Genomic DNA, 138,884 nt, shown 5'->3' on the forward strand with positions numbered 1-138,884 from the left:
ATCTAGAAGGCGAGGTCAGTACAGGTGCATCAAAGCTGGGACCGAGAGACTGAAAAACAGCTTCTATCTCAAGGCCATCAGACTGTTAAACAGCCACCACTAACATTGAGTGGCTGCTGCCAACACACTGACACTGACTCAACTCCAGCCACTTTAATAATGGGAATTGATGGGAAATGATGTAAATATATCACTAGCCACTTTAAACAATGCTACCCTATATAATGTTACTTACCCTACATTATTCATCTCATATGCATACGTATATACTGTACTCTATATCATCGACTGCATCCTTATGTAATACATGTATCACTAGCCACTTTAACTATGCCACTTTGTTTACATACTCATCTGATATGTATATACTGTACCCGATACCATCTACTGTATCTTGCCTATGCTGCTCTGTACCATCACTCATTCATATATCCTTATGTACATATTCTTTATCCCCTTACACTGTGTATAAGACAGTAGTTTTGGAATTGTTAGTTAGATTACTTGTTGGTTATTACTGCATTGTCGGAACTAGAAGCACAAGCATTTCGCTACACTCGCATTAACATCTGCTAACCATGTGTATGTGTGACAAATAAAATTTGATTTGATTTGATTCGGAATGAGAATCCAACCAGGTGCTGTGCGTGAATGCGAAGCCTGTAGCCTCTGTTTCGTACCAGTCCAAGTTTTGGACACATCTACTCATTCCAGGGTTTTTATTTGTACTATTTTCTACATTGTAGAATAATAGTAAATACATCAAATCTTATGAAATAACACATATGGAATCATGTAATAACCAAAAAAAAGTATCTTTTAGATGAGATTCTTCAAAGTAGCCACCCTTTGCCTTTGACAGCTTTGCACACTCTTGGCATTCTCTCAACCAGCTTCTTGGGGAATGCTTTTCCAACAGTCTTGGAGTTCCCACATATGCGGAGCACTTGTTGAATGCTTTTCCTTCACTCTGCGGTTCAACTCATCCCAAATCCATATCCATTTTAATTATGAGGCTTGAAATTAAGCTCAGATTCATCCTGTTTCCATTGATCATCCTTGATGTTTCTACAACTTGATTGGAGTCCACCTGTGGTAAATTCAATTGATTGGACATGTTTTGGAAAGGTCCCACAGTTGACAGTGCATGTCAGAGCAAAAACCAAACCATGAGGTTGAAGGAATTGTCCGTAGAGCTCTGAGACAGGATTGTGTTGAGGCACAGATCAAGAACCCGACGGTCACTCGGACAGAGCTCCAGAGTTCCTCTGCAGAGATGGGAGAACCTTCCAGAAAGACAACCATCAATCATGCCCAGTCAGGATTGAGGCAAAGATTAATGGAGCGAAGTACAGAGAGATCCATGTTGAAAACCTGGTCCAGAGCGCTCAGGACCTGTCTGGAGCGAAGGTTCACCTTCCAACAGGACAATGACCATAAGCACACAGTCAAGACAACAAGGGACAAGTCTCTGAATGTCCTTGAGTGAGGCCCAGCCAGAGCCCGGTCTTGAACCCAATCGAACATCTCTGGAGAGACCTGAAAATAGCTGTTCAGCAACGCTCCCCATCCAACCTGACAGAGTTTGAGAGCATCTGCAGAGAAGAATGGAAGTAACTCCCCAAATACAGGTTTGCCAAGCTTGTAGCTTCATACCCAAGAAGACTCAAGGCTGTAATCGCAGCCAAAGGTGCTTTAACAAAGTACTGAGTAAAAGGGTCTGAATACTTATGTAAATGTCATATTTCAGTTTTTTGGGGGGGAAATGTATAAAAACAAGTTTTTGCTTTGTGATTATGGGGTTTTGTGTTTAGATTGCTGAAGGGGAAAAAACTATTTTATCCATTTTAGAATAAGGCTGTAATGTAACAAAATGTGGAAAAAGTCAAGGGGTCTGAATACTTTCCAAATGCATTGTATTTTCTTCAGGAAATGTACCTTTCCTTTTCTTTGCAGTCTGACTAGCATCTATTGAGTTGCAATGTCCCACACATTGGCTGTCTAAATCAACTGGAAGTATCAACAAAACAAGTTTTGAAGCCACATAATCCAATAGAAAAGTTACATTCAATATTTTTTCCTAAACTTACTAACAAATCATTTTGATTCAATTCGTCGCAATTGAGCCAAATCCCAATTTATACAATAGCAATGTGAATTGTTCATTTAGTCATGAATCGTTCGTAAAAGTAAATAAACTTTGTCCGTGTTGAGTGTCGATGTATAGTTTTTTGGGACATGATGCAAACATTATTAAATGCTAATAATAGCTAAACAGTTAACTAAGAGGGTACAACATATGTTTTGAATTGGCTACCTAGTTATTAGTCTGTTCTCGATCATATTGTATAGGCTAGTTCTTCTGCCTGCTGCTGCAATGCCTGACTGTCTCTCTCCTTGAGCAAAGGCCCACTCATATTGCACACATGCAAGTGAGGCACTCCAACACTCGCACTTGGCAAAAGATTGAAGTGGATTTGAACAGGGTATAGTAGTAGGTGTCAGGCTCACTGGTTTGTGTGTGAAGAACTGCAACACTGCTGGCTTTTTTCATGCTCAACAGTTTCCCCTGTGTATCAAGAATGGTCCACGACCCAAAGCACATCGAGCCAACTTGACACAACTTTAGGAAGCACTGGAGTCAACATGGGTCAGCATCCCTGTGGAAAGCTTGACACCTTGTAGAGTCCATGCCTCGATGAATTGAGGCTGTTCTGAGGGCTAAAGGAGGTGTAACTAAATATTAGGAAGGTGTTCCTAATGTTTTTTACACAGTCTATACAGGCATATTTATTCATTTTCATGGTTGGGAGGATATTTTAAAATCATATGGGGAGTGGGAAATATATATAGCATGCTTGCGCGTTGTACACCTGCACCTGTTGGGTAAAATTAACTTAGACATTACACGTGTAGGCCTGTCTAAGACACTATAAACCGATCCTCTTATTCAAAGTGAATGGCATCACATGAACAAGGAGATTTGGTGCATTTTAATAATTGGAAAAACAACAAGGAACATAAACACAGGACATCACAATAAAACCCATGCTGCCGTGACAATTAGATGAAGCCGGGTCACTGCTATATAGTGTGTGGTTGGGTTGTGAGGGCATCATTAATAATCTACTAGTCCTAAAATAAATAACATCATCGTTTTCATTTGACAGATGCTCCAGAAGCCGATTTGTTTCCTTAACTACATGTTTAGTGGTAGCATCGCCCTTTGGCCAGGGGGCAGAATAGAGCAAACTGCAAACCTTACCTCATAGTGATACTCCCTAACGCTGATGATCCGTTCCAGGATCCCCTTTAACTACGTTATTTATTATGTATTATTATGTTATCAATAGCAGTGGACCACTTGCGGTACGCAAATAATAAAACTGCTGGTATGTTGCTTGCTCCAGACGTGTGCCAGGGTGCAGCAACAATGTGCATCAGGCAACGCATGCTCCACGTCTTTAAGCATTGAGTCTGTGAAGACACGAACATTAAGTCCTGTTGGGAAAAACAAAGTCATTCACAAGGAACAGAGTTCGGCCAGGTTGAGATTTTATAAAACAAAAATTAGGCTACAAACCTGCACCTCAAAGTAAAGTGGCAGGGCCAAGCCTCTCGTAAAAGCCATAGGGATGTGCGCGGTGTATCTTTGCTCTTGCATGTTCATGCATGTTCATGCTTTTACTGTCGTTGGGAGGGTTGAAGTGTAAAGCCGACTGCTACCCTACTGTATACAAAACGAAGCAGGTACGCCACCTGTGGTTTGGTAAAAAGCTGAATAATGGGCCTGGGGTAATGTATCCACTCAAATCCATAGACAAGAGCCAATGACGCAAGGACTGACCATGCATGATATCAACATTATAGTAGTCATACATATTTATCCATGTTTTTCGTTTACAAACATTGGAGTAAAACAAGCTTGTATTTTGGGTTCTTATAGGGTACAAGTTATATTATTCAAGAAACAATGGGTGTTCGTCATAAGTCCAAAAATGGATGTATCAACTAAGGATTCTAGCTTAAACATACAGTATAAAACACACAGACACAGGAAATAAGTTGTTTTTAATAAATATGGAGGCTCTCAAAAAAGCCTTGGCCTCTGCTGAGCTGTTTGCTGTCTGCAATGCCTGCCTGCTGTCAGGACCTGTGAATATTGAAAAGTTATTAATTCATAGCAGACTTTAAAGACATCGGAGAGGGAGCTGATAAATAAAAGTATATTTATCTTGTTAATTCCAGAGATGTCTCAAACCTGCTCCATGCCAATTGCTGAACTTTTACGTGTTTATTAGAAGTGTTCTGCCTTGCAATAATAAATACCATAAAGTATAAAAAATAAAAATAAACAGCAAATACTTATAGGTTTGATTAAAATAATAAATGCTATTTAGTACTATAATGGTATTTTGTAACATAATATTATTACTAAAATAATTGCTAAGTGTTGTAGGCTACCCTGCCCTACCATTAGGGTTACTGTCTATTCAGGGTTAGGGCTAAAATAAGGGTTAGACCTAACATTTAAGGGATAGACCTAGGGTTAGGGTTTTTCCTGCAAAAAAAGAACCCTCATAGCTGTGGGTACTAAACTCAGCAAAAAATGGAAAACATCTCTTTTCCAGGACCCGGTCTTTCAAAGATCATTTGTAAAAATCCAAATAACTTCACAGATCTTCATTGTAAAGGGTTTAAACACTGTTTCCCATGTTTGTTCAAGGAACCATAAACCATTAATGAACCTGCACCTGTGGAACGGTCGTTAAGACACTAACAGCTTACAGACGGTATGCAATTAAGTTTACAGTTATGAAAACTTAGGACACTAAAGAGGCCTTTCTACTGACTCTGAAAAACACCAAAAGAAATATGCCCAGGGTCCCTGCTCATCTGCGTGAACATGCCTTAGGCATGCTGCAAGGAGGCATGAGGACTGCAGATGTGGCCAGGACAATAAATTGCAATGTACCGTGAGATGCCTAATTGCCTATTCGCATTTATCGTCGAAGGAATGAGCGTTAGACTGAGGCCTGTACTGTGGAGCGGGATCGATTTTGAGGTGGAGGGTCCGTCATGGTCTGGGGCGGTGTGTCACAGCATCATCGGACTGAGCTTGTTGTCATTGCGGGCAATCTGTACGTTACAGGGAAGACATTCCCCTCACTCATGTGGTACCCTTCCTGTAGGCTCAGGAAGATGAGGAGCCAATGGAAAAGTTCTCACGCAAGGGCCAGTCAAACACCTCTAAGGGTTTGCCACCTGCACCAGTTATCAGACCTCCAGAGGGCAGAAGAGAGACACCTGGGAATTCTGATAGGCCAACAAGGCTTGAGCCAATCATTCAACAGCAGCAGCCAATGTGTGATCGTAAGTGTTACATGTCAGGTACATATTGTGGCCACCACCAACATCAAAGTTGCCCACCCCTGATCTATAATGTGATTGCGTTGTTTATATTTATCTTTATTATCCTTTGTAAAACTTTAAACTACTGAAAGAATGTGAAGGATAAAACACAACTGTGTTCTGTTTTGTATTTTTACAGAAATTCTTCGAGAGATCTTAACCTTCATAGAAATGATTAAGCATTACACTGCAAAAATTCCAGGCGAACAGATCAACCCTGGATGTGTTTCCAGATTTGACTTCCAGTGTCCTCGCTGTAAGACTTGAGGAGAGTCGAGGGCCAACTTTCAGATCAAGACTTAAAACAATAACCTGGTATGACAAGATATCGATATTCTATAATTACATGTATTGCTGAAAAGTAATCAACCAAGCCACTATCTGACACAGAGTACCATTCCAGCTTTCTTCAAATTAGTATTATATTCATCATATACGCGTTTTTGTTTTTCAGACCATATATTTGGGACTGTCTGGAGGGATGACCACCAAGGAGAATGTGTGGAGAATCCTCTCAAAACTCCTTACAAATGGCCTGGTAATGAAAATGAATTGGAGAGGGGCCAATGGGTAACAAGCTTTTGAACCTCTTGCCTTAAAAAGTGTTGTTATGGGTAAGTTTGCTTTCATGGCCACTGCATGGGGCAAATATAACAGGCCAGCATGACAATTTGATTGTCAGCTGGGAAGTTCATTATTACAACACAGTTCAAGGCAGGAAGAATATAATAAACTGGAAATATTTCACAAAAAGCCATTGATTTAAACAATTTTGTTGGGATAGGGGAGTTGCATAAACTATGAGTCATTTCTGGAAGTATTTCAGTAAGTGTTCCATTTACTCTCTTTCTGATATTTACAAAGGTACTGTGCGTCACGTCACAGCCATTCTGAAGTTCCTGATGGATACACAAAACGATGGATGCAGCTAGCCCCTGACAGAGATGGAGGGAGAAAAGGGAGAGAGTGAGTGAGAAGTGACCAGACCTTGGAGAAGTGATAGAGAAAACTGAATGCATACCAGAGCTTAAATTGAAAGAAAGCTTAAATAGACAAAATCAAACTACGTTTCATTGTTTCTGTGATGAAATAAATAAAAATTAACATTCAAATTAAATTATTACTTTCCTGTTTAAGTAGTATTTTGATACAAATCATACCCATCCACAAAGTATGTATAAAATATATAATAGTAATATTTAAAATGACTCATTTTGTATACATTTATTTTAAAACCGGCATTGGGCCACTTCTGGGGGGGATTCTGGTACACGGAAACGGCCTACTTGGGCCGATTCTGGGCAGTCATTCATGACGATTCCGGGCCAATTCAATCAGTTCTGGCCCCCAGGAAGAGGGCCGCTTCCTCATTGCTAGCTGGGTAGCTTTGATACTGGCTAGTTCGTTAGCTATATTGACAAATGCAGTGCTGCTGTTTTTGTTGTTGTTTAGAAATGCATACTACCCAGCTATGCTGGTTTAAACCCTCTATAAAATTGTCAGTTTCAAACGTGGAAGTATAAAAGGATTGTTTGTAAACAATGGAATAATAGAAAACCTGGTATTTTGTCTTGTGACAGGGTACGAACTTGAAATGACAATATAATGTTGGTTGTGATAAATTCAGACAGGAGGCAGTGATACATTTATTTTTATCAGTGGGCAAATAAATAATTGAAACGAGGTCTAGGAGACTTCAGGATCCCATACTGTAGTGTTAAAGCCACACTCCTACAGTTTTTAAATATTGTAGTGACCTTTGCTAATGAGCCATGTTACAATTGCCACCCAAGTGGGCTACCTAGCTCAATACAGAAAGGATCAATGTTCAGTCGGTTGCTTTAAACACTAACTAGATGGATGGAATTTGTCTGGCGGTAAGACTGCTTATTTTAGATCATGTCCACCCATGTCCAACATTCATGTACAATGCACATCTTGACCCTGTACAATATATTGATACTTGTGGAATTACTATAGCTACTGACTGTTCTTTTCTTGAATGTGCAATATCGAGGGACTATGCACCCTATTCCATTCTATAGTCTCCTGAATGAGTCACTGGCAAAGTGGCGTGGCAATCTAATGTCCTCTTCTATGCTTACTCAGTAGGCTGGTTGACTGCAAAATCCCAGGCCTGAAGCAGTCAATGCACAACAATTCTGAACGCAATCGCGGGAATAAGACTTTTGAATGCAATTTTTATTCTTTTTTTTAAATCTACATTTTTAGTAAAAAAAATGAATCATGTTAAAACATTTGAAATTTGAGTGGACTTCCTGGTTGGGGAAAGACACAAGGAGGCATATTTGGACATCTGATCCACTAAATAAAGAGGAGATGTAAAGTGTGATGCAGTGAGTATAGACCTCACCCTTTCGTACTATTATCAACTTTTACTGTTGTTACCCTGGCCCTCTGTTCCTCTTGTTTAAGTGTTGGTCGTTGACCCGAAGCACTTTAAAAGCTTCCTGGATTACAAACCTAAGGAGAAACTTAATTGCAAGTGGGTATTTGAGTTCCTCAGCTTTGAGATAAAACAAAGTATAATAAAAAAAAAACATTGAGGAAAGAGAAAAACTGTTGAATATTACTTCCATTTTTTGGGATAGATGACCCAGTTTGGCACCTACAGTAATAGCACCAAACCTCGTAAAAAAATATATATAAACATTTCAAAATGTATTGATTGGAGAGGGGGTAATCTTGTGTTAAAAGTATTCCTGTAGAAAGTTGTTTTCACACTCAAATTTCTATCTTGAGACCAGAGACCATAGCATACCTCTACCACTTTAGGACAGGGTTCGTCACTACTGGTTGGCAGCTATAATAAGTACCCTGTGTTTTTTTATGTGAGCACTGTGTTGTGGATTGTGGAGCAACAGGGCAGCACACACGGCTTGGGGCCTCCATTAAAATGCAAATTAATTACTTAAAAATCATACAATGTGATTTTCTGGATTTTTGTTTTAGATTCCCCCTCTCACAGTTGAAGTATACCTATGATAGAAATGTCAGACCTCTACATGCTTTGTAAGTAGGAAAACCTGCAAAATTGGAAGTGTATCAAATACTTGTTCTCCCCACTGTACACTCAATTAGTATTTGGTAGCATTGCCTTTACATTGTTTAACATTTCGGGTAGCCTTCCACAAGCTTCCCACAGTAAGTTGGGTGAATTTTGGCCCATTCCTCCTGACAGAGCTGGTGCAACTGAGTCAGGTTTGTAGGCCTCCTTGCTCACACACACTTTTTCAGTTCTGCCCGCAAATGCTCTATAGGATTGAGGTCAGGACTTTCTGATGGCCACTCCAACACCTTGACTTTGTTGAAATAGCTTAAATAAATCATTCTCTACTATTATTCTGACATTTCACATTCTTGAAATAAAGTGGTGATCCTAGCTGACTAACTGACAGGGAATTTTTTTACGAGGATTAAATGTCAGGAATTGTGAAAAACTGAGTTTAAATGTATTTGTCTAAGGTGTATGTAAACTTCCGACTTCAACTGTACATACATATAGGGAGGGGCAAGTTGTCTGGATGGGTAATGTAATTAATGTGTACTTATATAGTACAAGCAAGTATCTCTTTAATATACACTCCACTTTAAAGAACTTTGGCAAATTGGGCAAAAAAAAATGTCTATCTCAAGCTGGATCTCAAAGCATGCTTTTAGATCAATGGGTAGCTGTTCTCTGTTCGTGTTATTTTAGGAGCAGAGAACCGGTAAAAAACTTTCACAGATAAAAAACCTTGTGCGTGTTTGGATCTAATCATCCATGTTCACAAACAAGTCAGATGCCTCTCATAAATCTAATCAGATTATCTCAAATTACACCCTGAAAGAAGCTTGTCTGTTGGCCCCGAAGGACTGCTGACTTCGGCAGAAAAAACACCTGAATTTCTTAAGTAAAAGGAGAGCTAGAGTCATGATTTCATGTTAATCGTGGTACATAGAAGTAAATAATTGTATTGATGTTAATGGTTAAATCCCTACTCAGAGGGAAAGAATTTGAACAATTTAATCTTGGACTTGCTATTTTGTTCTAATAAAAAAAAATCATATTAATATTACAGTAGCCTATGCTTTCAAATCTGACCCTTAATTTAGAGTTCATCGGTAATTGAAAATGTGTGCTCTTATTAGTTTGGTGATCATTCCACACATTGTATTTCTTTGAAGAAGAGACGTGAAAGGAATTCATACTAAAAATGGGGTTGTTCCACGAAGAGTGCCTTTTGCATCCCTTTGATATTTTAAGTCAAAATTGTGCAACAATATTGAATTTTAAAAAGCTTCTTATATTAATGACCTGCCCTTTTAATATAGACCGACATGGATAATTCAATAGCTCACATATTTATTACGAATAAAGGCTTGCTACAGTGCCAAAATTCAGCATTTGGACATGCCCCTCTGTCAGTCATGTCACTTCTAGGAAGATTTTAACCCACTTAATCCCAAAATGTCTCCCAAGTTTTACATTTATTGTAAATAAAGTCCTAGTTATTTTCTTTCTTTGACAGTCATTTCTGAAGGTTATTATTTATTTAAAATGTGATTAGTGATTCATTTACGTCTGTCCCTCATTTTAAAGCCAACCCTGTTACATGAACTTAACTCTTTATATATATCTTTATATATATATACCACAAAATGGCCAAAAAGAGAAGAACCGGCCCACCTGCTTTTACTCTACGATTTGACTAATAGCTAGCTGTTCAATGTTTCTTTTGACAAAAAATATTTTAAAAGGATTAGTTTCAGAAACTAATCTGAAACTAATCCTTTTAAAATATTTTTTGTCAAAAGAAACATTGAACAGCTAGCTAATAGTCAAATCGTAGAGTAAAAGCAGGTGAGCCGGTTCTTCTCTTTTGGCCATTTTGAGGTGGAAAAAACGAGGGGGGGGGGGTGGGGGGTCGAGCAATATAAGTCAACCCTGGCTAGACATTTTTGAACAATATTTTTTTTTTGGGGGGGGTGAAGCTTGCATGCAATTGCCACTCTGTTGCACACAACAAGATTCCATTCCTCGTCACAAGGGGGTTCATGGCTGATTTAACAAGAAATCATCAACCCTGTTACATTCCACAAGCTTTTCTCGACACCCGCAATAATATCTGCAAGCGATGAATTACATTTCATTTGATTATTTAACACTTACTATAGTATAGGGGCGGCAGGGTAGCCTAATGGTTAGAGCGTTGGACTAGTAACCGGAAGGTTGCAATCCCTGAGCTGACAAGGTACAAATCTGTCGTTCTGCCCCTGCACAGGCAGTTAATCCACTGTTCCTAGGCCGTCATTGAAATTAAGAATATGTTCTTAACTGACTTGCCTAGTTAAATAAAGGTTAAAAAAATAAATAATTAACCTCTAGATGGGAAATCATGTTTTCAATATTTTTTATTAAATTGTATTTAGATTTGACCTATTTTTCTCCCCAATTTCGTGGGATCCAAATTGGTAGTTAGTCTTGTCTCATCGCAAAACATCTATCATACATGTCAGATTTCAATACTGGCCGATGTCATAACACAGGAGGTTGTCTTCTTTCGAATTAACCGTTGATCATATTTTTTACGATATTCCTACCTCGAGAAATGTGTAATTTAACAGAGTGCTAGCACATTTCTCCTATTTGTCTGCCTCTTCAGTTCAGGGCGCATTATTGCATGGTGCCGTTGCGAATGTCAGACTCCACTCTGGGAGACACACTGATCTGCAGGTTGAATATGGTGAGATTGTAGACACCTACAGTAAATTGATAGTACAGTTTGTTTAGGCGATTTTACAGCTATTTAGCTACTTCACATGCTGATATTATCTTCAATATTGTGCGTAGCTATGCCAGCCAGCCCATAGAGAGAGCATTGTATTGTGGGTTTTGTAGTCGACTTGAGCTACAACAGATTTCCATTATGATTTCCACATTGTTACCAACAATTATAACGTTAAATTAAACATTTGTTCACAAAAAAACATTGTTCACATAGTGTTGTTTAACACTGTAAATTATTTGAGAAGTTACACTAAATACTTGTGATTATTAATTTTTGTTGGCTCCAACGCATGAATGTACTGTAAGGAAAGTACATCCTCATGATGTCAGGTTCTGAGGTCAGTAAAATAATAATAATAATAATCATTGAAGGGAAACTTTCCATCTCCCATGAAGGTGGTTTGAATTCAGGTTTCTTACTTTCTTTCTTTCAATACAAATTTGAAAAAAGACTGTAGATTAGTGTTCATTACTGTGTATTATCATTGTAAAAATGCGGTACAAGAAATATACTATCTTCAAATGCTCCTTGGAATTGGGAAATACGAGTTTCCAGCTGGGAAATAACCACGTGGAACAACTCTCCCAAGTCGGAAAGTTAGAGATTTTTAAATGTATTTATTTCACCTTTATTTAACCAGGTAGGCCAGTTGAGAACAAGTTCTCATTTACAACTGCGACCTGGCCAAGATAAAGCAAAGCAGTGCGACATAAACACAGAGTTACACATGGAATAAACAAACGTACAGTCAATAACAGTTGAAATGTCTATATGCAGTAAGATAAGGGAGGTAAGGCAATAAATAGGCCATAGTGGAGAAGTAATTACAATCTAGCAATTAAACACTGGAGTAATAGATGTGCAGAAGATGAATGTGCAGTAGAGATACTGGGGTGAAAAGGAGCAAAAAAAAAAAACAATATGGGGATGAGGTAGTTGGGTGCAATGGGCTATGTACAGGTGCAATGATCTGTAAGCTGAGTGAAGGATGCTTTGTTGCGAAATAGGAAGCAGAGTCTAGATTTAATTTTGGATTTGAGATGCTTAATGTGAGTCTGGAAGGAGAGTTTACAATCTAAACCAGACACCTAGGTATTTGTAGTTGTCCACATATTCTAAGTCAGAACCGTCCAGAGTAGCGATGCTGGACGGGCGGGCAGGTGCAGGCAGCGATCGGTTGAAGAGCATGCATTTAGTTTTACTTGTATTTAAGAGCAGTTGGAGGCCACGGAAGCAGTGTTGTATGGCATTGAAGCTCGTATGGAAGGTTGTTAACACAGTGTAACACAGAGCGGCATCATTGATGTATACAGAGAAGAAAGTCGGCCTGAGAATTGAACCCTGTGGCACCCCCATAGAGACTGCCATAGACTGCCCTGTGGCACCCCCATAGAGTCATTTGAGAAACCAAGGCTGTTGAATCTGCCGATAAGAATGCAGTGATTGACAGAGTGGAAAGCCTTGGCCAGGTCGATGAAGACTACTGTCACAGTACTGTCTTTAATCGATGGAGGTTAAAATATTGTTTAGAACCTTGAGCATGGTTGAGGTGCACCCATGACCAGCTCGGAAACCAGATTCCATAGCGGAGAAGGTATGGTGGGATTCGAAATGGTCGGTGATCTGTCCGAGACAGGTTAACTTGGCTTTCGAAGACCTTAGAAAGCCAGGGTAGGACAGATATAGGTCTGTAACAGTTTGGCTCTAGGTTGTCTCCCCCTTTGAAGAGGGGGATGACCGCGGCAGCTTTCCATTCTTTGGGGATCTCAGACGATACGAAAAAGAGGTTGAACAGGCTATTAATAGGGGTGATGTTGATACCCGAGTTTGAGTTGTGACATTTCATCACTGACCTTTCACCTTTTCAACCAAAAGATGATCAAGCAAATATATTTTTGACAACGTCAAACTTGACTATATGGAGAATGTAGCTAGCTGGACCAATTGGAGCAATGTTAAGTTAGCTAAATGTATCATTACTAATGTTAGCTAGCTAATCTACCAAGCTAAAATTGCCATGGTTGGAGAATTGTTCAGATTTGAACAAGATCATGTCGGATTTTCCAGTTACGATGAGCATTTGCTTGCTGAAGGGAACAACAGTGTTATTCTTCATACTTAAAAAGAAACTCACCAGTCACACAAACACTCAACATCCAAGAACAATTTATCCGAAACAACGGAAAAGTTGTAGTCCAAAAGGCACAATCTTATGCACATGAGCAGTACTGGTACTTGGAAAACCTATATAGATCACTTCAAAGTAACAATATAATGATTGCCTTAAAAAGGTAGATGGTGTTTGAAACAATGATTTTTAAACAAGATTCAAACCTTATCTATGTAGAATGCTTCTTAAAAGCTATGCTTAACAGCTAACTCGTTTCCATTAGCTAAATCATTTACAATGAATTTAATGAATTGCGTACGCAATGCAGAGGAACACTTAACCATCAAAAAATGTGTAACTTTAAACTCTTTGAACTTTAAAATGATCACAAGGCCAGATCAGTATTTAGCACCGTCAATGTGTCCAGCCAGATACACCAGATGAAAGTTAACTCTAATCTAGGCAATCTAATCCAAACTGTAAAAGCATTTTATTTTTTCAAGATTCCAGTCAAATTAACTACCACGTGTTTTAAGGTTGGCTTGTGCATCTCAGTGTCCATTCAGCCCCAGTCTCCTCCTCCAATCACACCACACCCCCCGTCTTTACCCTCTCCTCAGTGGGTATAAAAGAGGACGTTTATTTACTAACTTCACTTCATTTGGAACCTCCAGCCTCATCAATCCACTGAACTACCACACGGACTGTGAGTATCAAAGTGGGAGTTTAGCAACTTGAGTTTCTGGGTATAGCATGTCTCCTGCTATATGTTGTGTAGCCTGTCTCCTGCTATATGTTGTGTAGCCTTGGCAACAACCGAATTGTCTGGTGTTCAGGGATACAGCCATTTTATTCAACCTAGCTTCCTTTTACGCTGAAAACGGATGTGGGAACTCTTACGCCTGCTACGTTAAGTTATATTTTGTGTTACAGGTGATAACGCCAAGTAGTGATTTTGAATTTGCTAAAAACTGAAATGTCTTTTGGTGGCCACTTAAACTCTTGCCAACAGTCAGGATGCCTCAATTGAGTGGAAGAGTGCTAGTCAGGCCTCCCGAGTGGCGCAGTGGTCTAAGGCTGTGTCACTCGAGATTCTGGGTTCGAGTCCCGGCTGCGACCGGGAAACCCTTGGGGCAGCTCACAATTGGCCCAGCGTTGTCTGGGTTAAGGGAGGGTTTGGCCACGAGGGATGTCCTTGACCCATCATGCACTAGTGACTCCTGTGGCAGGCCGGGCGCAGTGCACGCTGACATGGTCGCCAGGTGTACGGTGTTTCCTCCGACACATTGGTGTGGCTGGCTTCCTGGTTAAATGGGCATTGTGTCAAGAAGCAGTACAGCTTGGCTGGGTTGTGTTTCAGAGGATGCATGGTTCTTGAGCTTCGCCTCTCCCGAGTCCGTAAGGGAGTTGCAGCGATGTGTAGACAAGATTAACTACCAATTGGATGCCATGAAATTGGGGAGGAAATTTTAAAAAAGAGTGCTATTCACCATTTGATAGATGAATAGGCCATTATATTACTATTTCAAAAGTGATTAAATTACAGATTTTTGCCATGGGAATATTTGCTTTAGGAATTTAGAAAAGGTTAGCTATATGTATTTTTTTGCTAAGCAGAGTTTTATTTATTATTTATTTCAGAATCATGAGCAGGAACTACATGTCCAAGTATGATGAGATGCGTAAGGGAGACTACATGTGGTCCAATAACAAGGAATACAAGGCAGTTTTCCAGGTAGGTACATTTACAGATACAGACCATATGTAATCTGAAGTCAGCTATTGCTGAACCAGGACAGTGGCTCCCAAACTGTGTGGTAAAACTTCTTATTTTTTAATGGTTATTCACATACACCATCCTTACCACAACCCTTTATGTCATCTGCACAGGAGGACGGAAACTTTGTCATCTATGGCTGGAGGCAGATGTGGTCCTCTGACACCGCGGGACAGCGCGACGCCTACCGCCTGTGCATGCAAGATGACAGCAACTTTGTCATGTACAAGAGGGATAACAAGATGATGTGGCAAACCAAGAGCCAGGCTCAAGGGTTCAAGATGTGCCGCATGTACCTGCGTAACGACGGCAACCTGGTCGTTGAGAAAGACGGAGAAGAAATGTGGAACTCTTCTTCCTCCAAGGGTCACAAGCAGTAAACGTCCTGACTCGGTCCAAACGGGCATCAAAGAAGATGACCTCCGTACATCTGTACCGTCAGTCAAATGCCTGTGTTCAAATATCCACATGAATATACCACTTAGAAAACAAGCGATGTGCTTTGCATGCTTTGTGTAAGTGTTATGCTAGTGTGGTTATTAAAACATAGCCTTAATGTATCTGATTCACAGTGAAATGATGATAGAATAAACCTTTTAAAAATGCCCCAAAACTGTCTTGTGAAGCATGTTTTTTACTTTCTGATGGTGGTCTGTTTGATTTGATGGGCCCGATGAGAAATGCACCCTTTCCATGAAGTAATCACTGATCTCATAAAGTTGGCAAGAGGAAAGCATTAGGTTAACTTTTGTTATACTTTATTTTGATAGTTCTCTACAGATGATCTACAGATACTATCAACATGATGAGATATATATATATATATATATGTATATAATAGCCTGCTAGGGTAACGGTTAATGTTAGGGCTATAAAACTTACATTTTGGATAGTCACAAATACAGTCACCAGAGAAAGTCTACTCACCCCTGCAGTTCACATTTTTCCTTCCTTAAAATAAAATAAAAATGCATTAAATTGGGATTTTGTTTCACTGATTGACACAACCTACTCCACACTTTCAAAGTGGAAGAATAGTTTTTTTTTTACTGAGAAATCTGGACTTGTCTTCATACCCTTTGTCATGGCAAACCTAAACGAGTCACTTACACAACATTTCTTTAAAGATGCACTGTGCAGGAATTGCGCTGCCATTTCCTGTTTGCAAAAGCACAAATAATTCCCCTAATTTCAGTTTGTGACAAAACAAGCAAGGATACGGTAGAGAATCATTGTACCATCTATTTCCCATTACCAAAAATACTGTATTTTCAGCTGGTGTACCAAACCGAAAGTTTTTTTTTTAAACGTAAGAATGGGAAGCATAGAAATAACGCACATAGAACAGATCTTCCGCTTCTTAGACTTGCTTTCAATAAGAATGACAGCTCTATAACGTACATTTCTACGTGAATTTTGACAGGTCACCCAAAAAGTTACACATTGCAGCTTTAAGAAGACTCTTCCTGTGTCCAATCACAGTGGTTCAAAATATTTAAATACACCAATGAGAAGATGGAAATGGAAATTCACTTCATGAAATGGGGAACATCGAGAGAACTTCTCTATGGTCCCCATTTCATTAAGTGTATTTCCAGCAAAGATCAAAATATGAGGAAGAAACTGCCAAAAGAACTCAGGTAAGGTTGTTGAAAGGCAAAGATTAGGAGAAGGCTACAAGGAATTGTATTACTCATTGAATATTCCTTTGGGCACTGTCAGGGACATTATTGTGAAGTTTACACCACCCACACATTACCTAGATTGGACTGACCATCCCGAATGCCAAGAGACTGAAGGCATGTGCAGCCTGTGTGGAGGTGAAGGCCTCACCTTCTTCCATTGTCAAGTGTCTTACATAGCAAGAAGAGATCCAGCCTCTAACCCGAAGCCTGACGAAGAGAGATCCCACAGCATTTAACCCAGCACCCCGGACAGTCAGCGAGACCACTACCGTGATGTCACCGCTGCTGGTCCAGGGACTGTGAGAGAGAGTGATCCCAGCACAGAGAGATGGAACCAGGAATGTCTCCCACCAGAGCTCCAAAGCAGATGTCTCCCACCAGGCCTCGAGCTGCGATATGAAAGAAAGTGACAGCGAGACCGACAGTGAAGATGAGAGATGAAGATGACACCTACGAAAAAGTGCAGACAGCGAGTACACCGACCACTCCCCACAGTCCAACTGCAAGTAGGAAGAAGATGACCCTGCCCTTCCCTGATTACGTCCCCTCCACCCCTACCTCCCAAAGATGACCAGACCTCCAGCATTGCCATCGTAGAAAAAGTGTGAAAACAAGTCAACTGAATTATTTATTACAAAACACATTTCAATATTCTCTGCAATGTCACTATTCAAAGAAGAGGTATAATCTCTGGAAGACTGAATGATTGACATTCCTTTGTCAAGTCAGTAATTGCTATGGTTAAAAATGATAAGAGTTTTGGAAACTTCATGTGAAATGTCTGGAAAACAAAGATTTAAATGAATTGAAGTTTGAAAGACAAAAAATATGTGAACTGAAAATATTAACTAAATCTGACAGAGTTTATCCAGAACAACAGAAATAAAGCATAAACAACTTTGAAGATGAATTATATGCTTTTAATGACTAATCTCTTTTCAACATTCACATTTTAAGCGGGTTTTGCCAGATTACATGCACCGGATGCCATAACAATGTATAACAAGAGAAGATCATGAAAATAAGATGTGAAACTATTACTAATAAGAAAGGAAAAAGAAAAGCTGTAAAACAAACATGCTCTGACATGTATAATAAAATTGTCTGATGAAACAAAAATGAATGAATATCTAAAAAATAAAACTCTTCAGCCATTAGGGGGAAAATAAATTATCTTTTGGGTGAAATTACCAGAGAGGTTTTTCATGCAATTATTAAGCAACCTAACGTGGAAAGTCTCCTGGCCCTAATGGTCTACCTGCCAAATTGTATGTTATTTATCAATGGATGTGATTGACTAACATCTGCTTTTAATCAAGGTGTAACACAAGGCAATCTACAGTATGTAAATCATTTTACTGTGGGGTGATTACATTGCAGGAAACAAAATGATATCCAGTCACACCTCAGGTTTTCTTTTTGCACACACAGAATTAGCATGATCTAGCACACAAGCTCAAGAAATGGACAATTATTAAATGTCTTTTAATTGTATAATATGAAATACCTTTCCTCTTGATTAGAGTTTCACATAACATGTATTTGTGCAATTAGGATTAATAAAATCTCTTTAAAAAGCACAAGGCCTCTGCCAACTCTAGGCAATGTTGCTACAAAATCCTTTAGTAAGGGGGGAGGGATTTCTCACGTTGGAGCCTTGATTGTCCTCCTGGAAATGGACAAATTCTTGGGACTAGCCCCCAGAGAATGGGCAGTCTGCCTTGCTATTGTGGCTCTGTTTCCATTCCCACTACCTGGAGGATTTGATTTCATGGCAGAAGTTAGGAAGGTATTTGATTCTCCGGTATCCGGGAGAGAGGCGGCCAGTAAACTTCTTGAATTATGTCAAAACTCCAGTAGTGTGGCAGACTATGCTGTTGATTTTGTGGCAGACTACGCAGTTGACGGTCCTGGCGCTTGCTGGACTTTCTTGGGCGCCCTGAAGCCTTCACAACAATTCAACCGCTCTCTTTGAAGTTCTTGATGATCCAATAAATGTTTGATTTAGGTGCAATCTTACTGGCAGCAATATCCTTGCCTGTGAAGCCCTTTTTGTGCAAAGCAATGATGACGGCACGTTGAACAGTGATTCCAAGCACCACCCTCCTTTTGAAGCTTCCAGTCTGTCATTCGAACTCAACCAGCATGACAGAGTGATCTCCAGCCTTGTCCTCGTCAACACTCACACCTGTGTTAACGAGAGAATCACTGACATGTCAGCTGGTCCTTTTGTGGCAAGGCTGAAATGCAGTGGAAATGTTTTTTTGGAATTCAGTTAATTTGCATGGCAAATAGGGACTTTGCAATTAGTTGCAATTAATCTGATCACTCTTCATAACATTCTGGAGTATATGCAAATTGCCATCATACAAACTGAGGCAGCAGACTTTATAAAAATTAATATTTGTGTCATTCTCAAAACGTTTGGTCACGACTGTACAACTATTTAAGGAAAAGAGTACCAATCAAACCGGTCCTTCTTGGCCATTTCAGGTGACGTGTCTGTATCCCCCATCTCCCTCTCTTGCTGGTGAGAAGCCAAGACCATGACGGCGTAGCCGACATTGTGGCATAGCAGCCACTTGAAGGTTTGACCACGGTATTTGCCGAACTTCATGGCACTCTCACTTGTCCACCAGTCGGCTATCATACGGGTCACCCGCTCTGGCGACCACACAAGCCTTTGCCTTCGCTTTCACTTGTCGTGGCTTCAGCACCCAGACGACACCTGTACACTCTTTCTCCTGGACGGTCCTGGCAACCCTGGCAGCCTCTTCAGATGCCCTCAGGGTGAGGGCTCCAAGCGGAAAGCAGGGGTGTGATAGTAATCCATTCTTCCTTTCATTAAGAGAGGTTATTCACACACACATACGTTGTTATTTGTTGACAGCAATACACAGTGGACCACATAGCTACGCTGCTTACAGTAGAGACCATTCAACGTTAAAGGTCAATTTGATTCTACATATAACATTAGCTAGCTGACAAGTGTGCGTTGTATATATAGTACACTGTAAGTGAACTACATTGGCTGAATATCTAAATATATAATAACGTTAACTAGTTAGCCAGCTAACTATCAATTATTACTGCCATTTATTACACGTTATTAGCTAGCGACAAGAATCGTTTTCAAGTAACTCAACGAATGAAACTCACCTTAATTCACCTAAATACACAACTGTGTTCCAAAAACCCGGGAAGAAATATAGCTAATGTCACCTTTACGACTATCTTTCTCACAACTACTTGGAATGATTGAGAACTGTCCAGAATTTCTCCGTGGATTTTGTGGGGAGGCAGGACATGAACGACAGATAAGAATCTCATTGGTGGCATAATTTGCAACATGACCAATCCGTCTCTGCACCCCAAAAATGCAACAAAGTTAACTAGCCAATGAGGTTAGCCCAAAGAATGTGTCTCGATTAACTCGAACCAACCAACGTCGCCGATTTGACGTCTGGTCCAATCATATTCGGGGGGCAGCTGGTGGGTCATGGAGCCTGGGTCGAGGGAGGCCGTGTCATGGGTCCCGGGTCTAGGGAGGCTGGGTCATTGAGCCTGGGTCTAGGGAGGCCGGGTCATTGAGCCTGGGTCTAGGGAGGCTGGGTCATTGAGCCTGGGTCTAGGGAGGCTGGGTCATTGAGCCTGGGTCTAGGGAGGCCGGGTCATTGATCCCCTGTCGAGGGAGGCCGGGTCATGGATCCCGAGTCTAGGGAGGCTGGGTCATTGAGCCTGGGTCTAGGGAGGCCGGATCATTGATCCCATGTCGAGGAGGCCGGGTCATGGATCCCGGGTCTAGGGGCTGGGTCAGAGCCTGGGTCATCATGGATCCCGGGTCTAGGGAGGCTGGGTCATTGAGCGTGGGTCGGGGGAGGCAGGTTTGACCACCACCGATTCACCAACCAACTCTTTGATTTCTCTGAATGGTCCTGCTCCATAATAATCCCCTAAAATGAATGAACGTTCACATGAATGCAAATCTTGCCCCTTTACACCCCCAAATCGCTCCTAAATAACCCCTAGATTTTTAAAGAAATTCTTCTATTGACGTCACGTTAATGGTTTTCTGATTTTGCCATTGGCGTCAATGTAATTTTATTGATAGCACTACTTTCTATCCACGAGTCTGCTAGAGAGTGTAGTAGATGCTGTTGGTTCATTGATTGTGCAGGGCGGCTACAGAGTTAGCCTGAAATTATAGTGAATGTGTATTTGATTTTGAACAGCCTAGTACAGTGGTCACCAACCATTTCTGAATGTAGATCACAATGAGTTAATATGCAAGCCGAGATGTACAGCTCAGATTTTTTTTTTAATGAACATGACTTAATTAACATAAGTCTATGCAACATTAACCAATTAAAAACAGTTATGTAGCAATGAGGTTTTTGCAGTAGGCTATAGGCCCAATACATTATAACTACGCTTGAATTGCCCTGCCAATGTTCTGAGACCATTTTGAAATTATATTTCAACATGTTAGGTATATGATCACACAGGTAATAGATAATTTGTTGTATTACTTGTGAGGCACAGCTGAGTGAGCGTAATAATTAGCTTTTTTTACTGGACTGATGACCTGCATCTGATGGTCAGTCTGTGGGGAGGTAGCAGTGGTAAGGTGGCCTCTCACCCATCTCACTGTCCTTCCTCTCCCCCTCCCTCCGCTGAGAAAAGAGGACATGGTCTTCCAGCTAATGGCGAAACTTCATGCACCAATTTGTGTTTTATACAATGACAAGAGAGAGTGAAATATTGAACGGCAGCCTCGGGTAAACTCAATAATAGGGGGAGATGTGTCTTTTATTAACAACAGCTGGTGCATGATCTCTGATATTAAAGGAAGTCTCGAGGCTCTGCTCACCTGAGGTAGAATACCTCATGATAAGCTAGTGTAGACCTTTTTTTTTTTTTTACCAAGACAGGTTTCATCTATATTTTTTTGTAGCTGTCTATTTACCAGCACAAAATGATGTTGGTACTAAGACCACACTTAAAATTCTTTATAGAGCCATAAGCAAACAAGAAAATGTTCATCCAGAGGCAGTGCTCCTTGTGGCTGGTGATTTTAATTCAGGGAAACTGAAATCTATTTTATCTCATTACGAGATCACTTTTAATCTACACAGAAGCTCATATAAAGCTCTCCCTCGCCCTCCATTTGGCAAATCTGACTATAACTCTAACTTCCTGATTCCTGCTTACGAGCAAAAACAGGAAGTACCAGTGATAGTTCAAACAGAAGTGGTTTGATGAAGCGGATGCTAAGCTACAGAATGGAATATGTTTTCCGGGATTCGTCCAATGGCATTGAGGATTTTACCACATCAGCTTAATTTAATAAGTGCATCAACGACATCATCCCCACAGCGGCCGTATGTACATATCCCAACCAGAAGCCATGGATTACAGGCAACTTCTACACTGATCTAAAGGCTAGAGCTGCCACTTTCAAGGAGTGCAACACTAATCCGGACACAAATCCCGCTACGACTTCTGACAAGCCATCAAACAGGCAAAGCGCCACTAAGATCGAATCCTACAACCCTGGCTTTGACGCTTGTCAGATGTGGCTGGGCTTGCAAACTATCATGGATTTACAAAGGGAAACCCAGCCGCAAGCTGCCCAGTGACATGAGCCTACCAAATGAGCTAAATGACTTCTATGCTTGCTTTGAGGCAAGCGACACTGAACCATGCATGACAGCACCAGCTGTTCCAGAAGAATGTGTGATCACGCTCTTCGTAGCTGATGTAAGACCTTCTAACAGGTTAACAGATGGATTACCAGGACGCATACTCAGAGCATTGGCTGACCAGCTGGCAAGTGTCTTCATTGATTTTTAAGCTCTCCCTAACCCTGTCTGTAATATCTACATGTTTCAAGCAGACCACCATAGTCCCTGTGCCCAAGAACGCCAAGGTAACCTGTCTAAATGACTATCGCCCCGTAGCACTCAGATCTGTAGCCAGGAAATGCTTTGAAAGGCTGGTCATGGCTCACATCAACATCATCATCCCAGACACCCTGGATCCACTCCAATTTGCACACCACCCCAACAGATCCACAGATGACGCAATCTCTATTGCACTCCACACTGCCCTCTCTCACCCGGACAAGAGGAACACCAATGTGAGAATGCTGTTCATTGACTACAGCTTAGCGTTCAGCACCAAATCATAAAATAAAATGTTATTGGTCACATACATATGGTTAGCAGATGCTAATGCGAGTGTAGCGAAATGCTTGCGCTTCTAGTTCCAACAATGCAGTAATATCCAATAAGTAATCTAACAAATTCACAACAACTACCTTATTCACACAAATACACACAAATGTAAAGGGATTAATAGGAATATGTTCATATAAATATATGGATAAGTGATGACCGTGCAGCATAGGCAAGTGGCAGTAGATGGTATAGAGCAGTATATACATATGAGATGTAAACATTATTAAAGTGCCGTTATTTAAAGTGACTAATGATAGGCATAGCCAAGATGTAGTAGATGGTATAGAACAGTATATACATATGAGATGAGTAATGTAGGATATGTAAACATTCTTAAAGTGGCGTTATTTAAGGTGACTAGTGATACCTTTATTAAGTCCATTTATTAAAGTGGCCAGAGATTTGAGTCTGTATGTTGACAGCAGCCTCTCTATGTTAGTGATGGCTGTTTACCAGTCTGATAGCCTTGAGATTGAAGCTGCTTTTCAGTCTCTCTGTCCCAGCTCTGAAGCACCTGTACTGACTTCGCCTTCTGGATGATAGCTGGGAGAACAGGCAGTGGCTAGGGTGGTTGTTGTTCTTGATGATCTTTTTGGCCTTCCTGTGACATCGGGTGGTGTAGATGTCCTGGAGGGCAGGTAGTTTGCCCCCGGTGATGCGTTTTGCAGACCGCACTACCCTCTGGAGAGCCTTGCGGTTGAGGGAGGTGCAGTTGCCTTACCAGGAGGCGATACAGTGGGGCCAAAAGGTATTTAGTCAGCCACCAATTGTGCAAGTTCTCCCACTTAAAAAGATGAGAGAGGCCTGTAATTTTCATCATAGGTACACTTCAACTATGACAGACAAAATGAGGAAAAAAAATCCAGAAAATCACATTGTAGGATTTTGAATGAATTTATTTGCAAATTATGGTGGAAAATAAGTATTTGGTCAATAACAAAAGTTTATCTCAATACTTAGTTTTTACCCTTTGTTGGCGATGACAGAGGTCAAACGTTTTCTGTAAGTCTTCACAAGGTTTTCACACACTGTTGCTGGTATTTTGGCCCATTCCTCCATGTAGATCTCCTCTAGAGCAATGATGTTTTGGGGCTGTTGCTGGGCAACACGGACTTTCAACTCCCTCAAGATTTTCTATGGGGTTGAGATCTGGGGACTGGCTAGGCCACTCCAGGACCTTGAACTGCTTCTTACGAAGCCACTCCTTCGTTGTCCCGGGCGGTGTGTTTGGGATCATTGTCATGCTGAAAGACCCAGCCATGTTTCATCTTCAATGCCCTTGCTGATGGAAGGAGGTTTTCACTCAAAATCTCACGATACATGGCCCCATTCATTCTTTCCTTTACACGGATCAGTCGTCCTGGTCCCTTTGCAGAAAAACAGCCCCAAAGCTTGATGTTTCCACTCCCATGCTTCACAGTAGGTATGGTGTTCTTTGGATGCAACTCAGCATTCTTTGTAATCCAAACACGACAAGTTGAGTTTTTACCAAAAAGTTATATTTTGGTTTCATCTGACCATATGACATTCTCCCAATCTTCTTCTGGATCATCCAAATGCTCTCTAGCAAACTTCTGACGGGCCTGGACATGTACTGGCTTAAGCAGGGGGACACGTCTGGCACTGCAGGATTTGAGTCCCTGGCGACGTAGTGTGTTACTGATGGTAGGCTTTGTTACTTTTGTCCCAGCTCTCTGCAGGTCATTCACTAGGTCCCCCCGTGTGGTTCTGGGATCATTTTGACCCCACGGGGTGAGATCTTGCATGGAGCCCCAGATCGAGGGAGATTATCAGTGGTCTTGTATGTCTTCCATTTCCTAATAATTGCTCCCAAAGTTGATTTCTTCAAACCAAGCTGCTTACCTATTGCACATTCAGTCTTCCCAGCCTGGTGCAGGTCTACAATTTTGTTTCTGGTGTCCTTTGACAGCTCTTTGGTCTTGGCCATAGTGGAGTTTGGAGTGTGACTGTTTGAGGTTGTGGACAGGTGTCTTTTATACTGATAACAAGTTCAAACAGGTGCCATTAATACAGGTAACGAGTGGAGGACAGAGGAGCCTCTTATAGAAGAAGTTACAGGTCTGCGAGAGCCAGAAATCTTGCTTGTTTGTAGGTGACCAAATACTTATTTTCCACCATAATTAGCAAATAAATTCATTAAAAATCCTACAATGTGATTTTCTGGATTTTTTCTCTTCATAGTGTACCTATGATGAAAATTATAGGCCTCTCTCATCTTTTTAAGTGGGAGAACTTGCACAATTGGTGGCTGACTAAATACTTTTTTGCCCCACTGTATGTGCCTTTTGTATGAAGGATTTCAGGTCACAAAGCCTACATGTAAGATGTATACGTGTAATGTAATAATGTAATGTATATAGGCCTGTGTAACTATAACATGAAAGGTTTAAGTCAAGTAATGAAAATGGCTTTAATGCACAAGTCTATACAGTCAAAGACATCACTGATACAGTGCAGAGCATATGAAAAAGCAAGAAAGGAAAGGATGTCATGTGTGATCCCCCAACAATTACAAAGGGCAATATCAAACAGTCGATTAGTAAGGCTAATATATTGAACATTGACTCCCATATATACACCGAAGCGAGAGAAGAGAAAATAAATGTAGATATATTGTGCATCAGTGAGCAACCAGCAGTCTGTCTATGTATCAGTCTGTCTAGGTTCCCCCAAAAAAACGCATCCTTATGCGCAAAATATGCGCAGCTGTGAGAGCGCAAAAAATAACTAGTTCGGACACAGACCCCCAGACAAAAAAGTTCACATGCTGGACTGGAGCACAGCACACCGAGGACCAAGATAGCTATAACGTTACGAGGATTGGGCGTAGTCCAAAGACAACTAAATTGGGCTTCATTACATCTTGAGGAGAAGAAGGTGCCTTCAAACCAAAAATACGTTTTGATAGCCAAACGGCGAGATAAATTGCTCATAATGGCCTCGGAAGAGCTTTATGAGGTGAGTTAGCTAGCTACTATCGACTGCTAGCTAGCGTTATCTGAAATGTTTTGCTTTTTTGTTGGTTTGTGTATTTAGCTAGCAAGCTACTTGCCTTGAAAGCCACTTAACATTAGCTTCATATAAAACGTCAGCCCAGGACTCGTTGCCTACTTAGAGTAGTACTGTAGGTCGAAGTCCATATTTTATTAGCATGAGGAGCTGCTGTGTGATTAGCTAGATATGTTGTTGTTGTTGTTGTTGTTGTGATTAGATGCGGGCAGCGATAGTCACGGGGTCTGTTGTCTTCTTGGCCAGTTTTAAGTTTGTTAACTAGTGAGCTTTTTGTACTTTCCACTCTGTTACAAGTTGCACCCAGATTGTGCATCACTTCCCCAGGTGTAACTTACTCCTAATAATGATTCACATACAATTGTGGCCAGGTTTTTTTGTTTTTACATGCCAATCCAACATTTTTAGGCGTATTCTTTCAGACATACTATTCTATGCAAATCTGTGAATCTGTGAACGCTTTCCATCTTTAGTTAGTAGGCTAATTATTATAGGTTGCCAAGTCTACCCCTATCCTTTATCTAGACCGTGTGATATAATGGCGTAAAGTTAGTTTTAAACTCAACATGCTCATTGTCTTTCAGGTTTGCCATATACTGGTAGTTAAATTGCCTACATTGGAAATCTTACCCACAGAGCTCTCACATTAGAAACAGCAAGACCGTTAACATAGGCTGACACATAGCTACAGAAATCTGATATACATGTTAGTACCATCAAAAGTTGACACATATACTCAAGGGTTTTTATTTTTACTATTTTCTACATCGTATAATAATAGTGAAGACATCAACATTATTAAACAACACATATGGAATCATGTAGTAACCAAAAAAGTGTTAAAACAAATAAATATATTCTATATTTGAGATTCTTCAAAGTAGCCACCCTTTGCCTTGATGACAGCTTTGCACATTCTTGGTATTCTCTCAACCAGCTTCATGAGGTAGTCACCTGGAATGCATTTCAATTAACAGGTGTGCCTTGTTAATTTAATTTGTGGAATTTCTTTCCTTAATGCGTTTGAGCCAATCAGAGCCAATCAGTTGTTGTGAAAAGGTAGGGGTGGTATACAGAAGATAGACCAAATCCATATTATGGCAAGAACAGTTCAAATAAGCAAAGAGAAACGACAGTCCATCATTACTTTAAGACATCAGTCAATACGGAAAATTTCAAGAACTTCTGTTTCTTCAAGTGCAGACGCAAAAACCATCAATCGCTATGATGAAACTGACTCTCTTGAGGACCGCCACAGGAAAGGAAGATCCAGGGTTATCTCTGCTGCAGAGGATACGTGCATTAGTGTTACCAGCCTCAGAAATTGCAGGCCAATAAAATGCTTCAGAGTTCAAGTAACAGGCCTTCGTGTTTGAATTGCCGCTAAGAAACCACTACTAAAGGACACTAATAAGAAGAAGAGACTTACTTGGGCCAATAAACACGAGCAATGGACATTAGACTGGTGGAAATCTGTCCTTTGGTGTGATGAGTCCAAATTCTAGATTTTTGGTTCCAACCGCCGTGTCAAGTGCTCAGCATATGTGGGAAATCCTTCAAGACTGTTGGAAGCTGGTTGAGAGAATGCCAAGAGTGTGCAAACTGTCAAGGCAAATGGTGGCTACTTTGAAGAATCTCAAATATATTTTGATTTGTTATTAAATGCTTTTTTTGGTTACTACATAATTCCACAGTTTTAATGTCTTCACTATTATTCTACAATGTAGAAAATAGTTTAAAAAAATAAAGAATCCCTGGAATGAGTAGGTGTCCAAGCTTTTGACGGTACTGTGTGTGTGTATATATATATATATATATACACACTACTGTTCAAAAGTTTGGGGTCACTTAGAAATGTCCTTGTTTTTGAAAGAAAAGCAAAACATTTTGTCTATTAAAATAACATCAAATTGATCAGAAATACAGTGTAGACATTGTTAATGTTGTAAATAACTATTGTATCTGATTTTTAATGGAATATCTACATGGGAGTACAAAGACCCATTATCAGCAACCATCACTCCTGTGTTCCAATGGCACGTTGTGTTAGCTAATCCAAGTTTATCATTTTAAAATGCTAATTGATCATTAGAAAACCCTTTTGCAATTATGTTAGCACAGCTGAAAACTGTTGGATTTAAAGAAGCAATACATCTGGCCTTCTTTAGACTAGTTGAGTATCTGGAGCATCAGCATTTGTGGGTTCGATTACAGGCTCAAAATAGCCAGAAACAAAACTTATCAGTCTATTCTTGTTCTGAGAAATTAAGTCTATACCATGTGAGAAATTGCCAAGAAACTGAAGATCTCCGCGCAAACTGGTTCTAACCAGAATAGAAAGAGGAGTGGGAGAACCCGGTGCACAACTGAGCAAGATGTCAAGTACATTAGTGTCTAGTTTGAGAAACAGACGCCTCACAAGTCCTCAACTGGCAGCTTCATTAAATAGTACCCGCAATACACCAGTCTCAATGTCAACCGTGAAGAGGTGACTCTGGGATGCTGGCCTTCTAGGCAGAGTTGCAAAGAAAAAGCCATATCTCAGACTGGCCAATAAAAAGATTAAGATGTGCAAAAGTACACACACTGGGCAGAGGAAGAAGTGTTAAGGACAGACACGTCTAAGTTTGAGGTGTTCGGATCACAAAGAAGAACATTCGTGAGACGCAGAAAAAAATTAAGATGCTGGAGGAGTGCTTGACGCCCTCTGTCAAGCATGGTGAAGGCAATGTGATGATCTGGGGGGCGCTTTGGCGACGGTAAAGTGGGAGATTTGTACAGGGTAAAGGGGATCTTGAAGAAGGAAGGCTATCACTCCATTTTGCAACACCATGCCATACCCTGTGGACGGCGCTGAATTGGAGCCAATTTCCTCCTACAACAGGACAATGACCCAAAGCACAGCTCCAAACTATGCAATAACTATTTAGTAAAATGGCAGTCAGCTGGTATTCTGTCTATAATGGAGTGGCCAGCACAGTCACCAGATCTTAACCCTATTGAGTTGTTGTGTGAGCAGACTGACCGTATGGTATGTAAGAAGTGCCCATCAAGCCAGTCCAACTTGTGTGAGGTGCTTCAGGAAGCATAGGGTGAAATCTCTTCAGATTATTTCAACAAATTGACAACTAGAATGCCAAAGGGCTGTAATTGCTGCAAATGGAGGATTATTGGACGAAAGCAAAGTTTGAAGGACAATTATTTCAATTAAATCATTATTTATAACCTTGTTGACGTCTTGACTATATTTTGTAACTCATTTCATGTATGTTTTCATGGGAAAAAAGGACATTTCTAAGTGGCCCCAAACTTTTGAACGGTATTATGTGTATCTATATATATTTTTTTTAAATCAAAGGTGTTGCAATTGTCTAGTTAAATTAGAGTTTACACACACACACACACACGATAGGAGGAATATCAAAAGGTAGGCTAATGCAATAAACAGGCCCAATCAGCCATGAAGTCATCTATTCAGTAGTCACACTACTTGCCTGTTGGGTAGAGTAACTGCCATTTTAATGAACCCAGTGTTTTACTGAATACATCTCTGATGTCATACATGTAGCCCAGTGTGAACCAGGAGTGGTATGGTGTTAGTATCCTGTGTATCTAAAGAGTTAAAGGAGTGTGCATTGTGGCTCGTGAAATGATCCACACATGAAGTGGACAGCTTTTATTTTCGACGCAGGGCACCGGTAAAAGTTGTTCTCTGGTGTCCCGTTTGGACATTTTGATAATCCCCAAAAATATTCTGTATAGAGAATAGGAAAAAGGAGCAAAGTTAATCTGTATTATTGATGTTGAGTATTTACCACCTTATGTAATCTTTGGGATATATAAGATACGCCGTAAGAGCGTATCTTATATATCCCAAAGATTACATAAGGTGGTAAATACTCAACATCAATAATACAGATACATTTTGAGCGCAAGAAGTGTAAAAAGTTTGTGTCAAGTGTTTGCAGACGGAAGGAATATGTTTTGGAGAGTCTGTGAATGTAAAAATGTTGCAACTGTGGTAGGGATCTTATTTTCCGAATACCCAGAGTGCCCTGTTAGGGTGATAAAGGTTGAGGTGTCAAGGATCACGATTGTACAGCAACTCACCTATAGTGGAGGTGGGTGAAGAGAGTTGAAGGGGGAAAAAGCCACCGTGCTGAAGAAGATATGGCAGTGGATGCATCTCAACCAGTTGCAAAATGTTCTACGTCAATCAAGTGATCTGGATACGCTTATTGTGAAGAAGGTGGATCTTGTGACATTTTTATAGCAGTTAGTAATTGTACTGCACAAGAAGTCCAAGAAGCTGGACATCCATTATATCTGCAGTTGGAAGTTTTTTTTTTTGCCCACCACAGCAGCTACGGCCGTCTGCCAAGAGTTACGGCAGAAGCACTACATTGACTACTGTCGCCAGGAAATGTCCCACCATCGCAGGATTCTGAGCCTGTGTAGGGACCTGATTTTAAAAACAGAAAAGCAGGCTGATTTTAGCTTAACATTTCGTTATTGATAGTTTGTATGGATTTATTTTTTTTTTTTTAAATACCCCCGCATTTCTTTCCTTTTTAGTAGGTAGCGGAATGCACATATAAATTGTTGCTAACGCCATTATACCGAAGAAACACTATATAGCCTAGACGTTTCAGTCTCATTGATCGTGACTTAGTGACTAGTCACTGCCAACTATTTTGTTTAATTCTGTCACAGGTTGAGAAAATTGTGGACAAACGGAAGAACAAGAAGGGAAAGATGGAGTACCTGGTCCGCTGGAGGGGGTACGGATACGAGGGGGACACCTGGGAGCCCGAGTCGCACCTCTCCGCCTGCATGGAGTTCATTCACCATTTTAATCAGTCACATGGCGAAAGACCGAGAGACGGCAGTTTACTGCGCTCCACTCAAAGCTCTCCCAGCACGGCCCACAGCCACAGTTCGAGCAACAACGCCCGCAAACAGATCTGCAGGCCTCAGGCACTCTGCGGCATTAGTGGAGCAGGAGGCCACGCTCTAGTGAAACCCACCTCTTCGCCCACCACAGCAGCTACGGCCGTCTCCAAACGGCTGCAGCAACCACAGTTGCCACCACTTGACTCTAGCCTGGCAAATTCCAAAACGGACACACAGCAGCTTATCTTGGGCCAAAAGTACAGTGATTGCACTACCTGTGCCATTTCTAGTCCAAGCTTCACAGGTGGACCCGCTGCTTCTCCAGTGGGCACGGCGCGTCGGAGTATGGACCTGGCCAGGTCCGGGATCAAAATCCTGGTTCCCAAAAGCCCCATGAACAGCTGGGTGGACTCTGAAGAGTCGCCCAGCGAGGCGGCCCACAGTCTGGAACAGGGGGGTCAGGAGCAGGACTCTGTGCCCCCAGAGGTGGCCCTGTTGGAAAAGCCCCTGGGGTTGCTGCTGGGGCCCGGGGAAGAAAGGGCACGCATGGGGACTCGGCCCAGGACTCAAAGCCAAATCCCATTGATCCCTCAGCCAGTCCCCGTAACACCCACATCCATACGCACCCTCAATGGGAAAGGTAAGGCTTTTTCAATAGACTGCAATAACTGTTGTTGTGCTGTTTACTGAACCCAGGTCTTGTAGTTGTACGTTCAAAAGTCATCAAATCAAATGTTATGTCAAATGCGCCGAATACAACAGGTGTAGTAGACCTTAGTGAAATGCTTAGTTACAAGCCCTTAACCAACAATGCAGTTAAGAAATAAAAGTACACATTTATTTTAGAGCAGCAGTAAATGGCAGAAGCCATTGTTGTGTTGCCTCTGATTGTACCTGTTTTATCATTGGAGGACCAGATGCTGCTGGAAGTAGCGTTGGAGGACTTATGAAGGTACAGACTTCTCATTCTGGTCCATGTAGACCACAATGCCCGAGGGGAGTGATTGGGGACACTACCATGCAAATCTTTACTCCAGGCCAATTCCGTTTCTCCCCTTTAGTCTCAGTGTTCACTCATTCGTTATCAATGAACTCAAATTTGGTGCACTGTTCATCTACTGTTGAGTAGAACAGAAGGGAAGCCCGGAAAAGCACTGAGACCTACTCATGACATGCAGTAAACTATTCAGCCTGTTCCAGATAGTTAATCCTAGCTTATTATTACAACAGACAATATTAAGAAAGGCAGAAATGCTTCCCATTTCCGTCCCCCTGTATCTTATGTGGGGTTTTTTAACCACCAGGTACATCGACACTCATGGAGGCTCTGGCGGCCAACGGGACGGCTAACCTGCAGAGTGCCGTGGCGCGAGTAACCGCTGTCTCCGGAGTGGCGGGGAAGCGGCGCTTCGAAGAGCAGCGCTCGGTCTTCGACAAGCGCCTTCGGTTCAGCGTACGGCAGACGGAGAGTGCCTATCGCTACAGGGACCTCGTCGTCAAGAAGCAGGACGGCTTCACCCACATCCTGCTCTCCACCAAGACCTCGGAGAACAACTCACTCAACCCCAACGTGAGTCATACGCCTCCTTGTCTTTCTGCCTGTCTTTGCCCTGACAAAACAATTGTTTTACAACGTGACAGTTTTTTATAGTTTTATAGTTTTGTTATGCCAACATTTCCAAAACATTTGGTAGTCAAATATAATTGATGAATGTAAGCAAAATGTCTTTAAAGAAAGTCAAATACTGGTCCTTCAAAAATATATTGGGATGGTTTCCTGGACACAGAGATTAAGCCTTAGACTAAAAAAAGTATTTCCAGTGATCATTCTCCATCGAAAGGGCTTCTTAGTCCAAGATTAGGCTTCATCTGTGTCTGGGAAACTGACCCATGTGTCTGGGAAACTGGCCCATAAAAATAGATAATATTTTTGAATTCCTCTCCTTCTCTTGGCTGCCTCAGGTGATGAAGGAGATACAGAGTGCCATGGCCACAGCGGCATCAGACGACAGTAAGCTGGTCCTACTGAGCGCCGTAGGCAGCTTCTTTTGCTTCGGCCTGGACTTCATCTACTTCATCAGGCGGCTCACCGACGACCGTAAGAAAGAGAGCATCAAGATGGCCGAGACCATTAGGTAGGTCAGAAAGCTTACCTCTGTTTCTATTTTTTTTTATGTGGATGATTTTTCAAAAAGGGGAGAAAAATATATCTATTTTTTTTTAAAGGTCGGCAGGATAACTCAACTTCCTCATTTCTCGATTGTCCAAAAATCTGTCCTCATCCTCCTTATCTTCATCTGCACTGATTAAAGAAAACAAAATGGTGGAAGCTCATCATTAGGCTGTCTTTTCATCTCTGGTCAGTGCAAATGACAGATTGTCTAGATATCATCGGTTATTTTTGAAACTGGTGATAAAGATGAGTAGAATGCTGTGTTGTAGTGTCAGTCGTTGTAATAATGCCACAGAAGATGGTGATTTCAGGCCCAGTCTGTTGTTGTCATCCTCTCAGGACATTCGTGAACACTTTCATCCAATTCAAGAAGCCTATCATCGTAGCTGTGAACGGACCGGCGGTGGGCCTCGGAGCCTCTATCCTCCCGCTGTGTGACGTGGTCTGGGCCAACGAGAGAGCCTGGTTCCAGACGCCGTACACCACCTACGGACAGACACCCGACGCCTGCGCCTCCGTCACCTTCCCTCGCATCATGGGCGTGGCCTCGGTGAGTTGATGCTGAAAATCCTCCACATTCTCAGAGGGGGGAGTTGTTTTGCACAGCAATACAGATATTGTTTGGGGAACTGGTTTTTAAGTGTAGCACTTTTAGCATTTTTTTTTAGCTGCTTTTTGCTCCAGGACTAGGTTTAATCTGTGTCAGTGATTTGGGGGTGGGCTAGCGGTTTCTAGATCACATTGTACTGCTGCGGTCGTGGGTTTGAGTATCCGTGCTTCGCAACGGGTAAATGAAGGTTGGGTTTTGATTTGAGGATGTCCATTTTCCCTCCACTAATGCCGGGTGGTACAGTACACCACTTTCAAAAAATCCTAAACATCGCTGAGCCTCTCACGTTAAACGACCGTCTATCTTGTATTGTTTTGTCTTTCCCGAACGTAGTGGTGTGCAAACTAAACGATCCGGCTCAGACTACAAGATTCCTCACTTGGTCGTGACGATTCTCCATACCAAAGCTGTCTCGTGAAAACAATGATGTGATTTTAGGTTGTTAAATGTAGCTAGAACGATCTGTGGCTCCAAAGCAGTCTCGTAAACGTTTTCAGTCAGAGACATTCACGCTTGCCATTACAGAGTTGAAATATCTAGCCCTAGCATTTTGAATTGAATAACATTTCTTGTGAATATCAGAGCTGTAACGATTTGACGCTTTGGTTAAAGGCAAGTACAGACTCATACTAGTATTAATCATGGCTCCTGATCCAGAGTCTACACATCCATACTAGTATTAATCATGGCTCCTGCTCCAGAGTCTACACATCCATACTAGTAGTAATCATGGCTCCTGCTCCAGAGTCTACACATCCATACCAGTATTAATCATGGCTCCTGCTCCAGAGTCTACACATCCATACTAGTATTAATCATGGCTCCTGCTCCAGAGTCTACACATCCATACCAGTAGTAATCATGGCTCCTGCTCCAGAGTCTACACATCCATACCAGTATTAATCATGGCTCCTGCTCCAGAGTCTACACATCCATACTAGTATTAATCATGGCTCCTGCTCCAGAGTCTACACATCCATACCAGTAGTAATCATGGCTCCTGCTCCAGAGTCTACACATCCTGGGTGATGTCATCATCTTACTGGCTTTTTCTCTGACGAGCTCTCATTGGCTAACTAGGACTGCCCAAAGACGGGATCAGACCTCAGATTGCATCCCTGATTCACCTGAATCGAGCGTCGGTGACGGCCGCACGCCCCCGAGTAGGCAACGACATGGGGATTTTATCTCCGATCTCAAACTTGTCTGGAACAGCCCAAATGGGGGTGAAAATCGTGTAGTGTACACCTGACTTAACATGAGGAGAACAGCTGCGGTGATTGGCTCTCTAATCCAATAGCATAGACGGTGAGACAGACAGGTCAGCACAGACTTTGTTTACATAAAGACAATACGTTGCACATTTCTTTACTTCAGAAATACTGCACCAAACACCTTAGCTAGATGTCAAATTGCTTAACTAAAACATCCTAAAACATCATTTATTACAGATTTCTTTCTTAGATTCATTCTGGGGATTTTGAGGAAGTGAAATGGGCTTCCTACAGTGTCTCATAGGGGACAATCATCATTAACCAAACTGAATTGGTCAGGAAACACACCTCCAAGACTGAAATCTAGTTTGTGAAATGAGTAACAGAAAAACTCTTGCTCGTCGTGTTCAGTGGCTCGTTAACCTCCTTCCCTCTTCTCCCTCCACTTCCCTCTCTCTCCCTCCCCTTTCCCCTCGTCTCTCAGGCCAATGAGATGCTGCTGAGTGGGAGGAAGCTGACGGCCCAGGAGGCCTGTGCTAAAGGGCTTGTCTCCCAGGTGCTGTGGCCCGGGACTTTCACTCAGGAGGTGATGGTTCGCATTAGGGAGCTAGTCTCTTGTAATTCAGTTGTAAGTCATCCTCTTTCATTTGATTTTTGAAGATTTAAAAAAATATATATTTCTACACAGTCACAGTACGGCCCCTCCCCAGCCCTCGTTGTCCTTCCTCTTTTTGTTCACGTTTTTGTCTCATCAAAACCATAAACATCACGTCACTGACACTCATATATATGTATACATACACACACACACACATACACTCTCCTAGCCACAACAGTGGCCACTTGAATTGTTAGCTTTTCAATGTCTCCCAACCCAAAATGGAACCAAGAGTGTGCTTAAAAACAAATAATAATAATTATATAATGCATTTAGGAATACATTGAATTGAGATCAAGTCACAATATCTGGATGTTGCAAAATTTCTCATGAATCGTCTGTGCAGACATTGTTGACATAAGAGTGACCTCATGTCCCACAAGGAATGGTTAAGTGAGTCTATGCCAATAACCTTTCAATGCATCCATATCCATCAGTCATTTTCCTTTCCTGTTTTCCCGCCGGGTGGGGTGGGGGCCTCTGCTGCACTGTAGGTCCTGCGGGAGTCCAAAGCACTGGTCCGAAATGCAAACCGGGCCGCCCTGGAGCAGGCCAACGAACGCGAGTGTGAGGCGCTGAAGAGAGTTTGGGGCTCCTCGCAGGGGATGGACTCCATCCTCCAATATCTGCAGAAGAAGATAGATGAGTTTTAAGGAAAGCATGTATCCCCCATGTTCCCGAGCCCCATTCAGTGGGGGAACCAGACAAACAGCACTGGGAGTTCAACCGGTTCAATCTGCAATCTGTGTGATTAATTTTATGTGTGTGTGTGTGTGCCCATTGAGACGTTGATGCTGGACCTTTAAATCTTCCTAGCATCCTGGTGACCATATGTTGACCCTTTACCCAATAACCCCCGGCCTTTGACCCTTTTACCCCAGTGTTTCCCAACCCTGGTCCTCCAGTAGCCCCAACAGCTCAACCCTGGTCCTCCAGTAGCCCCAACAGCTCAAACCTGGTCCTCCAGTAGCCCCAACAGCCCAACCCTGGTCCTCCAGTAGCCCCAACAGCCCAACCCTGGTCCTCCAGTACCCCCAACAGTACACATTTTTATTGTAACTCTAGACAAGCACACGTGATTCGACTTGTAAACAAATCATCAAGCCCTCAATGAGTTGAATGAGGTATGTTTGTCAAGGACTATAACAAAACTGTACTGTTGAAGGTACTGGAGGACCAGGGTTGGGCAACAACGTTGGGGCTACTGGAGGACCAGGGTTGGGCAACAATGTTAGGGGCTACTGGAGGACCAGGGTTGGGCAACAATGTTGGGGGCTACTGGAGGACCAGGGTTGGGGGTACTGGAGGACCAACAATGTTGGGGCTACTGGAGGACCAGGGTTGGGCAACAATGTTGGGGGCTACTGGAGGACCAGGGTTGGGCAACAATGTTGGGGGTACTGGAGGACCAGGGTTGTGGAACAATGTTGGGGGTACTGGAGGACCAGGGTTGGGCAACAATGTTGGGGGTACTGGAGGACCAGGGTTGGGCAACAATGTTGGGGGTACTGGAGGACCAGGGTTGGGCAACAATGTTGGGGGTACTGGAGGACCAGGGTTGGGCAACAATGTTGGGGGTACTGGAGGACCAGGATTGGGCAACAATGTTGGGGCTACTGGAGGACCAGGGTTGTGGAACAATGTTGGGGGTACTGGAGGACCAGGGTTGGGCAACAATGTTGGGGGGTACTGGAGGACCAGGGTTGGGCAACAATGTTGGGGGTACTGGAGGACCAGGGTTGGGCAACAATGTTGGGGGTACTGGAGGACCAGGGTTGGGCAACAATGTTGGGGGTACTGGAGGACCAGGATTGGGCAACAATGTTGGGGCTACTGGAGGACCAGGGTTGTGGAACAATGTTGGGGGTACTGGAGGACCAGGGTTGGGCAACAATGTTGGGGGTACTGGAGGACCAGGGTTGGGCAACAATGTTGGGGGTACTGGAGGACCAGGGTTGGGCAACAATGTTGGGGGTAGGAGGACCAGGGTTGGGCAACAATGTTGGGGGTACTGGAGGACCAGGATTGGGCAACAATGTTGGGGCTACTGGAGGACCAGGGTTGGCTGTTGGGGCTACTGGAGGACCAGGGTTGGGCTGTTGGGGCTACTGGAGAACCAGGGTTGGGCAACAATGTTGGGGGTACTGGAGGACCAGGGTTGGGCTGTTGAAGGTACTGGAGGACCAGGGTTAGGAAACACTGTTGGGGCTACTGGAGGACCAGAGTTGGGAAACACTGCTCTACCCAATAGCCCTGGCCTGCCCGAAATACCATTCCACATTACAGGTTCAACTAAACGTGGCCTAGATTGAAAGGGATGGAGGGATTGGAGGAGGTGAAGACATTGATGAATACACAAAGTTTCTTGCATAGTGGGGTGTTTGTCCTACTCACCTCAGGATTGATTTGGATGGGATGTTGTATCAACATGGATCAGAATTTATGACACAACAAAAGTTCACATTGAAAACTTTGACAAAAACCTAGGCGACTTTCCATTGTGGAGCCTGCAATAAGATGCAACTCTGAACTCTTGGGAAAACAGCGCCGCCCAGTGGATGGGAGGCTTATTGGATTCTCCACATTGACCCCTGTCAAGCTTTCCATTTAAAACAGGACCTATTGCTATTTGAACTGAATGGAGGCCGGGATTAAATTTAAAAGGTGCGTTGTCGAAGTGTACTGCACTTGACTTTAAAAGGTCATTTTAAGCTTGAGCTGTCATCTGTAGAGTTCACCATGAATGCCATCTTCGAACGTCAGGGTAACGGCCTTTTAAAAGACTCATTGTCAACAGTGCAGTGCCTTATGAACAGCACGCCTTTGATTGAATCCAGGACAGAGTATGTCAGATTAATTTTTAACACTGTATTTTTACTTTTTGTCTAACTGATATCATCTGTAGATGATATTTCACCCAGGTCATATTTTTGTTGTTTTATTTGGCTTGGGGGACTGGATTTTCCACCAAACAGTTTCTATAGTAAACAGAATTTTTTTGGTTTTAAGTTAAGACTTTATTACAATTTAATTTTAATATTCTGCAACTCCTGATTTATTCCATCCATGAAACATACACGCAAAGGAGAGACAAGATTCTGATACAATGAATACAGTTGTGACGAGGCTAGGGTCACAACTGAGCCTTGAACCGTGTACCCTAGCCTCGTTACAACAGCCTTGAACCGTGTACCCTAGCCTCGTTACAACAGCCTTGAACCGTGTACCCTAGCCTCGTCACAACTGAGCCTTGAACCGTGTACGAGGCTAGGGTACACGGTTCAAGGCTGTTGTAACGAGGCTAGGGTACACTGTTCAATGCTGTTGTAACGAGGCTAGTGTACACGGTTCAAGGCTGTTGTAACGAGGCTAGGGTACACTGTTCAATGCTGTTGTAACGAGGCTAGGGTACACGGTTCAAGGCTCAGTTGTGACGAGGCTAGGGTACACTGTTCAAGGCTCAGTTGTGACGAGGCTAGGTACGCGGTTCAAGGCTCAGGTACGCGGTTCAAGGCTCAGTTGTGACGAGGCTAGGGTACGCGGTTCAAGGCTCAGTTGTGACGAGGCTAGGGTACGCGGTTCAAGGCTCAGTTGTGACGAGGCTAGGGTACGCGGTTCAAGGCTCAGTTTTGACGAGGCTAGGGTACGCGGTTCAAGGCTCAGTTGTGACGAGGCTAGGCTAGGGTACTAGCTAAAAGCAGTGCCTTGTTCTTTACTCCATTTTCTAATGTCAAAATGTGTGTTCTGATCTGAAGCGATTATCAGTGAGAATAGCCTTTAATCTCACCACTCAGTACCGTGGATAGGACTTTTGCAGCTTCAGCATATCTCACCATGTTTTTTTGTTGTTGCATTGAGCAAAGGATACTTCTAAAATGCCGTGGAGGCATTCTATTTACATTAGTCAAAGCCCTGGGGGGGAAAAAAAGATGTACAGCTTTTTGAGTTTGTAAAACAAAAATGTTATTCGCCTACAGTTTGTTTGTATTTGTCTTTTTATATATGAATTCTGACTTGGCCAATGTTTTGTGGCCTCGCCAATCATTTGGCCATATTCCTTGTTTCACTGGATTTATAAAAGTAGCAGAGCTCGGGGTAACAGAGGTCATCGCAATATCCCGATATCTGGACAACTGCTGTTACCTTCAACCTATTTCGATAAAGAATTATGGAAAATGTCATTATTTATATTGTCTATGAATATTTAAATATTTAAAGTGGAGATGGTTTGGACAAAAGTAGTGTCTGTTTTTGAGTCATTGCTCATGGTTTGTTTCACAGTTGATTTTATTTTATTGAAAAGTGAAGTATCTACTCGTGGACATAGTATGATTTTTAGTTATCACTTTCAGTTTTGGCCTTCGCGCATAGATGTATAAAATTGTTAACGCCGCAACTGCACCAGTCTGCTTGTTTTATTAGCATATTTCTTTCTTCTAGAAGGGATAGAAGTCAGTATTTCAGTTGAGATTTTCTGTAAGCAAAGGTGAAGAGGTATTGCGTATCAATAAGGCGATGCTCTTTGTAAAAACATGTCCTTTTGCTTAGTTTTCCCAAATTGTGCCTGAGAAGCATGTCATACCTCGAGTGCTCCAGAGTGGCGCAGCGGGTCTAAGGCACTGCATCTCAGTGCTGGAGGCGTCACTACAGACCCTGGTTTGATTCCAGGCTGTATCACAACCGGCCATGATTGGGAGTCCCATAGGGCGGCGCAGAATTGGCCCAGCGTCGTCCGGGTTTTGCTGGGTTAGGCTGTCATTGTAAATAAGAATTTGTTCTTAACTGACTTGCCTAGTTAAATAAAGATGTTTTTTTTATTTTTTTTTACGTACTTCATGTTTCACTGAATGCGGATTTAGAAATATTAGCAGGCGCCTTCAACACTTGGACCACAGCTTAGTTAATGTAATGTCCTCAACACGTTTTTCTCATTGAAGAAATTTACTGTATTTAAAAAATATAATTTGTAGTGTGTTAACACAGCATGGTGATGAGGCTTGTCTAGTGTACACAGAATTCACTCATTCTGTTGAAAGATTCCAAGAAGCGTTGTTGAAATTGACTGCATTTTTGTACAGTAACGAAATAATTTTTAAGTACGAAATCCCATAATCCTCACCCTTCTGAAGAACTGTGTGAACTGCCTTGACTCAAATCCTGGTACAGCATTTTTGCATACTTGTGACCTATTTTGTAGTTGAACTTATATAAATATACATGCTGTACAATCTGAACGTGTGTTTTTTTTTATATAGATTAATGAGATCTATACTCGCTGTGAAAAATGGTCTGAACCTGTTAAAGTAATATTGTGTTGGTTAGGTTATACAGTGCATTCAAAAAGTTTTCAAACCCCTTGACTTTTTCCACATTTTGTTAGGTTACAACCTTATTCTAAAATGTATTAAATCGTTTCCCCCCCTCATCAATTTACACACAATACCCCATAATGACATCACAATACCCCATAATGACATCACAATACCCCATAATGACATCACAATACCCCATAATGAAAAGGTAAAGTTTTAAATTTTTTATGTTTGCACATTTATAGAAAATAAACTATTACATTTACATAAGTATTCAGACCCTTTACTCAGTACATTGTAGAAGCACCTTTAGCAGCGATTAGAGTCTTCTTGGCACACCTCTATTTGGGGAGGTTCTCCCATTCTTCTCTGCAGATCCTCTCAAGCTCTGTCAGGTTGGATGGGGGAGCGTTGCTGCACAGCTATTTTTAGGTCTCTCCAGAGATGTTTATTCGGGTTCAAGTCCGGGCTCTGGCTGGGCCACTCAAGGACATTCAGAGACTTGTACCGAAGCCATTCTTTGCATTGTCTTGGCTGTGTGCTTAGGGTCGTTGTCCTGTTGGAAGGGGAACCTTCGCCCCAGTCTGAGGTCCTGAGTGCTCTGGAGCAGGTTTTCATTAAGGATCTCTATATTTTTCTCTGTTCATCTTTCCCTCTATCCTGACTAGTCTCCCTGCCACTGAAAAACATCCCCACAGCATGATGCTGCCACCACCATGCTTCCTTGTAGGGATGGTGCCAGGTTTCATCAGACCAGAGAATCTTGTTTCTCATGGTCTTGACTCTTGAGAGTCCTTTAAGTGCCTTTTGGCAAACTTCAAGTGGGCTGTCATGACTTTTACTGAGGAGTGGTTTCCATCTGGCCACTCTACCATAAAGGCCTGATTTGGTGCACTGCAGAGATGGTTGTCCTTCTGGAAGGTGCTTCCACAGATTTGTGCCTCGACACAATCCTGGCTCGGAGCTCTAAGGACAATTCCTTTGACTGTATGACTTGGTTTTTGCTCTGATATGCACTGTGAACTGTGGGTCCTTTCCAAATCATGTCCAATCAATTGAATTTACCACAGGTGGACTCCAAGTTGTAGAAACATCAAGGATGATCAATGGAAACAGGATGCACCTGAGCTCAATTTCGAGTCTCATAGCAAAGGGTCTGAATATTTACATAAGCAGTGGGGATTTTAGCATGTAAATCTTGGTGGGGCAAAAAATATATAATTTAATATTTTGATTCATGCCAGAAAACCCACAACACAACACTAAATAATACACAAATTGCACTATAAAAGTGACAAACGGTGCCCACACACTTTTGGGGCCTACATAAAGCTGTCCCAACTGCAGAGTCCCAACACCTGACTAATCAGCAGAGGCCTGTCTGGCAGCGAAACAGTTCATTCAGCCTCATTTACTGAATAACAGCTGATTTGCTTAAAATGTGTTTTTTATAATGTCATTTTAGATGTACAAACTGGCATAAGGGGACAACGAGCGGATACGAGGCAATCCATAATTTTGATTAAGACATTATGAGCGAGCTAGGACGGACATAGTCAATATAACTATTTGTTCAGCAATTTTGAATTGTACAGCGACAATTCAGAACATGGGCCGTTCTTACAGTATTCTCCCTGTACACCAAGTCAGAACCGTAGGATAAATTAAAGGGGGGGTATAAGCAGACAATGAAAGCTCTTACAATATTCGATTATTACATTTCTCTTAAACAAGCTATAGGTGTGCACTACCAAGTCAGAACTGTAGGTGAAATTAGGAGGGGAAACGGGAGCAAATTATTAGGGTGAGGCACATGGGCCACTAACAGCTTACTATACAACATACACTTAGTATTACTTTCTTATCTACAGTATACATATCTCCCTGGCATATTTCATCATCTATACAGCAGCATACAAGACATTGTTGGACTCACCTTGTGCTGTGCTCACTTGAACAGGTGGCGCGGCGGTCCTTCGCGGGCAAATGTTGTCCTCAAAGTCGGCATTTTCTGGATTTATGGTGCTTTCAAGACAACTGGTAACTCGGGAAAAACCAGGTAGAATCATGACGATGTCAGTGATCTTCAGGTCGTAGCTCGAGAGAGTTCCCGAGTTGGATGACCGTTCAAAACGTATTTTCTCAGTCGGAGCTTGTTTTTTTTTCTCCAGAGTTCCTGGTTGATATTACTGAAATCAGATATTCCAGTTTTGACCATTGCAGAAGCCATGCTGGATTGACACCATGGCCAATGTTGAATGTTTATCCTTTTAATCTTGGAAAAGAGACCCTTAAACCCAGACTTGGGACCACACATCCACTCCACTAAAGAGCAGGCTAGTGCAATGCTTGCAGTTAGCCACTGATTCCTTCCAAACCACTCAGTTGAATTTGTGATTTCCAACTTGTGTAATGTTTATGTCCAATGGCCGATGAGCACCAAATACATTTGATCTATTATTTCTCTTCATATGACAAGGACTTGCCAGTAGATAGTCGACTTGATTCATGATTGAATCAACTGCTAGCTAAGGTGACTGCTAGCTAAGGTGACTGCTAGCTTTCATGACTGCTAGCTAAGGTTTTGCTAGCTAAGGTGACTGCTGGCTTTCATGACTGCTAGCTAAGGTTTTGCTAGCTAAGGTTTTGAAAGTATGCACGTTCTTTAAATTTTCCATTGACTGACCTTCATGTCTTTTTAAAGTAATGGACTATTTTCTCTTTGCTTATTTGAGCTGTTCTTGACATTATTTGGACTTTGTCTTTTACCAAATAGGGCTATCTTCTGTATACCCCCCTACCTTGTCACAACAACTGATTGGCTTAAACACATTAAGAAAAAAATCCAGAAATGTACTTTTAACAAGGCACACCTGTTAATTGAAATGCATTCCAGGTGACTACCTCATGAATCTGGTTGAGAGAATGCCAAGAGTGTGCAAAGCTGTCATCAAGGAAAAGGGTGGCTACTTTGAAGCATCTCAAATAGATTTAGATTTTTTTAACACTTTTTTGGTTACTACATGATTCCATGTGTGTTATTTCATTGTCTTCAACATTATTCTACAATGTAGAAAATAGTACAAATAAAGAAAAACCCTTGAATGAGTAAGTCTCCAAACTTTTGAATGGTACTGTATGCTGAACAAAAATAAATGCAATAATTTGTCATATTTTACTGAGTTACAGTTCATGAGTAAATCAGTCAATTGAAATAAATTCTTTAGGCCCTAATCTATGGATTTCACATAACTGGGAATACAGATATGCATCTGTTGGTCACAGATACCTTAAGAAATGGGCCTCAAGATCTCGTCACGGTATTTCTGTGCATTAAAATGGTCATTGATAAAATGTAATTGTGTTTGTTGTCCGTAGCTTAAGCCTGCCCATACCATAACCGCCACCATGGGGCACTCTGTTCACAATGTTGACATCAGCAAACGGCTAACACAGCATGACATCATACACGTGGTCCTCGGTTGTGAGGTCGGTAGGACGTACTGCCAAATTCTATAAAACAATGGAGGCGGCTTATGGTAGAGAAATTAACATTCAGTTCTCTGGCAACAGTTCTGGTGGACATTCCTGCAGTCAGCATGCCAATTGCAAGCTCCCTCGAAATGACGTAATTTCCGGTCACAACTTGCAGACTTGTTTTCGAGTTGCTGTGCGTTTTGTTGCCAACCTATTTTGCTACCTGACAACTTCACGGTTTTTACTTTTTAATTACCGTTTATATATATATATATTTTTTTCCTCAACATTTTCACTCCGGACGCTTTATCTGGACACGATTCGTCAGGACCTCCAACAGCCGAAGCTAAGTAGTAACATTAACATGATGCCTTCTAATTGCAGTCGCTGTACTCGCCTTATGGCGAGGATAGCTGTGCTACAAGCCCAGCTTCAGACGCAATCGTTAGGCAAGGGTAATTTCAGTGTAGGAAAGGATGAAACAGCGTCTGTGCCAGCAGTAAGTACAGATAGTAGTATAAATCCCCTGGCACAGTCCCCGCAGCCGGACAACTTTCTCACGGTTTCTGGAAGGAAATGCTGTAGGGAATACAACCGGTGTCGCTCATTCAGCCGACAGAAACTTTCAACCGGTTTTCCCCATTAAGCAGCGAGTCGGAGTCTGAGGCCGAGCCTTCTCGTCTCCTCCCGTTACGGGGTCTGAGACGCCGAAGCCTCCCACCATTAGCTCTGACAAATTGAAAACTCTAGTCATTGGTGACTCCATTACCCGCAGTAATAGACTTAAAACGAATCATCCAGCGATCATACACTGTTTACCAGGGGGCAGGGCTAACGACATTAAGGCTAATCTGAAGATGGTGCTGGCTAAAGCTAAAACTGGCGAGTGTAGAGAGTATAGAGATATTGTTATCCACGTCGGCACCAACGATGTTAGGATGAAACAGTCAGAGATCACCAAGCGCAACATAGCTTCTGCGTGTAAATCAGCTAGAAAGATGTGTCGAGTAATTGTCTCTGGTCCCCTCCCAGTTAGGGGGAGTGATGAGCTCTACAGCAGAGTCTCACAACTCAATCGCTGGTTGAAAACTGTTTTCTGCCCCTCCCAAAAGATAGAATTTGTAGATAATTGGCCCTCTTTCTGGGACTCACCCACAAACAGGACCAAGCCTGACCTGCTGAGGAGTGACGGACTCCATCCTAGCTGGAGGGGTGCTCTCATCTTATCTACCAACATAGACAGGGCTCTAACTCCTCTAGCTCCACAATGAAATAGGGTGCAGGCCAGGCAGCAGGCTGTTTGCCAGCCTGCCAGCATAGTGGAGTCTGCCACTAGCACAGTCAGTGTAGTCAGCTCAGCTATCACCATTGAGACCGTGTCTGTGCCTCGACCTAGGTTGGGCAAAACTAAACATGGCGGTGTTCGCCTTAGCAATCTCACTAGGATAAAGACCACCTCCATTCCTGTCATTATTGAAAGAGATTATGATACCTCACATCTCAAAATAGGGCTACTTAATGTTAGATCCCTTACTTCAAAGGCAATTATAGTCAGTGAACTAATCACTGATCATAATCTTGATGTGATTGGCCTGACTGAAACATGGCTTAAGCCTGATGAATTTACTGTGTTAAATGAGGCCTCACTTCCTGGCTACACTAGTGACCATATCCCCCGTGCATCCCGCACAAGTTCTGGCATGGTTTAGATCTTATCTGTCGTTAAGATATCAGTTTGTCTCTGTGAATGGTTTGTCCTCTGACAAATCAACTGTAAATTTCGGTGTTCCTCAAGGTTCCGTTTTAGGACCACTATTGTTTTCACTATATATTTTACCTCTTGGGGATGTTATTCGAAAACATAATGTTAACTTTCACTGCTATGCAGATGACACACAGCTGTACATTTCAATGAAACATGGTGAAGCTCCAAAATTGCCCTTGCTAGAAGCATGTGTTTCAGACATAAGGAAGTGGATGGCTGCAAACTTTCTACTTTTAAACTCGGACAAAACAGAGATGCTTGTTCTAGGTCCCACGAAACAAAGAGATCTTCTGTTGAATCTGACAATTAATCTTAATGGTTGTACAGTCGTCTCAAATAAAACTGTGAAGGACCTCGGCGTTACTCTGGACCCTGATCTCTCTTTTGAAGAACATATCAAGACCATTTCAAGGACAGCTTTTTTCCATCTACGTAACATTGCAAAAATCAGAAACTTTCTGTCCAAAAATGATGCAGAAAAATTAATCCATGCTTTTGTCACTTCTAGGTTAGACTACTGCAATGCTCTATTTTCCGGCTACCCGGATAAAGCACTAAATAAACTTAGTTAGTGCTAAATACGGCTGCTAGAATCCTGACTAGAACCAAAAAATTTGATCATATTACTCCAGTGCTAGCCTCTCTACACTGACTTCCTGTCAAAGCAAGGGCTGATTTCAAGGTTTTACTGCTAACCTACAAAGCATTACATGGGCTTGCTCCTACCTATCCCTCTGATTTGGTCCTGCCGTACATACCTACACGTACGCTACGGTCACAAGACGCAGGCCTCCTAATTGTCCCTAGAATTTCTAAGCAAACAGCTGGAGGCAGGGCTTTCTCCTATAGAGCTCCATTTTTATGGAACGGTCTGCCTACCCATGTCAGAGACGCAAACTCGGTCTCAACCTTTAAGTCTTTACTGAAGACTCATCTCTTCAGTGGGTCATATGATTGAGTGTAGTCTGGCCCAGGAGTGGGAAGGTGAACGGAAAGGCTCTGGAGCAACGAACCGCCCTTGCTGTCTCTGCCTGGCCGGTTCCCCTCTTTCCACTGGGATTCTCTGCCTCTAACCCTATTACAGGGGCTGAGTCACTGGCCTACTGGGGCTCTCTCATGCCGTCCCTGGAAGGGGTGCGTCACCTGAGTGGGTTGATTCACTGATGTGGTCATCCTGTCTGGGTTGGCGCCCCCTTGGGTTGTGCCATGGCGGAGATCTTTGTGGGCTATACTCAGCCTTGTCTCAGGATGGTAAGTTGGTGGTTGAAGATATCCCTCTAGTGGTGTGGGGGCTGTGCTTTGGCAAAGTGGGTGGGGTTATATCCTTCCTGTTTGGCCCTGTCCGGGGGTGTCTTCGGATGGGGCCACAGTGTCTCCTGACCCCTCCTGTCTCAGCCTCCAGTATTTATGCTGCAGTAGTTTGTGTCGGGGGGCTAGGGTCAGTTTGTTATATCTGGAGTACTTCTCCTGTCCTATTCGGTGTCCTGTGTGAATCTAAGTGTGCGTTCTCTAATTCTCTCCTCTCTTTCTTTCTCTCCGGAGGACCTGAGCCCTAGGACCATGCCCCAGGACTACCTGACATGATGACTCCTTGCTGTCCCCAGTCCACCTGGCCATGCTGCTGCTCCAGTTTCAACTTCCACCTGACTGTGCTGCTGCTCCAGTTTCAACTGTTCTACCTTATTATTATTCGACCATGCTGGTCATTTATGAACATTTGAACATCTTGGCCATGTTCTGTTATAATCTCCACCCGGCACAGCCAGAAGAGGACTGGCCACCCCACATAGCCTGGTTCCTCTCTAGGTTTTGGCCTTTCTAGGGAGTTTTTCCTAGCCACCATGCTTCTACACCTGCATTGCTTGCTGTTTGGGGTTTTAGGCTGGGTTTCTGTACAGCACTTTGAGATATCAGCTGATGTACGAAGGGCTATATAAATAAATTTGATTTGAGACATCTGTGGCATTGTGTTGAGACCAAATTACACATTCTTGAGTGGTCTTTTATTGTCCTCAGCACACGGTGCACCTGTGCAATGATCATGCTGTTAATCAGCTTCTTGATATGCCACACCTGTCAAGTGGATAGATTATCTTGGCAAAGGAGAAATGCTCACTAGCAAGGATGTAAACAAAACATGTTTGAGAAATAAGCTTTTTGTGCGTGTGTTATATTTCTGGGATCTTTTATGTCAGCTCATGAACCATGAGACCAACATTTTACACGTTGCGTTTATATTTATGTTCAGTGTATTATGGAAATGTTTTGCAAAGACAATGCACATTTTAGTTTTTTAAATCCAGATTTAAAAATTTAAAAAAGAAAATGTATCCTGTGTAGCACCTTTACTTGAAATGACTGGATTAAATGAATTTCATGTTTCCTGAAATGTATAAAAACAACCAAGAACAACTTACTATGAGCACTTCAGTTGGACTCAATTATTTTATTGAAGATGGCAAAGACAAAAATTAAGATTGAGCAAATTAGTAGATTTCTTTAGAAACATCACAATAAGCAGTAAATTGTGTGAACAGTTTTGTACACATAATACCTTATTTTTCTAAAAAACCAAGCTGGAAAAAAAAAAGAAAAAAAAACTTTCATTTTGTGGTCATCATGGGGGACATCTATCATGGGAGCCAGTGCCCATGTGCAACCAGTAGTCCTGGTTCTTGAAGAGGACGAGGTTGTAGAAGTTTTCGCCACCCTTGTGAAACCCGTGTTCTGCATCTCCCCAGGAAACGGGACTGTCCATGAAGCCGTGTACAGTCAGTGACAGCCAGGATGTGATTTTGGGTTCGTCAAAGTACCGCCTGGGTTTAAGAGAAGACCACATAGTAAATGAGTATATATTTAAGATTAGATTTTTTTATATAACTTATTTCATGAGTGAACCGATACAGTCATGTGTTGCAGAAGGTGAACTTACTGCAGTTCCTGCAGCAGAGAGTAGATGTCTTCAGGCAGCAGCAGGCCGGACACTGTACAATGCAGGGCTTGGCTCACCAGTGTCTGGGGCTCTGGACAGACGTATGTTGAAAGGAAGCTGGCTGCTGTATTGTCACTAAACAACAAACAACATATTCACTAGCTTTCTGCATGAGTGTGTTTGTGTTATGAGAGAGAGAGTGAGATTAGCCACAAGGGAGAAGTTAATAATACCATGACAGATTTCCCTCTCTCTTACACAAGTACCCAGTGCCACATACAGTGCCTTCAGAAAGTATTCATACCCCTTGACTTGTTCCACATTTTGTTGTGTTACAGCCTGATAAAAAATAAATATTAAATTGTTTTTTTCTCTCACCCATCTACACACAAAACAGCTGATGCGCCATGTCTAATATATATATTTTTTAATCTAGAGTTATTGCTCGCCTGAGGTACAGTACCTTATGATAAGCTGTAGACCACACTATCTACCAAGAGAGTTCTCATCTATATTATAAGTAGCCGTCTATTTACCACCACAGACCGATGCTGGCACTAAGAGCGCACTCAACCAACTCTAAGGCCATAAGCAAATAAGAAAATGCTCACCCAGAAGCAGCGCTCCTAGTGGCCGGGGACTTTAATGCAGGCAAACTTAAATCAGTTTTACCACATTTTTTTACCAGCATGTCACATGTGCAACCAGAGGAGAAAAAAAAAACTTGAGACCACCTTTACTCCACACACAGAGATGCATACAAAGCTCTCCCCCACCCTCCATTTTGGCAAATCTGACCATAATTCTATCCTCCTGATTCCTGCTTACAAGCAAAAACTAAAGCAGGAAGTATCAGTGACTTGCTCAATACAAAAGTGGTCAGATGGTGCGGATGCTACGCTACAGGACTGTTTTGCTAGCTGACTGGAATATGTTCCAGGATTCATCCAATGGCATTGAGGAGAACATCAGTCACTGGCTTCATCAATAAGTGTATAGACGACGTAGTCCCCACAGTGACCGTACATACATATCCCAACCAGAAGCCATGGATTACAGGCAACATCCGCATCGAGCTAAAGGCTAGAACTGCCGCTTTCAAGGAGCAGGACACTAATCCGGAAGCCTATAAGAAAACCCGCAATGCCCTCCGACGAACCATCAAACAAGCAAAGCGTCAATACAGGATTAAGATTGAATCCTACTACACTGGCTCTGACATTTGTCAGAGGTGGCAGGGCTTGAAAACTATTACAGACTAGAAAGGGAAACCCAGACACGAGCTGACCAGTGACGCGAGCCTACCAGACAAGCTAAATGCCTTTTAAATGACTCGGTACTGGTACCCCCTGTATATAGCCTCGTTATTGTTATGTTATTGTGTTACTTTTTACTTTAGTTTATTTGGTAAATATTTTTCTTAACTCTTCTTGAACTGCACTGTTGGTTAAGGGCTTGTAAGTAAGCATTTCATGGTAAAGTCTATACTTGTTGTATTCGGCGCATGTAATAAATAAAGTTTGATTTGATAATGACAGTGAAAATGTTTAGACATTTTTGTACATTTATTGAAAATTAAATAGAAAAATCTAATTTCAAAAAGAAAGGAGGACTCTTCATATGATTTGTTATTATTAGTTATTTGTATGGCATGTTCAACATGAAGTTCAACATGATGTTCAACATGCCATACGAATAAAAGCATTTTAATGTATTATATGAAGAGTGCCTTGGTCCTCCTTTCTTTTTGATGACCAATTTACCCCTTTTACCAAAGAGCACCTTCTGTCTACCAAAATCTACTATTGTGTACCTTAGTAGCGCTTCCCTTCCTCCTCTTTTTCTTCTACAAGAAAAATCTAATTTACATAAGTATTCCCACCCCTGAGTCAATACTTTGTAGAAGCACCTCTGACAGCGATTGATTTGAGTCTTTCTGGGTAAGTCTCTAAGAGCTTTCCACACGTGGATTGTGCAACATTTGCCCATTATTCTTTTAAAAAATAATTCAAATTGGTTGATCATTGCTAGAAAACCATTTTCAGGTCTTGCTATAGATTTTCAAGTAGATTTAAGTCAAAACTGTAACTCGGGAATATTCACGGTCTTCTTGGAAAGCAACTGCAGTGTAGATTGGTCTTGTGTTTTAGGTTATTGTCCTGTTGAAAGATGAATTCATATCCCAGTGTGTGGGGAAAGCAGACTGAACCAGGTTTTTCTCTAGGATTTTGCCTGTGCTTAGCTCCATTTAATTTATTTATTTTTATCCTGAAAAACTCCTCAGTCCTTAACAATTACAAGCTGACCCATAACATGATGCAGCCACCACTATGCTTGAAAATATGGAGAGTGGTTCTCAGTAATGTGTTGTATTTGCCCCAAACATGACACTTTGTATTCAGGACAAAAAGTTACTTTGCCACATTTTTTGCAGTATTACTTTAGTGCCCTTTTGCAAACAGGATGCATGTTTTGTAATATTTCTGTTCTTTATTTTCATTCTGTCAATTAGGTTAGTATTGTGGAGTAACTACAATGTTGTTGATCCATCCTCAGTTTCCTCCTATCACAGCCATTAAAATCAAACTGTTTTAAAGTCACCATTGGTCTCATGGTGAAATCCCTGAGCGGTTTTCTTCCTCTCTGGCAAATGAGTTAGGAAGGACGCTTGGATCTTTGTAGTCACTGGGTGTATTGATACACCATCCATAGTGTAATTAATAACTTCACCATGCTCAAAGGGATATTCAATGTTAGCTTTTTTTTTTTACCCATCTACCAATAGGTGTCCATATTTGAGAGGCATTGGAAAACCTCCCTGGTCTTTGTGGTTGAATCTGTGTTTGAAATTGAGTGTCCGTTTGAGGGACCTTACAGATAATTGTATGTGTGGGGTACAGCGATTTAAGGTAGTCATTCAAAAATTATGTTAAACACTTATTGCACACAGTGAGTGCATGCCACCTATTATTTAACCCATTTTCAATTCAGGCTCAAAGGATGTGAGAATACTTCCTGAAAGCACTGTTTTATATCCATTAGAACTATATGGTTGTGTACGTACCAACTGACACCAGCGCTCACTGCTCCAAGCCACTCCAGGAAGCTGTGGGGGTCACAAGACCGCTGGTCCCCGCGCAGGTCCAAAGCGTTCAGGGATGGACATGGCAGATCCTTCAGGGTGTGGCTACTGACCACTGGTCTGTGCTCTTTCCACTGGTAACGGGACAGGAGACTCTGCAGCGCTCTATCCCCATCCGCCCCTTGAAGTCGACAGACGCAATTTTAGAAATGCTTTGAAAAAACATTGGTCAACTTACGGAAGTTCAGGGTCATATTCATAAGAGCATACTGTAGCCAACAAAAAACTAGTTTCTTATTGGACAAGTTCAGGGTCATATTCATAAGAGCATACTGTAGCCAACAAAAAGCGAGTTTCTTATTGGACAAATTCAGGTGGTCCCCTCTCTGTTTCCTCTGTTTTCTTCCATTTAGTCTAGTGAAAACAACCCAGGACTTGGACAGACTAGACATTACATGCCTCAGACTCAACAGTGCAAACAAACACAAAAGGTTCTCCTACCTGAATTGTGCCGTCCTAGCAGGAAGTCGCTTTTCAGAGGCACCCTTTCTTTAAGGCTGGAGAGAACTCGCTGGTAGCGCTTCCCTTCCGGCGCCATGGATTTGTCCATCAGGTCAATGGTCACGACTGCAGAACATCCTCATTGTTATTAAATTCAACCAGGTTAGATTTGATTTCAAACATCACAACAACAAATTGCGAGTAAGAAACCAGGTGAGGTGTGGAGCAATGAAATATCAATACATAATATGAAAATATACATTATCCTTTCTCACCATATCTCATGGGCTGTCTGTGATTGTACTGTGACGGCTTTCCCTCCAGACCCAGCTGTTCATACGTGTCCTTATCCACAGAGAGGATCAGCTGACCTTGGATTCAGACAGAGCAGAGGTTTATTTACAGGACCAGTCAATGTAACATCGGGCCTCCTTTCTTGTAGTACATTGTGCTAGTATTGAAAGTCAAATTACAACCAGTTTTGATGGTAGTGGAGTTAGTTTAATAGAAGCTGTATCACAACCGACCATGGTTGAGAGTCCCATAGGGCGGCGCACAATTGGCCCAGCGTCGTCCGGGGTTGGCCAGTGTAGGCCGTCATTGTAAATAAGAATTTGTTCTTAACTGACTTGCCTAGTTAAAGGTTAAATAAAATAAATTCTCTCCACTGACCCATGTGGCAGCCTGGCAGGGGAGCTCTGGGGTGTATTCATTAGTGCACACTGAAGCAAAATATTTGCAACAAAAAATTAGTGTTTCTTATTGGACAAATGTAGGTTAGTCCCGCCCCGTTTCGGCCCATTTGCTTCCTAGTGAATACATGCCTGGCAAATTCCATTGGTTCTATTGCCCAGGACAACATGACTGCAATTTTGTAATGTCTTCTAGTCCCAATATTATACACTACCGGTGAAAGGTTTTAACACCTACTTATTCAGGGGTTTTTCTTCATTTTTACTATTTTCTACATTAGAATAATAGTGAAGACATAACTATTAAATAACACATGGAATCGTGTAGTAACCAAAAATGTGTTAAACAAATCTACATTTATTTTATATTTGAGATTCTTCAAAGTAGCCACCCTTTGCCTTGATGACAGCTTTGCACACTATTGGCATTCTCTCAACCAGCTTCATGAGGTAGTCACCTGGAATGCATTTCAATTAACAGGTGTGTCTTCTTAAAAGTTAAGAAATTGCAGCCCAAATAAATGCTTCACAGAGTTCAAGTAACAGACGCATCTCAACATCAACTGCTCAGAGGAGACCGTCTGAATCAGGCCTTCGTGGTCAAATTTCTGCTAAGAAACCACTACTAAAGGACACCAATAAGAAGAGACTTGCTTGGGCCAAGAAACATGAGCAATGGACATTAGACCGGTGGAAATTTGTCCTTTGGTCTGGAGTCCAAATTTGAGATTTTTGGTTCCAACTGACACGCGATGTGGGTGAACGGGTGATGATCTCTGCATGTGTGGTTCCCACTGTGAAGCATGGAGGAGGTGGTGTTATGGTGCTTTTCTGGTGACACTGTCTGATTTATTTAGAATTCAAGACACGCTTAACCAGCATGGCTACCACAGCATTTTGCCGCGATATGCCATCTCATCTGGTTTGCGCTTAATGGGACTATCATTTGTTTTTCAACAGGACAAAGAACCAACACACCTCCAGGCTGTGTAAGGGCTATTTTACAAAGAAGGAGAGTGATGAGTGCTGCATCAGATGACCTGGCCTCCACAATCCCCCAACCTCAACCAAATTGAGATGGTTTGGGATGAGTTGGACTGCAGAGTGAAGGAAAAACAGCCAACAAGTGCTCAGCATATACGGGAACTCCTTCAAGACTGCTGGAAAAGCATTCCTCATGAAGCTGGTTGAGAGAATGCCAAGAGTGTGCAAAGCTGACATCAAGGCAAAGGATGGCTATTTGAAGAATCTCAAATATAAAATATATTTTGATATGTTTAACACTTTTTTGGTTACTACATGTATTATTTAATAGTTTTTATGTCCTAACTATTATTCTACAATGTAGAAAACAGTTAAAAAAATAAAAATAAAAAATTGAATGAGTAGGTGTTCTAAAACGTTTGACCGGTAGTGTACTTTCTAGCCTGTTTTAGACCATGGCTACTACTCTACACACAGGCTTAAAATTGACAGTGGTCTTTTATGAAGACTACAGCGGTAGGACTACAGTGTGAGTCATGTCCTGTAATAAGATGATAATAGGTAGAACACAGTGGTAAGGGAACTCACCGCTAGGGAGAAGTGCAATGGTGTTATCCTGGTCAATGCTTGTCTTGTAGGAAAGAGCATACAGAGCACCTGGGAAAACAAATAGGCATACTTTAAATTAGCATGAAAATAACACTTTTTTTTTACTGAAAGGTAGTTGTTTCATTTACCCAATTTAATAGTGTATGCAATAGTGTTATCCTTCTATGCACTTACCATTCCACACAACATTTTTCAAGAAGTCTTTATCCAAAAACTCATAGACTGGTAAATTTTTCACCAGAAAATACTTGCTGAAATTGTTTATGACACTGGCTAGCCGGGAAGAAAGGGCACCACATCCCGGTATTACAACCGACACCTGAGAGGATGAATTAATTACCTAATGTTTTTAGTTCACATCACATGCATCTATAGTGTCACACATTATTACATTGGTAATTTGCTTAATCCACAGACTGGCTAGTTAGCAAACAGTGTTGTTTAGATTTAACACGTAGGTGAAACAAGTGGCAAAGCAAACGAAGTGGCAGCAGGTTCCGTGCAGATAATCTAAACCATCTAACGTTAGCTACCACAGAACCATAAAATTGCTTACCTTGTGGTTAAAATAATGTTTTGACACGTGAGTGTCGTGTCTAGACTTTTCATGCTCAAAGTTCGATTTCTCGCAAACAAGTAAACTTCTTGGACACTTGTCTAGCTCCGGGTACATTTTATTAGACTTGTATCAACAACAACAAATCTAAACACATTTAAACCAAAGACATTTAGCTATACACACACTTGTGAATCAAACGTGTGAAATACAGTATGTTCCTCTCTGAACGTGTAAACTACTTCCGGCTAGAGAGCCAGCTTGCTTGCTTGTCACGTGTTTAAAGTAGCCAATCGCGTGTTTAAAGTAGCCAATAGCGACCATAGCAAAACTTTAAACCACAGTTTAGAAACCTGTAGCCTTTGTTTTAACCATCAAATATGCCTTTTCCTCGTTCAGAAGGACGCTACGTTTTGGATCGTTCATATAGAAATATGCTATGTAGAACAAACATACCTCTCTTACATGTAGTATAAGGAATCACATAATCTCTATTGACAGCAGTTCTATCTGCAACGTTCGAGAATGTTAGGCAACCAAACGTGGCCCTGGCCTGCCAACAGAAATGTGCATTAGATGAGATGTCCCATACGTAAGATCAGTAGTGGTCAAGGAATTACATTTCATGACATTTATTTTGAAACATCAGTTTCAAAGTGTTATTAGTCGTACGTACAAAATACACATGGCTGTCCAACCAAATGCTTACTTGCAGGTTCCTTCTCGACAATGCAACAACAATAACAAATAATAAAAGATAAGAATACGAACGTAAAGTAAATGGCTCAGTAGAATAGAATACACATTTAAGCATAAGTATAATACAGGAAGGCACAATTTATCGTCCAATATTTACACATTTTGTGGAAGGGGGGATTGGGGGGCAAGTTTTTAAATTGTGCAGTATTTAGCAATAATAAATAAGAGTCTTGCAGCAGCAGTTGTGATGTGTGTGTGTGTGAGTGCGTGCGTGCGTGAGTGAGTGCATGTGTTCTAGGTGTGGAGACTGTGCAGTTGAAGTTACACATTTGTTTAAAAGCTTCTTTAAAAAATAATAATAATAAATTAAACTAGGCAAGTCAGTTAATAACATATTACTATTTACAATGATGGCCTACCCCTGCCAAACCCGGACGATGCTTGGTCAATTGTGCGCTGCCCTATGGGACTCCCAATCATGGCCAGATGTGATACAGCCTGAAATCGAACCTGGGCGGCTGTAGTGACGCCTCTTGCACTGATAAAAATACACATAAAAAAATACCAATCAATGTATCCACATACATAAAATTTGAAGGAGCTTCAATTACATTGAGAAATAAATCTAAACACATGTTGTGTCAGTCCCATGTTTCATGAGCTGAAATAAAAGATCCCATTAATGTTCCATACACACAAATGGCTTATTTCTCTAAAATGTTGTGCACAAATTTGTTTACATCCCTATTAGTGAGCATTTCTCATTTGCCAAGATAATTCACACACCTGATAGGTGTGGCATATTAAGAAGCTGATTAAACAGCAGGATCATTACACAGGTGCACCTTGTGCTGGGGACAATAAAAGGCCACTATAAAATGTGCTGTTTGGTCACACAACACAATGACACAGATGTCTCAAGTTGAGGGAGCATGTAATCGGCATGCTGACTGCAGTAATGTCCACCAGAGCTGTTGCCAAATAATTTAATGTTAATTTCTCTATCATAAGCCACATTCAACATCATTATAGAGAATTTGGCACCACGTCCAACCGTCTTCAAAGCCACAGACCACGTGTATGGCGTTGTGTGGGTTTGCAGTTTGCTGATGTCAACGTTGCGAACACGATTGCATTTTATCGATGGCAATTTGAATGCTCAATAATACTGGGAGTCCCATTTCTTTAAGGTATCTGTGATCAAAAGATGCATATATGTATTCCCAGTCATGTGAAATCCATAGATTATGGCCTGATGAATTTATTTCAATTGACTGATTTCCTCATATGAACTGTAACTTAGTAGAATCAATGAAATTGTTAAATGTTCCATTTATATTTTTGCTCAGCATAGTTGAAATGACCGAGCAGCAGAAAATCTTACAGATTGCACCTTTAGGGAAGACCCTTGTGAGTTCTACATGATATAAAGCTTGAATTTCCACTGCCTGGTATATCTGCTGAAAGATCATGACGTATGAAATGGAAATTAGTACTGCATGCTGATGAAGCCATGAGTAGTCATTTATAGCAGACATTTCCAGATACACAAGATGTACTTGTAAATCACAGGAGGTTGGTGGCACCTTAATTGGGGAGGATGGGCGTGTGGTAATGGCTGGAGTGGTATAAGTGGAAAGGTAACAATGCCATTCCATTCGTGCCGTCCTCCCCTCAGCAGCCCCCACTGCTTGTGACGGACAGGGAAAATGTATCTGGTAGGAGAGGAGGTTCACATGCATTATGTGCCTTACCTGAATATCTCATCAGAGCACTCTCCCATTTATTTGTATTAGATTGTGGTCATTTCTGTGAGAACAAAACAATAACAGACCGACGAATACTGCAAGGGTTGAGCAGTGTTAAGAGTAGAGCACTTTACGGCAGTTCTTGTCAGAGTCTATCAGTTCCATATTTATCATTTGTCACGTTATAATGTATTATTAAAGGAGCAATCAGTGAGTGACTTACTGTTGCCATTGATTCTTCAAGAATATTTATAAATGCCCAATGAGTTTAGTTCAACCGTCTTACCACGTTTTGAAGCTATACCATGTCTGTTTACAAACTTTCATCTTATTTTTTTACCTTTAACTAGGCAAGTCAGTTAAGAACAAACTTATTTTCAATGACGGCCTAGGAACAGTGGGTTAACTGCCTGTTCAGGGGCAGAATGACAGATTTGTACCTTGTCAGCTCGGGGATTTGAACTTGCAACCTTCCGGTTACTAGTCAAACCACTAGGCTACCCTGCCACCCCAATGAATGGGCAGTCCTTGCCTCCATAGCCCCGTCTATGAATTTGAGAGTTGTTTGATTTCTCCAGCCCCATCCCTCAGCTGTTCATCTAAAAAAAAAAAGTGGCAGTGTGCCACATCAGTGTTTGAAATGTAGATTACCCCTTTAAGCTTTAGTTACTGTATTTCATTAGAGACTAAGCTAATAATACATTTTATATTCATTGATATCCGCTTAATTTACGGCAACTTGGCCAGATTGCGCTCATGTTTATCACATGTTCAGTCGTGAATTAGTTTCTCTAATCTGAGCTTCAACAAACAGCGGTTTGGAAAAAGCTTTTCAGCACAAGTTAAACATCTGCATAGTACATACACAAACGGTGTCTTCTGTGATCGTCAAGGCTTGACTCAACAAGCAGAGCACGAATTTATAATAATCTGTGGCTTAGACACCAGAAGTAGTGAAATTTAAACATTGAGAGTAAATCATGTGAAATTATTAAATAGTATTATAAAAACATCCAGCCAAACTCGAAAACCACATACTGCACATATTACTGTTTAATTGAGATGCTGCAGTCATTGCAACAAAAGGGCATTACATATCACTACAAGCTGTTACAAATACATATAAAATGATAACATGAGTTAAGAGTTTTAAAAAGAGATCATACATTTCAATACATCAGAGAGAAATGTTGTCTGGTGTAAGTGCTTTCTGGCACTAAAGCCTTTCCTCAGTGCTGTTACCATAGCAAAACATGACTTTAACTGTCCAAAATGTGGTCCAAGACATCCTATGATAACAACAATCACAACACCACTACTACTACAAACTCAGAGGTCCCTGTGCACTCCAGTTTCCTCCACAATGGTCCTCTGAGCAGTGTACATCTGGCCAATGGACACCTGCAATGGAAAGAGAACAATCAATAAGTGTTTACATGACAATGCACAGATGTTTTCTGACTTTTTATAGCCTGTAGTAGGTTGTATGGACTGGAGTAAATGGATTTGTATAAGGTCTGCCCTCAAATTTGACTTTCAAAGTTTTTTATGCTATTTGTTTTAGAGGCAACAAGAGCAACACTTGGCCGTTGGGCCATCATCAGGTAGAGATATGTGTTTGTACTCACTGAACCCTTGCGTTTGAGACAAATATTTCTGAATATTGATAAGCTACTATTTATTTCACAATTCACAAGACATTGCCTAACTCATGTACAAAGTTTTACTGAATATTTGAATAGGCTATTCTACTAACAATTAACATCCATAATGTGCACATCTAAATCAACACTACTGAAGAGTCACTCACCTGTCTCTTGATGACAGCAAGATTCTCTCTGGCCTGGTTGAGCAGCATGTCCAGAGTTTTTGGGTTGTCAACATGGAGATTCTCCCTGAAGCTATCCTTTACCCTGCGCAGGGCATATGTTCTGAAAGGCAGGAGCAAAAAGTAAATACATCTTAAATCTGGTGGAGAAAAAATGTTATAGAAGTTGCGTTACTTGCATTGTCATTCAACAAACATTTCAGACGGTAATAAAAAAAAAAAGCCTACTGTATGCTCGCCTTGCAGGCTTGTTTTTGTTCAGTATAAAAATTAAAAATAAATCATGCGACTCATACCTACATTTGATTGTAGCCTCGAGAGGGCGCTAGCGGACGCTGCTGTTCCTGTCTGGACTTAGGCAAGTGGAAAATATAGGAAAAACTGCGACCACTAACAGTTTATCGAGGTTAGTCTAATTGCTTCGTCCACGTAGCTAGATCCTGTCAGGGTAACCACTAGATAGTTAGTTAACTATCATATCATTGGTCTCAGATCTTTGCAAAGCCCAAAGTGTTTCGTTTGAATACGTTCACTACTTTCGCCAGCGTGAGCTAGCTAGCAACGTTACACCTCATTAAAAAAAACCTAGTTAGCTAAGCTACCTGTAACGTTACAGCACAATACATTTTTTAAAGTAAATATATTATATAAAAATATGGTACTAGAAACTCAGACTAAGAAGTTGTGCTTTCCACAACTTCTAGCAATGGAAACGTTAACGACTGTCTAACGACGTTGTGAAATACATTTTGAACTTACTGTAAAGCTAGTTATATCAACATTAGATTGAACACATATATAATTATAACCAGTGTAGCTACATTCAATCCCTTACCTGTAATTGTAAGAGGGGAATTTTTTGCTCTCTTTTATAAGCATCCTGTATAAGGAGATCACCTGCGATCTGCTGCATGACGCCATGTTGGTTCATGTAAACACTATGATCGCGTTTCCTTGACTCCTTCGCCTCCTTCTCAAAAACCCCATTGGCTAAGAAAGTCAGATGTCCTGCCCCTCTGACCTTCTCCTCCAATCGGTTTTGAGAAGTACCATGCGATGACACAGCCCGACAGGATGTTTCTCAACAGAGAAAGGAATGAATTAGTTTGTCTTTCACCAATTCAAAATTATAAAAGGCTTAAAATGACTCATATAAATCGCAAAATGTATCGTATCAGTTTCACTTACGGTCAAGAGGAGTGACAACTATGCCACATAAAATTCGAGATAGTTGAAAACAGATTTTTGATGTCCTAATACCATGGCATCGGGTTTATGAACTGATTTTTTTTTTTTTTTAAATACAATTGATGCATTAATTCGTTCGTTTTATTTTATGCTATTAAATAACATTCTCACTACAAAAAGAATGCTCAGTATATGGGGTCTTCAACAGTCAGACCAGGGCAGTCTCTGGAGAATACAGAAACAGAATCAATAGAGCATCTCTTTTGGTGCTGTCCATCGGTGGCTTGTTTTTGGAGTCTGGTCCAGGAATGGTTGTTATGCCATAATGTCAGGGTGCTGTTGCACCTGCAAACTGTATTGCTGGGGGATTTGAAGGACCACAGTCAGTCAATAGGAAATATCATTGTGCTCTTGGGTAAAATGTTGCAGATGGGTAGGTTCAAGTCCCTAGTGTGACACCATGGGATAATGGAGGGATGAATTGGGAGAGGTTCAAGTCCCTAGTGAGACACCATGGGATAATGGAGGGATGAATTGGGAGAAGTTCAAGTCCCTAGTGAGACACCATGGGATAATGGAGGGATGAATTGGGAGAGGTTCAAGTCCCTAGTGAGACACCATGGGAGAATGGAGGGATGAATTGGGAGAGGTTCAAGTCCCTAGTGAGACACCATGGGAGAATGGAGGGATGAATTGGAAGAGGTTCAAGTCCCTAGTGAGACACCATGGGAGAATGGAGGGATGAATTGGGAGAGGTTCAAGTCCCTAGTGAGACACCATGGGAGAATGGAGGGATGCATTGCGATAGGTAATTGTAGAATGATAACATGTGCGAGAGAGAGAGAGAGGTCATGAGCAGATGAGCTCCCACATTTTTCAGCATGTTTTTAAAAATAGATAGATTTAGAGTTAGACAAACATAGATTTTTGGGGGGATGGACATATACAGGATGCTACCCTAAACAACATAACCTTCACTATGTCACCAGGACATATACAGGATGCTACCCTCTACAACACAACCTTCACTGTGTCACCAGGACATATACAGGATGCTACCCTAAACAACATAACCTTCACTGTGTCACCAGGACATATACAGGATGCTACCCTCTACAACACAACCTTGTTGTTTTAAAGAAAGAAAAACAATTATAATATATATATATATATATATATATATATATATACACACACAGTACCATTCAAAAGTTTGGACACACCTACTCATTCATTGGTTTTTCTTTATTTAAAAAAATATTTTCTACATTGTAAAATAATAGTGAAGACATCAAAACTACAAAATAACACATATGGAATCATGTAGTAACCAAAAAAGTGTTAAGTAGCCACCTTTGCCTTGATGACAGCTTTGCACACGCGTGGCATTCTCTCAACCAGCTTCACCTGGAATGCTTTTCCAACAGTCTTGAAGGAGTTCCCACATATGCTGAGCACTTGTTGGCTGCTTTTCCTTCACTCTGCGGTCCAACTCATCCCAACCCATCTCAATTGGGTTGAGGTCAGGTGATTGTGGAGGCCAGGTCATCTGATGCAGCACTCCATCACTCTCCTTCTTGTTCAAATAACCCTTACACAGCTTTGAGGTGTGTCGGGTCATTGTGGGTGCTATGGGTCCCCACTACCGTCTGGGCTTGTGCCTAGTCGGTAATACACTAGTGTCCCCCAGTGACCGGTTCTTACATAAAACATCCTCCATTCAGGCTGCAAAGCCATTGCTTTCCTCCTTAACTAGCTTTAATGGCGTGCCGCCCAACTACAAAAAAATTAAAAAATATGCATACTGTCTTAATAAAACACAATTTTCCACCACCATGCTACGGTGGCTAATGCTACTTCCTGATGTTGCACCCTGCATTCAACCAGGGGTAATGCCACATTCACGTGCTAGTCCGAACTAGGAAACTCTGACATTTTGGACATATTTAAAAATAATAATAATAATATTAATAATTAGGTTTGTAGGCAGACTACACTCATAAGGTGTATTGCCACCACCTACTGTATGCGGAAGTAAAAAACAAACATCCCAGAAAACAAAATCTGTTTTGGTTGAAAAAATTCATACTAATTACCAAAAACAAGAAACACTGACCAAAATTCCCTCTAAAAACCTATACTCCTTCAGTTGGATTTAAATGTCTACATGTCCGACTTGCTAACTGGTTGTAGTTATATGCATAATGCCTTCCACTTTCAATGAGTTAGCAAGTCAGAAATGTCAGAGTTCCGAAAATAGTCGCAGAATATTGAGGTTGTGGTGGCAGCTGCAGAGAAGCATTTTGGGTGTGCGAGACTTGACATCAGAAGAGTCACAGGGTGTGGGGTGGTGTCCCATCCTTTCAGGTTGTTGGATTGAGGTAGGACTAAAATATGTGAATAGTGGAGTAGGGTGGTGTTATTTTTGTGTGTGTGTGAGTGTAGAGACGGTAGGGGTAGTTCAACATTTTAAAAAATCAAGCAAAGTTATTTGTATTAGATTGTGGTCATTTCTGGAGTAGTTATACTCCAGTCTAGCAGGTGGCGGTAATGCAGCATTTATTGGATGCCAACCCGCTGTTAAACCTCGTCGAAGAAGAAGAAAAATAGACGGAAGTGTGTAGAAACAGACGAGCTTCTTACACGAGTTGTAACTCACATTGGAGTGAAATACCGAATTGAAATGTCCATGGCCCAGATTGTACCGGGACAGTTTGATGATGCGGACGAATCAAACAGGTGTCGACAAGTATCCTTTATTTGTAGCCTTTTACTGCTAGTCGTACTTATAACCTTGTTTGTTGTTGCTAGCATGCGTGGTATTGGCATTAACGTTATCTAGCTAACGTTAGCGACCAACCACAGGCATATAACTAGTTATAGCTAAGTATTTAGCTATTTCATTGTTTGAACAACTTATTGGATGCGTTTAAAAAAAAAAAAAGAGAAAAAAAAAGCGTGTTGAATTTATATTTCACAACATGAGTTTTGACTAAATGATCTAGCTAGCTACTTTAACCAGCTAACTATCACAGCCGGCGGTGATTAGGAATGGTTGTTGTCAGGGTAACCACTAGATAGTTAGTTAACTATCATATCATTGGTCTCAGATCTTTGCAAAGCCCAAAGTGTTTCGTTTGAATACGTTCACTACTTTCGCCAGCGTGAGCTAGCTAGCAACGTTACACCTCATTAAAAAAAAAAACCTAGTTAGCTAAGCTACCTGTAAGCCCACAGGGCGGCGCATAACTGGCCAGGTTAATACCGGGGTCGGCCGGTTTGGGCCGGCGTTGGCTAATTTATTCTTAACTGACTTGCTTAGTTAAATAAATTAATGAAAACTCTAGGAGAGTTGTGTCCTGTGCCTAGTCAAGTGTTAGCTCGTATCCAAAAGGCCGGCAGATGGCAATATTGTTGTACGCAGCCAGCTTATAAATGCATATCCACCGGTGGACCGGTTCGTACATAACATTCTCCATTCAGGTTACAAATTGCGTTTGATTTCCTCCCTAACTCAATTTAATGGCGAGAAAACTGGGACAATATGTATACTTTCCTTATGAAACACAATTTCCCACAATCATGCGCCAGAATATCGCCATCTGCCGGTCTTTGGGCTGGCTAGCTAGTATGACACGTTATCTATAAAACAAGGTAGCCCATGTGTCTCTACATTGCATTTAGCATTGCAAATCTAGCAGAGATTGTTCAAGGAACGTATGTAATGACTCAAGACAAACAGCACACTGCATGTCGTGTATTGCCCATCTCCCTTTGTTCATGTAGCTAGCTAAGTCAATTATTTGTTTTCTTTCTGTCAGTGTTTCAATGTACAGAGCCTGACCACTAGCTATGTTTCTTTTTAAATAGTGTTGCCATCACCCAACCAGCTGAGGAGATGCTTGCAATAGAGGGCCAGGTCAGTGGAGTTAGTCTGGAAACACCATATCATGATTTGCGTGAATATGATGATGAGGAGGAGGAGGAAGAAGAGGAGGATGATGATTGGGACTGGAATGAGACTGGGGACTTGACAAAACGCTACATGGCTAATAGAACAGGAATGAATCACCAGGTAAGTTCAGAACCTTGACATGGATCTCCACATTGTCCTATTCTGGGCCATGTCCCAGGCTGATGTGGAGTCCCAGACAGTCCAAAACGGAACTTTATAGACAATCGGCAAATAAATCATTATTTCAAAATGTACATGTACAAGTGGAGTTTGATAATAATCTGCTCCCATAGCAGGAGCCAATATTGGGTATATGAGACAATGTCGCAAATTGATGTCATCTGTTTTTGTTTTTTTTTGCAGGCAAATAAACAAAATCTTAGTAACAAATCACAGAAACTGTCAACCCCCACTGACAAGGCTCTGAGGAAGTTTGAACACAAAATTAATTTAGGTGAGTTCAAGTAGAATTTTTAGTGCTGAGCGATTAACTGAAATTTTGGCAATTTCATTTTAAAAAAACTAATTGACTACTGTTCAATTATTTTAATTCAATTTTTGTTCTGTTTTCTTTTTGAGCTCAATGAGCACATTTCAGTTTCTCTAGAGATAAATCAAGATCCACCCTGAACTGTGTGCCGTAGTAGGGATTTGTAGTTTCCAACAGGCCAATATTCTACATATTTTAGTGCATAAAACGTGGTAATTAACTACAATGACCATAATCCATTGCACATCTACTTGTACAGTCTGTTTCTTTTACGCCTGCTACTGAAGAGACAAGCTTGCATGATTGTGAGGTCATATATATAGAGAGCAGCAGTTGCTTAGCAACATCTCTACCTGAAATTATGAAAGGGATTGATGGTGTTCAGCATGCCTTATTTACTACAAAATAGTGATTTTTGTCAGACAGCATAGGCAGTAGCTCTATAGAGATGACTTGGAGTAAAATAATCAAAGCAAATCAAGTAATATAAACAAGAACTGAAATATTTTATTAAAAGTAATGTGGATAAATTATGGTTAATACTGTCATGGGACTTTTATTCATTGTTTTATTTGGGGTACAGCAACTAAGTATTTTAGCTTGTGTAGATGGATAATACAATGTGAGAAGTAACTGTATAGAGCGCTGAATGTGTTTGTTTTACTGTAGATAAACTCAACTATGCTGACTCTGTGATCAACAAAGTGACCGTGATGCAGAAACAACAAAATGCTGACACGTATGTAACCTGTCACTGAACATGACATTGCACTGCTTGGAGTAAAGAGTACTTTTTATTTCTGTTATTGTATAAAAAATAATTTCGTTGGCTGTTGTGGTTACTTCCGCTAGGTTTCGAGTGAAAGACAAATCTGATCGGGCTACAGTTGAGCAGGTGTGCTTTTAAAAATAGTTTTATTCCCGTTGGAGTTTTATAGTGTGTATGTGGGTTTTTTTTTATAATCTGTGTGTGTGTGTGTGTGTGTGTGTGTGTATTTATTTATTTTACACATACATACATAAATGCATTCAGTGCCTTTGGAAAGTATTCAGACCCATTGACTTTTTCCACATTTTGTTACGTTAGTCTTATTCAAAAATGGATAAAATCATTTTTCCCCTCATCAATCTACACAAAATACCCCATAATGACAAAGTGAAAACAAATATTTTGAATTTTTTTCAAATGTATTAAAATTAACAGATACCTTATTTACATAAGTATTCAGAACCTTTGTTATGAGACTTGAAATTAAGCTCAGGAGCATCCTGTTTCCATTGATCATCCTTGAGATGTTTCTTCAACTTGATTGGAGTCCACCTGTAGTAAATTCAATTGATTGGACATGATTTGGAAAGGCACACGCCTGTCTAAGGTCCCACAGCTGACAGTGCATGTCAGAGCAGAAACTAAGCCATGAGGACGAAGGAATTGTTCGTAGAGCTCCAAGACACGATTGTGTCGAGGCACCGATCTGGGGAAGGGTACCAAAACATTTCTGCAGCATTGAAGGTCCCCAAGAACATAGTGGCCTCCATCATTATTAAATGGAAGAATTGTGGAACCACCAAGACTCTTAGAGCTAGCCACCCAGCCAAACTGAGCAATCTGGTGAGAAGGGTCTTGGTCAGGGAGGTGACCAAGAAGCCGATGGTCACTTTTGACAGAGCTCTAGAGTTCCTCTGTGGAGATGGTAGAACCTTCCAGAAGGACAACCATCTCTGCAGGACTCCACCAATCAGGGCTTAATGGTAGAGTGGCCAGACGGAAGCCACTCCTCAGTAAAAGGCACATGACAGCCTGCTTGGAGTTTGCCAAAAGGCACCTAAAGGACTCAGACAATGAGAAACAAGATTCTCTGGTCTGATGAAACCAAGATTGAACTCTTTGACCTGAATGCCAAGCGTCACATCTGGAAGAAACCTGGCACCATCCCTATGGTGAAGCATGGTGGTGGCAGAAACCATGCTGTGGGAGTGTTCTTCCGCGGTAGGGACTGGGAGACTAGTCAGGATCGAGGCAAAGATGAATGGAGCCAAGTACAGAGAGATCCTTGATGAAAACCTGCTCCAGAGAGCTCAGGATCTCAGACTGGGGTGAAGGTTCACCTTCCAACAGGACAATGACCCTAAGCACACAGCCAAGACAACACAGAAGTGGCTTCGGGACAGGTCTCTGAATGTCCTTGTGTGGCCCAGCCAGAACCTGGACTTGAACACGATCTAATATCTCTGGAGAGACCTGAAAATAACTGTGCAGCAACGCTCCCCATCCAACCTGACAGAGCTTGAGATGATCTACAAAGAAGAATGGTAGAAACTCCCCAAATACATGTTGAGCTTGTAGCGTCATACCCAAGAAGACTTGGGATTGTATTGTATTTGCTGCCAAAGGTGCTTCAACAAAGTCCTGAGTAAAGGGTCTGAATACTTATGTAAATGTGATATTTCTGTTTTTTTTTATTTTTAGTGAATTAGTAAACATTTCTTAACCTGTTTTTGTTTTGTAATTATGGGGTATTGTGTGTAGATTGATGCGGGGGGAAAAAACAATTGAATCAATAGTACTAAATCAGAGATGAAAATGATGTTATTTTATGTGGTGATGGCATTCTGTTTGGATTTCATACCTGATGTCAGTGTAAGCCTGAGTAACAGAAAATCAACACTGAATTGATTTCCTTATATTGTTTGTTTGAAAGGTGTTGGACCCGCGGACGCGAATGATTCTGTTTAAGATGCTCAGCAGGGGTGTCATTTCAGAGATCAATGGATGTATCAGCACAGGCAAAGAGGCAAGTTCATCCCACAACGTCATGAGGCAAATGTATCCACCACTGTGGAACACTTGGGCCTCCCCGAGTAGCGCCGCAGTCTTAAGGCACTGCATCTCATTGCCAGAGGCATCACTACAGACCCTGGTTCGATCCCGGGCTGTATCACAACCCGGCCGTGATCAGGAGTCCCCATAGGGCGGCGCACAATTGGCCCAGCGTCGTCAGGGTTTGGCCGGGGTAGGCCGTCATTGTAAATAAGAATTTGTTCTTAACTGACTTGCCTAGTTATTATATTTTAAAAAACAATTGTGGGCAACTTATCGTCCTACGACTGGCATATTCAGTTTCATTATTTCAAAGTGCTTTTTACCAACAGGCAAATGTTTACCACGCAACCACTGCCAATGGTGAGAGCAGGGCCATCAAGATCTACAAGACCTCCATCTTACTGTTCAAGGACCGTGACAAATATGTTAGTGGAGAATTCAGGTGAACAGCATTTCCTGGCTTGTCTAAGATGGCGTTATAAAACCAAGACCTTTTAAGTAGCCATATTTCAGAAGGGGTTGATGTGGAACTAACTATTTGGTGCAGTCTGTTGTGTACCGTAGGAATGAATATTTGAAAGATTCTGTGTTGGATATACTCACATTGAAAAATATTTGAGTACTCGCATGTTAGTGTTTTTTAAATGATAAATAAGGCTGAAATTAAAAATATTTTTTTTACTGCACTTTACCTACTCTCGAAACAAACGCATATTAGTTGATTTTGTCAGTGCTAAGAAATGTAACCTGCTAAATAATTGCAATTTTATATTGAGTACCTGCATGCGATTATTAATCCGATATAAACTAATCGAGTACTCACGCCCATCCCTAGCGTACAGTAGACTTGGATTGCATCAGCCATGTTTAAAGCTGATGAAGTCTGTCGTCTGCCCTCCAGGTTCCGCCATGGCTACTGTAAAGGAAACCCCAGGAAGATGGTGCGAACCTGGGCCGAGAAGGAGATGAGAAACCTCATCAGGTGAGCATCCCCAAGATGAGCCATGGAAAAAGTAACCTTGGTTACGCTTTATTTTACTCCCGGTTTAAGGTGGTATTTACACCTTTACACTCATACCCGTATACTGGTTGCAAATTGCAGATTTGGACAATGATAAGCGCCTAAATCGGAAAGATTATTTCCATAATCTCCAAACTGTTTCAATTGCTACCGTGCTTATGCATGTACTTTTCATATTCCTTCTGTAAGAAACATTTCAAGTTCGTGTAAATGGTTAAGAACCGATACCAGATACCTTCTGAAACGTCAAATAATTCAACATTATTGGGTAGACTACCTGGCACCGTTGGGTACAAGCCTACGCTTGTGTCAATGAATCACCTTTGACCCTAAATTCACTAGTTTTAATTGGTTTTGAAAACTGACTGAAAAGGGGAGGGACTACTTGGACTTGTCCAATAAGAAACGCTGGTTTTCCATTTCACTTGCAACACTCTGAATACGACCCTGCGTTTTTGCTTGTCTCTTTGTACTGCCTGTCTCCAGGTTGCAGACGGCAGGCATCCCGAGTCCGGAGCCAATCATGCTGCGTAGCCACGTGCTCCTCATGAGTTTCATCGGCAAGGATGACATGTAAGTATGATCAGGCTTCGTTTCTGTTTTGACATGTCAATATTATATACCTGTTACTATGTCTGGCTTAAAGGTTGTTTCCTTGTTCTATGTGTAAGTTCTGGTTTTATCTAGCCTGTATGTGTGTAGTGAAGCTGTGGTCCAAATCAATTCTCTCAAAAAGGACAAACAATTCACTTATTCAACCGTAGTCATTTCTAATGTGATGATTTGAGAGCAAAACAGTTTAATAGGGGGTTTTGTTCTGTAACTTCTGGTAACTACTGTTAAGGCTGTTGTGTTTTTCTATACTTTAACTATGTCAATGTTGAACGCTGTTGTTTTTGCTGCTGTGTTATAGCAGTGTGTGTGGTGTTTGAGATGCATTCTACGCAGGTCTGCACACACATCTACGTTTACTATATAGCAAACTGATAAACGTGGCTGCTTCTCCTGGCTTTGAAGATCTGTTTTAATCTGTATCTCTGGTCCCAGGCCTGCTCCTCTGTTGAAGAACGCTTCCCTGTCCGAGTCCAAAGCACGTGAGCTGTATCTCCAGGTGATACACAACATGAGGGTTATGTACCAGGAGGCCCGGCTGGTCCATTCAGACCTCAGTGAGTTCAACATGCTGTAAGTTCCCTCATGTTATCTGATGTACGTGTGTGTGTGTGTGTGTGTGTGTGTGTGAACTACGCTTATTAGTTATATTCATACGGCGTTTCTTCTTCGTTAGATATTCATAGAGAATCAATGGTGTTGTATTGTGCATTGAAATTACCATTTTTGAATTGAACAACAGGAAATATTACTGTTTGTGCCTTTAAGTAAAAACCTTTCCATTGATACAATTATGGAAGATACTGGGGTTGACTAAATTGATGCATTCAATTGTTTATATATATATTAAATTATTGCTTATCTTTCAAGGTACAACGACGGTGACGCCTACATCATCGACGTGTCCCAGTCTGTGGAGCACGACCACCCCCACGCTCTCGAGTTCCTGCGCAAAGACTGTACCAATGTCAATGGTACGTGTGGCCCAGGCCCGTATTCACACAGTCGCTAGAGAAAAAGTTCTGATACCGGATCAGTTTAGCCTTTCACCATCATAATACATATGTCTAGGGGGAGACCTGATCCTAGATCAGCGCTCTGTGACATTGTCAACCAACCACAGCCTTAATGCTTGTGGGTAATAGAATATTGCATTTCTAAAGCGCAGATTGTTTCTTTTATTATTTGACAAAGGGTCCTTTAGCCATAGCATTCTAATATTCTAAAAGGTTTTTCGAAACAAAACATGTATGAAAGTTCTGTTTTGTTTAATATCGTCAAATGTAGCTACGTTTCATCTGAGATTGCCGTAACTCCAACCCGACATGCACGTAATATGTGAAACACAGAGGTTAATGTAGACAAGAGGTTATAGGACAAGAGGCAGTGCATATACTAGGAGTGTCCAGTGCCTATGGTTTTCTGTTGGAAGTATGAGGCTCTGAGTTTGGATAAAAGGCTCGATGAGATTTGGTCCCGTGTCCCCCAGACTTTTTCCTGAAGCGAGGTGTAGCGGCGATGACTTTACGCGAGCTCTTTGAGTTCGTCACCGATCCCTCCATCACCAGCAGCAACATCAACCTCTACTTGGAAAAGGTAGGGGGGGGGATGTTTCATTTGATGTGAAGTTTACTTATCTACACTGATTGAATCATAACCGTATGCCGTTTTTTCCTTTTTTTGTGTTTGTTTGGTCAAGTGAAAAAGTTGCACTGTGGGATACTCCGTGCGTTTCTGTACACGCTCAGTACTCAGCGAGCATGGCCGTTTGATATGCCTGTGTTCATGGTGGCTCTCTTCTCATTGTAGGCGATGGACATTGCTTCCGAGAGGACGGCAGAGGAGAGGTCCAATCAGGATAGTGTGAATGAGGAGGTAAAGTCTTTTTATTATTATTTTTTTTAGATCTGATAACCATGAAGGTGAAATGTTTTTTTTGGGGGGGGTTCCTCCACGATATTCTGACGTTCTCCCTGTTTTGGTTTATGGTTGAACTGTGACAGGTGTTTAAGAACGCGTACATCCCACGCACACTTACAGAAGTGAGCCACTACGAACGTGACGTGGATGCCATGACAAACATGAAAGACGACGAGTCCTCGCACAACATGCAGAATGACAACGTGAGTTGACTAAAACCCGGACGTCACCGCTCAAACCCACCATTCTGATACCAAAGTAGTCGACTTTGTCAACAACCCCCTAACTCATGGTTCGCTTTACAGGTTTCTCTACTTCCTGATATTTATTGTTACTTTTTTTCAGTAGCAATGTGATTGAGCCAGCCCCAACACTGTGATTTATTAATCTGGCTCTTCTGTGTTAATGGCTGTGATCTCTTTTGATATAGATCCTCTACCAGACAGTGACGGGCCTGAAGAAGGATCTGTCTGGAGTTCAGACAGTAAGTCATACTCAATTGCCACCCTTTTCCCTTGTGAATTGGCAGCAAAGGTTGCGTGTCAATTAAAGAGAGGTTGATATTTTTTTTTATAGAGGTGTGGCGACTGTCAACTGAAATAAACAGATTTTAATAATGGCTTCTAATTGAGAATAAAGTCATGTGTGGTTATGAATATTTTTACCATGACCCTGCATGAGTTGAGGAATGGTAAGTAGTATGATTGTTTATTGACTGTTGTAAATGTTTAATTGTTGACTGTTATTTCGTCCCTCCTTTTGTAGGTACCTGCCCTGCTCCAGGACTGTGATGTAGAGGAGAGCTCAAGTTCAGAGGATGAAGATGAGGATGGTGGCAAACAGGAGTCTGTGGGAGAGGAGTCTCAGATTGACAAGAAGGTATGTTTCTATTTAAAACTGTGAAGGTGAATTTGTCAAGTAGTCTTGCAATATTTAACTGCTATCAGCAGATTAAAAAAACAAACATCTAAAAAAGGAAATTACACAATTGACCACCAGAGGGAGTGAGCACCTTGTGGTTATTGTAACCCTGCAACTGTGCCCACTACTTTTAGGTTATTACATGGCCTATACAAAACTAAATCTGGAGCATGTTCTGCAAATATCCCAAATTATTTCGATTTCTTTCAGTCTGAATTTAAGTCACCATAAAATTACATCAATGTTTTAATCTAACATTCTATACCCAAACCTGTTTCTGCATTTCTTAGGAGATGAAGAAACTGGCCAAAGAGGCCCAGAGGGAAAAGAGAAAAAACAAAACACCGAAACACGTGAAGAAGAGAAAGGAGAGGGTTTCCAAGATGAAGAAAGGCAAATGAGTGGACCCAGTAATCAAGAATACATCAGACCTAAACATGAACTTTTATCCCAGTGACTTCATGAACGGATGTAAACCTCCGTGCTCAACACACACAGGCCTTCAGTAACACTGTAGTGAAACTGGTGAACAGTTGTGCAGTATTAGGCCACACTAACAGACAGTGAAAAAATATGTCATGTTTATTATATAAGAAGTATGTGGGCAAAATATTGTTGACCATGTCAGGTGTCATGCACAATGCTTTAGTGTTTTATGATAATCACTATAGAAAAGCAGTTCAATTAAATGTAAAAAAATATATAAATACACAAGTCTAAATGAAGTTGTACTTTACCTTGAAACATTTTACCAGAGAGGTTAAGGCTCTTCTATGTACAGTTACTACAACAGCTTGCAGGGCAGGTGCTCCTAATGGTCTGTACTAAAAGCTAGTCATTTGGAAACCAAAAATTAACCACATGAAAATTGTGGCTTGCAGCCAGTCCTCACATTGTATAGGGATGGAAATAATTAAACATTATTTACCATGAAATACTTAATTTCACTTTACTGATTTTATTCTCCCCATAGGGAAAATGTATTTCTTCTGGAAACTAATTGCCTGTATTTGAATCCAAGACGTTATTTTATTTAACCAGGTTGAGAACAAGTTCTCATTTACAACTGCGACTTGGCCAAGATAAAGCAAAACAGTGTGACACACACCGTTACACAATAGAAGAAAAGTCTATATACAGTGTGTGCAAATGAAGGTAAGGCAATAAATAGGCCATAGTGGCAAAATAATTACAATTTAGCAATTAAACACGAGTGATAGATGTGCAGAATGAATGTGCAAGTAGAGATACTGGGGTGCAAAGGAGAAGAAGAAAAAAAATAACCGTATGGGGATGAGGTATTTGGATGGGCTATTTACAGATGCAGTGATCTGTAACCTGCTCTGACAGCTGGTACTTAAAGTTGGTGAGGGAGATATGAGTCTCCACCTTCAGTGATTTTTGCAATTTGTTTGTCATTGGCAGCAGAGAACTGGAAAGAAAGGCAGCCAAAAGAGGAATTGGCTTTGGGTGTGGCCAGTGAAATATACCTGCTGGTGCGTGTGCTACAGGTGGGTGTTGCTATGGTGACCAGTGAGCTGAGATAAGGCGGGGCATTACCTAGCAAAGACTTATAGATGACCTGGAGCCAGTGGGTTTGTCGACGAATACGAAGCGAGGGGCAGGCAACGAGAGCATACAGGTTGCAGTGGTGGGTAGTATATGGGGCTTTGGTGACAAAACGGATGGCACTGTGATAGACTGCATCCAATTTGCTGAGTAGTGCTGGAGGCTATTTTGTAAATGACATTGCCGAAGTCAAGGATCGGTAGGATAGTCAGTTTTATGAGGGTATGTTTGGCAGCATGAGTGAAGGATGCTTTGTTGCGAAATAGGAAGCCAATTCTAGATTTAACTTTGGATTGGAGATGTTTTATGTGAGTCTGGAAGGAGAGTTTAGTCTAACCAGACACCTAGAATATGTGGACATCTACACATACCTAAGTCAGAACCATTGAGTAGTGATGCTAGACGGGCAGGCAGGTGCTGGTAGCGATTGGTTGAAGAGCATGCACTTAGTTTTGCTTGCATTTAAGAGCAGTTGGAGGCCACAGAAGGAGTGTTGTATGACTTTGAAGCTTGTCTGGAGGTTAGGTAACACAGTGTCCAAAGAAGGGCCAGATGTATACAGAATGGTGTCGTCTGCGTAGAGGTGGATCAGAAAATCACCAGCAGCAAGAGCGACATTGATGTATACAGAGAAGAGAGTCGGCCCGAGAATTGAACCCTGTGGCACCCACTTAGAGACTGCCAGAGGCCCGGACAACAGGCCCTCCGATTTGACACACTGAACTCTGTCTGAGAAGTAGTTGGTAAACCAGGCGAGGCAATCATTTGAGAAACCAAGTCTGCCGATAAGAATGTGATGAGTGACAGAGTCGAAAGTCTTGGTCAGGTCTATGAATACAGCTGCACAGTATTGTCTCTTATCGATGGAGGTTATATTGTTTAGGACCTTGAGCGTGGCTGAGGTGCACCCATGACCAGCTCGGAAACCAGATTGCATAGCGGAGAAGGTACGGTGGGATTCGAAATGGTCGGTGATCTGTTTGTTATAACTTGGCTTTCAAAGACCTTAGAAAGACCGGGTAGGATTGATATAGGTCTGTAGTTGTTTGGGTCTAGAGTGTCTCCCCCCTTGAAGAGGGGGATGACCGCAGCAGCTTTCCAATCTTTGGGGATCTCAGACGATACGAAAGAGAAGTTGAACAGGCTAGTAATAGGGGTTGCAACAATTTTGGCTGATAATTTTAGAAAGAGAGGGTCCAGATTGTCTAGCCCAGCGGGTTTGTAGGGGTCCAGATTTTGCAGCTCCTTCAGAACATCAGCTATCTGGATTTGGGTGAAGGAGAAATGGGGGAGGCTTGGGCAAATTGCTCTGGGGGGTGCAGGGCTGTTGAGGGTAGGGGTGGCCAGGTGGAAAGCATGGCCAGCCATAGAAAAATACTTTTTGAAATTATCAACTATTGCGGATTTATCGGTGGTGAGTGTTTCCTAGCCTCAGAGCAGTGGGTAGCTGGGAGGAGGTGCTCTTATTCTCCATTCTCCCAGAACTTTTTGGAGTTTGTGCTGCAGGATGCACTTTTCTGTTTAAAAAAGCTAACCTTAGCTTTCCTACTGCCTGTGTATATTGGTTCCTAACTTCCCTGAAAAGTTGCATTTCGCAGGGGCCATTGGATGCTTAACCATTGTGGGGTGTCGCCAATGCTTTGAGCTTTTGCGCAGACAAACTGTTGTGCAAAATGCGTTGTATTGAGCTGTGAAAATGTATTCGCCCCTTTTCTGATTTTTCTATATTTTTGATACTGAATGTTAACAGATCTTCAAGCAAAACTGAGTTTATAAATTATACTAATTTAAAGTTATGTAACACCCAATTCCCCTGTGTGGAAAAAGTAATTGCCCCCTTACACTGAGTTTTTTTATTTAACATTTTTAACTAGGCAAGTCAGTTAACAAATTCTTACTTACAATGACGGCCTAGAAACAGTGGGTTAACTGCCTTGTTCAGGGGCAGAACGACAGATGTTTTACCTTGTCAACTCGGGGATTGGATCTAGCAACCTTTCGGTTACTGGCCCAACGTTCTAACCACACTAGGCTACCTGCAGTTGTCGATTGGTCTCTCACATCGCTGTGGAGGAATTTTGGCCCATTCTCCAATGCAGAACTGCTTTAACTCAGTGACATTTTTGGGAGTTTTCAAGCATGAACCACTCCTTTCAAGGTCTGCCACATCTCAAAACTTTGAATTTGTTGCTTTTTAACCATTTTCATGTAGACGTGTCTTGCTGCATGACCCAGCTGCGCTTCAGCTCACAGACAAATGGCCTGACATTCTCCTGTAGAATTCTCTGATACAGAGCAGAATTCATGGTTCCTTCTATTAAGGCAAGTCGTCCAGGTCCTGAGGCAGTACACTTTCACCACCATGGTACGAGGTTCTTTCTGTGGAAAGCAGTAATTGGTTTTCGCTGGACATAATAGAACCCATCTCATCTGAAAAGTTGACTTAAGTTTGACATAAAGCACGTAGATAGTCACTAAGACTCTTGGAAAACTGTTCTAGGGACGGACGACAGCTCCCATTAGGCCACCTCCACTATGTACTGGTGACACCAGGAGGCCACTTCCACCATGTACACTTGTGCCCTGTATTTCCTGTTTGGGAGCAGTTGGTAAGGCGTACAAACACCCTGTGTGACCCCTTCACCTCCAGTCCTTGTATTTCTCCCGCAAGTTTACATGCTATCAATCTGAGGAAAGATCACTTTTAACCAAGGTTAATTGAATTTGGAAAATGTAGAATTTGAAACTATTTCAATATGAAAGTCAGATGATTTAAATATACACTTTAATTCAGGGTTTTCTTAAGGGAACACTGTCTAAACATTTATGATTTCCTTATGTAGACGTAAGTAAAGCTCTTTAAAATTAAGTCAACCTTATTGATTAAAATGGTCAGTTCATCAGCACCTGAGGCTAAAATGTTTCTCAACACTGTTACATGCAGCTCTGTCTCCAAACCTAGCGATCAAACAAAAAATGGTTCCAATCGTTTTTCCACCGGGAAAAATGACAACTTCAAATAAAGGGCTGCGTGACATTTTTGATTAAAAAATATATATTTACAGTTATTAAATGCTAATATGGCTATCGCAAAGAAATACAAATGCCATGATACCCCGGACAAGACTGCCACAGTCAATCTCTAGTTCTTGCAATGTTGTAATAAATAAATTGGCTACATTTCTTAAATATTGATAATTCTGTGAACTGTCTTGTGAAAGTTTTGAATTGACACAATACCTGTTGGCAAAGGTGTCAGCTAGAGATGAGGTGCAGGAGCTTGCAGGGATTTGTAGTCTTGCATGATGTCTACTTTGATGCTGAGTAGCATTTTCAAAATCAGTAAAAGCTTAATATATTGATAAATCACCTTGTCTTAGAATTACAAGGTTATCAAAACGTCATGCCAGGGTAAACCTACACAATCAGCCCAAAATTTTCCAACATAGGGAATTTTAGAAACAATTGGAACCATTTCCCTGTTTGACCGCTAGTTTATTTATATTTTTTGGGCTGAAATTGACATTTCAAACAGTGCATCAATGGATCCATGTAAATAAATAAAACCATTTATTTCCTTCTCCAACAAGTTATATTCAGTACATGTGCTATTTAAAATGACACAGCAAAAAAAGTATTGATATTTTTGTTGTTGTTGGTGTGCTGAACACTCCTCACATGGCAGTCCATAGAGAGGAGGCTGGATGGCATGCTTTGGGCGGAGCTAAGGCACATGACAGACATGAGACGATGGGCCCTAGTCCCTTCTCCCAAGTCCTCTTCTGTACTTTTAAGAGATAAAATAACCAGACAGGTTGAAGCAACCATATGGTATGTGTATTATTCATTATATTTCCTTTTAGATCACATTGAAGGGTAGCCAGGAAAAGGGGCTAGATTAGGCAATAAACTGGGGTCTGCCAAATGTTTTGACACACCCTGCAATGTTGCATTGTGGGGGATCCAAAAGAAAACTGATTTCAACATGGTGATCTTTGGGGGGAGTCAGCTCTTGGCCTGCTTCCTTTTCAGCACCAGCTCAGCCAAAAGTTTGTACCGGATCATACACTCCTCCTGAAAAACAGTATAGGTCCATCACCATCCAAAATTAAATCATGTTTACCATCTCAGCTATTCATGACAATTTAAGTTTGGTTATTTCCATATTCTACCAACCTACATCTAACACATCGAAATTGCTTCAGGTTTCAGGAAAGTATTTCAAATTATAAATAAGTGGACAAAAAAAGTTGACGGATCATGTCAATTACCACAGACAATATAGATTAGGCAAACTGTACACACACGACTTAAACTGGGGCCGGCCAAACATTTTGACACACTCTGCAATGTTACATTGTGGTGTGGGGGGGGTAATCTCTCACCTTTCTCTTCCCCGGGACCACCTTGGCGATCCAGTCCCAGCGTTCCGTGGTGCCTCGCGGGTACTGCTGTAGGGCCAGCTCCAGAAGCTTCTGCTGGTTCTGGGTCCAGACGTCGTCAATCTCCACAGTGGCCTTCTCCTTGGACGGTTGTGGGACTGAAGAGGGGGGTGGACTCTGCTCCTCTCCGCTGTCCTTCTCGGCTGCAGCTGTGTAGTCAAAGTCCCTCTGTCTGTGTCCCTTTGCCTCAACCCCCGCCCTTCCACCCCCAGTCTTTTTACCTCTCCTCCTGACACCACCTGATTGGATGCCCTCTTCTTCGTCGGCTCCGCCCCTGTATTCTGTCCCCTCTGTCATGGCTGCTGCCGGGGGCTGGGGGTCTTCACGCTGGGTCATTAAGCTGTCAGGTACGGCTCCGGCCCCAGCTATGGAGCCCTTTCCTGGGAAAGCGCTGCTGCCCTGGGCCTTGAGCTCAGAGAGTTTCACCAGCCCTGCATCAAAGAGGTACAAGTTAAGATGCTGTGTCTCTGCTGATGAATAAAGTTTTCCTTTTAAAAAAAATATTTAAAAAAAGGGGACATTTTTCTAAACACAACACAAAAATGGTGCAGTTGTCAGCACTCATTTCAGAACAAGTTTAAACTGGAATGGCTATATTCCAAACATCATAGTCCCTAGTCTCCTCATGGACATAAAATACAAATGCTGCTTCAGTATTGGGAGTAATATCCTGGATTCAGCTGTATACATTACATTTTCATCTCTTATTAAACATTGCATGATTGTAGAAGAAATGTTAAAAAAATGTGCCATGCACGACAAGGCAAAAACCGAACAATAAAGTGGTCCATCGCAGGTTACTGCAAAGGTCAAACAAGTTAAAAAAAACTGACTTACCTGATGTGTTGGTTTGACCATCTTTGACTTGTTTGACTTTTGCAGTAACCTGCAAAGGATCACAATATTTTGACATTTTTCTTTGACAAGCAACTATTCTCCTAAATTTCTAAACACGAAATGTTAATTTTGCTGTATATTTTTCTAAGACTGACAAAAAAATTCACATTCCCTCCATTTAAGTCCAGAGTTTTCCATACACCACCCATTCCCAATGTATACTCACATCGGTCACCGATCTTCCTAGTTCGTGGGCGATTTTCTCCCAGCGTCCAGGTGTTCCCCCAGGGAACTTGGCCATACTCCTTGTCAGAAGAGTGATGTCCTCTTCTGACCACTCCGGAGCCTGAAGAAACGACAAACAAGATTAGATCAAAGACCAGGCCATTTTGGCTTAGGGCTGCAAAATTCCAGAAACATTCCCAAAATTCCCAGGTTTTTACGCAAATCCCTGTTGGGGAAAAAAGGAGGAATTTGAGGTATTTTTTTAACATAACGCTATAATGACCATCCAAAATCTATTCCATCTTGCTTGTTGCCTCAGATTCATGCAATTTACCTTACTTGATCCTAGAATAGGATATATTAGACAGATCAAACTCTGGTAACTGTCCAACTATACCTACAAATGGCAAATAAAACAAACTTTATAATCCAATATTTGGCTGAATTAAAAGAGCAGAGCTTTACTAATGTCATGGAACAAACCCTTCCACAGAGGGAAAATATTGTGGACCCACCCTTTTCTTCTGAGACTTCTTATCCTCGAGCCAGTCATCCAGCTGGTTTTCGATCTCCTCGATAGACGTTCCCTGGTCGTACGCCAGTGAGTTTGCGCTGTCTGCGACCGCAAGGGAAGGCTCATAAACGGGGAACTCAAACTTCGGCTTCTTCACTTTGGATCGTTTCTCTTCTGTGGGAAGTGAGGAATGTGATGAGACAAGAGCACGCGGCTGATGCTTCTGGGAGGCACAGCGGTCGAAGACACTGCATGAGGTGTCACTACAGACACCCTGGTTCGAATCCAGGCTGTATCACAACCAGCTGTGATTGGGAGTCCCATAAGGCGGCGTCATCCGGGTTTGGCCGGTGTAAGCAGTCATTGTAAATAAGAATTTGTTCTTAACTGTCTTGTCTAGTTTTTTTAAAAGTTTTTTTTACATTCAGTTACTGAATTATTTCAGAAAACGATTTTGCTCTACAAATAAAACGTATTATGATGTCCCATTTTCTTGTTTGATCCAGCTAACCTTTATTTATCCAGGCAGGTTAATAAAATAAAATCTTACTTTTAAATAAAGACCAGGCAAAAGTGAACAATCAGTCATAATTAGGCAGATAATTAAGTTGTCTACTTCAATCTTCTACAAGTCCTTACTTATTGTAGTAGCATCCTGTTCTGCCAGTGCCATGGCTTCCACTTCCTCTTTCTCTCTGATCTTCATCTCCTTATAATCTTTGTAATACTGTTTGGCGTCCTGTAGCACAGACAAAATTAAAGATAAATTGTCGCTCGCTGAGGATGCTGATAGGATCTTATCAATTGCCATTAAAGAAATAATAGTACACAAATACTGTGATAGAAAATGTGCAATGAGAGGGAATACTTTCACTAGGCTCTGTATATGTTGGTCAATATACCACTGCTGCTCCTAGACTGTGAAGGTAAGAGAACTCGGTTTGGGTAAATTAGTTGGAGGACTACCTGTATGACATGGGGGAGGGACTTGACAGAGAGATAAAGCCATGTGCTCAGCTTGAGTGGCAGGATATCCTGCCAATGAGGTTTGTCATGTGACCTGAAAGGAAAAGGACATGTGACCATGCTGAAGTGTACATACAACACACATGAATAAACTACACACGACATGCTAAACAAACAAAGGAGCAATATTCCAAAGCGTTTTCCATGACATTTTCACATGCAACGAGCACTTCAATGTTCTACTAATATACAGTTCCACCGCTTGAGAAGTTAGACATGAAGCGTCAAATTTAGCCATTTTGACTAAAAAAAATAAAAGCAGTGCTGTATTATTATAATTCAATATGATATTTACTTGTGAAACTAGGAACACCTTGTGACACTCACCTCTCTATTTTTTCCTGTCCGATAAAACGCGATTCTTCGGCACTCTTGCTACTCGTCTTTTTCTTCTTCTCCCTTTTCTTCTTGCTCAGAAGTTCATCCTAGTAGGAGAAGCACCATGTGGAAGGAAGACGTCAAGCAGGTTATTAGAAATCTATGGGCGTCACTTTGCTCTCTCACACACACACACACGCAAAAACAACTTTTTATTTGCAGAATCTACTTGATTCAAGGGGAAACATTTTACTGAAAATCAATTACATTTATTATATGACAGAGGGAGAAATGTGACATCTCTTACATATTTAGTTTGAATAATTCAATAAGTTACGTTTTGGACTTATTTAATTGAACATTGTTAAATGGAAGTAATTGGTTATTATAAAATCCGGAATATGCTGAGGCTGAGAAACCCGGTGTTAAATTGCACCAGTGTATTTATACTTTATACAAACACAGAAAAATGCTTTTTAATCCCACTTTTTCAGCACAGCAATAACTGCCCATTGGGGGGGACTAAGTTAATAGAATTGAAGCTGTGGAACGGATAACAGCAAACTTGGATGACAGCAAACTTGGATGACAGCAAATTCAAACTTGGATTACAGCAAATTTGGATTACAGCAAATTTAAACTTGGAATACAGCAAACTTGGATTACAGTTTGGCAGTTAAAAAAACAGACGGGTGAAAAGTCATGCACGGTCCCCTCACCAGCTGCTTCTCCAGGTAGACAGACCAGATGACTACATAGTGGCACACGGTCAGGATGAGGAAGAGCAGGAAGCCCAGCTCCCCATTGCTCATCTTCCTCACCCGCCTGTAATAAAACACTGGCTGCCTCCAGTCCGGTAGCCCGTTGACCAGGACATCATTGTACCTGTAGTTGAGAGGAACCAAAGCGAAAGGGTGGTTCGAGGATTTCTCCGATAGGCAAATTCACATTACCGTGTCTACCCAAACCATACTGTGATGGATAGTTTTTCAAGCAGTGATAAGCGGAAGAACAGCTTGGCTCAGCCCAGCAGTGTGAAAAGGTTTATTTTTTTAAATGCTTTCCTCATTTTCTCCCCCCACTGCTGTGGTGGGTAACATAGGAAATACATACTAAAATTATACACTGGTGAATAACATGGTGAGAATATAATATACCTAATAATGACAGAATACTGTAATCTCCACAAAATTGTGTACGAAATTGTGAACGTGACAGACTCCTCCCACTTTCAGAAGAAAGTAGTGAGAGAAGGTGGGGGGGGGGCTGACCTCTGTCTCCTCTCTTCATCTTTCAGTACTTCATAGATGCCCACCAACTATGGGGAGAGAGAAAAATGATCAGTGAGGCAATAGACAGAAATAGCAAACAATACTTCAACTAATCAGCTAGATTGCAGTGTATGAAAATGACTATACCTCACAAACTACTTTTACTGCCACAAAACACTACATATAAACAGTGTTTCACTTAAACATTACCTATTCTATTTGTTGCTGGAATTTCTCTGTAAGGTGTCCATAGACTACTTGTAAGATGGAGATCAAACAAGACGAAGTTGGGCTTAAAAACCCCCGTAGGGAGTAGGTAGGGAGTGTTAAACCCCATGGGGAGTAGGGACTGATATTGCAAACTACTTTAATGACTTTTTCATTGGCAAGATAAGCAAACTTAGGGATGACATACCCGCAACAAACGCTGACACTACACATCCAAGTATATCGGACCAAATTGTACTTTTTAATTCTGTAAAGTCAGTGTGGAAGAGGTGAAAAAAATATTGTTGTCTATCAACAATGACAAGCTACCAGGGTCTGACAATCTGGATATAAATACCTGAGGATAATAGCAGACGATACTGCTACTCCTATTTGCCACATCTTCAATTTAAGCCTACTAGAAATTGTGTGTGCCTTCAGGCCTGGAGGGAAGCTAAAGTCATTCCGCTACCCAAGAATAGTAAAGCCCCCTTTACTGGCTCAAAAAAAACCACCTTATGGAACAGCGGGGACTGTGAAGCAACACAAACATTGGCAGAAACATGCATACACACGCACTATCCATACACATGTATTTAGTACTGTAGACATGTGGTAGTGGTGGAGTAGGGACCTGAGGGCACACAGTGTGTTGTGAAATCTGTGAATGTATTGTAATGTTTTAAAATTGTATACATTTTGCTGGACCCCAGGAAGAGTAGCTGCTGCGTTGGCAGCAGCTAATGGGGATCCATAATAAATACAAAATGTTAAGTGAGTGGGCTGACCTGTCTGAATTGGGTTTCAGCATTTGCATCTTTGTTCTTGTCAGGATGCAGCGTGAGCGACAGCCTGCGATAGGCCTTTCTGATGTCCGTCGACGAGGCATCCTGGAGTCAGGAGAGAGAGAGAGAGAGAGAGGTGAGCAGGAAAACAACATGTACATGACATTTCAGAGAGTATTGTGTGTGGTGATATATCACACATGGATTATCCCAAGCATAATAACTAGTCTATGGCACTAAATCAGTCTGTACGCTCTCATTCTACCTGACATGTCCCACAGTATCGGGGCCTATGGTTCCCCATCCTATCCAGAGGACAGTAACCACCCCAAGCGTATCAGGGCCTATGCTTCCCCATCCTATCCAGAGGACAGTAATCACCTCCAAGGTTAACGGAGTCCTACAAAGACATGGCATTCGGATGACCATTGCAGGACGGCACTGTATTCAACACTATCCTGTACTCAGTTTGTCCATATGGTGGCCAACCCTCCTCCTGGAGAGCTGACGGGCATGCAGGCTTTTGTTCCAGCCCTATTTCAACACACCTCATTCAGCTGCTCATGGTCCTGATGCGTTGCTGAATCAGATGAGTAAAAATCGTATGTGTTAGAGTAGAGCTGGAGCAAAAGCCTGCCCCTGACCAGTAAACTTTGGCTGGTGAAGCAACAGTGTTCCTTGCAAGATGAACAACTAGCTAACGATATTTAACTACTTACCGTAACTTTCATCAGGGGTTATAATACAAAATAACGGGAAGCAACCTGACACGTCATGGTTTGCTCGTCTCCCGGTAGTCTAGGTACACGTAGCTAGTTAAAAAAAACTACAACAGGCCTCATCATGGGAACAGATCTCTATTTAGGACTTCAAAAAGAAAATGCTAGTTAGTAAACGTTTACATGTAAAAAATAAAATAAAAAAAACGAGTTATGACTTACCTGCTCAACAGACAGGAATTCGTAAAAGTTTTGTTGAATTTCCTCCACTAGATCGTAGAGCTCAATGTCTGAATCCCAGGAATGAGAGGGTCTTGGGCAGGCAATAAGAATACTGACGGCGGCAATAAACGAGAGGCTCCATGAAGCTGAGGTCATTATCAGGCTTTGATAATGTTGGCGGTAATATTGTACCGTGATTTGTTTTTCATCCGGCTGATATACACCTAGCGCGGCTACTACCCTTACAGCAGGCTGCTTGCGCTAAAAATGTGCTACATTTCCCACAATCCTGTTTGTCACCTCTTCCGGTTTCCACACGTGTCACACCGGTTTGTAGAGTTTTTGCCTTCAACATAAAAGCACCAATTGATGCGCATGATATCAAATAAAAAATAAATTTGATTTGATATCCCCCCCGAGTCCGATTTCAATCCAGCGTATCCTTGATTTGAACCCAGTGAAATTACTTTGTTGATTAGATGTTTTTATAACAGGCTATTTTCTCAGGAACCATTGTAGTCTGTCCACTAGAGCTCATGGACAACACCAGACACAGATATAAATAATCTTTAAAAAATATAATTTTTATAAAGTAATAATTCAATTATAAATTCCCCAAATGTACGCATTAATTAACATAGTTTATGAAAAAAATCGTGGAACTTTGTTAAATAACCAGGAAGTTTGCAACCATAGAGAAAGGCAACACTTCAAACTCAATTTTTGAATGTGAACTTCTGTTATACTGGATCTTGATGGCTTATGGAAAACAGAGGGACATTTAAGTAATGACAAGTATAATGGATTTTATTTGTATCTCCTCAAAATATCTACTTTGGAGTAAACCTAGAGTAGGTCGTTATGGAAAAATGAAATATACAGGAATCGACACATTTCTGATGTGTCCATTTGGAAAAGGCCATTCATTCCTTCTGATTGAAAAAACACTCCCAACACAGGAGGTTGGTGGCACCTAAATTGGAGACGGTGGGCTCATGGTAATGGTTGAAGCGGAATCAGTGGAATGGTATCAAATACATTTTCATGCGTTTGGTGCCATTCCATCCACTCCATTCCAGCCATTTATGAGCCGTCTCACCTCAGCAGCCTCCAAAGCTAAAGAATGGACCATGACGTAATTTTGGGCAGGACACTTTTTGCTATAAAGCAACACAATTTAATAAATTATGTACCCCCCCCCCATTGACTATATCATTTTTAGATTATAGATTGTATGTGCTTAGCACCACCAAAGAAAAATACTTCCAACCACAAGGCCGGAAAAGTGTGATGGTTTTTGATTGTCACCATTTGGGATTAAAGCACAACTCAAAAAGGCACTAGTATGTGTAGTCCTACTACATACTAACGTGAACATCTCTTCACAGTAACCAGGTTTCATCCAACCATTTCATGCAGATGAATCTTATTTACCTTTATTTAAGCAGGGAGTCACCATTGAGACCAGGGTCTCTTTTCCAAAGGGAGCCCTGCATATACAATTTATAAGACAAATCAAATACAATATAAAACCAGTAAAATACAGCACAACACAAATATTCAATAAAAAAAACATTACATTCCTCAATAAGTGGCACCAGAACATCCAATTGTAATGTATTTTGTAGTTGGTTCGAGCAACGAGGTGCTTTATAACTAAAAGCTATTCACCTAGTTCGGTGGAGACCTGAAGAACCTCATTGAGTTAACCAACCTTGTGAACAGGTTTGGTTTCTCATGTTTTTATATTTTAAACAGAAAAGTTGGATAAATCAGAAACTCGTACAGTAGAGCTTTGTAAACAAAAAGGAATAATGAAGTGATCTACAGGACAATGACCTGATGCATAAACTTTTTTTTTTAAAGTCACGACAGGCCTTTTGAAAACCGCTAATGTGTCTGTAAAACTTCCTAATGTCAACTAAACTAAATACGCTAGACAAGGTGGGCTATTTTTTTGGGGTCGATTAAAATAGATCACGCAACAATTGCGGTGAAAAAAAACCACCATGTCGCACATTAAACTTCCGAGTCACACAATGACGTTGTAGCCTACTACCGCGACATGGAATAAAGCATTCCGTTTATTGGCAGACGGAATCAGTTATGGTGGTTAAGTGCACGGTGATGAGTTTCATGCAAATGTCCAATGATGCTGGTGACTTGATTGCTGCTAATTATAACACATTTTTTAAAAGGCTATTGATTTTATCCATATCTCATCATATAACCTACCTCATCCACTTTATCAGCAGACTTGTTGTTTATAGAGCATGTGCCAAAACCAGATTGGGCAAGTAATACCATTTATCGCAAACAGTGTGTGACAAAACCATTTGTAGAGTTGAAAATGCAATGGACACATTTATTTGGTATATGAAAACATAAAAGCACTTTTGCGCTTAAGTTAACTACATCACACACAGCATTTTATCTGCTAAAAATGCAGTTTGTTGGAAACACACCCCTGATGATAAAATGGCCATGTTCTTTCTATATGGACTATTCGCATGAAAATCCATCACCAATTGGATGGAAACCTAGATAATGACTTTGAAGTTGATGCAATTTTAGAACTTGTGCAGTGCTATAGCATTTTCCACACACTGGGCACTTGTATGGTTTCTCCCCTGTGTGAACCCTCATATGTGCGGTTAGGTTTTCCTTCCGGCCAAAACATTTCTCACATTCGTTGCATTGGTATGGTTTCTCTCCTGTGTGAATTCTTATATGGGTATTCAGGTGTCCCTTATGAAGGAAGCATTTCCCACATTCTTTGCACTGATATCTTTTCTCTCCTGTGTGAGTCTTGTGCATTTTCAGATTAGAATATATGTGAATCACCATATGCCTGTCCAAGTTATGCTTACTGGGGAAACATTTTTCACATTCTTTGCACTGATACAATTTCTCCCGTGTGTGAATCTTCATATGCGTATTCAGCTGTCCACTATGAATGAAGCATTTGCCACATTCTTTGCATTGATACTGCCTCTCCCCAGTGTGAACCAACATATGTTGTTTCAGATGAGACTCAAAGGAGAAACGTTTGCTACAAACATCACAATAATATATTTCTGTAGTGTGAGTTTGCAGGTGATCGATCATACATTCTGTGGACTCAAAGTCTTCTCCACACACACCACACATGTAGTCTTGGTTCTTTGTGTGTGTTTCTCGCACATGATGGACGAAATGGCCCATGAAAACAAAAGTTTCTCCACACACCTTGCAAGAAAAAGGAACAGAATTTCTTTGACTGGGGGATTTAAATTGGGGCAACTGTTTGGCTGTCTTGTCATCAGTACTAGTATGGGAGCTTTGTCCTTGTTTTACCCATGTTCTAGTTGATTCGAGTAGTGTAGATCCTGGCAGTGTTTCTCCACTTTCCATCCCATTGTCATTGGCTTCACTCTGAGCTGCAGAACAACCAGGATTTACTGCACAGAGGGGATGAGAGTCACTAGTTGGTTCTGGTACTCCATAGTCCTGTCCATTAGGTTCTGTTTTGATCTCTTCAATTGTGTTGGTGGGTATAGAGTGCTTCTCCTTGTTCCCCACAGTTTGAGTTTGGTAAAGATGTGAGAGCTGAGGTGGGCCCTGATCATTGCAGTCACTTTTCACACAAGCAGGAGTGAATGTTGAGTCTTTGGTGTCAGACTCCAGCCCTTGAAGCTGCTCTTCCTCCTGACTGGTCCTGAACTCCTCGTGTTCCTCTTTAATGTGTGGGGGCTCTGGGTCCTCCGGGTCCTCCTGCCCCAGACTTGGGCTCCACTCCTGCTCACAGTGTTCCTCCTCTTCAGATACAAGGAGCGTGAGTTGCTGGGGGTCTGAAAAGAAAACAGACGGGAAATATTGCTGTATAATTTCATATTTTAAAATATAATAAGTGTATCATCCAGTTCCCTTATGCCCTGCAGAAGAAATGTACTACTGCCATCACTACAGTCTGTAGCTAGCTGTAAGCTAGCTAGTTGTGTAGCCAATGCTATGTGTTAACCTGACAGCCATCATTTCGCAGTGGACCATTCTTGATACACACACTCAAACCAGTGCGCCTGACACCTACTACCATACCCCATTCCAAAGGCAAAGGCATTCACCCTCTGAATGGCACACATACACAATCCATGTCTCAAGGCTTAAAAATCCTTCTTTAACTTCTTATGGCTGGGGGCAGTATTGAGTAGCTTGGATGAATAAGGTGCCCAGTGTAAACTGCCTGCTACTCAGTCCCAAAACCTTAAGATATGCATATTATTAGTATATTTGGATACAAAACACTCTGACATTTCTAAAACTGTTTGAATGATGTCTGTGAGTATACCGGAACTCATATGGCAGGCAAAAACCTTAGAAAAAAATCCAACCAAGAAGTGGGAAATCTGAGGTTTGTAGTTTTTCAACTCATTGCCTATTGAATATACAGTGTCTATTGGGTCATATTGCACTTCCTAAGGCTTCCACTAGATGTCAACAGTCTTTAGAACCTTGTTTGATGCTTCTACTGTGAAGTGGGGGCGAATGAGAGGGGAATGAGTCAGAGGTCTGCCAGAGAGGCATAAGATAACCACATGTGTTCACGCAAGAGTTAGCTTGCTTTCCATTGCAATTCTACAGACAAAGGAATTCTCTGGTTGGAACATTATTGAAGATTTATGATAAAACATCCTAAAGATTGATTCTATACATCGTCTGACATGTTTCTAAGGACTGTAAAGGAACTTTTTGACTTTGTCTGCTCGCGCGTCATGAATTTGGATTACTGTGCTAAACGCGCAAACAAAAAGGAGGTATTTGGACATAAATAATGGACTTTATCAAACAAAACAAACATTTGTGGAACTGGGATTCCTGGGAGTGCATTCTGATGAAGATCATCAAAGGTAAGTAAATATTTACAATGCTATTTCTGACTTCTGTTGACTACACAACATGGCGGATATCCGTTTGGGTTGTTTTGGTCTCTGAGCACTGTACTCAAATTATTGCATGGTGTTCTTTTTTGGTAAAGCTTTTTTGAAATCTGACACAGCGGTTGCATTAAGGAGAAGTGGATCTAAAGTTCCATGCATAACAGATGTATCTTTTAGCAATGTTTATTATGAGTATTTCAGTAAATTGATGTGGCTCTCTGCAAAATCACCGGATGTTTTGGAACTACTGAACATAACGCGCCAATGTATACTGGGATTTTTGGATATAAACATTAGAGGTCGACCAATTATGATTTTTCAACACCGATACAGATTATTGGAGGACCATAAAAGCCGATACCGATTAAAATCGGCCGATTTTTATTTATTTATTTGTAATAATGACAATTACAACAATACTGAATGAACACTTATTTTAACTTAATATAATACATCAATAAAATCAATTTAGCCTCAAGTAAATAATGAAACATGTTCAATTTGGTTTAAATAATGCAAAAACAAAGTGTTGGAGAAGAAAGTAAAAGTGCAATATGTTCCATGTAAAATATGTGCCATGTAAGAAAGCTAACGTTTCAGTTCCTTACTCAGAACATGAGAACATATGAAAGCTGGTGATTCCTTTTAACATGAGTCTTCAATATTCCCAGGTAAAAAGTTTTAGGTTGTAGTTATTACAGGAATTATAGGACTATTTCCCTCTATACCATTTGTATTTCATTAACCTTTGACTATTGGATGTTCTTATAGGCACTTTAGTATTGCCAGTGTAACAGTATAGCTTCCGTCCCTCTCCTCGCTCCTCCCTGGGCTTGAACCAGCAACACAACGACAATTAGCGCGCGCTAACTAGCTAGCCATTTCACTTCGGTTACACGAGCCTCATCTCGGGAGTTGATAGGCTTGAAGTCATAAACAGTGCAATGCCTGACGCACAACGAAGAGCTGCTGGCAAAACGCACGAAACTGCGGTTTGAATGAATGTTTACGCGCCTGCTTCCGTCTACCACCACTCAGTCAGATACTTGTATGCTCACTCAGATTATATGCAACGCAGGACACGCTAGATAATATCTAGTAATATCATCAACCAGGTGTAGTTAACTAGTGATTATGATTGATTGTATTTTATAAGATAAGTTTAATGCTAGCTAGCAACTTACCTTGGCTTACTGCATTCGCATAACAGGCAGCCTCCTTGTGGAGTGCAACGAGAAAGAGGCAGGTCGTTATTGCGTTGGACTAGTTAAGGTTGCAAGATTGGATCCCCCGAGCTGACAAGGTGAAAATCTGTCGTTCTGCCCCTGAACAAGGCAGCTACCCCACTGTTCCGAAGCCATCATTGAAAATAAGAATGTGTTCTTAACTGTCTTGCCTAGTTAAATAAATATTAAATAAAAGGTATAAAAATATATATATATATATCGTTAAATTGGCGCCCAGAAATCCCGATTTCCGATTGTTATGAAAACACCCCTCCGACCAGAATGCTTTATTTACTAATTTGCTATATGCAGAGTTCAACAGAGTTCAAGCAAATCATAGAGAAAGCAAACTGTATTGCAATCATCTCTGATGGGTGGTTGAATGTTCGTGGGCAAGGAATAATTAACTACATCTCCACCCCTCAACCAGTATTCTACAAGAGCACTGACACAAGGGACAACAGACACACCGGTGTCTACATTGCAGATGAGCTGAAGGCAGTCATCAGTGACCTTGGACCACAGAAGGTATTTGCACTGGTGACAGACAATGCTGGGAACATGAAGGCTGCTTGGTCTAAAGTGGAGGAGTCCTACCCTCCCATCACACCCATTGGCTGTGCTGCTCATGCATTGAATCTGCTCCTCAAGGACATCATGGCACTGAAAACAATGGATACACTCTACAAGAGAGCCAAGGAAATGGTTAGGTATGTGAAGGGTCATCAAGTTATAGCAGCGATCTACCTCACCAAGCAAAGTGAGAAGACTAAGAGCACCACATTGAAGCTGCCCAGCAACACCAGTTGGGGTGGTGTTGCCATCATGTTTGACAGTCTCCTGGAGGGGAAGGAGTTTCTCCAAGAAATGAACATATTACAGTCTGCCAATATAGACAGCCCCATCAAGAGGATCCTCCTAGATGTATTTTAGGAGAGTGTGGTAAGTAGCCTGAAACCTATAGAAGTAGCCATTGCACGGATTGAGGGAGACAATGCCATCCAGTCTGATGTTCAGACTCTGCTTGCAGATGTAAGAGAAGAAATCTGTACTGCCCTGCCCACTTCACTGTTGCTCCAAGCAGAGGAAACTGCAGTTCTGAAATACATCAAAAAGCGTGAAGACTTCTGCCTGAAGCCCACACACGCCACAGCGTACATGTTGGACCCCAAGTATGCTGGCAAGAGCATCCTGTCTGGTGCAGAGATCAACAAGGCATGGATGAGGGCAAGGTTCTTGGCAGTCTGACAAAGTACACTTCCAAGCAAGGGCTTTGGGATGGAGATGCAACATGGCAGTCGTGCCAACATATCTCATCAGCCACCTGGTGGAAGGGACTTTGTGGATCTGAGGCTGTTTCACCTGTTGCCTCCATTATCCTCCAAATCCCACCAACATCAGCCACTTCAGAGAGCAACTGGTCCTTGTTCGGGAACACACACACCAAAGCACGCAACAGGCTGACCAATACAAGGGTTGAAGAATTGGTGGCCACCCAGGCAAATTTGAGGCTTTTTGAGCCTGACAAGTCATCCTCAACAAGGTTGGAAAGTGACAATGAAGAGGAGGCCTCAGAGTCTGATGTTCAAGAGGTGGACATTGAGGAGGTCCAGGGAGAAGACATAGAAGCCTGAGAGGAAGACAACCAAAGCTTTAGTTTCTGGACTATCATTTTACAGATGTATGTTGAAAACATTTTTGGGAGTTGCGATGGATCATTGGGGAACATTCAATATTCCCATTTATTTTGTTGTTCAGTGAAATCATCCCATGTGAAGAGTCAACTCATTTAATTAAAGTTCAATTCGTAACTAAATTGTTTTGTTTTTTATTTCTATTGGAAGGATTTAATCATTTGCAATTGTCTACATATGATAATGTAAAAGGTTTGTGACTCCATATGACATGGTAAATATATCCAATGCAAAAAAACATCTACATTTAAATGGTATTAATGTTAATTCCCATATATTCCCATGGAAAGTTTCCATCTCTGAATAGTCCTCAAAATGTGCAACCCCAATCATAGCTTCCACCTGCTCAGTCTGTGTCATGGAAAGAGCAGGTATCCTTAATGTTTTGTATTCTCTCTCTCTGTCTGTGTGTGTGTGTGTCTGTGTGTGTGTGTGTGTGTGTGTGTGTGTGTGTGTGTGTGTGTGTGTAAATACTATAATTGCGAGATATGATTGCTTTTTGCAACTCTACTCCACCCGTCGCCCCAAGATTAATGGTTTTGACCATTAAAGACTTGCTTCACTGCTTTCATTAGTGCAGCTAAACCACAAGGTGTCTATCCTATAATGAACAGGTACCGTGAAATCAAATTAAAGTAACTTATCTATTTTGTTGTGTCTGATGCACTCAGGGGTTGTTGTTTCATGTCATTTGTGACGTGCATCAAGAGCAAAGTCCTTGTAGACTATCATTTCACCTCCCCTGTGAGAACCATGAGTACGTGCTGACTTGGCTTTGCTGCACCGCAGCCTACCTACCAAAGGTTACACCGTCAATTACAATGTAGAAAAATGCATGTCTCTTATGGAAGATGCTAAAACTTTGGAGATAACAATAGATGGCGAAGTCGAAGATACTGATTTCAAATCAAATGTTATCTGTCACATGCGCTGAAGACAACAGGTTTATTTAACCTTTATTTAACTAGAAAAGTATGTTAAGAACAAATTCTTATTTACGATGACGGCCTACCGGGGAACAGTGGGTTAACTGCAAGCGGTACCGGAGCACCAAGTCTAGGTCCAAGAGGCTTCTATACAGCTTCTACCCCCAATCCATAAGACTCCCATCAAATGGTTACCCCCATACTATTTTCATTGTCCCCCCCCCTCCCCCTTCACACTGCTGCTGCTACTCTTATTATCTATGCAGTCACTTGAATAACTCTACCTACATGTACATATTACCTCGACTAACCGGTGCCCCCGCACATTGACTCTGTACTGGTACCCCCTGTATATAGCCTCCACATTGACTCTCTACCGGTACCCCCTGTATATAGCCTCCACATGGTACCGGTACCCCCTGTATATAGCCTCCACATGGTACCGGTACCCCCTGTATATAGCTTCATTATTGTTATTTTACTGCTGCTCTTTAATTATCGGTGACTTTTATTTGGTTGTACTTTTCTTAAAACTGCATTGTTGGTTAAGGGATTGTAAAGTAAGCATTTCGCGGTAAGGTCAACACCTGTTGTATTCGGCGCATGTGACAAATAACATTTGATTTGAGCTGTGCCCTCTGGTGGGCGCCTTTAAAGGCTAGTACACATAGCACCGAATGTGATTCTGGCGTCTGCCGATCGTTCAGCGCGCTGTGTTTTAGGGACCACCGGCTGTAGATGTCTGACTGCCGACATTTTTTCACACGATTCTACATGTCAAATCAGTGTGCACTCGGTTCGCAAGTTACGTTCAGAGGTGCGAGGTACTCTCGGCCAGCAAATGCTATTGTTGTGTCTGAGCCCTAATTGAACTAAACATTTAAAAAAAAAAATATATATATATATATATATATATATAAAAACCTATTCTTTAAAACATTTTTTTGGAGTAGTAATGTTACTGTCCCCACTACAACAAATAAATACTTAAAAACATGTCATGTATTTATTGATAAACTGTAGAATTCCATTCATTCGAGAATTGCTCCTCCTGGGATAACAGCAGGGGCGGCCTTCTAGCCAGCAGCATGGCTTGCTAGAAGGGATCCAGCTTTTGACCATTTAAGGTCAAACGTGGAATTATTTTTTGCATTTTGGCTGTCGCTAACCTTAACCCAATTATCCTAACCTGGTACGAAAATCGGACGTTAATTTAACAAAACCTGTAACCCTTCTAGCCGCGACCCTTCAACAAAACCTGGATCCCTTCTAGCCATGACCCTTCAAAGCCCGTCATTGTCCAATACATAGCATCAACAATCCAGGGTTAATACGCATCATTGGGTCTAGCTAGCTAACGCTAGCTTACCTAGGCAGTGTGCCTTATTTAAAATGTTATGATGACACATTTGGTTAGCTCTCCCATTAATTCAATACAGACCTGCTCTATGAAACTTTGGCTTGGTTAACAAATCAAGTAGTCGTCGCAGACGTTCGTTCTCTTCCTGGTAATCTGTTATCGTTCTCTCTACTGCCACTGATATCTCTGCAGCAGCTGCTGTTAATCGTTCAGTCAGATACGCATTAAACAACTGCAGTTTAGACATTTTGATCGAAATGAAAGTCGATAAATATGTAATAATCCTTTCAAATTGTGCATGTAGCCTACATTTCGCAAGGTGCGAAATTTCCCACAATCCTGTGTTTGTCTTCTTCTTTGTGTGATTTTTCCGGCAGATTAGACCCGGTGCTGCCTTTCGTTGGTTGGAGTACGGATGAAGTATTTGGTCACAAAAATGGGGAAAATCTTACATTGCACATCTAACCCCATCATCCAACTACTTTGGAATTCCCTTTCTCAAAAGTCCCTGTAGATGTTCTGCACTAAAATCTCTCACACCCAAATATTTCTGCTGCTGCAACTAACAAAGCTTTCTTCTGTGATTTCCGCTCCATCCATGTGTAAAAGTTAATCGTTATGGCTATAAACGCAAGAAATTCAACCTTACTAAAAACGTATCCTCCCTGTATGTCTCTCTTCAGGCCTATCCACTGGAGAGCTCCCAGGCGAATCACTCACCCTTGGGCTATCTTAAACTCTCTACACTGCCTCAGCATATTAAACTTTCTGCCCCTCTCGAACTCTCGCAATTTCAACCTGTCGCTTCCCCACAGTGCACTTCGGATCCCCAGTTGACACAAGAAGCCTTCTCTATCCCAACTCTAGGCTCCCTCTAACTGTGTTTCTCACATTGTGGGATCTCCCTTCTACACACTGCTGTAACATGCCAGTTTATTATTATTATTTATTTATGTCCCTAGTTTCAAACAGGATGGATTATTTGAAATGGTTTTTCTCAGTACAATCTGCCACCTTTTCACTCCAAAGGGTATGACACGAGGCATTAATAACAGTATCACCTTATTAATTATGTGTTTGCAGTACCATTCAAAACACGTTCATATCACACGTATTTAACATAAGTGAAAAGCAGTTTTCTAAATAAAATATATTTGTAATGCTCAAATACAATATCCACAGGTTTCCACAGCTTGGTGGCTCAAGTTTGATTGTTTTTAATAACCTTCCCATAATATGCATGGCTCCTGAGTGGTGCAGCAGTCTAAGGCACTGCACCTCAGTGCTAGAGATGTCACTACAGACCCTGGTTTCAAATCCAGGCTGTTTCACATCTGGCTATGATGGGCAGTCCCATAGGGTGGGGGTGCACAACTGGCACAGCATTGTCTGGGGTAGGCCATCATTGTAAATAATAATTTGTTCTTTTAATAACTGACTTGCCTAGTTACATTTTATAAAAATGTTTACAAATGTGTCCCTGGGATATTGAGATATTTTGAAAGCAGATTGTTGACTTTTGAGTTCGATTTTTTACTTGAAATGGACTCGGCAAGAAAGTAATCTAAAACAACTTTATTAAACTTATTAGGAACTTTATGGCAAAATGTAGTTTTACGCATAAATAGCCATACCCAAAAGTAATCCTTTTTTATGAGATGGCCAAGAACCATAACTAGTAATGCTGCATAGTTCTAGAAAGGTCTGGAACGCACCTTTCTGGTAAAAAAAAAATTGGAATTTATTTCTGAGGTGTACTCACTTTTGAGGACACAAACTCAAGTACATAATACAAATATAATAATATTAATGCTTTCTAAATATAGTTACAATAAAATAAACGACTTACTATAAGATTTCACCTTTCTTATAACTGTAAAATAAATATGATTATATTTAATGACGGTACAAATTTGGCCCCATTTAATATAACTGACAACAGACCATTTTCTGCCAAATCTCCTCTGAGCAATTCTGAGACACCATTCGAATGTCTGCAGACTCCTTACAACTTCAGCTTTACGCACAAAGTGATTTAGTATTTTTTCCATATTGTGAGCTCTAAATCGGAGAATATCACAGCGAGATGAGGAAGAGAGGCCCAACTCGGGGGAAAATCTGTCTCCCTCCAGCAGGTGGCGTATTTTCGTTGTGTCGCCCACCAAGCGAGGTGTTTTTGTATGGATGTCATTGAGAACGTCGAATTTGTTCAACGAAAATATGAATGGCTTATTTGCTACGTGAGGTTTATTTGATTGAGTAAAAGTTTTGTAATGCTTAAATTGTTACGAGCATGCTGATATAAGTAGTTGACATGTGACATCCCGGCAACTTTGAGAAAAAACTCTTTATATGGGCGTTGTCTCGAGACGGCTATGCATATTCGTGACATGAGGCTAGTAGCATAGCATCTCTCTCCCATTTAATACAGGTGGTTGATGTCAACAACTCTCATTGTTAGGGCAGAGAGACATGTAATCTTGTTAGTATATCCATAATCTTTGGATGAGACCACGATTGCTGAAATCACTAGACTGTCCCCTTTCATAGGGAGAAGCTATACGAACACACCTTTGATTACGTTAGCCGCGCAGATCAGAGTCAAGTGGAGACTAATGAATTTGGTTCAGTCAGTCGTCTCTGATGAGCCTTTCCCATTTCCCAGCAAGCTAGTTTATGGCTAGCTAGCAACAATAGCAGCATGGTGGAGGATGGAGATGTCAGACGTGGAAGTGCTGGTTGATGGCGTGCGGTTGAGTGAAGTTGGTGAGAATGAATGGAAGACACTGACAAAAGGGAAATGGAGCCAAAAGAGCGAAAGTTGTAAACGAACATCAGTTTCTTGTAATAGTGTGATTGATCGACAATTATGTATTTCTGGGAGATCTATTAGTGGTCACAAAGAAAGTTGAGGCATTAGGAAAGGTAGAGTCAGAGTGACAAGGAGTGGTTTTGTTTTGATTTCCTGGCTCTAAATTATTAGGATCTGAAGTGGAGAGTTGTGATTTTCAGACCAAAGCACCAATAAAAAGGTGTTCAAATCAAATCACATTTTATTGGTCACATACACTTGTTTAGCAGATATTACTGCGGGAGTTAGCGAAATGCTTATGTTTCTAGCTGCGACAGTGCAGTAATATCTAACAAGTAATATCTAACAATTTCACAGCTGTCTTGTTAGACTTCAGTGCAGCTTTTGACATTATCGATCATAGTCTGCTGCTGGAAAAACATACATGTTATGGCTTTACACCTCCTGCTATTTTGTGGATAAAGAGTTACTTGTCTAACAGAACACAGAGGGCGTTCTGTAATGGAAGCCTCTCAAACATGATACAGGTAATAATCAGGAATCCCCCAGGGTAGCTGTTTAGGCCCCTTGCTTTTTTCAATCTTTACTAATGACATGCCACCGACTTTGAGTAAAGGCAGAGTGTCTATGTATGCGGATGACTCAACACTATACACTAGTCAACTACTACGCCGACTGAAATCACTGCAACACTTAACAAAGATTTGCAGTTAGTTACAGGGTGAGTGGCAAGGAATAAGTTAGCCCTAAATATTTCTAAAACTAAAAGCATTGTATTTGGGACAAATCCCTGGTTCCAGGTGAAGCTGGTTTAGAGAATGCCAAGAGTGCACAAAGCTGTCAAGGCAAAGGGTGGCTACTTTGAAGAATCTCAAATATATGTTGATTTGTTTAACACTGTTTTTGGTTACTGCATGATTCCATATGTGTTATTCCATAGTTTTGATGTCATCACTATTATTCTACAGTATGTAAAATAGTAAAAATAAAGAATGAGTAGGTGTGGCCAAACTTTTGACTGGTACTGTATATATATATATATATATATATATATATATATATGTATATTTTTTTTAATTACATTTCAAATTACAATAAAAAAAAACATATTTTCTCTGAAGAAACATAAAATAACAAATAAAAATATACAAAATATATACACTACCATTCAAAAGTTTGGGGTCACTTAGAAATGTCCTTGTTATTGAGAGAAAATCTTCTTTTTTTTGTCCATTAAAATAACATCAAATTGATCCGAAATATGTGTATACATTGTTAATGTTGTAAATGACTTTTGTATGATAGAGTTATTAGAATACAAGTAAAAAATATATTGTATTTGGGGACAGATTTCAAATATTTGTTTTCTTGTGTATATAAAATTTACCAAAGAGAATGAAGAAATTAATGACTAATTCAGCAGTTTTGTTTTCATTCGAATAATAACATATGACATATTTCATTGTAAATACATGGGTCTTAATGAAATTAAAAACGTAATGTCCTGTAGGTTTTCACTGAAACCCTAATCTAGTGCACCTGATTTTAATAATTACCTGGTTAATAAGTTAATCAGGTTAGTTACAACTGAGGTTGGATTTTTTTTTTAAACCTACAGGACTGTAGCTCTCCAGGAACAGGGTTGGATTTAAAACCTACAGGATGGTAGCTCCCCAGGAGCAGGGTTGGAGAGCCCTGCACTAGTCCAGCTTCAGCCACAACATTTGAGCTGTCACAATGTGTTGGAGAGCCTTGGACTAGTGGATCTAGTGCTAAAATCTAAAATATATATATGCCATCCCCATACATACTATTATACTCTGACATAACTTACAAACTTTCAAACACTCAATTGCTACTGTACTTTAGTGCTACTAGATTAAATGTATGCATTCTACAAATTCTGTATCATAAAAATACATATCTTGAAAAACAATTAATTTAGCTGCCAAATATACATTATCTGCTCACTTGTCTCCATTAGTCTTAAAAGTGGGCAGAAAATATGTACATTAAGACGTTCCAAGAACAGTGTCGGAAATATAAAAGTCTTTATAAAACTATAACTTAGGTTTACTAAGTTATATCATATACATACTGTCTCCCAGTCTGCAGCCAGAGAGAGATGGTAGGCCTCGTCTTGAAGACGCCGAATCTCCCACATTTCCTCTAGAGACTGAAATCAATACAGGCACAGGAATAAACGAAGCCATTCAGATTGTTAACTTACAAGAAGAATCCTATAACTAATATTATACTTTATAATTTGATGATAAAAGTGGTCAAGGTCATTTAACATTCCAAACCTCTAGTGTCAGTGAAGCTTGTGGTGAGAGTCAACAGGGAGGTCTATCTCCATAGGCAAGAGTCTCTGCCTCCGACGTTGTCTCCCCCCTTACGGTTTCCTTTAACATAACAACACAAGAAAACACTTGTTACTCAAATACTTTATTTATTTTGAATACAGATTCTTTAAACATGTATTTACTACCTCCCCTTTCCTAACCAGTGGCAATTTTAGCATGTACATCTTGCCAGAGAAGAGGCAAGCCGTAATTTCGATTAAGACATTAATGAGCGAGCTAGGACGGACGTAGTCAATATAACCATTTGTTCAGTGCTTTTGAAATGTACATCGACAGAAAAAAGAGACTTGCCCCTACTTCACCACACTGTCTGTGGGTGGACTATTTCAGTGATATGTAGGCCGAATAACTCTTACACCCTACAGTAACCTGTGGATCACGAGAAAACCTTCATAAATCAGCAGAACGTTAATAACCTATTTATTGACCCTTTATGCAGTATCCTGTAATACTTAGCTTGACATGAGACACCTTCGGTCATTCATAACACATCCGTAAAGACTACAGTATGACGCTGTACTTAATTTAAAGTCAGACCCCTTTGGTAATTTGGTACAGTGGTTCTAAACCTTTTTTGGTTATCATAGCACCCCCAGGTGTCCTAGTACCCCTGGTTGGGAACCACTGAATTATGACGTATACATAAATGTCTTCTGTTCTATGACGCTGTACTTACTATAAAGTCAGACACTTTTGGTAATTTGGTACAGTGGTTCTAAACCTTTTTGGTTATCATAGCACCCCCAGGTGTCCTAGTACCCCTGGTTGGGAACCACTGAATTATGACGTATACATAAATGTCTTCTGTTCTATGACGCTGTACTTACTATAAAGTCAGACACTTTTGGTAATTTGGTACAGTGGTTCTAAACCTTTTTTGGTTATCATAGCACCCCCAGGTGTCCTAGTACCCCTGGTTGGGAACCACTGAATTATGACGTATACATAAATGTCTTCTGTTCTATGACGCTGTACTTACTATAAAGTCAGACCCCTTTGGTAATTTGGTACAGTGGTTCTAAACCTTTTTTGGTTATCATAGCACCCCAGGTGTCCTAGTACCCCTGGTTGGGAACCACTGAATTATGACGTATACATAAATGTCTTCTGTTCTATGACGCTGTACTTACTATAAAGTCAGACACTTTTGGTAATTTGGTACAGTGGTTCTAAACCTTTTTGGTTATCATAGCACCCCCAGGTGTCCTAGTACCCCTGGTTGGGAACCACTGAATTATGACGTATACATAAATGTCTTCTGTTCTATGACGCTGTACTTACTATAAAGTCAGACCCCTTTGGTAATTTGGTACAGTGGTTCTAAACCTTTTTTGGTTATCATAGCACCCCCAGGTGTCCTAGTACCCCTGGTTGGGAACCACTGAATTATGACGTATACATAAATGTCTTCTGTTCTATGACGCTGTACTTACTATAAAGTCAGACACTTTTGGTAATTTGGTACAGTGGTTCTAAACCTTTTTTGGTTATCATAGCACCCCCAGGTGTCCTAGTACCCCTGGTTGGGAACCACTGAATTATGACGTATACATAAATGTCTTCTGTTCTATGACGCTGTACTTACTATAAAGTCAGACACTTTTGGTAATTTGGTACAGTGGTTCTAAACCTTTTTTGGTTATCATAGCACCCCCAGGTGTCCTAGTACCCCTGGTTGGGAACCACTGAATTATGACGTATACATAAATGTCTTCTGTTCTATGACGCTGTACTTACTATAAAGTCAGACACTTTTGGTAACTCATAAACACACACATAAAGGCTTTGTGATGTAAACACAAATATATTAACACTTAAGGAAATATCACTAACTATCTAATTATAATTATCAGCTAAACATTCATAAATACATGTTTTAAACCATAGATTTACTTTTATTTGTGCATTTGTAAAACAATACAAATAAATTACGTTTTCAGAAAGTCCAGCAATGCAAATTACATTGAACAGTACACAGGGCTGTGAACAGTGTAGCTTACCCCTGAGCTGGCAGACAAATGGTTCATTGCTCTGCCTGCTGGAGGTACTGCATGCTGGTTCCAACCTTAAAAGTAACAACAAAGAAAGTTAGAAGGTCTGTTAGGAAATGCCTTTGTCACACCATCTGGATAAGGGCATTTCTGTGCTGCGCCAGGAACTCTAAATGCGGAGATGGGGGAACTGCATTTGTTTCTTCTTATTATGTTCCTTTTTAATGTACAAATCTCATGACGTGACTATGAGACATGGCTGTATCTAGTGGGATTTTTATTTAGCTGAGCCTGTTAGCTAGCTAGATTTCGGATAGCCAGCATTTGCTGTGAAGTCACCGAAATTATTTGAAATAACGATTGAGGTAGCTACAGTATATAATCTAACTTAACACTCAACTACTACAAACTCATTTAAATGATAATAAATAAAGATGAACATACTTGTTTTTCCCTGTCTTGAGGAACCACAAATAGTTATTTGATTTTGCGAACTCGTCAGCAAAACAATTACTTCCAGGTCAAGTAATTTTGGAAATGTTCAAAGTAAAAGGCCACAACTGTAAAGGCGTCTGTGTGTAGCTGGTGAGATGAGTCAGGCGCAGGACAGCAGATATGAGTAATAAAAGACTTCAAATAAAAATTCAAACGTAACACTTAAATAAACTCGGCCACACAATACGGACCACAATACAACAATCACTCACAAATACAACATGTAGAACAGGGGGTTAAATAATAAACAAGTCATTGATTAAGTGAAGCAAGGTGTGATAAGACAAAGACAGAACAAATGGAAAATGAAAAGTGGATCGGTGGTGGCTAGAAGGCCGGTGACGTTGACCGCCGAACGCCGCCCGAACAAAGAGAGGGACCGACTTCGGTGGAAGTCGTGACACCCACATAATAGTAGAAAAGTGTCAATAACCTGTATTTATTCATGATACACTGAACAAAAAAATTAAACACATAATGTAAAGTGTTGGTTCCATGTTTCATGAGCTGAAATAAAAGATCTCAGAAATGTTCCAGATGCACAAAATCTTATTTCTCCTTTGCCAAGATAATCCATCCATCTGACAGGTGTGGCATATCAAGAAGCTGATTAAACAGCATGATCATTACACACGTGCACCTTGTGCGGGGGACAATACAAGGCCACTCTAAAATGTGCAGTTTTGTCACACAACACAATGCCACAGATGTCTCAAGTTGAGGGAGCGTGCAATTGGCATGCTGACTGCAGGAATGTCCACCAGAGCTGTTGCCAGAGATTTGAATGTTCATTTCTCTACCATAAGCCGCCTTCAGCGTAGTTTTAGAGACTTTGGCAGTACATTCAACCGACCTCACAACTGCAGACCATGTGAATGGTGCCGTGTGGGTGAGCGGTTTGCTGTCAACGTTGTGAACAGACTGCCCAATGGTGGTGGTGGAGTTATGGTATGGGCAGGCATAAGCATGGACAACGAACACAATTACATTTTAAGAATGGCAATTTGAATGCACAGAGATACTGTGACGAGATCTTGAGGCCTATCATCGTGCCATTCATGATAATGCACATCCCCATGTCGTAAGGATCTGTACACAATTTCTGGAATCTGAAAATGTCCCAGTTATTCCATGGTCTGTATACTCACCAGACATGTCAGCCATTGAGCATGTTTGGGATGCTCTGGATCGACATGTACGACAGCGTGTTCCAGTTCCAGCCAATATCCAGCAACTTCTCACAGCCATTGAAAAGGAGTGGGACAACATTCCACAGGCCACAATCAACAGCCAGATCAACTCTATGCGAAGGATATGTGTCGCACTGCAGGAGGCAAATGGTAGTATTGGGTTCTAATTATCAGAGTAAAAAACTCTACGGACACTATGAAAGCTTAAACCAAGTTTATTCATCCCAGAAGATCAATACAGCTGCATTAGACAAATACATTTTCACACAAGCACTGATATTTAACTGTTCCTCCTAGGCTGAGTCTCCTCCTATACATCTGTACAAACATCGTTCTTTACTGCTAGGCAGGACGCTAAGTGATACGGGCCATAAACTTTTATTTCTCCCTTAATCCCTTAATTGACCTGATCTCGACCCTCCTCCATCACTAATCCATGGCTCACTCCCCTTATCAATGCCTGCCACATGTGACCACTTCCCTGCACTCAACACAAGGCTGTCATTGTGCCTGGTACCATACTGTGTCTCTTCTCCTCCCAGAGGATCCCGGATGGGTAACAATAACATATCCTAACATAATGTAAACGTTATACATTACCCTCTTTCCCTCAGTGACATGAATAAGTATATGTCATATTCTCAGTACCCAACAGTAGTCACACCAGATCCACACCCCTACTTGACCAACAGATGCATATCTATATTCCCAGTCATGTGACATCCATAGATTAGGGCCTAATTTATTTATTTCAATTGACTGGTTTCCTTATATGAACTGAAATCTTTGAAATTGTTGCATGTTGCGTTTATATTTTAGTTCAGTGTATATATGAAAAATAATTGTCTAAACATTAACAATGATTCATATTTGTTGATATTTAAGTGACATTTGCATTACATTTGGGTTTTATAACATGTTCTAAGGTCAAATGAATGCCCCCAATGCGAATCACTATAAATTAAAATCTAAGTTCCATAGTCATCCCCTGATGTAGTTTAAACATTGTTGTAAACACAACAAACCAAACAAAAAAGTGTAAAAAAAAACTGGAGGAAAACCAGAAGAAAATGGATGAATATTCATGAATACCTGAAAAAAAAAACAGAAGAAAATGGATGAATATTCATGAATACCTGAAAAAAACAAAACAGAGAAAACACGATTTGGGCAGAAAAAAACCCAGAAGATTATTTTTAAATAAAAAAAAAGTAAAAGGCGCTCCCAATGTTTTTTTGCTGTGCATGACTGCACTTTAGCGTGGAAGGTGGAAGGTTGTGGTCAGGACTAATATTGAATATGCACTCAAGAATGAAAGAGGTTGGGCCATCCTAGAAATGTTTTAGAGTAATATAATTAAGCAATATAAGGCCTGAGGTGGTGTGGTATATGGCCTATATACCACGTCTAAGGGCTGTTCTTAAGCACGACGCAACCCAGAGTGCCTGGATACAGCCCTTAGCCGTGGTATATTGACCATATATCACAAACCCCCGAGGTGCCTTATTGCTATTATAAAGTGATATCCAACGAAATTAGGGCAGTAAATTTGTTTTTGTTGTCATACCTGTTGTATACGGTCTGCTATACCACAGCTGTCAGCCAATCAGCATTCAAGGCTCAAACCGCCCAGTTTATAATATTATATATAACATTTTAAGACACTTTTATCCAAAGTTACAGTCATACGTGAATACATTTTTACGTATGGGTGGTCCCGGGAATCAAACCCACTATCCTGGCATTGCAATGCTCTGACAAGATGCATGACAGGGTTATAAATGCTTTGTGAAGCCTCAATTTAATGTGATTTATAAGACCTTTCCACAGTGGGTACTGAGGGAGCATAGGAACGACCCTGAAGTATGTGTAAAGAAGCAGATATATAAGTGATCCGTTATGAAGAAGAAAAGGACGAGGGTCCGCACTCAGGTATTTGCAGTGAAAGAAATTTGAGTCGTTTTGGTTCCCACATGTCAATGTCAGAATGTTTACAGATTTGTATTTATTCATGGTAATGTAAAGAAGATAATGTTACCTGCATGGCTGTAGTGTAAATGTGCATTATGATTCCTCTTTTAAGCCTTGTTGATATGTTTACATGGCAAGTGTTTGAGCATCGTCTCCCAGGATTACTTTTAACCTATTATATCATGTTTTTTTAAATTCAACTTTCTTATTATGTAAATCTTTATTTGTTGCCTGCTTTGTCTCCTACAGTACATACCGCTAACCACTTTCCATTTAGGTAATTTTTTTTGTATACATGGGAGCTCAGATGCTGTTCCAGAAAACAACACAAGATGGCAGTGTCAAACTAGGGTTTTTTTTTTTTTTCGTTTGGAGGGTGGGAAAAAATAACTTGAATTATGACCAGGTGCATTCATTGCAGAGGGTGAAGTCACTTTTGTTGACTATTCGCATGGCATGGGGTGGGTTGGAGTGGGTTGGGTTGGGGTGGGGTGGGGTGGGTTGGGATGAGGTGGGGTGGGGCGGGGTGGGGTGGGGTGGGGTGGGTTGGGATGGGTTGGGGTGGGGTGGGATGGGGTGGGATGGGGTGGGGTGGGATGGGGTGGGGTGGGGTGGGTTGGGATGGGGTGGGGTGGGATGGGGTGGGTTGGGGTGGGTTGGGATGGGGTGGGGTGGGGTGGGATGGGGTGGGGTGGGGTGGGTTGGGATGAGGTGGGGTGGGGTGGGGCGGGGCGGGTTGGGGTGGGGTTGGTTGGGTTAGTGAAAGCAACAATATTTATGCCTAACGAGCACTTTGTCTGTTTGCATTTCCAAACGGCTCCTTTACTTAAAAAAAAAAGCGCAGGTGGTGTTTGAGCTTCTTTATCCGAGTGTTGTTATCCTTTTTTCTCTGCCAATTGTTCTGCCACCTGTGTTAACTCGATACAAGTGGGGATACATGCTGTGGAGAATGAAATGTACAAAAAAAAACGTTTTTGGTAAATATGGAGGGGTTGTTATGGAGGGGGGTTGGGAGGGGGTTGTTAAAGGGGTTGTTAAAGGAAAATAATGAATTGGTCTTTGTTCATTTGTGGCAAGTGGTCTTTAAGTTTGTTAATCCTTGCATTGAATTGCCATCTGTGTATTGATCTGATGTACGTGGTGATACGTGTTGGCATTGTAGCCACAACTGTATCCTGCAGAGGAGTTAGAGCAAAGATTAAAGGCTTTTCACCACGATTCACGACATTAAATACAAAACTAATAAGTAGTTAATATGTTTTTTTGGTCACATATACCAGATAGGTGCAGTGAAATGTGTTGTTTTACAGGGTCAGCCATAGTAGTACAACACCCCTGAAGAAAATTATGGTTATTGTGCACCGCCACAGGGCGGCGCACAATTGGCCTAGCGTCGTCTTGGTTTGGCTGTGGTAGGCCGTCATTGTGTATAAGAATTTGATCTTAACTGACCTCGTTAAATAAAGGTTAAAGTAAATTGTTTATAAAATAAATACGTGGCTTGCTCAAAGGCACAGACAGATTTTTCACCTTGTCGGCTCAGGTATTCGAAAACAGCGACTTTTTAGCATCGTTTGTTTCAGCATCTGTATTTTCGCATGTACATTGATCAATGTGTTAGTTGGACTGAAATTGGTTGTTGCCATTTAGATGGTTTAGGTCGTCTCATATACCTTTCCAACCCTGGAAATCATTCTGAATGCAGGTTGTGGGTGAATAAATGTAAAAATGTTGGGATCTCCCTACTCTGGATAGATTCCAATAGGGATTAAACATGACTTTGCATACCAGTGTCACCAGCATGAGGTGGTCACCACCATCACCATCATAAACTGGTCACCAGAATCACCATAATAAACTGGTTACCAGCATCACCATCATAAACTGGTCACCAGCATCATCATCATAAACTGGTCATCAGCATCACCATCATAAACTGGTCACCAGCATCACCATCACAAACTGGTTACCAGCATCACCATCATAAACTGGCCACCAGCATCACCATCATAAACTGGCCACCAGCATCACCATCACAAATTGGTCACCAGCATCACCATCATAAACTGGTCACCAGCATCACCATCACAAACTGGTTACCAGCATCACCATCATAAACTGGCCACCAGCATCACCATCATAAACTGGTCATCAACATCACCATCATAAACTGGTCACCAGCATCACCATCATAAACTGGTCACCAGTGTCACCAGCATGAGCTGGTCACCAGCATCACCATCATAAACTGGTCCCCAACATCACCATCATAAACTGGTCACCATAATCACCATAATAAACTGGTTACCAGCATCACCATCATAAATTCGTCACCAGCATCACCATCATAAACTGGTCACCAGCATCACCATCACAAACTGGTCACCAGCATCACCATCACAAATTGGTCACCAGCATCACCATCATAAACTGGTCACCAACATCACCATCATAAACTGCTCACCAGCATCACCATCATAAACTGGTCACCAGTGTCACCATCATGAGCTGGTCACCAGCATCACCATCATAAACTGGTCACCAACATCACCATCATAAACTGGTCACCAGCATCACCATCATAAACTGGTCACCAGCATCACCATCACAAATTGGTCACCAACATCACCATCATAAACTGGTCACCAGCATCACCATCATAAACTGGTCACCAGCATCACCATCATAAACTGGTCACCAGCATCACCATCACAAACTGGTCACCAGCATCACCATCATAAACTGGTCACCAGCATCACCATCACAAACTGGTCACCAGCATCACCATCACAAACTGGTCACCAGCATCACCATCACAAACTGGTCACCAGCATCACCATCACAAACTGGTCACCAGCATCACCATCACAAACTGGTCACCAGCATCACCATCACAAACTGGTCACCAGCATCACCATCACAAACTGGTCACCAGCATCACCATTATAAACTGGTCACCAGCATCAAAAAGTGTCCAAAACACAACATACTTCAGAAAGTATTCCAACCCCTTGATTTATTCCACTTTTTTTGTGTGCTACAGCCTGAATTCAAAATGAATTAAATATATATTTTTCTCACCAATCTACACACAATACCCCATAATGACAAAATAAAAAACATGTTTTTTTAAAATGTTTTCAAATGTATTGAAATATCTTATTTACATAAGTATTCACACCCCTGAGTGAATACTTTGTAGAAGCACTTTTGGCACCAGTTACAGCTGTGAGTCTTTCTGGGTAAATCTCTAACAGCTTTCCACACCTGGATTGTGCAACATTTGCATATTATTCTTCAAGCTCGATCAAGTTGGTTGTTGATCATTGCTAGACAACAGTTTTCAGGTCTTGCCATAGATTTTCAAGTTGATTTAATTCAAAACTTTAACTCGGCCACTCAGGAACAGTCACTGTCTTCTTGGTAAGCAACTCCAGTGTAGATGTGGCTTTGTGTTTTAGTAAATTGTCCTGCTGAAAGGTGAATTAATCTCCCAGTGTCAGGTGGAAAGCAGACTGAACCAGGTTTTCCTCTAGGATTCTGCTTATCTCTATTACGTTTCTTTTTTATCCTGAAAAACTCCCCAGTCCTTAATGATTACAATCATACCCATAACGAGATGCAGCCACCACTAACTATGCTTGAATATATAGAGAGTGGTACTAAGTCATGTATTGGATTGGATTTGCCCTAAACATAACACTTTGTATTCAGGACAAAAAGTTAATTGCTTTGCAGCACTGTTGCAAACAGGATGCATGTTTTGGAGTATTTGTATTCTGTACAGGGTTCCTTCTTTTCACTCTGTAAATTAGGTTAGTAGTGGAGTAACTCAAATGTAGTTGATCCATCCTCAGTTTTCTATCACAGCCATTAAAACGCTGTAACTGTTTTAAAGTCACCATTGGCCTCATGGCGATTTTCTTCCTCCCCGCAACTGAGATTGGAAGGACGACTGTATCTTTGTAGTGACTGGGTGTATTTGTACACCATCCAAAGTGTAATTAATAACTTTACCATGCTCAAAGGGATATTAAATGTTTGCTTTTCTTATTAATTTTTTTACACATCTACCAATAGGTGCCCTTCTTTACGAGGCTTTGGAAAACCTCCCCGATCTCTGTGGTTGAATCTGTGTTTGAAATTCACTGCTCGACCGAGGGACCTTACAGATAATTGTATATGTGCTGTACAGACAACCCAGTCTCTCATTAAGAATGTACTATATGTACAAATAAGCACAATGTTTTTATGTGCTAATAACACAAATTTATGGCACATCGAACTCAATAACACCAGATACCTCTGATGCCACGCCCCTGCTGAATCTCTTTAAACTCGATGCGCCCTGAGTTTGTCCCATTAGTACAAATAAACATAACTGCTTATTTGGTTGAAGCTAGCTAGCTATTTTATAGTGAGAACGAGGTAAATTACAAATAATCTAGTATTTTCAGTATTTCGGCCGGCATAGTTCTAAACTTTTTTTAAATTTCAATCAGTTAGGTATATTGGTTCATCTTGTAGACGGGAAGTTCTATTTATTCGCTCTGGCCAACAAGATCTTGAATGCTAATGTTAGCTTTTTGGTTCCCGCCGGTTGCAAACCCAGTGAACATTGGGTCTATTTAGCTCGCTGCTCTCCATGATTAATTACGTAAAAAGACAATCAATAATATAAATCGTGTAAGTACATAAAAATAAATGTATATATATATATATATATATATATATATATATATTTTTTTTTTAAATGAATTTATTTAATTATTTAATAGTGTCTGGCAGTGAGTTACGGACTGTGAAAACTCAAATCTCCCATGATTCACGTATTACCAGATAGGATGTGTTATCATTTGAACCCAGGAACTGACCGTTGTGTTTGTTCTTATAATACCGATGGTTGTGTTGAACACCAGATCCAACCTAAAATAAACAATTACTCTGCACAGAATACATAACATATAACAGAAGAAACTATGTATCCTTTTAATTAGATCTTCGATGAAATAGCTAGTTTATTTATGGCCTGTGTGTGTCCCATGGAAATATGATTACATAGGGTTACAGGTGTCTGCATATTTTAAACTGTAAACTGTAATTCTCTTTTTGCTGTCTGTATACCAATTGTGTAAATATGAATACACAAATCTAGCTCATAAATAATAATAACCAGCTTTGTAGCTGTAAGTGACATTTCTTCCCATTTCCCCAGTATATTTTTAGGGCAGTTGAATTGAGGGTACATACCACAATGTTGTTGTGTTGTAATTTTAAATCACAGACAGATTCCAAGTCTGTTTGATTTGAATAAATACTTTAGGATCAGAAGGAGCGAGCTGCAAAGCAACAGTCACCTGCTCCTGCCACTAGCCTTGCCCCTGCCCAATGGATAGAGAGGGACAGCAGAGGTAAACAACATTTACAAAAGACCCGGATTCAAAGGTCTAAGAAGGCTTCAAAGACATGGTAAGTGTTATGTACCTATTTAGTTGTGTGTTTGTTTACGCATGTAAAGTGTAGCCATTTTTTTCCTGAATAGATAACATATGCCAGTCCTGGCTGCCTCACGTTAATTGTATATTATTGTCATCAAAAGTCAGAGCGGAGGACATGGACCTTACCGGAACAGGTGGCCATATAGCAGCTAATGGTGGGGGTGAGTACTGACTGAAATAGAGCTTGACCCTGGGGCATCTGACCCTTAAACAGGGTTTCTCAACCCTCTCCACTGACCCCCCCCAGAACGTTCACAGTCAAAGGCTTGATGATTAGTTGACTAATTGAACCGTGTGACAGTTAATGTGAAACGTCTGGAGGAGCAGAGGAAAGGTTTGGGAAACCCTAGCCTAAAGGAACCCAAAGTTAGATGCCAACAGAGTAATCCCTCGGGGGATTTCTTAATAGACCTATCAAGGCTAGGATCGTTACACTACTCCCTCAATTCAGAAAAACACAACCTGTGCTTCTCTATCACAAATCTCTCACACCTTAACAGGACATGCTTTTGACCCTCATACACTATCCTACTTCTGCTTATCAGAGTAGCAAATGGTAGGAGGGGGTATTGACCTGAGGTAGGCAGGAAGCCAGGTCGCTTGACCCTAAGGAAATCAAATGGTAGAAGGGGGTATTGACCTGAGGTAGGCTTGAAACCCAGGTCACATGACCCTAACGAAATCAAATGGTAGGAGGGGGTATTGACCTGAGGTAGGCTTGAAACCCAGGTCACATGACCCTAACAAAATCAAATCGTAGGAGGGGGTATTGACCTGAGGTAGGCTTGAAACCCAGGTCACATGACCCTAAGGAAATCAAATGGTAGGAGGGGGTATTGACCTGAGGTAGGCTTGAAACCCAGGTCACATGACCCTAAGGAAATCACGATACACACAACAACCCCAAGAGATTAAGTGCCTCATCATATAGACAAGCGTCGTTCACCTGGTCAGGCAGCATGACTACCTTGTTAGGACATTATTACTAACTAGTACTAAATCCAGTTGCAATATACTGACCGATTTTTAGCTGTCTCACTGGCTTTCATTTCAATGTGGAATTAAATGCAAAGTAGTGCTATAAAAAGTTCAAATCCTCAGACCGATTGACTGTAGCCTCAGCCTCTGTCTTGGCAGGCATGAACTCTTAGGTTGCATGTACTGAAAATGTTATATGTTCTATTACTCCCGAAATAAGAAGAACCTGTTGCTAATGTACATTAAAAACACATAGCTATGCACATGTCATTTAATAATATATATATCTAATATAAGGACATACAGATATCATAATTTAATGATATACATATATATATCTAATATAAGGACATACAAATATCATCATTTAATGATATATATATATATATATATATATATATATAATATAAGGACATATAGTATATCATAATTTAATGATATCTAACATAAGGACATACGGTATTTCGTAATGTAATGATATATATATATATATATATATATAATATAAGGACATACAGATATCATAATTTAATGATATATATATCTAATATAAGGACATATAGTATATCATAATTTAATGATATATATCTAATATAAGAACATACGGTATATCGTAATGTAATGATATATATATATATATATATATATATCTAATATAAGAACATACGGACATCATCATTTAATGACATATCTGTCTGGATTCTCATCTCTTCACCCAATAAACAGTTATACTAAGTTATACTTAAGTTGTGTTGATGAAGAAATAAAACACAATTCTTAGTTAATAGTTTCCAGTACCAGTACCCATCCTCCTGCGGTACCCATCCTCCTGCGGTACCCATCCTCCTACAGTACCCATCCTCCTGTAGTACCCATCCTCCTGCAGTACCCATCCTCCTGTAGTACCCATCCTCCTGTGGTACCCATCCTCCTGCGGTACCCATCCTCCTGCGGTACCCATCCTCCTGCGGTACCCATCCTCCTGCGGTACCCATCCTCCTGCAGTACCCATCCTCCTGCGGTACCCATGATCCTGCCCCTATCCCCACAAGATAAAGGTACAGTATGCTAGAATGCCAAACAAATACCAAGCCAACCTTAACATTTTTTTAATACAGCGAAGCAGCTATTCTTTTCATGAATCCTGTCATGTTTTTTATTTTTCTATCTCCACAAGACTCCCTGTTGAAGGACCTACAGGAGGTGATGAGGAGTTTCACAGGGTCAGATTGTCATGTAACCCCAAAGGTGACTTCGGCAGAGAGGCAGGCCTTGTGTGCACAAAAGGGGGAGAGGCAATGGTGGACAGCATGCTCGCTGCTGAAGGTACTGTGTTGGGACAGTGTCAGTATTGCATGGACTCCTCAGGCATCTTCTCTGTGCCACATGTGACATAGCCACCCATAGCACCAAGGTTTTGCTTAACAGGGAGTCTCTGTTTGAAGGGTTTTATCGACCCTTGTCCCCCAACCATCGTAATTCATCAGGATGATGAGGTGTTCCTTACCTTCCAGGAGCTGTGTAGCTGTGTAGCTGTGCCACAGCTGTGTAGCTGTGCCACAGCTGTGTAGCTGTGCCACAGCTGTGTAGCTGTGCCACAGCTGTGTAGCTGTGCCACAGCTGTGTAGCTGTGCTAGTATATTGCAGTTGGTTTTCCTTTTGTTGTGAAGTATATGTTTATGATGTTATATTGCAGTTGGTCTTCTTTTTAGAAGAAGATTCATTATCAACTAAAAGGTCATTTTCCATGAAGAAAAATTGTTGGACAGTGATTTGTCTTTTTGCTTTATCCAAATCCCTCTGAGACACACAGACACAGACAGACACAGACGCACACAGAGGTTGGAGCAACACTGTCAGATGTCTGGGATTTGAACCAGCAACCCACCACTCTAGGCTACATGCCACACCTTGGCGGTTTGGTTTTATGGATCATTTTGTGAAGTAATCTTGCAGTCTGACTTTCTATTTAGTGTTGAGAAGGGCTTCTGTGATGGTGTCGTCCTGGCAAAAGACAAACGATATGTCATCTTTCGTCAAACATGTCCGTACAAAGACCAATCATGTAATTATTCTCACAGTTTCTATAACATAACTTAATGTCACCTAGTTTAGAACTTGTTTCTTTTAAGTTCATCTCTGCACTTCCCTGTTATTTTCATGTTGTAGACGCCAGGCAAAGGAGTGCGTGGCACGTCAGAGTGGACAGCGGCCAAGGAGACGTCTGGAAAATGATCTGCCAAAGTAGATGAGGAAGGCTACAGTGCTGATACGGCGTCCACATGTACAGAGGAGAGATATATGCCTATGTAATGGACTCCTCAAGGCCCTCAACATGTATAGAGGCGAGATATATGCCTATGCAATGGACTCCTCAAGGCCCTCAACATGTGCAGAGGAGAGATATATGCCTATGTAATGCACTTGCAGAAGGAGCTGTCTTCTGCTGGCACGATGTTGCATGTAAATACTGTCCATATTGTCAGAAAGTTGTGCAGGCGTGAGTTTATTAAAAATGCACCCTCTCCTCTCTTATGCATGCGAAGGCACATGAATGGTCTTGTGAGGTAATAGTTTTCCTTCTTGACTGTTTTTGTATTTTTTTTATGTTATGAAGAAAGGATATTGTAATGCTTCTTTAAATAATCGTTTCATAATACATTATTGCATTTTTGTTGTATTTGTTCATTAAGGCATTATAGTTCAAATGGGGAGGCCGCAATCAGCCTGGTGCTGGCTACATAACCGGAGAGGAAGTCGAGCAGGTGAATAATTTTATATCCAGAGCTGCTGTCACAACAAAGCACATGTCCAAGGCTGGTAAGTGTAATAAGATGTCATAACTAATGCTGAAGAAGGTCCTTTATATTTGAGCTTCAGCACACTTCAATTAATAAGATAAGTCTAATAGGTTAAACCTAATAAGATAAACCTAATTATAGTTAATAATTAATATAAACCTAATAACCTAATAAGATAAACCTAATTGCCCCTCTCCTGGACTGTTACCGTGCCACGGTAGAGAGGCTTGAGTACTCCCGGCAGGTGCAACCAAGCCGGCCTGGTCGAAGGGTAGGAGGTAGACAAAGCAGTCCATGCTACAATGATGTTATGTTATGTTAATGATTTCTATTTTATCTTACACGACTTGTAATTGCAATCTTTACGTTGATTGGTTAGGCACACAGTAGTAATTTATTAGAATAGCTTACTGACAATATTTTTCCAACAGTACAGACAGACATCCTGATTTTCTGACTGTAATCCTGATCTGTCTGTAATCCTGACCTTCTGTCTGTAATCCTGAACTTCTGTCTGTACTCCTGATCTTCTGTCTGTAATCCTGATCTTCTGTCTGTAATCCCGATCTTCTATCTGTAATCCTGATCTTCTGTCTGTAATCCTGATCTTCTGTCTGTAATCCTGATCTTCTGTCTGTAATCCTGATTTTCTGACTGTAATCCTGATCTGTCTGTAATCCTGACCTTCTGTCTGTAATCCTGACCTTCTGTCTGTAATCCCGATCTTCTGTCTGTAATCCTGATTTTCTGACTGTAATCCTGATCTGTCTGTAATCCTGACCTTCTGTCTGTAATCCTGAACTTCTGTCTGTACTCCTGATCTTCTGTCTGTACTCCTGATCTTCTGTCTGTAATCCTGACCTTCTGTCTGTAATCCTGATCTTCTGTCTGTAATCCCGATCTTCTGTCTGTAATCCCGATCTTCTGTCTGTACTCCTGATCTTCTGTCTGTAATCCTGATATTCTGTCTGTAATCCTGACCTTCTGTCTGTAATCCTGATTTTCTGACTGTAATCCTGATCTGTCTGTAATCCTGACCTTCTGTCTGTAATCCTGACCTTCTGTCTGTAATCCTGATCTTCTGTCTGTAATCCTGATCTTCTGTCTGTAATCCCGATCTTCTGTCTGTAATCCTGATCTTCTGTCTGTAATCCTGATTTTCTGACTGTAATCCTGATCTGTCTGTAATCCTGACCTTCTGTCTGTAATCCTGAACTTCTGTCTGTACTCCTGATCTTCTGTCTGTACTCCTGATCTTCTGTCTGTAATCCTGATATTCTGTCTGTAATCCTGATCTTCTGTCTGTAATCCCGATTTTCTGTCTGTAATCCCGATTTTCTGTCTGTACTCCTGATCTTCTGTCTGTAATCCTGATATTCTGTCTGTAATCCTGATCTTCTGTCTGTAATCCCGATCTTCTGTCTGTAATCCCGATCTTCTGTCTGTAATCCTGATCTTCTGTCTGTACTCCTGATCTTCTGTCTGTACTCCTGATCTTCTGTCTGTAATCCTGATCTTCTGTCTGTAATCCTGATCTTCTGTCTGTAATCCCGATCTTCCGTCTGTAATCCTGATCTTCTGTCTGTAATCCTGATCTTCTGCCTGTAATCCTGATCTTCTGTCTGTAATCCCGATCTTCTGTCTGTAATCATGATCTTCTGTCTGTAATCCTGATCTTCTGTCTGTAATCCTGATTTTCTGTCTGTAATCCTGATCTTCTGTCTGTAATCCTGATCTTCTGTCTGTAATCCCGATCTTCTGTTTGTAATCCTGATCTTCTGTCTGTAATCCCGATCTTCTGCCTGTAATCCTGATCTTCTGTCTGTAATCCCGATCTTCTGTCTGTAATCCTGATCTTCTGTCTGTAATCCTGATCTTCTGTCTGTAATCCTGATCTTCTGTCTGTAATCCTGATCTACTGTCTGTAATCCTGGCTCAGCTTTTTATTATTTTATTAGTCATCTTGATGTAGGAAAACATCAAGATGACTGTTTCCATTAAAGTCAAATATTTTAGTGTGATTCACTTGAAAAACATTCACCTATGTTATTCCTTAAATGTAATTGTATTTTTTTCAGAATGTCAAAAGACTGAAGGGGGAGACCAGCCTCCTTGAAGAAAAGCGGGCAGAGCTGGACATCAACGACTCTGTGCTTCAGGAGTGGGTTTCTGAGGTCCAGCAGTGGCCTGAAAGTATGTCAGGTTCTGAACAAATAGAGCAGAAACTGAAACAAACCATCAGAAAAAGCTCAAACCAAGTTTATTCTACCTTGCATGTCTAAGATAAACACTCATCTGTTGTTAGGCAGAAACATAATAGGTTCCTCTCACTGGTATTGTTATGGCCTGCCTAAGTCTAGAACCCTCACGGGTGTGGAAGTGTGTGTGTATCAGATAAGGACTGTAGTCAGACGGTTTTCAGGGTGGGCCCCTATTACCCCCCTCCCAGCAGTGTGTGTATGGGATAGGACTGTGGTTTTCAGGGTGGGCCCCTATGGCCCCCCTCCCAGCAGTGTCTTCTCTCTTCAACTGCTGACCTTTTCTGGAGTTGAGTTCCACATCCCTCACTGTCCTGGTTCCTCAGCAGCTGGCCTGCCTTATCAGGAACTGAAACTAAACTGCTAGCCTTTGCCTCCTTTCTTAGAAATATTCATATTCAGCAATAACATGTTTGATCAGAATATGAACTTTCTGCAATTCCCCTTGTCTCACTCAGTAACTTTCCATACCCAAAGTTCCTATACACCCTTCATTGACCCCTGACATATACATTACCTGTCAAAAGTTTGGACACACCTACTCATTCCAGGGTTTTTCTTTATTTTTACTATTTTCTCAATTGTAGAATAATAGTGAAGACATCAGAACTATGAAATAACAGATATGCAGTAACCAAAAAAGTGTTAAACAAATCTATTTTATATTCTTCAAAGTAGCTACCCTTTGCCTTGATGACAGCTTTGCACACTCTTGGCATTCTCTCAACCAGCTTCACCTGGAATGCTTTTCCAACAGTCTTGAAGGAGTTCCCACATTCTGAGCACTTGTTGGCTGCTTTTCCTTCACTCAGCGGTCCAACTCACCCAAACCATCTCAATTGGGTTGAGCTCGAGTGATTGTGGAGGCCAGTACATCTGATGCAGCACTCAAACAGGAATAAGTATATTTCAAGGCAGAATCCAACAGGTAGAAAAGCAAATGTTTCTCTGTCTCTCAACTTCATAATTGCATTGATGTCAGTGGAGTCATGTTTGTAACTTGCCCTAATGTTTGATCTCCACACTTCAGGATAGTCAAACAGAGTAGACGGGGCATCTCCAGAAGAAGACTGAGGGGCTTTACCTCAGTGTGAACCAGAGGAAACACTACCTCTACCATTAGACAGGTAAGCCCCAACAACAATATGACCTCAAACACCTTTTTAATCAAGCAGTGAAACTGATTTGTGAAAGAAAATGCATTAGTCCTACACATCAGACCATGTTTATGATAAAAAATGTATCCATGACCTATGTTATTAATTGATCTCATGCAAAACATTTCATTTAAACTGAGAAATTACATGACCATAAACAGCAGAGTATCTTGTGAGCTACAACTCTGGTATGCCTTGTATAATGTTATAACCGCATGACAGCAACTACTTTAGAAATGAGTTGATTGCTTTGTACTCTCTTTGTTCGTGCCTCTATAGTAGTTCTGTAACTTATAGTCATGTAATATATCTGAATATACAGTCTGTCTAATCACCCCTTTTTATTCAGACGGCAACAAAAGGAGACATCAGATTCAGAGAAAAATTGTTGAGGACAAAGCGGCCTTGACAGCTGCCACTGTTCAACTTCACCAACAGCAAGGCAGAGTTTAGGCTCCCCACAGTGGACGAGCTGCTCAATACTGACAGCTTTGTGTGGCCATGGGAGAGACTTGGCACCAGTAAGTATATGACTGCAGAACGTATCTATTGGGATTGAATGTTTACCTTCAGCGTAGGCTGCAATCATTGCTGCTGTTCTGTTATATACCTCTGTGAGTTTACATCACACAGGCAACAGCCATCTTGTCATCAAAAAAGGCAATCTTGGACAGACTGATGTTGGTGAACAGACTACAGGAGGAAGACTGGATCCTGGTGCAGGAGATGAAGAGGCACTGGGGGGAGCCTACAAAGAACGCAGGTGGTACTGTCCCTACAGGAGGTACTGTCCATACAGGAGGTACTGTCCATACAGGAGGTACTGTCCCTACAGGAGGTACTGTCCCTACAGGAGGTACTGTCCCTACAGGAGGTACTGTCCCTACAGCTGCAAGACCAGACTATGTTGAGGTTTATACTGTTTTTGGACTGAACTTTTTTTGTCTTGCTTTACAAATACCCTCCACACTATTTTGTTTAATGGAAGGGTAAATCATTTGCTGCTTTACATGTGACATTTAGGCAATTCAGTGGAGTTGTCAGAGGGAGAAAGGAATGGCCTTCTCTGCCACCTGAAGAGAAGATTGAGTGAACTGACACAAGACCAAGTCAACATCAGGAACACCTACCACAAGCTGATTCTGGGAGGAGGGGATATTTTTTGATGACTCTGATGAAGACAAGAACTCAGATGAAGATAGAAGTCCTATTGCTGAGAAATCAGATGACTCCTGCTATGCTTTCTGAAATCATACAACACCCCTGCCTCTTTCTCTTGGTCTCGCTGTCTCCCGCAGGAGAGGGAGAAGGCCGCCACCACCTCCCTTGGGAGCAGCCTGGTCTCCTGACGTTGACCCCTGACCCCCTCACCTTCTGAACCCATCCAAGGAAATGTAATTTGCCCGATGACGCGCTAGTGGAGAAGGAATGTGTCTTTTTCAGCGCATTTGTTGCCATGTTTCTTCCTCTCACCTCTCCTCTGTTTCTTCCTCTCGCCTCTCCTCTGTTTCTTCCTCTCACCTCTCCTCTGTTTCTTCCTCTCACCTCTCCTCTGTTTCTTCCTCTCACCTCTCCTCTGTTTCTTCCTCTCGCCTCTCCTCTGTTTCTTCCTCTCTTCCTCTCTCCTCTGTTTCTTCCTCTCACCTCTCCTCTGTTTCTTCCTCTCACCTCTCTCTGTTTCTTCCTCTCGCCTCTCCTCTGTTTCTTCCTCTCCTCTGTTTCTTCCTCTCGCCTCTCCTCTGTTTCTTCCTCTCGCCTCTCCTCTGTTTCTTCCTCTCACCTCTCCTCTGTTTCTTCCTCTCGCCTCTCCTCTGTTTCCTTCCTCTCGTTTCTTCCTCTCTCCTCTGTCTCCTCTCTGTTTCTTCCTCTCACCTCTCCTCTCTCGTTTCTTCCTCTCGCCTCTCCTCTGTTTCTTCCTCTCACCTCTCCTCTGTTTCTTCCTCTCACCTCTCCTCTGTTTCTTCCTCTCGCCTCTCCTCTGTTTCTTCCTCTCGCCTCTCCTCTGTTTCTTCCTCTCACCTCTCCTCTGTTTCTTCCTCTCGCCTCTCCTGTGTTTCTTCCGGTCCTAGGCTATGGCAAAGTCATCAGCAACTCAGACTGTTGCTTGAAGACCTCTTTACCGAGGAATGTGTTTTGTTCTTCATGACTGTTTTTTGTTGTACTTTCTTCAAGTATTGTCTATGATGTCATGATTGGGATTTTCTTTTGTTTGTTGTAATTGTAAGTTGCGAAAGAGTCCTTGGTCTCAATGGGACTGCTTTAAATAAATAAAGCTCTTAATAAATAAATGCATTAAGCAGTAACTGCTCTGAGTGTGTGTGTGTTTCAATCGATTACATAGTCTGAATTACTTATTTTTATGTAATAAAAAGTTTCCCTTGCAACATTGTAAGTACAGCTTTCTAATGTGGTTGAGGGGAATGTACTGTTTCCCAACCTGTAAGGGGCGGCAGGGTAGCCTAGTGGTTAGAGCGTTGGACTAGAAACCGGAAGATTGCAAGTTCAAACCCCCGAGCTGACAAGGTACAAATCTGTTGTTCTGCCCCTGAACAGGCAGTTAACCCACTGTTCCTAGGCCATCATTGAAAATAAGAATTTGTTCTTAACTGACTTGCCTAGTTAAAAAAAGGTAAAAAAAAGAACAAAATCTAATTTACAATGACAGCCCACCTGATGAAGGATAACAACATAGTATGCCTATTTACAACAGCATATGATTTAATAGTTTTTTTAACCTAAATTAATTGATGTCAATTGATATATTCATGGTATAAAAAAAATATATAGAATTTTACATTATAAAAGTTCAGTAACTACTAAGATAGGCACCTGGTGGCACAATGCTGATTGACATACTGAGCAGTGGATTGGTCTAGTGATTTTATTGTGAGTAATGAGAAAACAATCAGCAAAAGTGATGGGAATATCAAATACTTAGATTGAATATGTAGGCAAATTCCCACATCAGTGGACATGCGTGAGAGGTGTTATGAAGAATTAGGGCGTTTTGAAGGGGATGATACAGAGTTACACTATTTAGGCCACGCAGGGCTCCTCTTGCCATTTGTACCAGGGAAAAACTTATTATAGCTTATTAAATGTCCAACTAACCTTCAAATAGGCAATATAGGGCTATATGCAACAATAAGTGCATCTTCATAGAGGAGTTGATTATAGGTCTATAACAGGCTAGGTGTAGCTATAGATTCAAATACATATAGGCCTATAATAGGCTAGGTGTATCTATAGATTCAAATACATATAGATCTATAATAGGCTAGGTGAGATATAGATTATAATACATATAGGTCTATAATAGGCTAGTTGTAGCTATAGCTTCAAATACATATAAGCTAGGTGTAGCTATAGATTCAAATACATATAAGCTAGGTGTAGCTATAGATTCAAATACATATAGGCCTATAATAGGCTAATATTTGCTGGTCCAAATTCACTCCCTACCCCTCCTCTTTGGCCCTGACCTAACCCGTAGATTGTTCTGAAGGGTCTGGATAGGTATAATCAGGAAAGTGGTGAAGCTTACACCATATTGCTTACACCTTATTTACACATACAATACCAGTCAAAAGTTCTAGAACACCTGCTCATTCAAGGTTTTTTCTTTATTTTTTACTATTTTCTACATTATAGAATAATAGTGAAGACATCAAAACTATGAAATAACACATATGGAATCATGTAGTAACCACAAAAGTGTTAAACAAATCCAAATATATTTATATTTAAGATTCTTCAAATAGCCACATTCTGCCTTGATGACAGCATAAATTGTGTCCCAAAGCAGAGTGTACTGTGAATAAACATCTCAATATCCTGTCAACACTGTTTCACTGAGCAACTACTAAGGCTCAAGGGGATTTTCTCATTTTTTCCTCTCTGATCATTTTAATGGTTGTGCAGACAGGACATACCCATTTTTTTATTCTATTGGACACATGCAGGTCTATAAATAAACTAGCTACACTATCACAGATCTAATTCAAATGTAAAATACACATGTTTCTTCTATTATAATACATTACATGCAGAGTATTTTTTTTTTTTTTTTAAGTTTGTGTGCGGAATACAACATAAATTATACATAAATTATATGGTCAATTCCGGTACTACGGAATCATGGGAGATTGAGTTTCACAGTCCGTCACTCACAGCCCACCACTTAAATCTGTCTGAAATAAATAAATAAATTGCTAAAATGTGCTTACACGATTGAAATGATTGGTTTGTTTTTATCTAGCTCAGGCAGTGTTAGTCCTGATATTAGAGCATCGTAAACACGGGAAATGGTCTTGAACAGTGGTTGGTCTGCGTGGCAGAGTTGTTCAATAGGTGACATCTTAGGTAGGTTCCATTGTCTCTTGAGAGTCACCCTAATAAAGTTTTGTAGTTGTAGGTAGCTAAAGAAGTCCCTGTTAGACAAGTGGTATTTCTGTTTCAGCTGATCAAAAGACATAAGAACTCCCTTCTCGTAACAATGTTCCAGAAGAGTGATCCCCTTATCAGACCATGGTCTAAAGTTACGATTCTGGAAAAACATAGGAATCAATCTATTGGAATCAATCTATCGGAATCAATATATTATCAACATAGGAATCAATCTATTGTTCCATAAAGGGGTTTTAGGGGAAAGAAATCCCCCTCGTCCGAACAGCTCATGCAGTTTGCACCATGCCAGGACAGAATGCATGATTAAAGGGTTGTCCGTGATGGTTTGTATAGATTTTCGGTCCCATTTGTAAAACAATTCTGCCCCAGTGTCATCATTTACCTCAAGCTTTTTCAATGTTGAGTTGGATGTTGGGAGGTTTAAGCCCCCTTGACCGTAATCAAGGGTCAGTTTATCCAGGCCAGCCTTAGAGGTTTTGCCGTGCCAGATAAACCGTCTGGTCAGCTTGTCGAGAGAGGAAAAGAATGCTACGGGAACAGGGATGGGGAGAGATTGAAACAAATATAGAAATCTGGGCAGGACATTCATTTTTAATTACATTGATTCTACACAAACTGGCCAGATTGAGTTTATAGAGGATGTTCAGGTTACCATCCACCATTATGCCCAAATACGTGAAGCCCATAGGCGACCATCTAAAAGGAAAATTGTGCTTGATGGTATGGTGGTCATAGACAGACAACGGTAAGATTTAGCTTTTATCAAAATAGACCTTATATCCAGAGAAAGAACTATAACACTGTAGTAGGATCTGCAAGTGAGAGAGGGAATGTTCTGGGCTCGTTAAAAATAAGATAAGGTCGTCCGCAAAGAGTGATAACTTATGGATATGGGGGACCACCTCAAAGCCATGTATTTTATTTATTATTTTACCAGGTAAGTTGACAGAGAACACATTCTCATTCACAGCAACAACCTGGGGAATAGCTACAGTGGATGAATGAACCAATGGTAAACTGGGGATGATTAGGTGACCGTGATGGTTTGAGGGTCAGATTGGGAATTTAGCTAGGACACCAGGGTTAACACTGCTACTCTTACAGTAAGTGCCATTGGATCTTTAATGACCTGAGAGAGTCAGGACACACGTTTAACATTCCATCCGAAGACGGCTTCCTACCCAGGGTAGTGTCCCCAATCACTGACCTGAAGCATTGGGATATTTATTTTTAGACCAGAGGAAAGAGTGCCTCCTACTGGCCCTCCAACACCATTTCCAGCAGTATCTGGTCTCCCATCTAAGGACTGACCAGGACCAATGCTGCTTAGCTTCAGAAGCAAGCCAGCAGTGGTATGCAGGGTGGTATGCTGCTGGCATGTATGTCAGGGCACGTTCTAATAGCCTCAGCCAAAGGTTCGATAGCGAGAGCAAAGAGGTGGGGGCTAATTGGGCAACCTTGTCTGTTCCCCCTATAGAGAGGGAAAGAGGAGGAAGTAATCCCATTGGTAGCAATCCTAGCTTTAGGAGATTTGTAGAGTAATTTTACCAAATTTACAAACACAGTACCTGAACCGAACTTTTCCAAGACGCGAAAGAGGTATGGCCATTCAACCCTATCAAAGGCCTTTTCAGCGTCGAGGGAGACTGCGACACTATGTATTTTGTTTTTGTTAGCAAGGTGAATTATATCGAAGAACCTTCTGAGATTATTGGAGGACAATCTATTAATTATGATCTGGGTTGACCAACAGGGAAAGACATGACTCCAGTCTCTTAGATAGCTTCTTGGTGACCAGTTTAACATCTGTGTAAAGGGGAGAGATTGGTCTATAGGAGGCGCACTTTAGTGGGTTTTTCCCTTTCTTGTGAATTACAGTAATCACTGCTTGAGAGAAAGACTCTGGAAAGCAGTTGTCCTCCCTGGCTTTTTTAAATAACTCCATAAGGTAGGGTATCAACCGCTCCTTAAATTCTTTATAGAACTTTGGAGGGAAGCCATCGTCCCCAGGAGATTTATTAGAAGGTAAGGATTTAATGGCCTCCAAAAATTCAGGAACTGAGAACTGTTCAATCAGGCGCTCTCTGTCTTCCTCTGACAGGCATGGGAGATTGAGAGAGGAGAGAAAGGAGTCGATCTCTGATAGATCATCACTTGATTGGGAAGTGTAGAGGTCTTTGTAATATTTCTTAAAAGCTTAAAATTAATTTCAGTAGGGTCGAAAGATATCTCATTAGAAAGAGTTTCTACAGCATTAATTGTCTTCTTACTTTCCTCTGCTTTCAGTTGCCATGCCAATACTTTGTGTGCTTTCTCTCCAAGCTCGTAGTAACGCTGTTTTGATTTAGTGATGGCCCTCTCAGCTTGATATGTGTTCAGAGTATTATATTTCAGTTTTTTATTTACAAAAGCCTGTATAGATCTTTAGTCGGGCCTCTTTGGTAGGTTTTCTCTAGCTCAGAGATTTCAGATTCAAGGACATTCAGTTCCGCACCGTGTTTTCTCTACAACCCTTTAGTATAGGAAATGATCTGTCCCCTCAGATAGGCTTTCAATATGTCCCAAAGAATGAAACTGTCAGGAGCGGAGGGTTTGTTTGTCAAAGTAAAAATATTAATCTGCTCTTTGATGAATGCACAAAATTCAGGTTGCTTCAGGAGTGTAGAATTTAGTCTCTATCTATATGCTCCATTTACCTTGCTAGGAATGGAGATTGATAATACCAGAGGAGAATGGTCACTAAGCAATCTGGGGCGATACTTGATATCTAACACTCTATGAAACAGTTGGGTTGATAGTAAAAAAGTGATCTATGCGTGTGTGTGTGTTGTGTGGGTGTGAATGAAAAGTGTGGTCCCTATCCTGTGGGTGCAACTGTCTCCAGATGTGTAGCAAATTAAGATCTTTCATGAATGACATGGTGAGCTTGCCGGCTTTGGTAAGAAGTGAGGGTTTATCAGAGGACCTATCAAGAACTGTATCTAAACAAAAATGTAAATCTCCTCCAGCCAGTAACCATCCTGGTGGTGCTTGAGCGACCTGAAGGAAGACATTCTGAATAAACATATGGTCATCGAAGTTAGGAGCATAAATATTCAATAGGGTCCAAGACTCTGAAAACATAAAATCAAATCAAATCAAATCAAATCAAATTTTATTTGTCACATACACATGGTTAGCAGATGTTAATGCGAGTGTAGCGAAATGCTTGTGCTTCTAGTTCCGACAATGCAGTAATAACGAGCAAGTAATCTAACTAACAATTCCAAAAAAACTACTGTCTTATACACAGTGTAAGGGGATAAAGAATATGTACATAAGGATATATGAATGAGTGATGGTACAGAGCAGCATAGGCAAGATACAGTAGATGATATCGAGTACAGTATATACATATGAGATAAGTATGTAAACCAAGTGGCATAGTTAAAGTGGCTAGTGATACATGTATTACATAAGGATGCATTCGATGATATAGAGTACAGTATCAACGTATGCATATGAGATGAACAATGTAGGGTATGTAAACATTATATAAGGTAGCATTGTTTAAAGTGGCTAGTGATATATTTACATCATTTCCCATCAATTCCCATGATTAAAGTGGTTGGAGTAGAGTCAGTGTCATTGACAGTGTGTTGGCAGTAGCCACTCAATGTTAGTGGTGGCTGTTTAACAGTCTGATGGCCTTGAGATAGAAGCTGTTTTTCAGTCTCTCAGTCCCAGCTTTGATGCACCTGTACTGACCTCGCCTTCTGGATGACAGCGGGGTGAACAGGCAGTGGCTCGGGTGGTTGATGTCCTTGATGATCTTTATGGCCTTCCTGTAGCATCGGGTGGTGTAGGTGTCCTGGAGGGCAGGTAGTTTGCCCCCGGTGATGCGTTGTGCAGACCTCACTACCCTCTGGAGAGCCTTACGGTTGAGGGCGGTGCAGTTGCCATACCAGGCAGTGATACAGCCCGCCAGGATGCTCTCGATTGTGCATCTGTAGAAGTTTGTGAGTGCTTTTGGTGACAAGCCGAATTTCTTCAGCCTCCTGAGGTTGAAGAGGCGCTGCTGCGCCTTCCTCACGATGCTGTCTGTGTGAGTGGACCAATTCAGTTTGTCTGTGATGTGTATGCCGAGGAACTTAAAACTTGCTACCCTCTCCACTACTGTTCCATCGATGTGGATGGGGGGGTGTTCCCTTGGCTGTTTCCTGAAGTCCACAATCATCTCCTTAGTTTTGTTGACGTTGAGTGTGAGGTTATTTTACTGACACCACACTCCGAGGGCCCTCACCTCCTCCCTGTAGGCCGTCTCGTCGTTGTTGGTAATCAAGCCTACCACTGTTGTGTCGTCCGCAAACTTGATGATTGAGTTGGAGGCGTGCATGGCCACGCAGTCGTGGGTGAACAGGGAGTACAGGAGAGGGCTCAGAACGCACCCTTGTGGTGCCCCAGTGTTGAGGATCAGCGGGGAGGAGATGTTGTTGCCTACCCTCACCACCTGGGGGCGGCCGTCAGGAAGTCCAGTACCCAGTTGCACAGGGCGGGGTCGAGACCCAGGGTCTCGAGCTTGATGACGAGCTTGGAGGGTACTATGGTGTTGAATGCCGAGCTGTAGTCGATGAACAGCATTCTCACATAGGTATTCCTCTTGTCCAGATGGGTTAGGGCAGTGTGCAGTGTGGTTGAGATTGCATCGTCTGTGGACCTATTTGGGCGGTAAGCAAATTGGAGTGGGTCAAGGGTGTCAGGTAGGGTGGAGGTGATATGGTCCTTGACTAGTCTCTCAAAGCACTTCATGATGACGGATGTGAGTGCTACGGGGCGGTAGTCGTTTAGCTCAGTTACTTTAGCTTTCTTGGGAACAGGAACAATGGTGGCCCTCTTGAAGCATGTGGGAACAGCAGACTGGTATAGGGATTGATTGAATATGTCCGTAAACACACCAGCCAGCTGGTCTGCGCATGCTCTGAGGGCGCGGCTGGGGATGCCGTCTGGGCCTGCAGCCTTGCGAGGGTTAACACGTTTAAATGTCTTACTCACTTCGGCTGCAGTGAAGGAGAGACCGCATGTTTCCGTTGCAGGCCGTGTCAGTGGCACTATATTGTCCTCAAAGCGGGCAAAAAAGTTATTTAGTCTGCCTGGGAGCAAGACATCCTGGTCCGTGACTGGGCTGGGTTTCTTCCTGTAGTTCCTGTAGTACGTCATATGCCCCTGCACCAAAACAAACCTGCCTGAGGGATCAGAGATGGTGTTGTTGACACAGAAGGGGATGTGTCTACTTATCAAAATTGCAGTTCCTCTTGCTTTGGAGTTAAATGAGGACACAAAAATTTGTCCTACCCATTCCCTCTTCAATTTCTTGTGTTCCACTGGCTGTAAGATGTGTTTCTTGTAAAAACACAATGTCAGCATTTAATTTCTTTAAAAAAAAACAGAAACCCCACCCACCCCGATTGTCAGACTAAAACCAAAATCCCAACAATCAAACATGAATACACTTGTTGTTGCTCGCTTTCCATCTTGCTCTTACTAGCTAAACCTTGGCATAAACTAAAACCTGCGAACTCTCTAAGTTGAAAACAAACGTTGTGAATAGACATTTATGGCTGAATATCTACTGCCTACAGTAAGGGCTGCTTAAGTCTCTTTTCAGGAGAGGAGAAACATAAATGGGGGGGAGCAGTGGGCCGAAGCCCACTAATTTGCTTTGCCCAGTGGATAATGACTAAACCAAAATATACTCTCCTGTAAATGTAATTACAACTCTCCCTGGGAAAAAAAAAACGGTTAGTTGAAAATGTACAAATCAATTATTGCGACTGGATAGAGGGGTAAACGCATCCAAATTCCAAGAAGAGTTCAGTCCCAGGACAGCACGGATAAGAAAAAACAAACCAAATGCATCTTATCCCCCAGAGAGACCATCCTGGTCCAGACGCGATTCAGTTCTTTGAGAAAAGTGTACACTTCTCCCAGTGTGTTGAGGCTTCGGCCTTTGTACTGAACTTTCATCTGCGCAGGGTGGATGAGGTAGCCGGTGATGTTCTTCTCCTTCAGTGCTTTGTCGGCAGGTCTGAACTGCTTGCGACATCTGGCGAGATCCGCGCTCATATCCGGGAAAAGGCTGACCCTCTTGCCCTCGATGGTGATGTCCCCTTTGGCTCTTGCGAGTTGCAGTATCTTCTCTCTATCCTGGAAACAGAGGAACCTGATCAGGACGGCCCGTGGGGGCTCATCTGGCCGGGGTTCGGTGCTGATGTTCTGTGGGTGCGTTCAACTTCCAACGGCTTGGTGAAGTTGATTATGCCTAGGACGTCCGGGATCCATTGAGTGAAGAAACGGACCGGGTCACGACCCTCGCTGTCCTCTTTCAATCCCACCGCACAGATATTGCTACGTCTGTTCTGGTTTTCCATCTGGTCCACCTTGTTTTTGAGGTAGGCTCACAAGAGGCTGCCGAGAGCAACAGTCTGGAACTGTCGTCTGAGTTATGAGCACTAATGCTAATATTGCTAGCTGTAGCGTTAATGTTATCTTGGGAATCAACAACGTTTTGGTTGTCCTTCTTGTCTCTGGACCGGAGGTCCATGGCTCTTTGTGAAGGTAAGTACTTGACAATTTATCAGCCAATGTTAGAATATTGTTTCAACGTTGTTATTTAGGTAATAATGGAATAACTTTGAATAGCTCGGTTTGTCAACGTCTGCTCAGCTCTGCGGCATCACGTGCTCTGCGAGTTAACTAACTTTATGTTACTAACTTTATGTTACAACAACAATGTTGGCCAGAGCAAATAAAGATCACTTCCAGTATACAAGATGATAAAGTAATACACGTAAAAATAAAATAATAGCCTAGAATTCTGCGGGCCGAAATACAGAAACTACTAGATTATTGGTCATTTCTTATCCGATATTTTACCTCGCTTTCACTTTAAAATAACTAACTACATCCAAATAAGCAGTTATGTTTATTTGTACTAATAGCACAAACTCAGAGAGCATCGAGTTAAATACCAGCGAACTCATAAGTGGAGAATTTTAAACACCTGTTAGCCTCTCTAGGCTAGATGGGACACTACCGTCCCACCTGACCAACATCCAGTGAAAGTGCAGGGCGCCAAATTCAAACTACAGAATTGTAAAAATGTACCATTCTTGAAAATACACATGCAATATGTCAAAATAAAGCTTAACCTCTAATTAATCCAGCCACGTGTCAGATTTCAAAAAGGCTTTACGGCGAAAGCAAACCATGCGATTATCTGAGGACAGCACCCCATCAAACAAACACAGACAATCATATTTCATCCAACCAGGTGCGACACAAAACTCAGAAATAATGATATAATTCATGCCTTACCTTTGAAGAGCGTCTTCTGTTGGCACTCCAATATGTCCCATAAACATCACAAATGGTCCTTTTGTTCGATTAATTCCGTTGTTATATCTCCAAAATGTCCATTTATATGGCGAGTTTGATCCAGAAAAACACCGGTTCCAACTCGCTCAATATGACTACAAAATATCTAATAAATTACCTGTAATCTTTGTCCAAACATTTCAAACAACTTTCCTAATACAATTTTAGATATTTTTTTACGTAAATAATCGATCAAATTTAAGATGGGATAAACTGCGTTCAATAGCGGATAAAAACAAAGTGGAGCGAGCTTTCAGGTCGCGCGCCCCAACCACAACAGTACACTAGACTCGACCCTTGTTCTGAACAGCCCTACTTCTTCATTTCTCAAAGGAAAAACATCAACCAATTTCTAAAGACTGTTGACATCCAGTGGAAGCGATAGGAACTGCAAGCACGTGCCTTAAAAATCTAGATCCACATAGAAATCCCATTGAAAAGAAAGTGACCTAAAAAAAACAATCCTGGATGGTTTGTCCTCTGGGTTTCGCCTGCCAAATAAGTTATGTTATGTTATACTCACAGACATCATTCAAACAACTTTAGAAACTTCAGAGTGTTATCTATCTAAATCTACTAATAATATGCATATCCTAGCTTCTGGGCCTGAGTAGCAGGCAGTTTACTTTGGGCACACTTTTCATCCGGACGTGAAAATACCGCCCCCTAGCCTAGAGAGGTTAAGGGATTCAAAAGGGCCGTGGCATTGATGGAGTTCCATGCGCCAAGAGTTTGTGCTATTAGTACATAAAAACATTGTGCTAATTTGTACATAATTAATGAGATACTGGATTGCAACCGTACAGAAATGAGGTAGTCATTCAAAAATCATGTTAAACACTATTATTGAAAACATAGTCGATGCAATTTATTATGGAAGTTGTTAAGCACATTTTTACTCCTGAATTTATTTAGGCTTTCCATAACAAAGGGTTTGAATACTTATTGACTCAAGACATTTCAGCTTTTCATTTTTAATTAATTTGTAAAAAAAAAAAAAATCAAAACATAATTCCAGTTTGACTTTATGGGGTATTGTGTGCCAGTGACAAAAAATATGCAATTTAATCTATTTTAAATTCAGGCTGTAACACAAAATATGGAAAAAGTCAAGGGGTGTGAATACTTTCTGAAGGCACCATATGCTGGTCTATGCAGCAGGGGCTGAATTCTCCTGTTGAAGCAGAACACAATTTACATGTGTTATAAAACAAACAAAAAGAAACACACACAAAAACATGAAGTTACTGCTTGTGTATTTCAAATGATGTTACCATTACATGCCATGAGAGTTGCAAGGTTTAGTATTGTTTTTGCTCCAAGTGTGGTCCTTGCTTTGCCCTTGAGTGGCATGAGAGGTCTATGAAACCTGTAACTCAAGACAACAGCAAAGCCCATAATATAGGAGTTTTCACAAAGGGAGGCTTACTTCTGATTTAGTGAAATACAGGATTTGATTTACTGAACCCCTTACCCCCAACAAACTCAGTCAACATGTACCCTAACACTAACTAACACACAAAACAAACATTGCAAGTTGGCAATGTATGCTCACAAAATTGAACTACCTCTAATTGATTTGCCTAGTACATCTCTGTGCAGCCTTATGAATAAGTGGAATGGTTCACTTGGCATGGCAAATGGCATTTTAGGGCCCAAATAACAGGATGTCCATTTTAGAGCATAAAAGGCACAGTAAGAAATACAGCTGGCTGGGTAAAACCCATTTTTGGCTTGTGGTTTTGTTTGGCTCAGCCTCTAATTTATTTAATTGTATTGTTTCTTTCCCCTCCCCAATTGTTGACGTTAGTTAAACACTATCGGTTCACTAAATGTCCACATCCTTTGGCCAGGTTGTGATTGCTGTTCCTGTATGGGAAGGCAAATAAAGATTTGAGTGGTTCACCACAAGCCATGGCTTTGGTAAGTGTTTATCCTACAGTGTAGGGGTTTTCAAACTGGGGTCTGCAGAGGTACTGCAGCGTGTCCGTAATTATTATATATTTTTTCAAGTCTACGGGACTTTTAACTTCCAGTCTACGGCATCAGTTAGCATTCTATCTGTTCCAGTTCATCTGACTCTGGGCAAGTCGATAAAGGGCTTCATAGCCAAAATCTCGAACTATCCCTTTAATATGGAGGAAATTACAGTCATTGGAGCTAATTACAGGGTTTTTTCTGTATAGAAAATTCTTAGGCGGGCAGTCTAAGTGGTAATTTTCAGGATGGAAAAACAGTTTCAGTGTCAACTTAAATGACTAAAAACAGATAGAAAGCATGCAGAAAAGATATTGAACTACAGTACTAGTCAAATAGTGAAGACATCAAAACTATGAAATAACACATATGGAATAACCATTTGTAGTAACCAAAAAAGTGTTAAACAAATCAAAATATATTTTATATTTGAGATTCTTCAAAGTAGCCACCCTTTGCCTTGATAACAGCTTTGCACACTCTTGATATTAGTGGGATTATATATATTTTTCCAACAAGACCCAACAGAACTCCAGGCTGTGTAAGGGCTATTTGACCAGAAGGAGAGTGACGGAGTGCTGCATCAGATGACCTGGCCTCCACAACCACCTGACCTCAAGACGGTTTGGGATGAGTAGAGTGAAGGAAAAGCAGCCAACAAGTGCTCAGCATATGTGGGAACTCCTTCAAGACTGTTTGAAAAGCATTCCAGGTGAAGTTGGTTGAGAGAATGCCAAGCGTGTGCAAAGCTGTCATCCAGGCAAAGGGTGGCTACTTTGAAGAATCTCAAATATATTTTGATTTGTATAACACTTTTTTGGTTACTACATGATTCCATACTTGGGCTCCAGAGTGGCGCAGCGGTCTAAGGCACTGCATCTCAGTGCTAGCAGCATCACTACAGACACCCTGGTTCAAATCCAGGCTGTATCACAACTGGCTGTGATTGGGAGTCCCATAGGTTGGCGCCCAGCATCGTTTGGGTTTGGTCGGTGTAGGCTGTCATTGTAAATAAGAATTTGTTCTTAACTGACTTGCCTAGTTAAATAAATGTAATATGTATTTGATCGTTTTGATGTCTTCACTATTATTCTACAATGTAGAAAATAGTAAAAATAAAGAAAAAACCCTTGAGTAGGTGTTCTAAAACTTGTGACCGGTAGTGTATATCATAAGGCCTTTCTTTGAGGGCCTAAGACACTACCACAGCAGGCCTGCAAACTACATTATGCTGGCTTGCAAAGTGATGTTTAATGCTGATTGGAATCCAGTTAAGATTTCCAACAAGTGGCTTTCTTAATCACCTGCATTCATGATGACTGCCAGGGCAGAGACAAATCAAATCAAATCAAATTTTATTTGTCAAATTTATTTGTCACATACACATGGTTAGCAGATGTTAATGCGAGTGTAGCGAAATGCTTGTGCTTCTAGTTCCGACAATGCAGTAATAATCCAACAAGTAATCTAACTAACAATTTTAAAAAAAACTACTGTTTTATACACAGTGTAAGGGGATAAAGAATATGTACATAAAGATATATGAATGAGTGATGGTACAGAGCAGCTTAGGCAAGATACAGTAGATGGTATCGAGTACAGTATATACATATGAGATGAGTATGTAAACAAAGTGGCATAGTTAAAGTGGCTAGTGATACATGTATTACATAAGGATGCAGTAGATGATATAGAGTACAGTATATACGTAGACATATGAGATGAATAATGTAGGGTATGTAAACATTATATTAGGTAGCATTGTTTAAAGTGGCTAGTGATATATTTTACATCATTTCCCATCAATTCCCATTATTAAAGTGGCTGGAGTTGAGTCAGTGTGTTGGCAGCAGCCACTCAATGTTAGTGGTGGCTGTTTAACAGTCTGATGGCCTTGAGATAGAAGCTGTTTTTCAGTCTCTCGGTCTCAGCTTTGATGCACCTGTACTGACCTCGCCTTCTGGATGATAGCGGGGTGAACAGGCAGTGGCTCGGGTGGTTGTTGTCCTTGATGATCTTTATGGCCTTCCTGTAACATCGGGTGGTGTAGGTGTCCTGGAGGGCAGGTAGTTTGCCCCCGGTGATGCGTTGTGCAGACCTCACTACCCTCTGGAGAGCCTTACGGTTGTGGGCGGAGCAGTTGCCGTACCAGGCGGTGATACAGCCCGCCAGGATGCTCTCGATTGTGCATCTGTAGAAGTTTGTGAGTGCTTTTGGTGACAAGCCGAATTTCTTCAGCCTCCTGAGGTTGAAGAGGCGCTGCTGCGCCTTCTTCACGATGCTGTCTGTGTGAGTGGACCAATTCAGTTTGTCTGTGATGTGTATGCCGAGGAACTTAAAACTTACTACCCTCTCCACTACTGTTCCATCGATGTGGATAGGGGGGTGTTCCCTCTGCTGGTTCCTGAAGTCCACAATCATCTCCTTAGTTTTGTTGACGTTGAGTGTGAGGTTATTTTCCTGACACCACACTCCAAGGGCCCTCACCTCCTCCCTGTAGGCCGTCTCGTCGTTGTTGGTAATCAAGCCTACCACTGTTGTGTCGTCCGCAAACTTGATGATTGAGTTGGAGGCGTGCGTGGCCACGCAGTCGTGGGTGAACAGGGAGTACAGGAGAGGGCTCAGAACGCACCCTTGTGGGGCCCCAGTGTTGAGGATCAGCGGGGTGGAGATGTTGTTGCCTACCCTCACCACCTGGGGGCGGCCCGTCAGGAAGTCCAGTACCCAGTTGCACAGGGCGGGGTCGAGAACCAGGGTCTCGAGCTTGATGACGAGCTTGGAGGGTACTATGGTGTTGAATGCCGAGCTGTAGTCGATGAACAGCATTCTCACATAGGTATTCCTCTTGTCCAGATGGGTTAGGGCAGTGTGCAGTGTGGTTGAGATTGCATCGTCTGTGGACCTATTTGGGCGGTAAGCAAATTGGAGTGGGTCTAGGGTGTCAGGTAGGGTGGAGGTGATATGGTCCTTGACTAGTCTCTCAAAGCACTTCATGATGACGGAAGTGAGTGCTACGGGGCGGTAGTCATTTAGCTCAGTTACCTTAGCTTTCTTGGGAACAGGAACAATGGTGGCCCTCTTGAAGCATGTGGGAACAGCAGACTGGTATAGGGATTGATTGAATATGTCCGTGAACACACCGGCCAGCTGGTCTGCGCATGCTCTGAGGGCGCGGCTGGGGATGCCGTCTGGGCCTGCAGCCTTGCGAGGGTTAACACGTTGAAATGTTTTACTCACCTCGGCTGCAGTGAAGGAGAGTCCGCATGTTTTCGTTGCAGGCCGTGTCAGTGGCACTGTATTGTCCTCAAAGCGGGCAAAAAAGTTATTTAGTCTGCCTGGTTATTTAGTCATCCTGGTCCGTGACTGGGCTGGTTTTCTTCTTGTAGTCCGTGATTGACTGTAGACCCTGCCACATACCTCTTGCGTCTGAGCCGTTGAATTGAGATTCTACTTTGTCTCTATACTGACGCTTAGCTTGTTTGATAGCCTTGCGGAGGGAATAGCTGCACTGTTTGTATTCGGTCATGTTACCAGTCACCTTGCCCTGATTAAAAGCAGTGGTTCGCACTTTCAGTTTCATGCGAATGCTGCCATCAATCCACGGTTTCTGGTTAGGGAATGTTTTAATCGTTGCTATGGGAACGACATCTTCAACGCACGTTCTAATGAACTCGCACACCGAATCAGCGTATTCGTCAATGTTGTTATCTAACGCAATACGAAACATATCCCAGTCCACGTGATGGAAGCAGTCTTGGAGTGTGGAATCAGCTTGGTCGGACCAGCGTTGGACAGACCTCAGCGTGGGAGCTTCTTGTTTTAGTTTCTGTCTTTAGGCAGGGATCAGCAAAATGGAGTCGTGGTCAGCTTTTCCGAAAGGAGGGCGGGCAGGGCCTTATATACTTCACGGAAGTTAGAGTAACAATGATCCAAGGTTTTTTCAGCCCTAGTTGCGCAATCGATATGCTGATACAATTTAGGGAGTCTTGTTTTCAGATTAGCCTTGTTAAAATCCCCAGCTACAATGAATGCAGCCTCAGGATGTATAGATTCCAGTTTGCAAAGAGTCAAATAAAGTTCGTTCAGAGCCATCGATGTGTCTGCTTGGGGGGGAATATATACGGCTGTGATTATAATCGAAGAGAATTCTCTTGGTAGATAATGCGGTCGACATTTGATTGTGAGGAATACGTCTCATTAGCCATAAGGCATACGCCCCCGCCCCTCTTCTTACCAGAAAGATGTTTGTTTCTGTCGGCGCGATGCGTGGAGAAACCCGCTGGCTGCACCGCCTCCGATAGCATCTCTCCAGTGAGCCATGTTTCAATACTTGGTCAAGTACTTGAGACAGTCAAGTATTACCTCAATCAGTTAAACTGGAACAACCATCTCTGTAATGGGTGCAAATAAGTCCAACTACTAACAGATTGAATTAGTTTAGAAAAATGTATGCTATTTATCTTTGTGTAGCATAAAATGTATCAACCAATCAATGTAGATGCAAAAACATATATTAAAACAAAACATTCTGAAAAATCACCCTCCAATAGAGCATGCTGGGAAATATGATACTGTTCTGTGTAGAACCCTTCTTTCCTTCCAAAGAACCCTTCATGCCTTCCAAAGAATCATCAAAGAACCCTTTCTTCCAAAACCGATTCCTATGATGTTAAAGGTTCTAGGTAGAACCCTATGCCTTATAAAGAACCCTTGTCTTCCAAAAGGGATTTTTCAGATCAAAACGGTTCTTGGTAGAATCCTATCCCTCTGCAAAGAAACTTTTTTTTGGTACCTTTTTTTCTAAGAATGTACTGAAACAGGATTATCAATTCCTCACACATTGTTTATATTTTGTTGAGATGTTTTCTCCATTTGAAATGAAATGATACTACACCCTGATCTATTTCACCTGTCCTTGTGCTTGTTTCCACCCCCTCCAGGTGTCACCCATCTTCCCCATTATCCCCTGGGTATTTATACCTGTGTTTTCGGTCTGTCTTTGCCAGTTTGTCTTGCTGGTTGACTTGACAAAACATGTTACTCCATGGACTTGTTTTTGCTCCGTTTTTTTGCTAGTCCTCCCGGTTTTGACCCTTGCCTGCCCTGACCTCGAGCCTGCCTGCCACTCTGTACCTCCTGGACTCTGACCTTGTTATGATCTTTTGCCTGTCCACAACCATTCTCTTGCCTACCCCTTGGATACTAATAAATATCAGAGACTCGAACCATCTGCCTCCTGTATCTGGGTCACGCCCTGTGCCCTTATACTATTAGTAATAAGGAAAAACATTCACATGTCAGAAATAACTCATGTGTGGGAATCATATGATAATAACTAGGAAAGAAAACAAAAGGCTGATCATGGCCAGATCAGTGTGGGTTTTTTCTTTTTCATTAGACAATGAGGCTAACCGTGTTGAAGGATACCAGATTAGACTTCTACAGCTACTGTACATGCTGTCATGAAATGGATTAGAGGTCACCGATTATGATTTTTCAACGCCGATACCGATTGTTGGAGGAACAAAAAAGCCGATGCCGGTTAATAGGACAATAAAAATAAAAAAAAAATTGTAATAATGACAATTACAACAATACTGAATGAACACTTATTTTAACTTAATATAATACATCAATAAAATCAATTTAGCCTCAAATAAATAATGAAACATGTTCAGTTTGGTTTAAATAATGCAAAAACAAAGTGTTGGAGATGAAAGTAAAAGTGCAATATGTGCCATGTAAGAAAGCTAAAGTTTAAGTTCCTTGCTCAGAACATGAGAACATATGAAAGCTGGTGGTTCCTTTTAACATGAGTCTTCAATATTCCCAGGTAAGAAGTTTAGGTTGTAGTTATTATAGGAATTATAGGACTATTTCTCTCTACACCATTTGTATTTCATATACCTTTGACTATTGGATGTTCTTATAGGCACTTTAGTATTGCCAGTGTAACAGTAGCTTCCGTCTCCTCTCCTCGCTCCTACCTGGGCTCGAACCAGGAACACATTGACAGCAGCCACCCTCGAAGCAGCGTTACCCATGCAGAGCAAGGGGAACAACCACTCCAACTCTCAGAGTGGGTGATATGTTTGAAACGCTATTAGCGCGCACCCCACTAACTAGCTAGCCATTTCACATCGGTTACACCAGCCTCATCTCGGGAGTTGATACGCTTGAAGTCATAAACAGCGTAATGCTTGAAGCACAACGAAGAGCTGCTGGCAAAACGCACGAAAGTGCTGTTTGAATGAATGCTTACGAGCCTGCTGGTGCCTACCATCGCTCCGTCAGACTGCTCTATCAAATCATAGACTTAATTATAACATAATAACACACATAAATACGAGCTTTAGGTCATTAATATGGTCGAATCCGGAAACTATCATCTCGAAAACAAGACGGTTATTCTTTCAGTGAAATATGGAACCGTTCCGTATTTTATCTAAGGGGTGGCATCCATGAGTCTAAATATTCCTGTTACATTGCACAACCCTCAATGTTATGTCACAATTACGTAAAATTCTGTCAAATTAGGCAGCTCAAACTGTTGCATATACACTGACTCTGCGTGCAATGAACGCAAGAGAAGTGACACAATTTC

At 41.3% G+C, this 138,884-nt stretch overlaps 7 protein-coding genes and 1 long non-coding RNA gene across 10 annotated transcripts; 4 read left to right on the plus strand and 4 right to left on the minus strand.

Moving 5' to 3' along the window:
• Positions 1-13,914: 13,914 nt before the first annotated feature.
• Positions 13,915-15,704, plus strand: LOC112226508 (mannose-specific lectin-like). The gene is made up of 3 exons (XM_024390862.1): positions 13,915-14,020; positions 14,956-15,049; positions 15,205-15,704. Exons 2-3 carry the CDS (start codon positions 14,960-14,962, stop codon positions 15,469-15,471), a joined length of 357 nt encoding a protein of 118 aa, XP_024246630.1. The 5' UTR covers positions 13,915-14,020; positions 14,956-14,959; the 3' UTR covers positions 15,472-15,704.
• A 10,048-nt stretch (positions 15,705-25,752) lies between these two features.
• LOC112227239 (chromodomain Y-like protein) lies at positions 25,753-36,847 on the plus strand. 2 transcript variants are annotated; one of them, XM_024392131.2, is made up of 7 exons: positions 25,753-25,994; positions 30,759-31,578; positions 32,243-32,508; positions 32,901-33,073; positions 33,451-33,661; positions 35,420-35,563; positions 36,088-36,847. In XM_024392131.2, exons 1-7 carry the CDS (start codon positions 25,971-25,973, stop codon positions 36,244-36,246), a joined length of 1,797 nt encoding a protein of 598 aa, XP_024247899.1. In that variant the 5' UTR covers positions 25,753-25,970; the 3' UTR covers positions 36,247-36,847. The 2 variants fall into 2 exon arrangements, with proteins under 2 accessions (XP_024247899.1, XP_042164127.1); XM_042308193.1 differs by lacking the exon at positions 25,753-25,994 and adding an exon at positions 31,850-31,890 and having other exon boundaries at positions 31,511-31,578.
• Positions 36,848-37,576: 729 nt separating this feature from the next.
• LOC121841204 lies at positions 37,577-40,818 on the plus strand. 2 transcript variants are annotated; one of them, XR_006080226.1, is made up of 2 exons: positions 37,577-38,725; positions 39,093-40,818. It is a non-coding gene; the product is annotated as an uncharacterized LOC121841204 (long non-coding RNA). The 2 variants fall into 2 exon arrangements; XR_006080225.1 differs by lacking the exon at positions 37,577-38,725 and adding an exon at positions 38,732-39,037.
• A 7,755-nt stretch (positions 40,819-48,573) lies between these two features.
• On the minus strand, positions 48,574-55,762 carry rpp40 (ribonuclease P/MRP 40 subunit). The gene is made up of 8 exons (XM_024392132.2): positions 55,504-55,762; positions 55,122-55,266; positions 54,927-54,995; positions 52,938-53,033; positions 52,663-52,788; positions 52,144-52,342; positions 49,080-49,214; positions 48,574-48,963 (listed from the first exon to the last, which is right to left on the minus strand). The coding sequence occupies exons 1-8, from the start codon at positions 55,618-55,620 to the stop codon at positions 48,765-48,767; spliced, it is 1,086 nt and encodes a 361-aa protein (XP_024247900.1). The 5' UTR covers positions 55,621-55,762; the 3' UTR covers positions 48,574-48,764.
• A 3,223-nt stretch (positions 55,763-58,985) lies between these two features.
• On the minus strand, positions 58,986-60,730 carry lyrm4 (LYR motif containing 4). The gene is made up of 3 exons (XM_024392135.2): positions 60,614-60,730; positions 59,761-59,881; positions 58,986-59,351 (listed from the first exon to the last, which is right to left on the minus strand). Exons 1-3 carry the CDS (start codon positions 60,697-60,699, stop codon positions 59,280-59,282), a joined length of 279 nt encoding a protein of 92 aa, XP_024247903.2. The 5' UTR covers positions 60,700-60,730; the 3' UTR covers positions 58,986-59,279.
• Positions 60,731-63,552: 2,822 nt separating this feature from the next.
• On the plus strand, positions 63,553-73,656 carry riok1 (RIO kinase 1 (yeast)). Its single transcript, XM_024392133.2, has 17 exons — positions 63,553-63,705; positions 64,837-65,041; positions 65,285-65,375; positions 66,081-66,150; positions 66,264-66,306; positions 68,114-68,206; positions 68,565-68,677; positions 69,137-69,217; positions 69,743-69,829; positions 70,304-70,441; positions 70,739-70,842; positions 71,358-71,464; positions 71,678-71,743; positions 71,872-71,991; positions 72,219-72,272; positions 72,554-72,667; positions 73,000-73,656. The coding sequence occupies exons 1-17, from the start codon at positions 63,650-63,652 to the stop codon at positions 73,108-73,110; spliced, it is 1,653 nt and encodes a 550-aa protein (XP_024247901.2). The 5' UTR covers positions 63,553-63,649; the 3' UTR covers positions 73,111-73,656.
• Positions 73,657-77,825: 4,169 nt separating this feature from the next.
• LOC112227243 (dnaJ homolog subfamily C member 1) lies at positions 77,826-85,165 on the minus strand. The gene is made up of 12 exons (XM_024392136.2): positions 84,845-85,165; positions 83,907-84,008; positions 82,912-82,958; positions 82,360-82,525; positions 81,650-81,747; positions 81,263-81,356; positions 80,936-81,035; positions 80,298-80,470; positions 79,784-79,903; positions 79,558-79,606; positions 78,664-79,151; positions 77,826-78,352 (listed from the first exon to the last, which is right to left on the minus strand). The coding sequence occupies exons 1-12, from the start codon at positions 84,998-85,000 to the stop codon at positions 78,284-78,286; spliced, it is 1,662 nt and encodes a 553-aa protein (XP_024247904.1). The 5' UTR covers positions 85,001-85,165; the 3' UTR covers positions 77,826-78,283.
• A 1,093-nt stretch (positions 85,166-86,258) lies between these two features.
• Positions 86,259-95,704, minus strand: LOC112227244 (zinc finger protein 418). Its single transcript, XM_024392137.2, has 2 exons — positions 95,048-95,704; positions 86,259-88,674 (listed from the first exon to the last, which is right to left on the minus strand). Exons 1-2 carry the CDS (start codon positions 95,211-95,213, stop codon positions 87,347-87,349), a joined length of 1,494 nt encoding a protein of 497 aa, XP_024247905.1. The 5' UTR covers positions 95,214-95,704; the 3' UTR covers positions 86,259-87,346.
• Positions 95,705-138,884: the final 43,180 nt, after the last annotated feature.

This window comes from Oncorhynchus tshawytscha, linkage group LG28 (genome assembly GCF_018296145.1).
Source record: "Oncorhynchus tshawytscha isolate Ot180627B linkage group LG28, Otsh_v2.0, whole genome shotgun sequence".
Lineage (NCBI taxonomy): Eukaryota > Metazoa > Chordata > Actinopteri > Salmoniformes > Salmonidae > Oncorhynchus > Oncorhynchus tshawytscha.

Bases quoted from the DNA above. Each gene is read 5' to 3' on its own strand.
- LOC112226508 (XM_024390862.1), top strand. From the start codon at position 14,960: ATGAGCAGGAACTACATGTCCAAGTATGATGAGATGCGTAAGGGAGAC. The intron at 15,050-15,204 runs GTAGGTACATTT...TCATCTGCACAG, and splicing joins AATACAAGGCAGTTTTCCAG to GAGGACGGAAACTTTGTCAT.
- LOC112227239 (XM_024392131.2), top strand. From the start codon at position 25,971: ATGGCCTCGGAAGAGCTTTATGAG. The intron at 25,995-30,758 runs GTGAGTTAGCTA...ATTCTGTCACAG, and splicing joins CCTCGGAAGAGCTTTATGAG to GTTGAGAAAATTGTGGACAA. The intron at 31,579-32,242 runs GTAAGGCTTTTT...TTTAACCACCAG, and splicing joins ACGCACCCTCAATGGGAAAG to GTACATCGACACTCATGGAG.
- rpp40 (XM_024392132.2), bottom strand. From the start codon at position 55,620: ATGTACCCGGAGCTAGACAAGTGTCCAAGAAGTTTACTTGTTTGCGAG. The intron at 54,996-55,121 runs GTAAGTGCATAG...TTGTTTTCCCAG, and splicing joins GAAAAATGTTGTGTGGAATG to GTGCTCTGTATGCTCTTTCC. The intron at 49,215-52,143 runs GTACGTACACAA...TTTGTTGTTTAG, and splicing joins GTGAGCGCTGGTGTCAGTTG to TGACAATACAGCAGCCAGCT.
- lyrm4 (XM_024392135.2), bottom strand. From the start codon at position 60,699: ATGGCGTCATGCAGCAGATCGCAGGTGATCTCCTTATACAGGATGCTT. The intron at 59,882-60,613 runs GTAAGGGATTGA...CCTGCCTTTCAG, and splicing joins TTCCCCTCTTACAATTACAG to AACATATGCCCTGCGCAGGG. The intron at 59,352-59,760 runs GTGAGTGACTCT...TTTCCATTGCAG, and splicing joins TTGCTGTCATCAAGAGACAG to GTGTCCATTGGCCAGATGTA.
- riok1 (XM_024392133.2), top strand. From the start codon at position 63,650: ATGTCCATGGCCCAGATTGTACCGGGACAGTTTGATGATGCGGACGAA. The intron at 65,376-66,080 runs GTGAGTTCAAGT...GTTTTACTGTAG, and splicing joins TGAACACAAAATTAATTTAG to ATAAACTCAACTATGCTGAC. The intron at 66,307-68,113 runs GTGTGCTTTTAA...TTTGTTTGAAAG, and splicing joins ATCGGGCTACAGTTGAGCAG to GTGTTGGACCCGCGGACGCG.
- LOC112227243 (XM_024392136.2), bottom strand. From the start codon at position 85,000: ATGACCTCAGCTTCATGGAGCCTCTCGTTTATTGCCGCCGTCAGTATT. The intron at 81,357-81,649 runs GTGAGTGTCACA...TTTTCCTTTCAG, and splicing joins GGACAGGAAAAAATAGAGAG to GTCACATGACAAACCTCATT. The intron at 79,904-80,297 runs GTGGGTCCACAA...TCGTTTCTTCAG, and splicing joins AGAAGTCTCAGAAGAAAAGG to GCTCCGGAGTGGTCAGAAGA.
- LOC112227244 (XM_024392137.2), bottom strand. From the start codon at position 95,213: ATGTCTAAACTGCAGTTGTTTAATGCGTATCTGACTGAACGATTAACA. The intron at 88,675-95,047 runs GTCTGTATTGAA...TTTTCTTTTCAG, and splicing joins GCCAAAGTTTCATAGAGCAG to ACCCCCAGCAACTCACGCTC.